The sequence below is a fragment of the Siniperca chuatsi genome, linkage group LG12, assembly GCF_020085105.1.
Source record: "Siniperca chuatsi isolate FFG_IHB_CAS linkage group LG12, ASM2008510v1, whole genome shotgun sequence".
NCBI classification, from domain to species: Eukaryota; Metazoa; Chordata; class Actinopteri; order Centrarchiformes; family Sinipercidae; genus Siniperca; species Siniperca chuatsi.
The window spans coordinates 26,680,794-26,821,089 of record NC_058053.1 but is presented as its reverse complement, the minus strand read 5'-3'; the positions used below and the strand labels follow the sequence as shown (position 1 = coordinate 26,821,089).

General features: G+C 41.3%; 4 protein-coding genes and 2 long non-coding RNA genes across 11 annotated transcripts; 3 read left to right on the top strand and 3 right to left on the bottom strand.

The window, feature by feature from the left end:
- Positions 1–56,671: 56,671 nt before the first annotated feature.
- LOC122885321 lies at positions 56,672–62,698 on the bottom strand. The gene is made up of 3 exons (XR_006380092.1): positions 62,608–62,698; positions 61,327–61,498; positions 56,672–57,373 (listed from the first exon to the last, which is right to left on the bottom strand). It is a non-coding gene; the product is annotated as an uncharacterized LOC122885321 (long non-coding RNA).
- Positions 62,699–75,949: 13,251 nt separating this feature from the next.
- Positions 75,950–92,302, top strand: ccdc80 (coiled-coil domain containing 80). Of its 2 annotated transcripts, none has more exons than XM_044216236.1 (10): positions 75,950–77,581; positions 77,830–78,027; positions 78,627–79,084; positions 79,766–80,113; positions 81,593–81,749; positions 84,379–84,515; positions 86,547–86,698; positions 87,698–87,801; positions 90,524–90,607; positions 91,353–92,302. In XM_044216236.1, the coding sequence occupies exons 1-10, from the start codon at positions 76,888–76,890 to the stop codon at positions 91,673–91,675; spliced, it is 2,655 nt and encodes an 884-aa protein (XP_044072171.1). In that variant the 5' UTR covers positions 75,950–76,887; the 3' UTR covers positions 91,676–92,302. The 2 variants fall into 2 exon arrangements, with proteins under 2 accessions (XP_044072171.1, XP_044072170.1); XM_044216235.1 differs by having other exon boundaries at positions 75,951–77,581; positions 78,624–79,084.
- Positions 92,303–93,412: 1,110 nt separating this feature from the next.
- slc35a5 (solute carrier family 35 member A5) lies at positions 93,413–102,453 on the bottom strand. 4 transcript variants are annotated; one of them, XM_044216237.1, is made up of 10 exons: positions 102,296–102,453; positions 99,179–99,338; positions 98,941–99,039; positions 98,101–98,234; positions 97,743–97,810; positions 97,120–97,308; positions 96,213–96,413; positions 95,986–96,113; positions 94,864–95,225; positions 93,413–94,450 (listed from the first exon to the last, which is right to left on the bottom strand). In XM_044216237.1, exons 2-10 carry the CDS (start codon positions 99,303–99,305, stop codon positions 94,382–94,384), a joined length of 1,377 nt encoding a protein of 458 aa, XP_044072172.1. In that variant the 5' UTR covers positions 99,306–99,338; positions 102,296–102,453; the 3' UTR covers positions 93,413–94,381. The 4 variants fall into 4 exon arrangements, with proteins under 4 accessions (XP_044072172.1, XP_044072174.1, XP_044072173.1 ...); XM_044216239.1 differs by having other exon boundaries at positions 94,957–95,225; XM_044216238.1 differs by having other exon boundaries at positions 99,179–99,335; positions 102,296–102,447.
- A 1,923-nt stretch (positions 102,454–104,376) lies between these two features.
- On the top strand, positions 104,377–121,930 carry f5 (coagulation factor V). Of its 2 annotated transcripts, XM_044216692.1 has the most exons (25): positions 104,386–104,616; positions 105,049–105,131; positions 106,309–106,431; positions 107,002–107,214; positions 107,334–107,495; positions 109,921–110,142; positions 110,230–110,395; positions 110,894–111,074; positions 112,181–112,277; positions 112,391–112,596; positions 113,211–113,358; positions 113,931–114,143; positions 114,341–116,492; positions 116,620–116,788; positions 117,317–117,553; positions 117,967–118,183; positions 118,453–118,632; positions 118,852–118,968; positions 119,078–119,149; positions 119,276–119,361; positions 119,473–119,628; positions 119,730–119,874; positions 120,448–120,599; positions 120,814–120,996; positions 121,129–121,930. In XM_044216692.1, the coding sequence occupies exons 1-25, from the start codon at positions 104,456–104,458 to the stop codon at positions 121,273–121,275; spliced, it is 5,988 nt and encodes a 1,995-aa protein (XP_044072627.1). In that variant the 5' UTR covers positions 104,386–104,455; the 3' UTR covers positions 121,276–121,930. The 2 variants fall into 2 exon arrangements, 1 of the variants encoding a protein (XP_044072627.1); XR_006380129.1 differs by lacking the exons at positions 120,448–120,599; positions 120,814–120,996; positions 121,129–121,930 and having other exon boundaries at positions 104,377–104,616; positions 119,477–119,628; positions 119,730–119,872.
- Positions 121,931–124,475: 2,545 nt separating this feature from the next.
- rgcc (regulator of cell cycle) lies at positions 124,476–129,813 on the top strand. Its single transcript, XM_044216691.1, has 5 exons — positions 124,476–124,635; positions 125,009–125,182; positions 127,603–127,710; positions 128,012–128,074; positions 129,053–129,813. The coding sequence occupies exons 1-5, from the start codon at positions 124,596–124,598 to the stop codon at positions 129,058–129,060; spliced, it is 393 nt and encodes a 130-aa protein (XP_044072626.1). The 5' UTR covers positions 124,476–124,595; the 3' UTR covers positions 129,061–129,813.
- LOC122885508 lies at positions 129,345–132,336 on the bottom strand. The gene is made up of 2 exons (XR_006380128.1): positions 131,974–132,336; positions 129,345–131,879 (listed from the first exon to the last, which is right to left on the bottom strand). It is a non-coding gene; the product is annotated as an uncharacterized LOC122885508 (long non-coding RNA).
- Between the last annotated feature and the right edge of the window lie 7,960 nt (positions 132,337–140,296).

Below are 140,296 nucleotides of genomic sequence, written 5' to 3'. Positions count from 1 at the left end.
CGGCCCCCCCACACTGAAAACACACACAGCGGCCACAGTAGAGGGGTCTTTATGACTTCCAGCCACACTGGCAGCACTTCACTCTCCACCCATGCACACATACACCCACATAAACAAATACTATATGTGCATCTTCTCTTAGTCGCTCCATAGATTCTATCTGTCTTGCGACACTTCAGAAATGATAAAAAAAATAAAGAAATCCATGCACACGTATGTAGATGTGTGACAAAAATTTTCTGGTGGGATGTTGTGGTGAAAAAGACAGATTGGCAGCTGTTTGTGACCACAAAGAGAAAGTACCAGAGTTTACAAGAACGGACAGACCAATAAACAAGTGAGTAACCCCGTGGTGACCACAGCTACTAAAAAGAAAGTACCTGAGTGTACCGACAAAAAAACCAGACACCAGTGGATGATGGCAGTCGTAGGACAGAACTGGGGAAAGCCTGAGACATAATTAAAGCGACAGGGGTCATTAGCGTCTGTTGACCCCCAACCTGGAGCTCCTCACCTCTAATCATGACCTGAAACTGCCCCCGTCCTCGGTTCACCACCCTGTTCTCCACCTCCCAAATTGGATCCCGGTTCTCACCTACATCCTGCTATTTTACCCCACTTCTATTCTCTGCCAGCCACACCTATCAACAGTCCCATCCTACCCCACCCTGCCCCGCCCCTTCCCTCCTCCTCCCTTATGGTGTTTGGGGCGAGGATGGGCTGGGGTTTTGAATGGGAGTCTTAAACTTCAGGAATTGCATAGCTGGTTTGTTACTCACAGGAGGCTATGTGACTCATCAAAGGCCATGCTGCACCCATGCTACGCTCCCGTTACACATATTGTGGTGCAAACATGCAAACACGCGCTGACACACAAGAGAACCTCCTTTGTCAGGCTCCATTCACAACTATTTAATTAACCTTAGTGAGTCATGTAACAAGTCGGGTTAAGTAATATAGGACCTATACACACGTCTCTATTCTGCATTGTCACCCCTAAGGACGATCTCTTAGGTCAGCGGTTACCAACCTGTCTGTCCCGTCACCCCTTAATATGAAGCAACTTGTGACCCATTGGTGTTGTATGTCTATGAGTAATGAGTCCAAGGAGTGACTCTCACTTCTCAGATTATTTCATTTGAATATTTTTAGATTCCCGTGGAGGTAAAACTATCTTGTATTTCACAAGAAAAAAAGATTAGAAAAAGTCCAAAAAAAAAAGTAACAGAATTTTCCCACCTCAGGAATAATCTTACAACCTCTGGCTTAGATCACCTCATGGGCAGCGGCTTCAACAGCTAAGACATCAACCTATATGGCTCTATGGTTGGTTATGTGTGGACAGAGAGCGAGTGGGTGTGGGTGAATCACAGCCTGTCATGTGTCGGACCAGTGAATGGGTTTCTGTGTGTTTCTCATTGTGTTCAATGAGTGCCGCTGAGCCCCGGCAGCAGGCTGGGCTCAAAGCGGGGGATGACTCAGGGTTGGAGCGGGTAAATGACTCCAGACCTGCCGACAAACGGCAGCATTAACCTGCAGAAGTCACCAAGAGGAATCACATAAGAGCACTGTCCTCTTGTCTGACTGGGCACACTATCGCCTCTCACTCGATGTTCTGAAAGAGCAAAGGTTTCTCTGTTAATCTTCGTTCAGGTTGTTCTGAAAACAGATTATATTCTTGTGGGGAGCTATTTCAGTTCAACCATTTTATTTGGCTGCTCCCTGCCAAAAGCAGCAATCTGACAGATTATTCTTGATCATGTTATTCAGCTGCTCTGCAACCCATCGACAATGAGTCATTGGAAAAGAAATTATTATTTTTTTCTTAACAAGGGGGTAATTTCATGTTAAAAAGAAAACAGTGCTGCAGCGTGACCTTAACCTTATATTATTAATCTGCAAACATTTAACCAGAAAACTATTTCAAATATTAAAATCATAACCGATATGAAAAAGTTAATTGATAGTGTACCTATTTATTTATTTATTTTTACTGTTTTTGTCGAATTTAGAGAATGATGCCTTAACTTTCAAACTGCTAACAAATAATACGTTGTAATGTTAAAATTCAAACACAATCACGAAAACATTTTTCTGTATGATTTCATATGATTTGTGATTGTAATTCAGGTGTAAATGACGACAATTTAGTTTGTGCGTGCGCAGCTGAAATTTAAAAACTGCAGTGTTCACATCTTGTGAGCCCCGGTTTGACATTAAAGTCTCTACTTAAGTTTGTCTTAGAGAGTAAAGTTTCACAGTAACTGAGAGTTTTGCCATTTTAGAATGTGACTCAGTCTATTGTGGGCACACACTGAGCACCGCCTGCTCGCTTTCTCTGGGTGGATTCAAGGGTGGAGATGTTTCAACACACATGCACGGCACAGGCGGGGGCCTTTCCTTCATGTAGTCACACACACACACACACACACACACACACAATGGAGATTGCGGTGGAAAGGAAGCTGGGGATTCCTGAGATTCCTGTGGACAAAAAGGTGTGAACTCAGTCAGCCGAGCAGCCTGGGAATTCTGCTGGCGTTGGCTTGAGAGGCAGTTCAATGGCTGACTAAAGTTGCTAGTGACACACAGAGAGATAAAAACAGCTGGAAAGATTTGATAAGTCAAATAATTTAAAACAACAGGAAAGAGAAAGGGACATAGAGACAATGTCAAATTGTCAAAATGAGACAGAGGGGCTGTATGTTCAGATATAACTATTGCCAGTATTCTATTATTTACAGTCCGTGTGCTACAATATGACACATCTGCTAATAATTCAGTCAATAATGTGACATGGGTTATTGAAAGTATTCAAAGAGTAATGCGAAAAATCGTAATGAGCTACCTGTTGAGTTTCACCCCCTCAGAGAAACATAATAAACAATGTAATTTAGCTGTATATGTGTTTTATTGTCTCAGCTAAAATATAATAATTATTATAATCTCATTATTGTCTTTCAATTTCTTCTGTCCGAGTAAACATGGCCAGAGAGACAAGTAGTGACAGTAGCTACGGTGTGTTTCCATGCATTTGTCGAGCAAAGTTTTGAAATGTCACAGTGCAGTAAAATACAGCAACAGCAGATTTCCCACACAGCTGAGTGAAGTGAATGAATTGTCTTCCAGTGTCGGCCATATTTCATACAGTCATCCAAATATTTTCATTCGCCAAATAATGGCCTTACATCTAAGGTATGTGTGTCACGCATGGTAAAAGGGGCTGCTAGGACACAGACAACATTTCAGAACATCTAATGGCATTTTCAAAGTATTTTACATTTAAACTAAGCAAGCCATATTTTTCCATCAAAACGTTTTACAAAATATCTCCATTGCCCCAATGCCAGCGCAAAAACTTTCAAGCAGTATTGGGGAAGTTCTTCAAATGTTGCCATTTCTAATCAGTTTTTAAAATTTACATCCTACATCCTGAAAGAATATTTAAAATTCTGAATTAGCAACACACACACATGCACACACACACACACACACACGTTTGTTTCACTATCACCGTGGGGGACTGTCATTGCTTCATCACAAATAAATGCCTAACCTTAACCCTCACCTTAACCATAACCTAATTATAACCTGAGCCCTAAAACCAAGTCTTAACCCTCAAAAAGCCGTCTCTACCCATGGGGACCTCAATTTCTGTCCTCACAGTGACACAAGTCCCCATGGGTTAGTGTGCATTCAGGTTAAAGCCCCCACCGGGATATAAGAACATGAAAGACACACACACACACACACACACACACACAGAGGCAGCATGGAGAGATTGTCATAGACGCACCTGTCTCTGCCAAGATTGAAAGTCTCAGCCAGTGATAGACAAGAACAGACGTAACAGCGACGTCATTTCATTCACTAAAATTGCGCACACACACACACACACACACACACACACACACACACACACACACACACACACACACACACACACACACACACACACAAACACACACCTAACACAAGAAACGAGAAAGAAGAAACACGTGCTTGCAACCACCTGAGCACACGAGATGGAAATATGTCAGGCAGACCCCCTTGCCCCTGGCCCTGTGAGGAGGCGTGTGTGTCTGAGTGTATGTGTGTGGCATGGTCTACACTGACTATATTAGGCCAGTCTGTTTCTAGCACGGGGAGACAGCGAGCACACAGATACAACTGTGATGTCACGGTCACGCTGCGGAGGCATGACTCTACGTCTTATCTCTCTCCACTGTGCTTGTTCTACATTGCTCTCCACTGCCCTGTGGTGACATGTTTGTGTGTGTGTGTGTGTGTGTGTGTGTGTGTGTGTGCTTATTACCCTGTGATAAGGTTTAGTGACACACAGGGATACCTCGGCAGCTCTGGTGACAGACAAGCACCTCTGAGCCAGCAGCTTGAGTTGTGATGCGTTTTGGTGTTGCATGAATTTTCCATTACTTGTGCAAGTGTCTCTAATTGCATCACACACGAATGCTTCTGTTGTGAGGCAATAGTTAACTATTAGGTTAAGCTATATAAAGTCATAGCTGTCAACAGTAGTATTGGTAACAGTGGAAGTAAGTCCCCTCTTATACCTTAACTTTAAATGCTGCTATATTGTTTTTGCTACATGTACCACATGTTCATTTGCACTACCGGACTATTTATTTATACATATATTTCATCATCTGCACTCCAGTACTATGTACTGAACACTGCAATAACTCATCTACTGCGCTAACTATTTCCATAAACTGCACTACTTAATATTCATTGCACTGCTGTTCTTATTGTACATATCCATCAGTACACTTCTGTTTATAGTAATGCCATCTGTATATAATGTCCATAGCACCACTTGTAAAATATTTTCATAATACTGCTCATTTATGCACACACTTTATATCCTGCACTTGCTTATTGCACTTCTGGTTCGACCTAAACTGCATTTCGTTGCCTTGTACTTGTACATGTGTAAAGACAAGAAAGTTGAATCTAATCTAAAAAAAAAAAAAGATAATTCCTGTTTATTACAACTTATGTTCATATTTTTGGCCGTCATTTCTATCGGTTGAGATAACAGTGTGCTTACCAAAGTAACTTTTACTGGCTGGTGGCGCTTGTGTTTCGTGTCCTTTTGGACGTCTTTTTAGCAATGTTTAGCAACATCCCCAGATCTCAATCAGCTCGAAGAGTACAATGTTGATATTACCAGTGCTGAAAAATGTATTTAGATCCTGTATGTAAGTAAAAGTGCTAATACAAGTACAAATCCTAGATTTAAAGTTTTACTGAAGTAAAACTACAAAAGTATTAAGCTAAATGTACAACAAAGAACACATTTGGCAGATTGGCCCCTTTCATAGAGTTATATTATTTATATTATTTAATTATTATTACTAACACATTAAAAGCCCTGAAAACCAATTTCTTTTACTATAAGTGATAGGGTCCTCAGTTAATACAAAACGTTAATACAGTTTGGAACATTTCAGTTAAGAGATATCTGTTTGTGTTGTTTGGTGATTTGGTGAACGAGCACCAATCAGAGTGCAGCAGCCTGTCAATCAAAATGCGATGACAGTTGAAGGGTCATTTACTTTTTTCAGAGGGGGAGATGCCACTGTCAATCAAATCCTCACCTCACCCACACAGTCCTGATGAAGTAGAATAAACACCTGAGGATGTTTTTTTCTGCTGCTTATTTAATTACCAAATAATAATAAATGTTATAGGCTTTAACATGTAAGCAGCATTTTAATGTTGTAATTGTCACTACTTTGTTTATTGTTGGATAGTTTAATCTATAACAATGCAGCATTTATTTTAAGCTCATCATATGTTTTGGATGTAACCAGTAACTAGAAACCACACAAAAGTGTACTGGAGTAAAACGTACAATATTTTCCTCTAAGGTGCAGTACAAGTACCTCGAAACTGCATTTAAGTACAGTGCTTAAGTAAATGTACTTCCACCGCTGATTATTACCAATAGAAATGATGGCCAAAACTCCAATAATACCAAATAAATCAGAATTATCCCTTAATTGAATGTTTTAGTAAAACAATAGTAGTAAAAAACAAACATAATAATGCTTGTTAATGTAAAGACGCGTTACCTACATGTGTGTTTATGCTGTTAGAAATTGCATGACAGCATTGTGACCCCTTTAAAGGAACCCACCGGTGTAGCGCTCCACCCCGTCATCCCTGCCCTGCGAGTCCCTCTCCTCTCCTCTCCTCTCCACTCCTCCTTTCCTCTCTGTCCTCCCCCTTTCCTCTTCCTCTTCCCTTCAGAGGTGTCAGAGGAAAAACAGTTTCAGTATGAGGCTCTCTCTCTCTCTCTCTCTCTTCCACAACTACACAACGTGGACTGTGTGAAGGCAGTGACTCCGCTGCTGGCTGGCCCACTCACAGGATATAAGAGCCGCGAGCCCTGCCAAGGCGGTGAGGGGTCACACTGTGGAGAATGTGTATGTGCAATAAGACGCAGTGTGTGTTTGTGAGGATGACTGTGTCACACATGAGCGTCTCCGCTGGCTGGTGGCTGTCTGAGCAGCAACACCAACAGCAGACGCCCTCATCCTGACGCTACAGGGTGGAGAAGGCGTCTTGTGAAACATTCCACTCTCCCCCACCGCTCTGACCAGCGTTTCCTGTTCTTACTTCCCTGTCCTTCCCTCCTACTTCTTGCCTGCCATCCTTTTTGCCTGTCCCACCTCCACCTCGCCTCCACATGCCAATGTTATCCTCCAGCATTTCCCACCACCCCATCTTCCGCTGCTCCACACCCCTGGGCCAGTCCCCTGGCTCCAGCCCCAATGCCCCAGACTGGTGGACTCCCTCTGGGTTTCCTGGAGAACCACCTTCCATTATCAGAGCGACCGGCCCAGCCCAGTAACCCTGCTGCTGAGCTCACTGGGCCATTGTGGCCCTGAGCCTGACCTCCACCTCTGAGGATGGAAATCTGCTGAAATGGAACTGAAATAACTTCAGTTTGTGTATTGATTAAGGGTCATAAAGCTAGAGTGCAGGACTTTTACACATAAATGAATGTCTGGTAAATTCGAGCCCTTGCCAAATGAGTTCACACAATGCTGATTAATCACCGCCAGGTAAATCTCTCTGTATTTAGCAGTATACAGAGTTTTAAATCTGGTGTCTGTGGCGACATTCCGGCGATCTGCCATTGCTCTCCATTGGAGAGAATTTTTATTATTGACCATTGTTTATTGTTTATTTTGTTCATTATGATTGTATAGTTTGTGTTAATATGCTTTGGCAATGTTGTATTGTATGCGGTCGCGCAAATAAAGCCACTTGAATTGAAATTGAACGGAGCTGACACAACTCTCTCTCTACATGGCTCTGGAGCGACCGTAGCGACGGAGAACTCTACAGCAGCTAGAGTTCAGAGGAAGGATAACGGCCAAAACGAGAGAGCGACCGATGGCGAGGACAAGGACAGGACAACCGTCGGTGCAGCTTTAACATCTGAGAGAGCAGACTCAGATGTTGCGTTACTGCTTTTGGACAGGTTGGTAAAATATTTGGAGTAGGCTATTTAGCTATTACATTTACTCTATCTACATAAACGGGAAATTTCTCTGTATTTTTGTAACTAGCATGTGCCTGGGGCGAGCTCACATCATAAGCACGCGTCAACAGTGTTTGTGTAATTACTCTCACTGCCAGAAGGGGGAGTCAAAAGTGCTGCACTCCAGCTTTACGCTAAAGTCTAGTTAGATTGATATCGATCTTTCAGTAAAAATCATATTTTGGTCGGCCAGTTCTACTCATTACCAACACGATGAATACTTCAGAGGAGGCAGAATCTGAAGCCAGCAATGACACCTGCTTTAACCTTTCTCAGGTTTTTCTTAGGGTGTGTTTTTATGGACAGTTTTGTCGTCCCATTATGATCTAAACTAGAGCTGAAATGTTTAGTTGATCGACATTAATTAGAAATTAATCTGCACGTATTTTGATAACTGATAAATAATTTAAGTCACTTTTCAAGCACAAACGATGAACAGGTTGCCTTGTTTCAGCATCTTAATTGTGAGGATTTGCTGTTTTTCTTTGTTTCATTTGATAGTAAACTGAATATTTGGGGGTTTCGGACTGTTATTCAGACAAAATAAATTGAAGATGTCACCCTGGACTTTAGGAAACTGTTACAGACATTTTTTTGGACCATTTTCTGACATTTTATAGACCAAATGATCAATCAGATAAACGATAATGAAAATAATCGTTAGTTGCAGCCTTAGTCTAAATGCTGTTTCAGGGTCTTCACCCTACAAAAGAATACAATTTTTCCTTAAAAAAAATAAAGGACACATTTCAATTTACAGAAGATATTTGCACCAAATGTTAGCTGTCAGGAGCTTCAGATAAACTCTATTAATACCGATTCCAGCTTACAAAAGCCTGTATTAGTCAAATGCTCATAAGGTGTAAGGAATTATGATGAGACTCACAAAGTCTATCTGACATTCATTTGTTGTGACTGTGTCCTTCTATAGAGCATGTCACCCTTTTTGCAGCAGCTCCACGAGTGAGCTCACTTAACTGAGAATTAGAGAAGTTATTTTGTGGTTATTTCAATTTCAGTGAAGTTTCGAATCGTCGCATACACTGATGAAAGCCACGTTTGTGTAAGCTCAAGGCCAGAAACATGTTTACTAACCCAGCACACTCACCAATGACGAATGCTCCCTATCACTTATGACTAATGGACTTTGCATATGTATGTGAATGCACAAGTGTGGAATGTGAGCATGTCATTCACAGAAGATTAAATGGACATGCAGCATGGAGTTCTGTTTTCTCAGCTCCTTCTTTCAGAGAGCAGACAGAGTGAGAAAGAGCAAGTGGTTCCAGCAGATGGGGCTGGGTCTGATACTGCCATCTGTCTCAGAAGTGCAGGAAAATGAGACATCGGGCTGGGACTGTGCTATGCAGAGCCTCGCTGTAGTTGTATGTCAAGATTTAAGCCTGAAATATACAGGAGTGATCTGGGAAGCTGCAGAGCTGCCTACAGCGAGTCACTTATCGCCTTACACCAACAACACTGACGTTTAAATAATTATAAACTTGCACTCACTAAAATACAAAACAAAGGAAGACGCAACCTACATCCTGGCATCTCTGACAGCTACTGTACTTCGTAACCACGAAGCTGCAATCTCAGCAGCCATCAGCTTGTTGGCAAGGGTGTTTTCCTCCAGGACCTTGACACTTTCTGAGACTGTTTCCATCACTGTCTCTCCTATCTGCAATTTCAGCAGTTACTTCTTTTTCTCTCGCTGATTCTCCAGCATGAGTACACTCCTCATGATAAACTTTAATGTTTCTTCGAATGCTGGCAGGGAGAGGACTCTAGCAGTGTGTTTCTTCCCTTAGCAGTCCCTTGTCTGGGGGCTCCGCAGCGGGCTGACTCACAGCCCCAGCCCACTCTTCCCTCCCACTCCTCCCTCCCACTCAGCCCCAGCGATACCCCAGCGTGGGAGGCAGCGCAGCCCAGGACCAGAGCCTCCGGCTGGGCACACACACGCAGCCAGCACGGGCCCACGGCTCTGGAGCTTTGGCTTTCATTCCCTTCACCCACACAGAAACAAAAACCCACACGCACACAACACACACACTGCCTACCCACATGCAGTACCCACACTGATATTTAGAGCACCTCTTTAATGATGTCATGTGCCTTACATCTGAAGGGAGCAGAGGCAGGAGAAACACGTGGGAGTGTGTGGGCTGTATATGCTGTATGTGTGTGTTTGTGTGTGAATCATGCTGCCAGATTTTTTTTTTTTTGGTTTACATTTACACTAAAATGTTTTATGTACACATGTACTGTTGGCTACTGTAAGTAAAGAGCTTCTAACATGGCTGAGCTCAGTAGGTTGCAGTTATTTTTAAATCACAGCTACAGTAGAGGATTTTGATCTAATGAAAGGACACTGATGAGTGTGATGAATGGCTTTTGGATGTAGTAGATGCATTGGGAAGTGTAGTATTTTATGAGACGAGACCCTGGTAAAATCAGGATCTAAAACTCATGTCACTCAGTGCAAAAGTGCATTAACTATATCTCAAATTAACAAAAACCTCAGTTTGACAAGGAGAGCCTGGTTTCCGCTGCCAGGGTTATCTTTTCCATTTGATAATTGAATTCACGGTATTTCTGCATCAGTTAAAATCATAGATAATGTGTGATTCTTACCAGCAGGACGGGAGCCCTCGATCGCCAGTCTTTGCCGCCTTTTCACTGATGTGCATCACGAAGAGTTCAGACTGCGAAAAACAGGTGGCATAGGAGCATGTCACTCACATCATACTGACACCATTATCGAACTGAAATCTAGAAAACATTTTTTACAAGAAACTGATAGACTTGCACAATGTCACACGTTGTAGGATGCCTGTACTGCGAAGAGGAATAATATTCAGAAGGGCCAGATTGCTCATTAGAATATCTCACATTTGTGTGTGGGCGAGCTTTTAGCAGTCCTTCTCCCTCTAGTCCCCAGCGCTGTTCCAGAAACACTGTTCTCCGTCCAATACCAACCGGGATGCTAACCCCAGTCTGTCCGGTAAAAAAGTAAATCGAAGCACTAACTTCTGTCCAAGTTTCAAGTACAATATATGACATACGCCGTCAACTTATTAATATACACATCCACTGTACCAAAACCCCTAAAATGCAAATGATCATGTTATTGATCGCATTGGCAGAAATTCACAGCAGACAATGCTTCATTTTTACAGCACACACAGAGTGATGGCTGCACTGAACTACTCTGCTTTACAACACATCAAGGTGAGGGAGCATCATGAGGCAGCGAGCTGCTGCTGCTGCTGCTGCAAATGACTGGACTCAAAACAAATGGACATCACATAATACAATGTTGCTGTCCGGTGAAAACCAAGTATCTCTAAATATGATGATTTTGACATTTTCAGATAAACTTAAGGATCAAATATCCTTTATGGTTTCAGAAATTCCAACATTTTGGTAATACATGTTTTTCACAGGCCAGCGGCGACAAGTATTTTGCAGTGTGACTGTTTAAAAGCAGTGCTTAGCTGTCATCAAAACCAAAAAGCCAAATGAATTTACAATTATGTGATCACTACAGGGGGAAATAAATCCAAATTACATTTCCATGAGCTTTTAAACTTTTGAAAGTTTTGTAAAAATCAAACAAATAAAATCATTTTCTTTTGTGAGAAATATGTAAAATTGGGAACTGAGATTACTGGCACAATGATAACCACTGAGTTCCAACTACATGTGTCACAAGTGCCCCCTGTTGGATACAGCAACGCTGTGTCTAAAACTGAGGGCGCATGGTTTTAATTATAGTCCTCTGAGAGAAACAGAAGAATCAAAAATCAAAAAATGTTAATAGTTTAGAATGACATTGTCACTGTCAGTGAATTATCAGTTAGCGTGATACTTGCTTTAAACAGCACTACATCACTGATTAAATTCTTTCTTAGACAGCCATAGGTAAGTCCCTCGCGCTGCTCTCTCTCTCTCTCTTTATGTCTGTCTCTGCGTCTCTCTTTCTCTATCTGCTCCCCTTGTCTATCCCGAAGTCACGGGGTCTCCCCCGGGGTAAACGCATTCCAAAATACAAGACCCCCTCATGCGCGCGTATTGCGCTCACACACACACACACACACACACGAAGAGTGCACAATGGTCTTGCCAGAGCCAGAGAGGACCACACACTGTTGCAATGCCATGTTCATCAGTCTCACACATCGCTGCACGATCACACAAACAATGCCAACGCTTACAGAACTTATACATCATAATAATAATAAAGTTAAATCAAACAAAACAAGCTCGCAATTATTGTAAGAAAAAAAAAAAGCTCGTGCATGAGCAGCTTTCTCATTGTGTTAATCATATATGTGTATATATTGCTTAAAATTCCGAATGCAAAAAACATAATTAACAATCTTAAATTGTAGGAGGCCTACCTGTATTCTTTGGTCTCGCACAGCACTCGGAGTTACAAGTTGCAGAAGAAAAACAGCCCGATTTGCAGACACCTTCCTCGAGTGCAGCGCTGGATCTACCCGGGACACACAAGAACACACAAAAGGCAAAGACTGAAACGAAACATCACCGAGGGCTGAGCAAAAAGAAAGAAGAAGCTGAGGCAGCCGCAGATATATGCGGGAGAAAGGAGGAGTTCTCGCAGTTTGCTGTAGTAATATTCTGCTCTATTACTCATCTGATGTGAGAGTCCCTTCTCTCTCACTGGCTTATCTCCGTGCCGCCTGCCTGCCTGCCTGCCTGCCTGCGGGGCTTTTCACCGGATCGCTCGGAAATGCCACTGACTGGCTCTGCTGCCTCGGAGTGGAGGCTGGCTACCCAAACTCACATCAGCCGGCCGCAGCTTCGTCCCCGCGCCGGCCGAGAGTCGACCTCAGCCCGCAAGAAATCCCCCCCCGCCGCCCCCTCGGGCTCCGGGGACCGTCCCCCGCGGCACCTTAAGCCACCACAGAGACTAATAGATGAATAGTGATGCCACTGTCGGTGACAACACCCAAAGGTGCATGTAGAACTGAAACAGAAGGGGGAAGAAGAAAACGGAAATTTCTGTAGTAGTCTGGGACTAATAACAAAAAGGAGTAGGCCAAATCAAACCTTAGAAACACACACACACACACACACACACACACACAAACCGTCTGGATTTGTGCTTTAACAGCAGAACCACTTTGAATAAATCATCGTGCACTGCAGCAATGCCAATCCTACGAAGTAAATTAACGAGCCATATATTAGATATTATAAGGCCCCGATTAATCAAGTTTCCAAAGCAAATCAATCTTCAAGCTTCTTCTTCTTCTTTTCCTTTTAACTAGATGACCTCAGGAACTGAAACTGCAATAAAGGCTAAACAGAGCTCCCAGTTATAAATGAACATTTCTATCTTCAGCTTTAGACAGAATTAGAGGCTCTTTTTTTTTTTTGCTGTGTGCAAAGGTTACATATAAAGTAGCAAAGGTTCCCAAAGTGGGGTCCAGGTACCTCCAGGGGCCCCTGAGAAATTTCCAGGGGGTCCCCAGCAAACTGAGCACAAGCTGAATTTCACCTAAATTCCATTTCAGGTGAATGTGGACGGATGGCTATTAGAGATTTCATTCCTCCACAGAAAGACATCATTCTCAGATTATCTGCATCTATTTAGCTTGGGATTCATGAAATGCAAATTTTTGGGAACCCCTCTGTTATCGCACCAGGTCCAAATAGCTCATCACAGACGCTTAAACGCTTTTAAGAATGTAAGAAATGTCACAATTTGGCACCAGAAAACCTTTTAAAGACCAGCTTCTGCTTCCTCTCGTGCCATTTTATTTCATTTAACTCCACAAGTTAAATTGATGAATGAATTTAAATTCACAGAAAACGGGCTGAAAGTGAGGAATCACACTCAACGATGTATCTTCCCAAATGAACTAAATGAGCTAAGGGCATGGTCGCTCACACTTCTACAACAATTTCATTTGTGGATGTTTTCAGTCAGTTTGAATCAAACACTAAAAGCGAAACATTTTAAAATCATATCTTAGCTCATGTCTCATGCTACTCTCGCTTTTGGGGAAATACACCTGCAGTGGGATTGTACCTGCTCAGTTATATTTATGCATCTACATTTGTATAAATTTCATGTGAAATGTGCAAGATGATCTGTTATTGCTCACCTGCTTCTTCCCCCTTTGCTCTCGCAGCCTGTCTCATCACTCTCAGTATGAGAGTGTTTTGCTACAGCAATCTGGGAAATTAACAAATGTTTTCACTGCTTGTTTTCTCACTCCACTGGCACAGGCTCAGGAGATATGAGGTCTCTAAACCACACTGACAATATTACCAGCAAGATGACTAGAGCTCATATTGTGAAATTCCCTGAATAAATTACTGTACCCACTCTTTCTCTTATCTGGTTATGAGTACAGTTATGACCTCAGTTTCTGGTATTTGGGATGGGTATTTCTTCAATGTAAACTTCCCAGAAATATTTTGTATTAACAGTTTTTCAGTAAGCATCACGACAAAATTAATTTAACCCTTTACATTATCTCTTCATTGTTAAATATTGCTTTAATTTTGAATTTTACCTTGCATGCCAATAATATGTAGATGTCTTACAGAAGGAACAGACATTGTGAAACAGTGACCTCAGTACTGCTTGTAAATTCTTGAAATTCATGATTTGACCTTTAAATTTACTGACATTTGGTCATCATGGACTTGCACGATTGAAGCAGATAAGCAGGAAATCAGACGCACTTGGATGTTTTTGCTGTGTCATCCTGAGCCAAACAAATCCACACTGACTGTCCCGTGTTGGATTCAATAAATGAATGGCAAGTCGTTTGAAACGGCGAGATAAACCGCACATAAATTGAGATTTTAATTCAAGAAGATAGCTGTATATTTTTTTTTTAGAAACACTCAATAATGAACTCACAGCTGTGGTTTTATCCATGACATAGACACACACACGAAACAACAAACGCACGCAACAAGATTACAATGAGCTCAATCTGCCACTGCGGGACGTGCGAAGACCGAAGTGATTGGGGATAATCCCATACTTTCCCCTTCATGTTTCTCAGCAGAGGGGCTGTGTTTCTGATTCTGTGTCTGTATTGATCTGCCTGTGAGTGAGCAATATTGATTCCAGGTCAACACAAATGCCCCCACACACACACACACACACACACACACACACACACACACACACACACACACCACACATCATACGCACAGCGAGCACGCAACAGGACATCAGAGGCACCGGGAAAGGTTGACCTGTAATGCTCACTGAACTCCAGTCTCTTTTCTGTCTGCCCGAACACAGACGACAAACACTCGCTTTGAAGTCAGAGATAAAGACGTTTGCAAGGGCATGTTTTGACGTCACAGCGTTGGTAATGCATTGTTACATGATGGCAGCAGAAAAGATGAAACCACTGAGTTTCTGGAGGCTCCAAAAAACTCAGTTTGATACAACTGCTGGAAACACTGTAAAGTTTGACATTAGTGGAAATCTTAGCATTCTTTCCAGCACTAATAGAGTTCATAAACTGGCACTTCAGAGCGTTGTCGAGTTGAAAATGCTTTATCTCAAACGTTGTAACGGTAATCCTCTTTCAAGTCTTGGCCAATTTCTATTTTACAAGCCTATTTGATATCTCAGTCCTGGCTGATCTTTTACACATGAAGCCTACAAAAAAAGCCACGCCGCTTCGTCATTCTTTGAGAATTTGTCACTTGCAGAACTTCCCTCGAGCTATCGCTGGTTTCGAAAATTCAAGTCAGTGGCGTGTTGTAGAAGTCAATGGTTTACCATTGAAGTCACTGGTGTACCACAGTTTTAGTGAGGCAACAATACCTCCACCAGTGTGTTTCACTGCTGGTATGTTGGCTCCCAGGCCCTTTGTGTATATGAAGGCAGAGGTGTAGTGTGTGTGTTTTCACTGTCTCCTCCCTGGGAATTCCCCTATGTTCCAGGCTCTAACAGCCTGTTGGAGCCGCAGCTGTACATATGTGTGTGTGTGTGTGTTAGGATGTATACACAGTTCAGTTTTTCGCATTTCAGTGCACGTGTAGGCATGCGTTAATGTAATCGTGCGTGTGTGTATGCGTGTGTGTTTCCTCCCTGATTCCCAGGGTTCTGCGGAGTTAAACCCTCTTAAATGTCCCCCTGGCTTTTGTCCTCACGTTTCAGCTGAATTTCCCCGCATTCATCCCACCATTCAGACTCTGTGTGTTCGAGCGCTCAGGAATGCACTGGGTTTGACAGGCGCCTGAACTGTGTGTGTATATATGTGTGTGTGTGTGTGTGTGTGTGTGTACATGCGTGTAAATGAGCATACGACAGAAAGAAAGACGGAGAGGTTTGGAAAGGGGAGTGGATATTTTTTTTCCTTTTTTCCCCCTCCACCTCCTTTTGATGCAAAGGTGCTCGTCGGACTCGGAAACACACAATCACCTTACCTTTGCGCACACATACTTTTCACCTTTCTATACACACACACACACACACTCAACACCCACACGCACTTCGAGTCACATGTGCTCTCACTCAAAGAGAGCTCTGCACCCACTCACCCTGACACCCACACAACCACCCACACACTCACGTGCACTGCCAAATAGCTCTCACTCTTTACCCTCCCACCCTATTCCCTCCCCACCCACCACCACTGAGCACACACATGTCAACACACACACACACATGCACACACACACACACACACACACACATTTTCACACTAAGTGCCGGGCATGTGCCTGATCTGGTTTCCTCTTTGCTTTGCGAGCGACCCACAGTGATAAAATAAACACAAATACGTGATAATCACATTCCAGACATTTCTCTCCTGCCGGTGGGAAGTTTCAACTGGTTTTCTGCAAGAGTTGGTTTGACTGTGTGTGTGTGTGTGTGTGTGTGTGTGTGTGTGTGCAACCCCAGAGAAGAAAAAAAAGAAAGAAAATGAGAGAGAGGGAACAAAGAGATCTGTGGCGAAGTCTCACACATTCCTCAGTTCTGCCAATATCTTACCAGTATACTAGACCATCACAGCTCAACACACACATACACACACACATACATATCCACACACACATGTTCACACACACACACACACACACACACACACACACACACACACGGCAAGAGACAGCCAGATCTGAATAAAATCCCCTCATTTGCACTGCATCTGTGGCATCAATCTAACATGAACAATTCCACTTTTTTTGCTAATCATATTATGCAACATTTAAACAAAACAAAACTGACAATGGCATCATCAAAACCCAAAAAAACAGCACTGCATGGGATTGAAAAGCTGGAAAAGGTTAATGAAAAGAAGCCAATGAGTGAAAACACACAAAAAAAATGCAACTCTTTTGAATACCAAGCCTCTGAATAGCAACAACAAAAGACAGCCCTACCTTGTGTTATTACTGTTTTTTTTGTAGAAAGAGGAGACAGACAGACAGACGCAGTGAGAAAGAGGCTGTAAATGTGAGAATCGGAGGCTTGTGTTGAAAGAGTCGATGTAGATGGGACCTACCTGAGCACATGGCCCGCATGGCATGCACACTTCCTCAGTCAACATGCTTTGTTTCTCCTCCTCTCTGCTGCTGCATGCTTCTCCTCCATCTGTCTGTCTCTCTGCGTCTCTCTTCTTGTCTTTCTCCCCCTTCCCCTCTCTCTCTCTCTCTCTCTCTCTCTCTCTCTCTCTCTCTCTCTCTCTCTCCTCCCCTCTCGTGCTCTACAAGCCCTCTTCTCTCACTCTGCTGCTCTCTTCAAACTTCTCAGGCTCTTGCGCTCAATAAAGTTGTCCTTCTTTATGCAAGTGAGAGTGATCCATGAAGGCAGTCTTAACTAGAATGTCTCTCTCCTCCCCCCACACCGCATGGTGTGTGTGTGTGTGTGTGTGTGTGTGTGTATGTATATATGTGTGTGTGTTGCTTCCTTGCCAGTCATTCACCTCCACACACTAAACATTTTTCTCGCTTTCTTTATTAGTCTACCTTTCCTTTCTCTAACTTTGTTCTCATTTTTCACTCTCTCTCACTCATTCCCACACACACACACACACACACAAACACACATACACACACACGCACAAACACACATACACACACACGCACAAACACACATACACATGTCATTTTTTTGTCAATTTGCAATGCTCAATTTTTGTGCTGTTCCTATACTTGCCTATGCCAATGAAATCCAACCTCTATTTAATTTCTCCTGTAAATGTCTCTCAAAAGATAACACAGTACATTCAAATGGGCAAATCTCAGCTCAGTTTGTACTGAGGAGAGAGGCTGAGAGAGAGAGATGGAGAATGTGAAAGATGGACAAATGGAGGACGGAAGGACGGCAACAGAAAATTGGTAATACAAGCTGCAAACAGCCTTGTACGGAGCTCATTGGGTATCATATGGTAGAAAAAAAAAACTGGTGTGGAAATCTGTGCACACATGTTGCTAAACCGTGCACTCAGTTTAGCAATCCATGTACTCGGAAAAAACAGCACGCACAGATTCATTCTGAAGCCTGCCGTCAAGAATATGCGTCTGGGATTCAAAATAAAAACTGGGTAATTTTAGTTTTAAGTTTTTAAGAAATGCAATGCAATATTTAGTCGTCATAGTGGCTAAAAGAAAGCACATGCAAAAGTGCAACGGTGAAAATACTTCAATATCCAACCTCAAAATGATGTTTACATACTACTAAATGACACTATATGCAGAATACGATTTGGAGGAAATCAAAAATAAACAAAAACACTCACTTAAGCAAAGCTGGTGGTTTTAGTTCAGTACTGAAAAAGTAGGGTGCCCCGGCAGCTCTCCTGGTAGAGCATGTACAAGGCTGGGCCGGGGTTCGATTCTTTGTCACCCCCCCTCTCTCCCCTCTTTCCTGTCTATCTTCAGCTGTTCCTATCCAATAAAGGCAAAAAGCCCCCCAAAAAAAAGATCTTTAAAAAATTAGAAATATCGAAAAAGTAAATAAGTCCTGTCTTTTGTCGCCACTGACTATTTCAATATTTAACCAACATCACAATCTTTCCCTAACCTTAAACAAGTCCTTTGAGTTGCCAAAAAATATGTAAATCATGTTTTAGTTGCCACGAGCAGATATTATTAGGAAAACAGATGCAACATGTTGTTAGTGTGTATTTTGTGCAGATATGTTCGGTATGAACATTTTGCAACTTTGCAAGGTACGTTCATTAAAACCTGTTACCGATCATGTGAACCTGAGGAAGGACTCGTAATGATGCACATCTCAACCAGTGAATGAAGACAATCTAGACATTCTCGGCGCGCTCTGGAATTTCTATGCTCAATTTCATTTCGTCATTATGTTGATAAGGAAATGTAATCTGGGCAGCATTACGTTTATGTCAAAGCATAACAGCGGTATATAAACAGAATTCTCAGGAGACAGGGTTGGAGTGTCCTGAGTACTTATGTAACAGACTGAAAATAAGCGAGTCACATCATGTCAGCCATTGTACAATGCCTTTTTGATTGTTAAAGCACATGTTACCTGACATAATAGCTCATCTGGACTGAACTTCATCCTCACAAATAAATTGTGCATTATGCACAATATCTAATTTAAATTAGCATAATTACACGCTGCTCTGAGTGGCTGACTGTCACTCTGTTATCTGCAGGATACTGGACACGTTACAGCATTGTAACTATTTTTTGCTTTCATCAAACCCCTTTTATTCTGAAGGTCAGAGGTCCATATTTCCCAGTTTCCATGAACACATCTTTCTTTAGTGGTCTTCCTGGTAATTTCTTTCACTTTACAGTTAATTAATCTGCACACAGATTTCCACAATAATAGTTTTGTTTTTTTCACCATATGACCTCCGGCCGGCTCCGTAGCCTTGAAAACAACCTGGTCAAGGAAGCTTTAATATTGCGTGAAAAAAGGCGTGCTGTGTGACCGATATTCACGCACTCTTCCCTGGGATCCAGCAGTTTCCCTGCACTGGATGCAAAGAAAGCGAGAAAACACGTATGTGTGTTGACTTTGCAATCAGAAATTCCAAACGTGGTTTAGTAGGGCAGCAGCAACCCAAACACAGCTCACGGGGCTGCGAGAGGGGATGAATGTTGTCCATAATCTGCCGTTGTCTTTTCCATTCCCCCTCCAAATATTATCCCATGTTTCCACTGGCTCCATAATATTATGGAAGGGAAGTGGAAGAGGTATCTGGGTGCTTTTGCATGTGAAGGGACGCAGTCACAGTCCAGTGCGAATTTGTACCGCTTTTTGATGAACGAGCTGAGAATTTGTGTGTCTTGTCAAACATGCCTTGTTGTTTTTCCTGCCTTTCGTCTTTGACACAAATTATGGCCGATCTGACATCTCAGCAGAGGGAACTTCCTCCAGTGTGCGCTGTAATGTGACATAATAACACAGACACACCAGTCTGCCTGCCACCATGGTACGCATTTTCTCTATCAGCGATGAGAAATTACACATAAAGGCTAGAAACTGAGCAAAACAGCAGGCAGGTTGATTCGTAATGCTTAATTTACAGACGAGGCACGCTGCCTCCTGTTTGAGCCCACACCCGCCAACAATCAAGTCAAGATAAGTGATTTCATCTTGCTTTCTGCTTTTTATGCAGCAAATTAGAAACTCTTCGGGAACAGCCTTTCTGCTGAATGACCATCCTGCATGCCCACCTCCTCTTCGCATCCGCCCTTCTTCCCCTGGCCAGCTGTGAGTGTGTGTGTGTGTGTGTGTGTGTGTGTGTGTGTGTGTGTGTGTGTGTGGGAGTGTGAGGGTGAAGGAGGACCACTCTGCGTGGGCTGAACAGTGCCCGGGCTTTCTCTGCTGCAGTGTTAATAGGCCTGTTTCTCCCCTCAGCGGGACACAGAGAGCTGTCATTTACATGGAGGTAATGGAGTGATGTAGAAGTGGATGGAATATGTGTGGGCGAACGATGATGAGGGCCTAGCACCTCTCTCTCTCTCTCTCTCCCTCACTCATTTTTTCCCTACTCTTGCTTTTCTTTAGTCTTTCTTTCATTCCCTGTCTCGATGTAAGCCTCATTCTCTCCTTTTCTTGCATTACTCATCAGGAGGTTGTTGCGACTGCTGCAGATCAGAACAAATCAACACCGGAAAGTAAACATTAAAAGTCCTTGACGATGCTCTGATACGAAATGTTTTTTGTCTAAAGTCTGATCCTACACAAGTCAAAGAAAGAGACGTAACTGTAACAAGCGCCAGTTAATAGAATTAAATGTCTCTGCATACTAATTGGATATTCTTTCATAACATATTAACAATCATTTGGTTATCAAGGAATTTTTGTCTTGCTTGGCAGTGGCACTGTGTCAGTGGCTGAGCTTGAGCGCCATCCAAACACATGGCAGAATGAATTCACTCTGTGGGAGAGTAAAATAGCCTGTGCGGAAGGGAAGGCACTCATCCAGCCAAGCTGCTACCATGAATTTAGTTGTTCAGTTTAATGACATGAATTTCAGTGAAAGGGTCTAATTGTTTTGATTAATTGTTGAAATTGAACAGTCAGTTGAAACTTGATGAAATATTACACCGTGTTCCCTGTATCTGCTTTATCCAAACAAATGATTTTTTTTTTTTGAATTCTTAAGAGATGGGGAATTTATGAACTGTTTGTTTTTTATATTTAAAAATAGAAATATGTAAATGGAAAAAACAGGTTTCACCATCAGAACAATTTTTAATGAAGGATAAAAGATAGCTCTCTTTCCGTAGCACATCACCATATAGTTTTTTAGAAAACAATCTCACCATTAAGTTAAGTTAGTATCTGTTATGGAGCCTTCAATCATATCACATGATCTTCATCCTCCCTCTTCATCATATAAGGGGCATATCACCTTTATATCACAGGAATGGTAGATATTAAAATGTCCACTTTTTCTGAGCACTGTAAAGACTTCTCATCCTTGTTGGCAATATTTTTAATGTTTTTTTTTCTTGGCAATATTATTGTATGTTTATGATAAATCTGAAAGTAGTGTTCTTTTTTAATGAAGTAATCTATGTTACTGAGTTTCTTGCACAATTAAACCACATAAAAGGAAAAAGTCATGTAAATAGGCAAATATTCTGCATCGTCGGAGATGAATTCTCTTCATGTCAGCTGAAACAAGAAATGACCTCCACTGTTTTGAATTTTGGAGCTAAAGACACAAACATCTGAGAGGAAACAAAGCAATGTTTTTTTTTTTTTTTTTTACAGAGAAATTAGATATTGTTTGTGCACATCGTGTTCTGAAAGTAGGGGTTTCTTTGCCAAGAAAGGTACTTTTGCTTTGCCTGTTAATGCCGAGGCGTCATACAGTTGAGGTCTTTGATGAAGGGATTGTCCATGGGAAAGTTTGGGATGGCTGTGGTGACAGTGAATGACACAAGTGTGTGAATGTTTTTCGAAGTTCCACAGCACACACTTCCTTGGGTTTATTGTGATCATAATGTGATGCCTACTAGTTGCACCTCTTCATTGAAGCTATATGATGCTTACACTGAGTGAAATAATAAAATAATAAATGTTTTTATAGCTTTACATCAGATTCAATATTCTAGATGTCGTGTGCATCATTAGTTAAAAAAGTTTATATTTTTGGTATGTTTGGAAACTTTGAGTCTTTTCTCGAATTTAAAATAAAATTGAGTGGGTTTGAACAATGCTTGGCTACGCCAACATGCAGAGATAGAGCCACTACTTCATATTTTGACAGTAGATAAGCAACAAATAAACTGTAGTCTTGACAATATTCATATCGCAGAGATAAACAGTTGCAGGTAAAGATTCCAAAACAGAGATGTGATTGGATTAAGCAGCATCGAGTTTAGTATCAGGAAACACACATGGAGGATCAGGGGGGATTCTCCCCTCCTCTTCCGAGAGAAGGGTGGTCCCATCAACTTGTCACTGACAGGAAACACTCACCGCAAACCAACGTCTTCTCCCACCCAGAACAAACACACACACACACACACACACACACACACACACACGCGCGCGCACACACAGACAGCCTTTCACCTTATATGCACCATATGATTGTAATCTTACACTTATTCCTATGCTTTGATTGCCCAAATGGTTGTGACAGTGACGGGGAAATACTAATATGAATGTGAATAATGTTAACAAATAACACTCATGTGCGTGTGTGTGTGTGTGTGTGTGTGTGTGTGTGTGTGTGTGTGTTATTTCCCTTCACCTTGGACAGGGAATTCCCCTCTGTTTTTTCTCTGCAGAGGGGACTCTGGCAGAGAACACACCTCTCACTCTGAGCGCTGGAAACTTTTCTGATCCTCTGCTTGCCACCTTGTTACATGTGCGATAATGACCTCACTGCTATCCTAGATTATTTCATCATAGTGATAGAATAGGTAGAATTCCCGTATGCTACACATACTGCTGCACATTTTTATATATTGGCTGTTTTCAAACAATTTAAAGGATCGTACCTGATTTGAACTTGTTGCTTTTACTACAAATTATACAAATTATACTTTATATCATAGGTAATGATTTTGCAAACATTGCTGTTGAGTTTTAAAAATGTCTGTAATGTATCCATTCGTTTCCATTAATTTCTGTGGAGTATATATTAAATATGAGACTTTTTGTACTGCACAGAAATGAATGCAACAGATGCGTGGAACGTGAATTAAAATATCCAAAAATCTTAAACTGTACAGTATGAATTGGAAAAGCAGACGTAAAGCGATCGTTTTCCTTTGCAGTAATTTTCTAAAGGAACGCAGCATGACACATGCAAGTTTGTAAATATTTTGATTAATTCACTGAAAATAAATATGTCAGATCAAATCAAACTATTTGTGTAGCACTTGTCATTCTTTTTAGAGAAGTTCAAAGCGCTTGACAAACATGACAAAAAATATATTTAGGTTCTTGTTTTGGTGAGATCCCTTTCACATTATGGCATATTTTTCATATTACTATTAAATATTTTCTTGCTATTAAGACATACGAAATCAACCAGTTTTAACCAGAAGCATTTCTTGTTCACATCACCTAATCTTGTTATATCACAAAACGTTACTACACAAAATCAATGTATCTTATTATAACAAGAGACTTTTCACAATATAACATGAAAGGTTGGTATGTTGTTATAACAAGAAGTTTCCATACGTTAGAAAGAGAAAAAGGTCCAGTGAATGCCTCAAGAGAAGATTTATATCCTTTACATGGTTTGATTAAGTTTTATTTCCGTAGTTTGTATTGACTGTCTCACTAGTGGATGAGAGAGAGGATAAACTTGAAATAGTTAAAAAAATCAATACAAAAACTATCAGATATCCAATACAAAATTAAAATGGGTTTAACGCGTGCTCTCCTTCTGAGCACTCTGAGTTTTACATTAATTGTGACTGATTTATGACTGATTTGGTGTAGACCAGCTGGGAAAGTTGTGTACTGTGTGACAGAGGCTCAAGCGTCCTTGTCCCTGCTGATCCATAAGCACGTTATGATGCAGCTAGTTGAACCTTCACCGCTTTGATGGGGAAGGCACTAGAGAAAAGTCAATGAGATGTTCATTCTCATTTTAGGGCAGGACACAGAGAGGCATTAGAGAGCTGAGTGACATTTTGATTCAGCTAAGTTTAGCTGTGGAGGAGCAGCAGAGAACAGTTATCTGCCACTGTGTCAAACAAGCTTTTTATTTGTTTTCTTAAAGATTTAACATACGGTAAGCTGGTGAAAGATGTGTAGTTGTTATTATTCGGAGATCTATGTTGGAAAGCTTTGTTTGTATATTGTAAAGGTGAGAGATGTGGACATGGTGCAGGGAAGAAGATGCAGAAAGGAAGGTAGATATTTAGAGCATTAACAGAGTATTTTATCAGCCTCTTTCCATCCCTCCCCACGCGATTTAAAGCAACAGTGTTGCGTTTTATTTTTCTTGTGCCCCGCCAAGACTTTCCGTCCTGTCTGGGGTGAGTCTGGCTTATTAGAGGGCACCCCACCTGCCCCATCACATTACCCATCACAGCCGTGTGTGACCGAGGGTTTTCATTTGTGCATGTATGTGTGTGAGAGAGAGTCGAACAAATACATAAATGCATGTGCGTGCAGGTGGACAGGTGTGCGTGTGTGTATGTTACCGTTGTTGGAATTCCCAGACCTGTCCTGTCAGCTGCCCATGATTCAACTGTTTTTGCCTGAAGCCAAGCAGTAAGTGTGCTCTTAACCACACCAGCGTTTAATTCCTTTGATACTAATCAAAGCGACACGTCAGCTTCATGTTGACCTGAAATGTTACTGCCTGTATGAAATTTGAATCAAAAAATGTGTCCGGTTCTGTGAGTCCTCTGCATATAACGTCCTGTAACAGCTAAGTGGGACCTCGACCAGTCTGAGAGGAAAATATCCTAGATAAGCAAATGCACAAGAAATGATGCTTTTTTATAAAGGCAGTTTCTTCAAAATAGACGCATTAACCACATAGTTAAAGTCCCCCTCCTCTGAAAAATTGTTGCAGAATGATGCCTGTGCAGTTTGACACTAGACGGCTGTTTTTACATTCATCTGATGAAGGGGGAAAGTTTGAGTTTGAGGATTTTACATGAGATGATTTTGTGACATCACAACTGTGGAGCAAATCATGGCATCTTACTCAAGTGTGATGTGGAAACTTGAAACCTCCAGAGCACAAACACTAAGAATGGACTTTTCAGTGAAGTAGAAGACATCTTGTGTCCTGCAGTTAAACTTTTGAAATGAAAAATATTTGCATATTCATAGATTCTAGATTTTTCAATAAAGGAGCAGGAGTAGATGTAATTTCAACAATTTTTAATGAGGTAATTGAACTTTCTTTTTAATGGAAAAAACATATCAGGCACAAGTTATTATTATTTTATTAAGTTAGTATTTTAACATGTCTGGAGGGGCTCTTTAAAATATGCTTTGTCACAGAACATGCAAGGAAAGAAAAGGAAGCAAGAAATGCAACTGTGCTAAAAAGGAAAGAGACACTGAGCTCAAGAAGAGGGAGTTTTCAATTCCACTCGTGAATGTATAAAAAGGTGTATATTTACTGACTACTGACATGAAAATGTATAGCTATTATATACAGTATATTGATTTAATTCGTTACCAACTTGTCTTAAAGTACATATGGCACAACAAGTTTTTTCTTCTTTGTTCATATCACTTCTCCAAAGTCTGTGAAGCAGCAGAAAGAACACTTTGCTAATAAACGCTATTGAGGCTTCTGAAACATTTCCAGTGGACATCTGAACTGCGACAGTGACGTGACAGTGGACATGAGGGGTTAGCATTGGCTCGTAGGTTGTTGACTGCACTCAACAATTGAGTAATTTGCTATTTGTAACTTTACAAAAATTGTGGGCAGTTACAAGAACTGTAACTGATTAGCTGATGATTAGCTAGTAAGTACGCATGACAAAACTGAATTAACTACATGGTTATGGTTGTTCTTAGGTTAAATACGAGCTTGAAATAATTATGGTAAGTTATCCCCCGAAGTGATTGGGTGCATCATACTGCGTTGTTGCTAGGAATGCACCACTACTTCATGATTACTTACAGTTTTTGCATCCCTTCAAGTAGAAAATCCCCTCACCAACTACTGAGTTTTAATTGGGAAATCACCATTAGATCATCAGTGGCTTATGAATTTTCATTTACACTAATATTCTATATCTATATGTCTATATGTCAGACCATTAATTAGCACAACCACACAACATGCTAGCCTGTTAGCTAATAATTATAAATCTGTTATATTATGTCTGTGCACGTTTGATGGTGTTGACATCATCGCGTCACCAGCTTCATTTCAAAAAGTTTGAATCAACAGAGCTGTCTTCACTGGTCGCTTTACTGCGATCTAAAGTGTCTTTTTAGGCTTCATGTCTGTCTTCTCCTGACTTTTGTGTATAACTGCATTGATTGTGTGTTGGGCTGTGAACACTGTCAAAATGCCTTGAGTGCACAGCAGTACTGTGGCTAAACAGATCCAGTGTAGACTGACAGAGGACTGCAGCTGCTAACATGCTGCTTTCGTCACATGGCTGGGGGAGACAAGGGCTTTGTCTGAAATCACACCCTATTTACTATACAGCATGGTGCACTATAATTACCCTCTGCCATTTTATTTGTGTCCAGATTCTGAGTTTGACATGTACGCTTTATGTGGTGCCTCAAAATTTCCAACAATGGAACGAAAAAGTAGCATTGTTGGCATGTACACTACCTTCTGCTAACAATCCCACAGTGCAGGGTGTAGATGCAAAAGTTACCGTTGTGCGACACCATTTGAATGATGCAAAATGACAACAATTCATAATAAAGCTCAACCTTCTGCTCACCATAGAGAAAACTATTAAGTGTCAATTACATAGGGAGTTGTGAACGAATCAACGAGGGAGTGATTTAAGACGCAGCTAAGATGTAACAATTCACTATGTGCACTGAGCTGTCAGCGGTTAAGCTTTTGGTCCCCTTTTTATCTGTGTAAGTACTGATGTGATTGGACAAGTTGATTGCTCACACCTGCTGTAAGCTATAAATGCACAATTAGTGCCATGCCATTTACTAATGATGAGGGGCAGAGAACTGAAACATTTGTGTGTGTAAGTCTTTGCTGCTGCTGCTGCTTAGAAGAAGAAGCAGATTGTGAGTACAGAGCTCTCTCTTCTTCTTGAGTGATGCAACTGATCCATGCTCCTGTGTAAAGGTGTCAGCACACTGAAACAGTAGGCATGGTTGGAATTTCTCTCGGAAGCGCTCATTTATTCATTTCATTTACACAAATATTTCTGTCACTTTTCGTATGTACAAACGAGAACGACACCGCGATGCCTCCGAGGAAAGGCTGTCCAAAGGTGTCTGCTGTTATCCCCATTCAAACAATAATTGCATCTCGCTCCTCCTCATCTCAACGTTCAGAACTGCTATTGCCTTCTGATGTGGTGAGACGGCATGTTGCACGATCTAGTTCATTTCAAGCATGCATCAGCCTTTACAGTAACAAAATCTGTTGGGAAAGTGTAGTGATACTGTACTCAGACATTTTGACATGTCATAGCAGGAAAATCACATACAATGACTCTTTTTTTTTTTTATGTAGGTGTGCCGGTTTCAGGATCCTGGTATTATGCATACTGGCTCTGTGGCATGGCTTCACTGGAACAGAGCCATCAATCATTTTAGTTATGACACATGCGCGTCAGGCTATGACAAGTCAAAGCGTCTGCTGTCAAAAGGCCTATTTCTAGTTCAGTGTTGCAAAGAAAACGAAAAAAAATCAGAATCATGCAGATTATCATTTTAACTGTAGACTGTGAAGTCATAGGGCTAAGCTAACACTAACCATAACCCTTATTTTAAATTAAATCTAATTCTTAAGGCATGGTCTCAGCCAGTATTCCCACCATGTTTGAACACCAGCTCCAGCAGACCCACAGGTCAAAGTTTATCTTCAGACCGTGTCATTATTGGTGCCATCACCTGTTGGAGATATTACACTAGTGAGTTGCAGTGCAAAGCATCTTTTTGTGCTTTTAGGCTACGTCTGTTTTTTCCACCTTCTCGTGTAACTACATGATTGTGCAATGAGATGTTAGCTCTGTCAAAATGCTCCCGAATGTACAGCCGTACTTCAGCTGAACAGATCCAGTTTATCCCTGTTAGAGGCTGATGTGCTGATTTTAGCATGATGGTGTTATTTGTAAGCTTTAACTGATGGTTTAGGCACATGAACACAGCAAAATGCCCTCATGTCGGTCAATTTTCATTTGTTTTATGACATTTAATTTCCCATAATTGTAGAAAATATGAAAAAACACACAAACACAGGTAGGATTATGGGAGTTTTAGAGACACACCTGTGCTGTTGTTTCCATTAGGAGAAAACACAACATTCAACATACGGCTACCACACACATACACTGACACACCACCATCGCATCTACCATACTCACACTTTTCCCACCACTTCCCCAGGGTTACATATTACACAGTATAATGTTGGATTCTTCTCCTCCTCCCTGTGTACTTAACCTTATGTCTCACCTGTGTGTTTTCAAGATAACAGCCAGAGAAATCCCTGCTTCAGTGGCCGGATGCTGCAGGGTTTGGTTGTTCTTTGGCTGTATATGGAGGAGGCAGAGGACTCATGGGAAGACTTCTCCCTGGAAATGAAGCATCGTCCACCTTTGTGTGTCAGTTCTGCCTCCTCTCCCCAGCTGCTTTTACACCTACATCGTCCTCCACCCTCATCCTTCCCCATCTCTCCATCCTCCTCCCTCCTATCCGCTTCACATCAAAGAGGAAAAACATGAATACAGTGGATGTGTCTTTTAGATGTGGTGCAAATTTAACAGAGCGGAGAGAGTTGGAGCTATGGGAGGGTTGTAGTTTTAAATCTCCTTTCGATTTTTAGATTACGTAACATTACGTAATTGCATCTGTAACTGTAAGAACATTTGGGAGGCGCTTTGACCTATAATCTTCTTAAACAAAACTTCGATTTCAGCTCCCCTGATATTTTACCAATAAAAATGGCATTAAGCATAATGCACATCATCGGGCTGAGAATCCTGACTGCTCTGAAGATAAGAGACTGACACAAAATGACATCCACCTGCTACCTACCAAGCTTAGGAATGGCTCATTGAATGTGTAGTTTTGTGGAAAAGAGAACAGCGATGACTGTACTGGAACGACTGTTGACTGATTTATGTTGCGTTGATCTGTTGAAAGCTCGCTGACAAAGAAAGGAAATGAGAGCTTAGAAAGGAGGAATCCCCTATTCTCACATCTGTTCATCTATCTCCCACTTCTTTGCTCTGTCTCCCTTTTCTCCTTATCTTTATTTATCTATTTTCTGCCACATGCACATAACCCAGTGTTTTATTCCAGTAAGTCTTAATGCGAGTGTTTGCCACAATCAGAACACAATTGTTGGAGTGCTCGCTGTCATACCTGAATATCAGTAGACCAATTCACTTCAAGAGTTCCAACGCAGCTTCTCTTAACAGCAAATCATAACGAAAATTGTAGGTTTAGGAGCCAGACAGAAAGGAAGGGAGGAAAAAAGTGAAGAGCGCAGTTTGGTTTCTTAGCAACAGTTAACGCTGGGTGCAGCAAGAGCTGCAGGGTGGGTTCCTGAGTTCCCATGTTTCTGCCTTCGTCTCCACATTCTCTTCCTGAGGAATTTGACCTGCCTGACCTCTCTGAATATCTCTGGATTTACCCTCCCCTCCGACACACAATCACAGTGCACTGTAATCGAAAGCCTTTATGAGAGCAAATGTCCCTCCCTCTTTTTTTGCCTCTTCATCGCAGAGGTAGCCTTGGCCACAAAGCCATGTGTACTGTAGGTGACATACAGGTCGATTTTAATGTCTCTTTTGATCCAATTTTGCGTCTAGTGTTTCCTACTGTGTGTTGGCCTGATTTGCTACATGTAAAGGTGCGTAACCTGTTGTATGCAGGTGCACTTCAAATAAGGACCCTGATGCAACAAAACACTTTGACTCCAAAGCCGACCCACCAGCCGAGAAACTCAACACAAATAAAAACAGAAAGAAGCCGTCACTGTGCGCTAACAGATGGATAGAAATTGAGAAGAGAGGTATTCAGAATATGCAGAGAACTATAATTAAATAACAAAAAACACAAAGAAATTCAAAAGAAATAATTGCGCTGGTTTTATGACTTGTTTGTGCATCATAGCAGCACTCCTTAAAACTGGAAATGCAAATTATCTGTCACGGATTGCATTCAGTAGAACAATAATTAACACATATTAATGTTACCATATAAATCCCATTAAACTACTGTATATGTGCAAATCCACTTTGTATTGTGCTGCAGCTGTAATTCAGACCTCAAAGATATCATTAATGGAAAGGAAAGCAAAAATGTTTCGCTGCTATATCTGTTAGTGTAAGTGTGTGTGTGTGTGTGTGTGTGTGTGTGTGTGTGTGTGTGTGATTGTGTGCGTGTGTCAGAGAAAGAAAAGATAGTTTGTGTTTGCTTGCGCATGCCTGCAATGGGGTGAAACATGGAGGTGTATGGGGGATGATCAGACAGAAGGCCATCTGAGAGCACGGTACACAGTCCATCTGGACACACATTCACTGTGAAAAAGAGTGTGAAAGAAGAGGAAAGAGACACACACAGAGAGAAGGTGAGATTATAATCTTGAATTTTAAAAAGCAACCTGTAAAATTTCCACCAGCGTCTCACTTCTCCTTTTGACTGATGTTTTTCATTTTATTCATAGTTCGTATAATATCCATTTGCACATATTGCAAGGTGATGTATCTAACACTCTTTTTTTTGTCATTTAAGTTTGTAATCGTTTTTAAAATTTTAAAACAATAGTAAAAGTACAGATAGTACAAATGTGACATAGCAAAATAAAATTAAAATTTAAAATGGAAAACAGAGGAGAAAAAGACAAACTTCAAATTGTTTGAACGTACGTCTTGCATCCTTTGAGATCACATCCTGCCATAAATATTCCTACTATGTTTATTTAATTCCCTAACCATATTAATCGCAGGTGTTATATATATTTGAGTAGTTGAGATTTTTTTTTATAAAGTACTGATGCAGGATGTAATATACCAGAGAAATTAAAAGTCTTGAACGATATTCTCTTCTTCGTCTCCCCTCTTTAGCCCAAAGACAGACCCCACACTGATCCTTAGCTGTAAATACTTCCAGAAATACCCTTTATCAGTTAGATTGTTCTTTCAGTTCCTCAAATGACATTAATAAATCATCTCTATAGAGATCATTGGTAACATGTATTCCTTTTGCCAACCACTTATTCCATAAAAGGATCTTTTCCCTATACAGATTGAGGAGTTATTCGATGTGGAAGACTCGCTTTGTTTATATTGTGATATTCCCCAAATGTTGTGTGCCCGTGCCCATTGGGAGTGTTATAAAATGGGGGTTTTGTTTCTGCCTGTCTTGCTGTATTCTTCTGTGATAACAGTTCTATAATGTTAGATGGAGTAGCAAGTGTGTTTCCCACCTTTACCCACCCAGGATTAGAATCATAATTTGCTAATTGTCTTGCTAGTTTATTCATTTCAAATGCTTTGTTATATAATTCCCTGTTTGGCACAGCCAGTCCTCCAACAGGCCAACAGTTTCTTCAGACCAATTCTCAAATTTTTTGCTAGATCTTAATGCAGCCTACTACCTCAGTAATTAATTCCAACTGGAATCCACACAAACCGATTTTTGCCAATTTATTTAAAGATTCAATTGTAAATAAAATATTAATAAAATATCATCTGCATACAGAAACATTTTGTGTTCCTCCTCTCCTTGTAAAATACTTTTAATGCCAATTTCTGCACTGATTGCAGTGGCCAGGGCCTCTCCTTGCTTGGTCCCTCATGTCAGGTTACAGTAGGGTGATATCACTTTCTTTGTTTTTACTGCCGCCCTTGGGTCTGAATAAATTACATTCACCCATTTGATAAATCCCTCCCCAAAGCCAAAGACTATGAGACTATTTCGTAGAAAGCCCCACTCGACACATAATAAGCATTTCTTTCTTTTTATGGGATTTTGAGGCCTATTTACATTCCAGGACACTATCCTTACACAGCTAGCCATAACAAATAGTGTTTATCTTATTTGAGTTATATTGAGATGACAACCCATAGAGAAGAAGGGAAATACTGAAGGAAAAGGGAAAAGAACCAGGTAACCAATAACACATAACAGTTTTTGTATATAAGAACAACCTGTTCAGAACAAGAACATTTACAAAGTCCCTCACACAAGGAAACCAACCATATGATAATCGTCTGGGAAGCCGGCCTTCCTCAGGCATCGTATCGGGGCTCTGTGCACTCATTGCAGCTACGTTCCGTCGAGTTCAATCCCCAAAGCTTCGGAGCTGATCTCTCTCACACTTTCTGTTAGTTTACCGTTTTCCAGCTTCTCCCTCTGACCAGTGAGCTGCAGGTTCTGGCATCTCTCCCTGGTGCTGCTCCTCAAACTTTTTTAGCACCTTCGTCTGCTGTTTGGTGAAGTTGGCTGTTGAGAAATTTGGTAGTAGTCCGTTGACATCTGTTCTTGGACCAACATTGGCCTCCATGATTCTTGTCATATCTGCTTGCAAAGCCACCAAAAGCTTTTCAACTTCCATCTCTTCTGTGACTGTTGCATGACAGATGAGACACTTGCCTCATTAATCTCTGCCAGAGCCCATGGCATTTGCTAGCTTTACTATCACTTCCCTAAAACTAGTAGCCAAACAATCAAGTTTGACTAGCAGATTTGAGTACAGGTGGGTCTGTCGGGGCGTTTCAAGTTAAGCAACCATCTTGCTCGGTGATCTTATTCTCACATGGTGACACCAACACTTCGAATAGATCAATAGGCCCAAAATTAACACATTCAAATATTAACGAAATACATGGTGTTTCGTGAATTTGGCCTTTTTGTCATCTCCAGTAAGTGATAAGAGCACAGGCATTAAACTCATTCTGGTGTCAAAGTGAGAAAAACAGAATCTTGTTTCTGTATGAATGAAAAACTTGTTTACAGTGTAACTTTTGTTGAGTGGAACCACTATATTTTGAAGCTACTAAATAATGAAACTTTTGAGGGTGAAACTTTTCCACAAAATAAACATGCAGCAGTCACACTCTGTGTTTGTGAGTTTGTTCATTAAAACGCTCAGTGAGATTTTATACTTTGCTGCTGTGGGATTATTCTTGCTGCTATTTTTACAATTTGCATTGCCATATGTATTTAAAAAAATATATATTTTATTTATTAATTCTACTTTCCATAATGAACTGATGCACATTCTTATTTGTAAGAACCATCAGTATTTTACTATATTTTATTATACTCTTCTATGATAAGTGTTTTTGTGTGTCTGTTTTCATTGTGTACACTGCTGCACTAAACTACGCTCGCCTGCTTACTGTGTACTGTAAATGGAGAGGATGACAATAAATTCTACCTTGACCCTGATGCACACCTAGTGTGACCCTTAAATCTTCCAAAAAAGAGACATTTCACTGGATAAATGAATTAACAGTCACCAAAATCGTTAGAATTAATCCTTTGAATACCATGAATGTCTGTACCAAATCCAGCCAATAGTAGCTGAGATATTTCAGTCTGGACAGAAGCAGTGGACCAACACACACACTAACCCACCGACACTGCCATCCCTAAAGCTCGGCCGCTAGCAAGGTTAAAAACTCACTAATCAATAATGAAAATCGCAGTTAAAACAGTGTATTTACTGTACATGAAGAGATAAGTGGTCAGCTGAGTCATGGTATCACCATGTAAGGCACAACTATTATGGTGAAAACCGACAACTGTTCATCATTTTCTTGAGCTTTTCCCAAGGTGTTATGGATAGCCCTTAATGCCATGTGTGACTGATACAGTTTCTGTTTTAAATTGAACACAAAAGCACAATCAGAAGCACAGGTGATGGATTTTCTGCTTTTTCATGCCTCACCGCTGGGTCCTGGTCCAGTTCCTATAATGTTGCAAACTTTATATGGTCAACATCATCAATCTGAATACTTTTAACCACCCCTCTAGTACCTGAGATATTACATTTACATTTATTCATTGTTTTTGCGGGAGGGTAGCGCATGTTGTGTGTACCACAGTTAGTTGTCCTGGAAGATTTTGTGCATCAGCGTCTGATTGACCTGAAAAATGTTAAGTAAGAAAAGTGAATGAACATTTGCCATCAAAATCTTGAAAAACCTGTAAAGTTCTGGGGGGAAAAATCTGAGGAATGAGAGAAATGAGGTAAACACTTTTAAATCATTTTAATTTCACTTGTTTTGTGGGTCAGTACACACAGACATACAGTCCATACATGCAATAGTTGTTTGTTTATAAACTAACCACGCCCACACTTAAATCGTATAATCTTAAATCTTGCAAACTCACACACACACATACACACACATTATTGCAGAGGTGTTGAGAGAGTTGACCTGTGGCCTTATAATCAGTGCTCAATGTGCTCCAGTGTGTTATATAAGGGAGCAGCGAGTGCTAGTCAGATCCTCCTACAGATGCCAGAGCAGTCACGACTAACGCGGATGTTCTCCATCCATCCACTCAGCCTGGCTAACGCAGACTTCACCTTAGCCTCTGCTCCGCAGTCCCACACAAACACACACAAACACACACAACAGCAGGTACATACGCACAATCACATACATACTTTGCATGTACATGTGTGGTTGGGCAAAAAATTCCCACACACATTTACAGGGTGCATATGTTCATTCCCACAAGTATGTTAAAAAGGGTAACAAATAAAATTAGGTATTTATGATATGGGATTTATGAGTTTGGGTTGGAGAATATGAAGCAGGGGGGTGAATGGAGGAGAATAAGTTCAGAGAAGAGGCAGATCTAAAATCAGATCATCCATATCCTCCCAAACGTTAGAGTACAAACACCTACAGTGCTAAATGTTTCTGCTTTGTGATGTACATGATGTGATCGACTCCAGCTCATTCTACAAATCCCTAAGGTCCCACATCCTTTTAGATGTATTTTTCCGGTCTCAAGGAAAGGGTTATTTCACCATAGACCTGAAGCAGCCTTTGGGACCTCAGTACCTCAGGCTCTGAGAAGCCTGTAGCTGAGAATAGCAGGCATATCCTACCCACCATCTGATGTTCTCATGCAGCACTGTCTGCAGGGAGAGAGATGAACCCTGATGAATAAATATGAAGATAACCTGCACCTCTGCTGCACTTCTCTCTTCACATTTCCCATATGGTTCTACTGAAGAGAAGGATAGGGAAGAAAAAGAATCTCAGATTTTCAAAAGAAGGCTCTGGGCCATTGTATTTGTCTATGTGCTTGTGCTTGTGCATGTGCTGGGTTGTTTGTGTATGCGTGCATCTAACTGTCTCTCTTTGTGTGCCACCATATGAATGTGTGCATACGCATTAGTGTGTAGTTGCTGTGTGTGTGTGTGTGTGTGTGTGTGTGTGTGTGTGTGTGTGTGGGCGGCACTGTGTAGGAGTGTGCAGTAGCTTTTTGACAGAGCCTCCAGTAGCATGTATTTGTGAATCTTTTGTTTTATTCTCCATCTCCTATTCAGCTCTGCAGTAATCACACCTAGCAGTGCTGCTCATGTGATGCTGCCCTTGAATGAAGAGAAACAAAAAGGGCTCTTTAAAGACTAATTCTCAAAGGTCATCCTGCCTCAGCCATCAAAGATAAATACTGACTGTAATTATGAGCAGTTTGCATACACTGATCATTTAAAAAAATATCATTTACATTCTAATAATAAACAAGACATAGTCTCCTGTCTTTTCCCACCAGAAATCAGTGCAACAAACCAACAGAGAACCAACAATCACAAACATTAAACCGGAACCTGTTGCGTGTGTGAAATCTGTTTTGAATGTGTACATACTTTGACATCAGCAGTGGCTGGTGCACTTCCTGGGCACGGCTCGCGTTCTGGCTAAGTAGGAAAGAGGTGTGGGTGGGGGATCGATCCATTCAGGGCCAAATTGTACCTTGTTTTGACTATCAGCAGTAGTACACTGACAAGGGGAACCAGGCAGAACAAAATGCTTTACAGGAAGTAGAAAAGACCAAGAGGGAATAAAAGAGACAGAGAAGACTATATGTAAAAACAAGGACACTTAAAAAACCTATATCTATCAGGTGTCCTTAAATAAGCACGGCAAGCACTATTTAGCCTCATATCTTGTTTAAATTTCTTTAAAATGTTTCTATACAAAAATGACAGGTGCTAAATGTACACTAATTACTTATTCTATTTAGTAAATAACATTACAGTACAGTCACACTGTTAAGTGTTAGACATTATTGTTGTTAGACAATTCAATCGAAATGTAGGAGCAAATCCACAGAAATACACTTTTTACTGGCTTTGATGATGATGAGTAGGGGAAAGTGTTCTAATGTCACAGCTTGATTCCCATCCATTTGTGCAGGTCTTGTATCATTTTCTGTTAGTACAAAATGTTATAAAGCCTGTGTTTCAGTCACAGTTACTGAGGATTATTTAAAGAGATGACTGAAAGCCAACATATCATAAGCTAGTGGTAGCATAGCACAAAGAGCACAAATGCTGCCATACATGTCTTCATGTCTTTAAGGTTTCTCTCTTACTTTTGGATTTCATTTACTCCTCCAAATGGGTCTCCATGCTGAGATCCTTGAATGCTTGATGAACATACTAGATGAGCCTCCTAAATACGCATCCAAAGACTTCATTAAATAAATAAATGAAATAAAAGAATAAAAGCAGAAAAATACAAACAATTTTTTGAGAAACAAAACAAAATAAAACATCAACTCTGAATTACTCAGAGACCGAATTTACACGAGACCCGATTTTGATTTAGTCCTTTGACAAAATGTTTATTAGTTTTAATCAAATTTTAGTCATTTGATTTTAATTAGATTTAGTCAACCAAAACTAAAGACATTTTAGTCAAGTTTTCGTCAGTGGCATATTAGTGGAAAAGGCTAAATGTACTTGTTTGCAGGACAAGCTCTCCCAGCTCAGTGTGCCTGACTCCACCTGCAGATGGATCACACTGGGCTAATCTCTGATTCATTTGTCCATTCGTCTGTCTTTCGCATTATGGTTTAGTTTTTATTTGCTGACAAAAAATCGAATACATTCCGTCAAAGTTTGTCGCTGGAGAAACATGGTAGGTAATTTGCACTGGAATCCTTACAGAGCATGGACATGCCGAATACAGATGTCCTCTGCAATTAATACAAATCAGCGGAGGACTCCGGTTAAAACTCCTCTGTGCAAATAGCGCTTAGACTGCATATCATTACACAACATTTATCATCCGCCACAAGTTCATTTTTTTTCTCGGTTTTGAATAAATGAGCGCTATTGCGATCATTAATGTCTTGCATGCTAAAGTGTTATCATGAAGAATTGTAATGAATGTTCCACAGGGGGACAAATTGTGGAATATACTGTATAATCTCATCACTTACTGTTTTTATCTTCCAATCTGCCAGCAACAGGGTGTCTTCCCTTAATACTGTGTAAAAGGCAGGTCTGGCGTTCAGCTGTGTACATCAACAATTCACTTGATATTTGGCAGGAGACTACAAGTTCGGCATCTGACGGAAGACTGGCAGCTGTGAAAATGAGACAGCATATTCTGATCCTATATAAATGCTGTAAGCTAAAAACAGAGGAATATTGGCACACAGATACAAAATGTTCTGTGCATTACATCAAGGGCTGTACATTATGCAGTGACGGTAAGTAAAACTGCCAACATGCAATGTTACTTCTAACATAATCCCCAAACTTGTCTTTCAGTGGAAATAAGGAAAGCATGGTCATAAAATTAATCATATTTAAAATAGTTAAGATGCCATAAGGTGTATTGAGGACCACCATTTCCCACAGTTACTTTTGCCATTAAAGAAGACAACTCAAACTGTCAAGGCAAGGAGAGGTTTGCACTGCACGTGTGCGTCATTAAAAGAGTATTTGATTACCTGTCTACATGCTTACACTACAACACCTTTATGTCTCCGTCTTGTGTTTTTGGGAGATATATAGCACATAAACCCATAATTAATCATACAAATGTGTGTCTGTGTGTGTTGCGGTGAATGCTACAAAAAGCAGTTTATGAATGCCGGCGAGATCAGAGACACCGAGAGAGACATACATTGCCCCATGTAGAGAGATGTGAAGTCAATGATGTGTTGTATAATAATTGAGGCATATTTCTGCCTCATTTGTGCTGCCAAAACTCCCAGGATCTCACAGCTTCTCTCAGCTTCCACACTTAATGCATCCGATCGGCACACCACCTTACAGCACTGACAGATAACACCAAAAAACAGTCATTTATAGGCAAATGTGGGTGTGTATACTCAGACTTGTGCCTATATGGCCTGTTCTATATACCAGGGATGAAATCGAACATAGAGAAGAGTGCTCAAGAGGTCAAAAAAATATAAGGCTCCTGACAAAACACGGAAAGGGAAAAGAAAATTGAAGCCTCGGAGAAGCTGTGAAAACATGCTCTTTTAAAGCCAGAGAACATTGGATTGGTGAGCTCAAGGCCTTCGATACAGAGCGGCCTTATGACTGCGTAGGTGGCTGGGTCGAGCAGCGTTGCGTTAGTAGGCAGGGGAGAGATATATTAACAGCAGGAATGCTGTAGATCGTCAATTACCAGGACTTCTGCACTGACAGTTCTTCCTCTAGCGCTTAGCCAAAGGTCTTCTGAGTTAATTTCACCTACCTCTGTCACCTAGCCCTCCACCCCCACACATCCCCATAATAAGCCTCTCCAGGGGGGACACCGCAGACTGGGTGCGCCACACGGGGAGGGAGGCAGTTATTTAGTGTATTATACTGTCAGCTGCTGATTTCTTCAAGCAGAGCTGGTGTGAGTAATAGCCACACTGGATGATTTGTCAAGGTTTGGGGTAGGATGAGATGCAGAGAGAGCGAGATGATAACAGGACCAGATGAAAGGAAACGCACCTGTGATAAGCAACCACACCAATTATTCATGATTCAAATACATTATTAACAGTTGCCACAGACACAGCTAGGGACTACAGACAGTCATTTGACAAAGGTTTCAGGTGTGCGTTAGAGGACCTCCTCTAGCCGTGTATGTGTGGTTGTTTGCTTGGTTAGCAAGTCGTACCATGATTTATTTCTCCCATAGGTAAGGCTGCTGGGGATGTGGAAATATCAAATGCTAAGCGGTTTATTAATTTTCTCTGCTCATGACTCTCATCGCTAAAAAATGTAGCGGAGATGGAGATGGTGGTGGTTGGTCTGTGGATTGCCAGTTTTTGGGAAGAGGGTTTTCTACTGCTTATTTTCTTTCCTTTTATCTACTGCCACTTGTCCTCTACCAGGGAGCAACTTGGATGAGGTGAGGAAAGGAAGAGAGGAAAGTGAATAAGAGACGGAGACAGATGTGAACGGAATGGTTGTTTGCTTGCTGTGTATTGTCATACACTCCCCCTTTATAGGCCATTAAAGGCTTGGTCCTTTGCGGAGGACGGAAACTGTAGTTAGTTTGGATTCTCAGCAATGGATTCCAGTGGTGACCCAGAACTTCTCAAATCACTTTTGCAGAAGAATCCACTGTCCATGCATATGCTTAGTATGTTCCAAACACCCATTTTCTAGACTTGGCCAAATATTTAGCTTGTCTTTCTGTCCTCCATGGACCAGAACAGCTCTAATCTAGATCAAGGCCCTGATGCTCGTCGGATCGTCTAACAGCGTCTGAAAACCCATCCACGTCACACCATTCTGAAATCAGAGTTTGGGGTACTGCATCCAACAAGTTTTGTAACTTTCGACAATCAACAATCTGTCTAGCATGTCCACTTCACGGAGCGGTGAAAATAGGCAGGATTTGAACTTTTCCAGTCACTTTTCACGTGTACAACCACGTGCAACACGAGGAATGGTTCCAAGGAGAGATTGTTCAAATGTGTACGCCTTCATCCCTATTTATACGATTCATCGCACGAAGACACCAAAGACGCAGAGCTCTCGGAGAGAGGTCAGAGAGGCAGTGGGATCCAGCCAGGAGAGGGATATGACAGCGGGCTTTTCGTCCCACCTTCGAGTGTGGCCATTCAGAAAAGGTAAAAACACCTTGGTCACTGTCACATGACACATTGGACAACCTAGTTCATTTCAAGCATACTGAACCATTCACTTACATGGCTAGCCTGATGCTGCTCTTCCAGACCGAGCAGAAAGGGTTAAAACAGTAAGATGGAGATCAGGGTATGAGTCTGGACTTGAGGTAGCAGAGCCGTTGTGCGCTTGTTGTTGTTTGGTAAGAGGTGATGATATCTCCAATTCATTTGTGGTATGTCAGGTATATCTGTGGGCGAGCACTTTGGCTATAGGGTATGTCCCATTCTTTTGCCATGTGTCAGGAGTGTAAGTGTGTGTGTGTGTGTGTGTGTGTGTGTGTGTGCGTACTGTAGATTCCTGGTGTGCAGGTTGCATGCGGGAGCAGAGAGAAAGCACCTGGCTGAGAGGTGAGTCACAGACGCAGGTAATTGCTCTGACATTTAATTCTAATGAAGTACTAGGAAGATAATGGTACCTACAGTATTGGCATTAGCAGACATGCACATACACACACAACTGCATGCAAAAAACAAGACCAAATACACACATAAAAAGCCCTCCTCAACACTTACCACTGTAAAACCTGTGCTTAAGACCCTGACTCATACACATTAAGGCAGAGAATGCGGAGGAGGGAGAAGTGTATTGAGGCCCCAGACAAGATGACAGTCAAAAGGACACTTAAATAGCCAAACAGTGCCAGTGCTAACAGGAGGCAGACGGCGGGGATGAAGGAAGAGGGATGGAGAGGGTAAAGAGGTGACTAATGCAAGAGATGCTGATTAGCTTACTTGAAAACACGAGTCTGAGAGTTAGAAAGAAATGGAAAGTGAGTTTAGAGTTTCTGCAGCTTAATACATTGAAAACTCTCAAATCAACTATTTCGTTTTGGAGGAAAAGGGGAATATTCTCACAAGTAATACTCAAAGAGTCAAACAAAGAGTGGGCAGTTTCACAAGGTGAAACATTTCCAGTTGGTCTCTGATTGAAATTGCATTTATTCAGAAAGGTGAAGGGTAAGATGCCGTACATTAAAGTGGGGTTTTCTCGGTTGCCAGTCTGTGTATTTGCATGTACAATAATCTTACAGTCATGCATGTGTGTGTGTGTGTGTGTGTGTGTGTGTGTGTGTGTGTGTGTGTGTGCAGAGCTCATCAGCATGTTGAAGGTCACATCTGATGTCACTGTGCTTCCCCACAGTGAAAGGCTTGACTGCTGATTGTGGTTTGTCTCTGACTCACTGTGGTTTCCCTCTATCTCCATCAGATATAGCCGAGTGTGTATATGTGAATGACCAAAGGAGTTACAGACTTCTCACTTTTGTGATGTGAGTCAGATGTGTTGTGGACGGCTTCCTCAGTCATAAATGGCAGGGTAAATGTTAGGACACTGGGTCACGCGCCGCACCACAGAGATCACAGCTCCGTCTCGACCGTCGTTTTGCTTCTGAGATTTTTGGGGTTTTTCTTCTTGCGCCCACACTGCAAATAACACAAAATACAAAAGCCCTCATTTATTTAACCTCTCTCAGCGTTTTGATGTTTTTGACACACTGTAAAACGCCCATGTGGTTTTGGGAAATTCTGCCTTTGAATTTCTTGCTCTTTTGTTCCCCCCCCCCTCCCAAGAACAGTCACTATTTACTGATTGTCAGTTTGTGCAAAGACTACAATGACTTTATGAGTGACTGTGATTGTGTATTAAAGACACTGTGTGTGTTAGAAAGAGAGACGACAAGAGACAAATGCACGTTTGATAAAGAAATCAACTGTGGGCTACCAGTGCAGCACAAGAGCCCTTGAAATTTTGCCTGTTGCTCTGGTAACAGCAAGTACAGATTCAGGTGAGTATCAGTGTAAAAAGTGCACACAAATTATGCGTGCAATTTATGTAGGCGTGTTAATAACGCACACTCTGATTTTGTCTTTTATAGGATGCAGGTCTTGATCCTCCTCTTTGTTGGTCAATACAGTATATTACTCGCTCACATTTCTTTGTGCATGTCATTCTGCCGATCCTTTCACTACTTGAGTAAGCTCAGCCTCATTCCTTTCATTCGTTTAACAGTGGTTTGCCCTTACTAATGTACATTTCTCCTGCATAACTTTTATTTTCATCATCATTTTCTATGGCAGTGTAGCATTAGTGGCCTTTGCTGTCAACACATCTTTTCTTTATTTGGGGATGGAGGGGGACTTTCTTTGGATTCTCTCCCTCCCCCCCCCATAAATACGTCCTTGTATCTCCCATTAAACATGATGCTTTTCATTGGATTCAAAACCGACAGTCCCTTTCACCAGGTTGTCACGCCCTCGTCATTGTGCTGCTATTTAACGATGAATCCCGCGGCTGAAAAAAAAATCTTGAAAACTGACAGTCACTTCTCAGGCGTGGACCTTTTTTAAACAATGTTTCAATTTTACTTTCAAATGAATTTTTTTTTTTTTTTTTTTTTTTTTTGTTGCCGAAGCCTGTGTTTGAGTGGTGGAGGTGAAACCCATTATAAGATGTGTCGGCGGAAAGAGGAGAGAGAGAATGAGTGAGAGGGAGAGAGAGTGGTTCTGTGGTGTTCGATGAGTGGGCTGCCATGCATTCTTTTAGCCTTATTCACTGAGTAAGCGTGGGCGGCTAATTCGTGTTTGCATTCACCAGGTTTACCTAAGGGGGAAATGTTTTATGCTGTCTTTGAAATCGATGACTAATTGTACTCCTTTTGCTCTCCCTCTCCATCCACTCGTCTCATGTCTATCCATCTCCCTCAGCTCCATTTTCTCCCGATCCCTGCCTGGACGTTTCTTTTGCCCCTCATGTCTCTCAACACTGTCCCCTTCTGGACTTGGATCTGAGGGTTGCGGCGTTTTGGATGACGGTCTTGCAAAGGGAGGACGAAGATCTGTGCCGTTACAGTCTGTCAGTAATGTACAATAGGACTCTGGCTCCTGCAACATACAGCACAGTAAGGTGTGACACTCAAATTCTCTGGAAAAAGAGGTGTTTTATTCCATCAGCTGAATCTCTCAAAGTGAAACACAAAGAGCACAGGAGAGCAATACAGGCATGGCCTTGGGAACTGAGAAAAAAAAATGCATTGAGATCTTAAGAAATGGAGGGCGGGTGTGATTGAGAGGCAATAAGACAGTTAAAAAAAAAAACTAGGAGAGAAAGAAGTGCATTCTCCTGATATGAGTCACTTCTGAGTGAAAGCTTTACAATTCAAGCCACACACGGTGAAAGAGAAAGAGGGCAAGAGATGCAGAGATTCAGAGGGTAAGCAGACACATGTAGACACTATCCATCACAAAAATTTACCAGTTTTAACCACAGCACCGTAGTCAGGAGGTGTACCTGATGTGGCAAAACTGATATATGTTGATTCCAACTTCCAATGATTATACACTGAGGAGCTGAAAACAGTACAGGTAAAAACAACATACTGTACTTTATGTTGGCATTCGTTTTGAATGTATGTGATCCACAGGGTCACTTCTACACTTTATCTCCTATTGTAACCACGCACTTCACCACATCCTCATGATTCACTTTATTTCCTCTTTGTAAACAATTCATGATGTGGATCAAGGGTCCATGTAAATAATTATCCCACACTTCATCACTGCACTGGATGCATACAAATAAGACATGATGTCAGTGTTGCCACTGGTGGCTGGAAACTATATTGCAACAATACCGATGTAGGACCATAAACTGATTAAGTCCCTAAGAAGATTGTCCTCCCTCCAGTGAGTTTGCTTTTTTAACATGCTTCCTAATTTTATAAAATCCGTGTTATAAGAGTGACCGTTGTACCGATGTATTACGATCATTTACATGCCCCCTGCACACGTGAATCTAGCATTATCTGGGTTTTTGATCTGCATCACTGCAGGCCTTGACATCACACCACTCTGTACCAACTAACGTCAGCAGTTGAAGATGAACCCAATTTAGATTCCAGTTGCCTGAATTCTGCTGCGTTCACTACTCAGCTGGATTTGTCTTCTCAATTTTATTATCAGTAAGAGCAACAAGCGATATCGTTGCATGACCAGTGTTTTATTTTCAGCACTTTTCCTACTTTATGGGTATCTTTTTTCTTTTACTGACAAACTACTGCATGAATCTAATGAAGGAAACACATGAACACATGGCAGACACTGATTCGAAACCTGCGTAAGGTATTTATATTTATGTTGTAATGTCCCAATTTCTACCAGAGTAATCCAGCTAGCATTTTTGGGTTTCTCAAAACTGGGATAAGAGCTTATCCTGTTTGCTATTTTTATATGTTAAATCCAAAAGATAAAGCAATGCTGGTGGAGCAAGTGATAAGATCTATCAGTTTTCCCTTGCTTCCAACCTTAGTGCTAAGCTAGGTTAAACACGCTTCAGACTTATCTCAGACATGAAAATTATATTCACATTTTACTCTGGGTGAGATGGCAGTGTTCACCATGTTGTCATATTCTATATATACCAGTGAAGTGTAACTACCAAGATACATCAGCTGAGCAGGTACATACAGTATCTGCCTCTAAAGCAAAAATCCTTCCCATAATAATAATAATGATAATCTTTATTGTCCACAAATGTGGAAATTTGCCTTTGGCTTCACAGCTTGGTTAAAACACATCATAGTAAATCACAATACATACATTAATAAATGTGTACAGTACAGACAACAATAGCGGACATGGTTCCAGTGTAAATGGTGGTTACGAATTTAGCAAAGGTTTCATTCGGTATGAAAGACTTCTTGTAAATGTTCTTGGTTGCTGCAGCGGCTCTATAGCGTCTTCCCGAGGGCAGTTTTATGAATTCTTTAAAAAGGGGATGAACAGGAGCAGACACAATTTGGATCTACATCTAAATCATCACGCTCTGTTCTGTTATTTCCCTCGGTGATACAACAGAAATGTTTTCATCACTTGCTGTATGTATGTATGTTATATATTATTAACTGTGAGGTGTTATCTGGCATTTTTTGTTGCTTCATATCTTCTGATGCCAAGACTTAAACATCAGAGGTCTTAAAACTTACAATTTGGCTGAACACGTAAAATCTTTTCGATCCACATGGCCAACTGTACATGAGTCATGTGGTATTTACCATGACCTGCCTCAAGTCCTGCCTCCTCTCTGACCGCCAGCTACTATTTAATTTACTGTGGTCTGGATGATGACAGTGTCCTGGCTACACAAACACGCACACACACACGTGCACAAACCCGCACGTGTTCTCAAATGCAGCCCATCCACTTGACAGCTGGTGTTTTTTTAAAAAAATGGTCAGTAGGCCTTTTGTGTTTTTCTTTCATCATTTTGAGGAACAAAAACAGAGACACATGTTGTGAGTCACCGCAGTGTGTCATGATTATCTGTCAGAGAGGACTGCGTCCTGTGTTGGCGGTGATGTGGTCCCACAAGCGGCAGATCGTTTTTATGACCAGCACTGTGCTGACAACCGCCAGGGCAGCGGACAGAAATTTAAGAGAGAGCATCTATCTAACGGACAGACCAGTCCTGGTCCGAATGACAGACAGCACTGCCACTAACCTGGACTGACAAATACCAAAACGTGTGCTTGTTGAAGAGATTTTTCTACCCATTCTACCCAGCACAGATTCACACATCCATCTATCTATCTATCTATCTATCTATCTATCTATCTATCTATCTATCTATCTATCTATCTATCTATCTATCTATCTATCTATCTATCTATCTATCTATCTATCTATCTATCTATCTATCTATCTATCTATCTATCTATCTATCTATCTATCTATCTATCTATCTATCTATCTATCTATCTATCTATCTATACACTCCAAAAGAGTGTGTTGCTCTGTACCTGCTGGATTTGTAATTAAGCAACTGTTTGCTAACAAGTTCAGCTTAAAAGTTGATGATATTTTAATGATTTGTTCACAACTTGTTCCCACTGCCCCCAAGTGTCGAAAAAAAATCGTTATTGCAGGTTTAAGGAGAAGAAACACCATTCTGTCAAAATATTCTGTTACAAGCAAAAGTATTATCAGTAAAATGTACTGAAAGCATAAAAGTAAAAGTACTTGTTGGGCAGAATGGTCCCTTTCAGAGTGCTATATTATTACAGATATCATATTATTGGAATATTACTGATGCATTAACATGTATGCAGCATTTTAATGTTACAGCCGGTGGAGGTGGAGCTCATTTTAACTACGCTCTACACTGTTGGATAGTTTGCAAGGTCATGGCTGATTTCTTATCTCCAAAAACAATTTTTACCCAAAAGAAAAATCTCAGTTAAAGATTTTAATTCTTTGGGAACAAATGTTCTAACAAATGGCACTGCAGCTGACGCCATGCTGCGGGTCTGCTTGTCAGAGTGGCAGTTCAGATACATTACTGTTCAACAAAACCAATTAAAAACCTTCAAACATTTATATAATGCAATATTGACATTCTTTGACAGACCCTCATTACTGTAATCACAGGTCTGAAGTTTAGGAGAATTCAATGCAAACTCAAGTCCTCATCCCTTGTTTCTGGGATTCATAACAAGGTATTTGATTGGTACAGCTGAGCTGGCTACTGTGCCTCATGAAGCAAACCTTGGATGGAGCATTTCACAGTGTGTTTTCACTTCATGAAAGGTAATTGTAACATTTTGGTCGCCTAAAAATGTCTTGTTCAAAAGACAATCTAATGAGTTTGTTTTAAGCCTGTTTTTCGCCAGCCAAAATTAGCATCCCAATTAATATCACAGTTAATATGAATTACGGATGCACCTTGCTAACCAAGCTAGCTAGCTCCACCCTCTGGTCCAAATGTGGTCACTTCTGGTTCCAAAAACACAAGATGGCGACTGCCAAAATGCCAAACTCGACGTTTCAAAGCGGTAGTCTACAAACCAATCTATCTATCTATCTATCTTATAATAATGATAATAATAATAATAATAATAATAAAACTTTATTTATGGAGCACTTATCAAAACAAAGTACAAAGTGCTTCACAACAAGAGAAATAAAACACGTAATAAAATATACAGTTTATACAGTCTATGGTCATAGTACACTGAGAGTCTGCAATGCAAAGCACGTTGACATTACTCCCAAGCAAAGCACACAATGACACTGAGCATTCAGATGGATTGTCATGGTCGTCAGAGGAATGGAAACAGTCATTATCCCCTAACTAAACCCTTTAATTTTCTCTTAAACTGTGTTATTGAAACCAATGCCTTGCAGGTATAGAAAGCAGTGCACTAAAAAGTTGGAACGCTAAACCCGAGTTGTGATGAAATCCATCACTAACCTGCAAAAGGTCTTAAGTTCTATTTGAGGGGGTTTCCACTGAAATCAATGATGCACCTCTTATAGACACCGAATGAGAAAAGAATAGGATTCTGTTTCCAACCCCAAGCCCAACCAACAATCAACCCACCAGCGGCTGGAGGAGTTCACCTGACAGCGGAAAGACTCCGACCTGGTTTTGAAACAGCGCTATAAAAGAGGGAAATCCCTAATATGGAAATCAGATACCTGTGCCAAAAAGCTTCAGGAACTAAGGTGAATAAAGTAATCTTTCCAAAGGGTGCACACCACACACCCCACCTGCAGTTTGCCCTGTGCGTGTGTGACTTACAGTCATCATTACCCAACCGTTACAAGTCATTCCAAGTCTGTGACAGGGCAGAAGTGCGAGCTTCTGGCTGAAGTCCACCATCAGCGCCAGCCTTCTACAGTAGCAGTGCAGTCCCATGAGTCGGCAGGTGGCTTTGATCTGCCAGCAGTGAAACTATATCAAAGGACACACAGGTGATAAAGCAGTGCACAATAATGTTCCTCCCCTCCCAGTCTTCTCCTCTTCCCCTTATCAGTGTGGCCTACATCACACAACTTTCAGGTCATGTTCTGTGTGGACAAGCCCACGCACGGGGCTTTAAAATACTGCACGCTGTTAAATGTATGTGAGTAAGTGCAGAGCAGCATTTTAAAGTGTCCAGTTTTAAACACCTTCCAACACTTAAAACACCTTCTGTACCCTTTCTCAATATAACTCAGTATAATTAAAATTACATTCTTATCTTCTAGTTGTATGAGTCCCAGAACATGAGAAACCATCCTTTAACTTAACCTTCTCTTTCTTTTTTTTTTACATAAGACTCCGATGCCACACAGAAACTTATTTGTTTACACACTCACAGAGTGACTGTTGGCCACTGTCATCATCGTCTAATGGCTAATATCATGTGAATGGCACGTTCATGTGACATAAGCCCAAGTAGTTTTCATTTGCTGTATGGCACTGATAAGAATCGAGACATCAAATGTTTTTCATGAGGTAACTTAGCAACCCATGAGCAGGGAACAGTAGGCTGAGATTTGAGGCTAGCTAAAAGTTTGACCGTCTAATTGTTGACATCAAAGCTGACTTTCACAAGCCATGTGACATCACCCTGCGGTTCACTGGTCACACGCAGATGGTATTGACCTAAGCTACATAACCTCCAAGTACTTGAGGCCAAAATAACAGAGCAGCCTGTGCTGAGCATGGTTAAGGCCAAACATGACACAGCATTCTGGTGTGAAACTTAAGGAGTAGAAAGGTTTTTGGAAGCCGATGAAACATGCACAAGCTTTATCCTTACTTCCTCTCTATATATGACTATATTCATTAACCGAATCAAATATATGTTTGATAAATACAAGATGAAAAGAAGTATAACAATATGTTACACTTCAAAATAAAAAGAAAAACTGAGAATTTCAAGTTTTATCTGGATGGATGATTTTATGTCTATAAACCCACTGCCTTTCAAGGCATGACCTTGAAAAAACGAGTGTCTTGAAAGGCCTTTTTCAGAGGCACAAGGTCTCTCTGCTGTGGTTTTGTGTTGTGGAGAAAAGCAGTGATGGGAGAGGGAATGCTTCAGCTTTCTCCTCTAACAGAAAGTCACATATTTCTAAATGAAAGGCCTTTCGCAACAAGGCTGCAATCATGTTTCTCTGAAAAGGCTGTCTGCCCTTTGGCCTCAGATATCTCTTATAGGCAAGCAAGGGAAGGAAACGAGAAGGAACAAATGAGAAAAGGCGTATTGACAACCTTTTCCTCACTCATGTTTCTACACCTCACCTTTTCTTCCTAATATGCAACCTCTATCTCTCTATGCTCCTTCTCCTTTCGAGGCTGTGTCCACGTTTATCAGTGTATTCATCCATTATCCATCCAGCCATCCATCCATCTCAGGTATTTGAGCCTGAATTAGCTGGTAATGCCAAAGCATTGTTTCCCACGCCGAACATTTAGGGGTTAACAAAGTAGCGTAGGAGTAGTTTCGATCTGTCGGGTAGGTCAGGTTTCTCTTAACATGACTGCATACCTGTGTGAAACTGTGTGTATGTGTTTGTTAGTGTGTGCATGTGTGTGCATGCATTTGCATGCTTGTATTGAGACACACAAAAAAGAGGAATCCAATTATTCTTGACATGGCCGGCCCAGACAGCAAACATAACTAGACAGCCAATCAGATTTCTGCATTTGCTCCAGCACCATGTTCACAAAGGGGGCTGCAAGTCCTTAGTGACCCTCACTGAAACAAATACAAGGCTAAAAGAAATAAAATATTGTCATTTTTTGAAAGTTCACGCTTGATCTTGGAAATAGTAGTTTGACAAAAGAAAAAATCTTAAATCAAGATCCACGTACTAGCCTTTTCTGATCTTTCAGCTGTATCTCACTGCCCTGACCTCAACCCCATCCAACACCTTTGGGATAAACTGTTATGCAAACTGTGAGCCAGACCTGATCACCAACATTGCTGGACCTCACTAACGCTGTTGTGGCTGCATGGGAGCAAATCCCTGCGGCCGGGTTCCGAAATACTCAGAAGAGTGGAGGCTGTTATGGCAGCATATTAATGCTCATGTAAGTGTAACATTTTGTGTCCACATACTTTTGGCCGTGTAGTGTACATTAACTACAGCCACTTGTAGTTAAAAGCTTCCCGTTTAGGTCAGATATAGCTGCAAACAGAGAGGCTTGGCTTAGTGGAGGAATAGCCATGATGAACAGTATATATGTAAGGTGTAGGCAAGAGTGAGAGAAGGACAGATACTTTGAGTGTTATGTTTTTTAAATTTTAACACACACACACTGCAGTGACAAGTGCTCATTCACACTGAGTCATCTTTTGTTTATGTTTTCAGCTCTTGCAGGAAATGTAACAGACAGAATGTCGAAGCTCTGAAAGGCACCATGCATTATCAAGCATCCTTCCTCTGTCGCCATGATTTGTGCAAGGACAGTTTGAGTACCTGCAATCAGCAAGACACACTCTCTGTTGTGCTCTCTCTTTGTCTCCCACACTCACTTGCACACCACACGCACGCACACACACGCACGCACACACACAACACTGAAAAACATGTTAACTGGAAGGTGGTGTCTTAAAATCGGACTTTTATTTTCAGTAAAAACATTACATTTCTTTTCGATAACTTTTTTCTGCAAGTTTCATTTGTTACAGGATTTATTTTTGAAAAATATGTTGAAATGATGAATCATGCTCCATGCAAATCACAAGTAACATAAAATTAACTCACTCCATTCCAAAAATTATTGATTGCTAGTTTGGTTTGGAAGCAAATTAAATCAGGACACCTTCAGAGGTTAATGTTTTTAATTTTACGACCCAATGCTGGATTAAATTAAGTTATTAACGTGGACATTTTTTTGCAGTGTACATACACATATAAGCACACACATGCACACACACCTTGTTTAATGCCTTTCATGGCGGGTGGCTGTGCAGGCGGATGCTGTTTAAACAGAGCGGGCCCTTGATGTGGGGCCTCTAGGGGCCAGGGTTTGTGTGTGTGTCTTTCACCCTGGATGTGTATGTGTGCCTCTCTGAGTTTTCTGGCCATGGGAACAATGGTCCTTTAGAATGTGAGGTTACTGGTGCACTGACCCCTGGCAAATAAGAGCCATGTTCTGGCATTCCAGGCCTGATTGGCACTTTGAGCCTGCAGAGAGCTCAAAGGAGACACAGGAAATGTGACCAGTGTAATTGGTTATATATTAGCGGAGCATTCTCCCCATTTAAATGATGGAACATTCTTCAGTGACACTTAGGTGGATGGGGCTGGGATTCCACCAGCTACAGGGAGAGAGGGGGAAAGGACAAACGAGGGGGTAAAGAGGGGGGAGAAGACGGAAGGAGAGAAAGGCGAGATGAGGGGAGAAGAAGATAAAAAGGGCAAGGAAGATGGAAAGATTTGTTCCAACCTTATTCAGAGAAGTGAGGGCTTTCACACAGGAGAGTGACCATGGAGAAATATTGGGGTGGGGTCAGCTCTCGTGCACCTTGTGTATTTACCCCTGTGGTGGTGAATGGGGCTGTCAGGTCATGATATGTTCAGCACTCTCCCTCTGAAGCGTGGCGAGTGTGGAGGGCTCTGTATGTGGATAGGGGGGTGGAGCAGGCCAAATCAGTAGCTTGACCTTTGACTTGGGGTGCTTGGTTGCAGTTCATGAAGGCTTCATCCTACACTCCTATGTGTATGATGTATTTAGGCAAACATTGGTGTCCTAAGTGCTATTGTGCTTTGAATCTGAGCATCTCATTCTGCAGAAAACTCATTTGTGCACAACAGGTATCTGTCAAAATAACAGCTCCCATTTGGCCTGTGAACGTAGCTTGAAAGCTCATGCATAGAACTGTAGCCCAGTGTCAGAGGAATGAGTTATTATCCCCTGAGGCTCAGCCAGGGGAAGCTTCAGAGGCAGTAGACCGACAGCACCACCCTGCATTCCTTCCTTATACAATGAGTATAAGGATGGAAAGGGGTACAGATGGGTGCTAATGTATTCAAAGGCGATCTTATCTAGGCCCTGTCAATTCAAAACAAAATGCTTGTTGGGGTAGTTTAGATAACATTAGTCTGGCAGAAACCCCCACAGCTCACAGGCACACTGGATGAATGTGCATGCGCACACACACACACACACACACACACACACACACACACACACACACACACACACACACACCTTGGTATGTGGCCTTAGGATAAATGCAAAGCACACAGATCTTGTTGTAAACTAACTAGAGGTTGTCAGTTTCTGTCTGTCAGGCCATTAAATCCTATGGGAGCAATGAGAACCTTGTCAAAATGTACCACCCACTCGCATCAACACAGAGACAATCTTTGGGTTGGGTTTGCTGCAGTTCATATAAAGCTGATGACAACAACAAAACAGTTAGTGTAAGTGGAGACCATCTTGATGACTCAAATTGACTTTTACAGTTACTTTGACTAGAAAAAGCAAAATTAATTGCAAAGTTAATTGTTAATTACAATTTGCTTGGAATCATTAATTGGGACAGAATTTTGTGAAACGATAGCATGATACGATCATATCATCAAGAGATGATTCTACTGAAAATCTTTATGCTGAATTATCGCCCTACATTCAATGCTTCAGTCAGATTTTATAGTTAGGTGTTTAAAAGTTTGTGCATATGTTAATGATTTTAGCAAAAAATATAACTTAAAAATCTGAGCAGTAACTAAATTACAATTGCGATCAGCACCACCACCAGACTCCACCATCAGCATCTTCACTATCAAGATCTGCAACAGCATCTAAAACCCTCATCTCCATGCATTTGCCTAATGTGCACAGTATGCATGCACCTCTATTTGCACTGCCAGCACAAACAAGCTTATTTTAACAGTTCCACCACATATTTCTGCTACACTGTAAACACTGTCCTCATTCAAACCATGACTCTCACCCCAACAATTTTCTATATCTGTTCACCAGTGTGCACACATGCACACACTTTCCTCATCCTCTTATGTGTAAATGTAAGGAGGGCGAGTTGATTCACATCCTGGGTTGTTAGCCATGAGAACCAAAGAGCATTCCTTTGCATTCCATGCTGAGGTGAACACCAGGGCTGAGAGGAAGAGACAGGCATGTCTGTGGATGTCAGTGACTCACTGTCAGACCTCTCTGGATCATCTGTCTTTGTTCAAAAAGGCCACCACCGTTGGCTCTACTAGAAGCTTGGACTGGTTAGAGAGTTTTCATAATTTTTTCGTCTTCCTGTAAACCCCCCAGAGGGCTGTATTTCAAATGGGAAATACGTCGAATGGTGAGATTTGTAAAGAGTATTGATCTGGCTGAAGGAGGCTGCCCTCGGGCTTTAGGAAAAGCTTGTTGGTAAGTGAGCTAAAGCTTTAGGCTTGTGTGTAATCAATCAGGTTGATCTGATGGGCCAAGACAAGATGTCTCCTGAGTGACCGACCCGAGGATTACACACATGCACACGCAGACATGGCACTCGCAAAAAATGGAGAATAAAAACACACTCACAAACACAGACAGGGATTACACAGGCATTTAACAAGCTCTTTGTGCAGGTCAAAGTTGACTTCAGGCCCCTCAGGAAAAAGGAGGGGCGGAGGGCGGCTGGAGAGGCAACAAAGGGGAGCGCTGGGGAATGCAGGGGTACAAGGGGGACAGAGACACTGACTGAAACAAATAAAACTTAAACAGACATGATAGATGAATTATGTCCTTGCTTTCTAACATCACTGTTGTTGTTACTTCACCGCCATTCATAACATTCCCCTAATCTTAAAATACCCAGCTGAGTTAAGGACTGGTGTGTGTCTATATAATTTTATTTTTTAAAGATGAAACAGATTTTCATTGGTTTGAAGGAGCCAAAATTCTGTTATCCAAAACACATCCGAGAGGGATCAGGTAAAAATGCAGTAGTGTAATCTATCATGTTTCATCCTGTCAAAGCAGCTTTAAAGAGGTATAGATAAGACAAAGACGAGATCCATTTAATGCTCCTGAACTGTGTAACAGTTTGTCAAAGAGCAGCAGTTCTCAGTCCAGGGGTTGGGACCACCCAGGAACCCCACAAGGTCTACAGATTATTTTAGATTGTTGCAAGAAAAATGCAAATCTTCTCTAGAAATTGAATATGATATGTTTTGCTTGAATGTACCCTTGTAAAATATTGAAATGATCAGTTTTCAGGTGTCCTCTGATCAAATGAAATAAAGTGAACAGGAAATCATTCTGAAATTGCTTTGGCATAACTTAATTTTACAACAGAAAAGGTTGAGAACTACCGTCACAGAACCTCTGTGTATTATCTTTCAAGTCTCATGCATTTTCTTCCTGCTGATTTATTAGTACCTGACAAAGGCTTTCCACTTTTAGATGACTGAAGTGATCTCTCAAGGACATGGGAAATTATAAACCATAGTCCACTGAATTGCTGAACAACTGAATAACAGATCTTTGAGCCATGACTAATTTTTTTCTTCCGCTGTACAAAATCTCATGGACCTGTACCTTCTGGAGCAGAGGTGACTGTATACTAAAAACCTACCTGCCCCTTAAAGCAGACATGCACCAACAAGGAAGAGGCAATTTGTGGAGAATGATCTGTAGCTGTTTTAAAATGCTTTGCTGGTCCAGTCACAACCACGATGCAAACTCAGTCATGAAGCCCCATCAATTAAGCTAATTTAATACAGTAAAATGAAAGTATCTAGAAATGATCTTCAAAAGACTCACTTTGTATGATAATATGGGACATGATAAGATTTAGGGAGGTCTTTCTGCCTTGCAGCTACTTAATGGGTCACTCCAAGTCAAGGAGAAATGACTGGACTAATAGCTCCCTCTTGTGTCTCCATTTTATTAAAAGGCACTGTCTACCATACCACAGGAGTCTCATTATTAGTATCACCAAGAGGCGGCAGGCTACTCACAGGACATAACAAATGGACAGGAGGAGTTTGTCTGGCCAGGGACGAACTGAAACTTTAGGCGGAATGTCGGCAGTAATGGAGTCAAAGCCCAACAAGAGCTACAATGTGTTTGCTAATTGTGGCCGATAGATGGTGGTGTTGCATACTTTACTTACAGTCATACACACCTCTGCCTTAAAACACACACCTCACATGTCCCCAGATTTCCGTAGCATTTGCACTGCAGTGTGCTGTTGCTATGATCAGACCAAAGTCATTTTGAGATTGAATGAATAAACAACACACTTTATGAAATGGAAAGTACAAACACGTTTGCTGTATGCGCAGTGCTGTGTATACTGCATGTGTACATGTTTAGCTGACCAACTGTGGCCTCACAAGAGAATTTACCTGCAGATCAACAGTGTATATGATTATTATGCATGCATTTAGTGCTCGTGTATGTGTGCGGTGTGGGTGCTTTTACTTGTGTGTGTTTAGTTTATATATTTGTATTTCTGTGGGCATCCATACTGCACAAGCTAGTTTCTTTTCTCCGTGGCCCTCACAGCTTTAGTTTGAACACATTCTGACCTCTGTGTCTCAGCGGTGCATTCCTGTGGTGAGCGTATCTGCGAAAAGAAAACAATCTTCAAAAACTTGGTGTTCCCTGTCTTTGCCGGTGCTGAAACTCTGACATTTCAGCAGAAGTTCAGGTGTGTGGGGGTGTTATGCTTGCTAAACTATTTCAAGAAAACAAACAGCTGGTAGGCAAATGTGAAATGCTTCCATTATGCGCTGTGTCACTGTGCAATAAAACAATGGTTAAAGGAGTGCGTCAACATTTTGTGAAATTAGATTTTTTGCTTTCTTACCAAGAGCTTAGTGAGAAGAACAATTTCACTTTCAGGATGACATCGCTTGCCATTACAAAAATCACATCACATACGTGTTTTCAGATTTGCCAACTCTACGGTTAAGGAGTTATCAACTATCTAATTGGTTAAGGTTAGGGAATAATCATGATCATGGTTAAAATTAAAATCTAATCCGACTTTATCCTTAAGAGGTTTTGCAGCATTAAAACAACATTACACTTTACTTCCGCCTTCGCTCATGACAGAGTAAAATCATTATTCATATGGCCACAAGAGGTCTCCTTTAGAATAACATAAATATAGGTGTTTTAAGGCTAGGCTAAGTCCACATGCTAAAGATGTAACAGAGCTATCGCTGTACTGAACACAGAGAAATTAAATATTAATATTGTTCTTCTCATCTAGTAAGACAAAATCCACATTTCCCAAAATGGTAGAGTATTCCTGTAAGACTGTCTTGTGCGATTAATAATAAAACGGAATTAAATAACTGTCAAGACAATACCATTAGCTAAACTTCAAAACAACGTACGCCAACTTACTGACAAGTTCCCATAAACAGTAATATCTTCTCAATACAGTCAAGCCTTTCTTCAGATAAAAGCCATATAAATCACCATTTGCTTTCTTCATCTGTTTATGCTTTTGGAGGAACTCAATTAGAGTTTATAGTATGCACACTGGGCAATTCCATATTTGCTCTATAGATCTGCTGGAAAGAGAATCAGAATCAGAAATACTTTATTGATCCCCGAGGGGAAACTCTTTTGTTACAGGGTTTCAGGGTTTGTCCTCACGTGAAGAAACAAACTGACAGCAGTAAAAGCAGAATGTTCCTGCCTTGATGACTGCTGAATGAACAGTCAGTTTTGAATGTGTGAAAGGGTCAGTCTCCGAAAATGAGCTTATTTCATGCACAGCGTATCACAAATTCAAGATTTCATGCGGCCCATATATGAATCGCTTTGATGATCTCAGAAACTTTAACAGAGACACGGCCATGGAAGTGTTGGTGGGGATTATGGTTTCATTTTCTCATCAGAATAGATTATTGTATGTATATCTTGTAAAATACACACACATTTTATGTAGTGTTAATATTTGGAGTGGACTGTCATGGGTATTATAAATTATTTCTGAATTGCCCTATCTCCCAGGTTAGTAGAAAGGAAATTATTTAGGCAGTCATAGCTGCAACGTCAAGTCTGTGACTCCTGGTGCATGACGCATTGCTTGTTTCCAGGACAACAAATGGCAGCTGTCATGAGGTGCAGTAGCACTTCATAGCTCTAGGATGCTGTAATAGTTAACTTCACTCCCCCACGTCTGTCTGAATCCTGTATGTAAGGTGATGTCAGTGGAAACACTGGGAGGGAAGTGCCTGTCGCCTGATTCAGCTCTGTCTCAGCTGGGGGGCGAAGGCTCGTATCGTGGGACTGGGTTTCCTCAGGTTCCAGGATGTCTGCTCTACATAGGACAACATAGGAAGAAGGAAACCTGTTACTTACATTAGCCCTAGACATTCATGATGACATCACTGGTGTAGTAAAACCTCCACAGAATAATAATAATATAACTAATGTTCAGTTAGACAAACGTTTCATAAGAACTACTTTGATATGTTTTTTGTAAACTCCTTGAATTCACTATTGGAAAAACTTCATTAGAATACACTGGAACAATGAGACAGACATGTCTCTAGGGTAAAGGGATACTATACTACTTCCCTAACAAATTGTTCAGGTCAGAGGTTCTCCTTATGATACAAACAGAACACCCAGATTCCTCAGCTGCTTCCAAACAAGGAGGGCTTTTTGGAAAAGTACCGAGAGCTTTTTGGACACCGGCCTGTTTCAACTCACAATAGGCAGAAATAGCCTTGTACTATGTTTAGCTGTGAGTTTGTTTTAAACACGTACAGTACATGTGTCAATATGGTGTGTACCTTGTCCAGGTTTGTTTTGCTCGGTTTTACACATATAGTCCAGGCTCTGTTGATTCTGGACAGATATATTTAGCTCATGGTCTCTAAAGACCTGGGTGTTGCAAAACCTGCGCTCAAATAGAAAAGCAAATGTTACAAGCTGCTGCATACTTCAGGGAGTAAAGAGTAAAGAAATTGTTTCCAATTTCCAGAGCACAGCAAGAGTCTCCAGCCATGCTAACGGCTCTGTGAGGCTTACACACTCACAATGACAATGCTACGTTTAGCAGGTATAATGTTTACCATATTCACCACCTTAGTTTAGCCAGTTAGCATGCTAACATTTGCTAATTAGCCTCAAGTACAACTTGATGCTGATGGGAATGTCATGATTTTTGCAGGTATTTGGTCATAAACCAAAGTATTACACACAATAAAATGACCTGATGACAGCATTGAGGAGACGTTAAGGGATCACCAAAGTTATTACAATTCATCCTGAGGGGGGCATGCATGTCTAAACCAAATTTCATCCCATTGTTGAGAGATTTCACTCAAAACCACAAATGTGAAACCTCATTAGGATACATCCTTTTGGAAACACAAGTATCTGTACTAAATTTAATGGCAATCCATCCAATATTTCAGTCTGGACCAAAGTGGTGGACCGACCGACTGACACACTGACATGGTCATCCTCAGAGCCAGATTGCTAGCATAAAAAGTTCCTCTATTCATACAGTCCAAATGTTAGCAATTACTGTAATGTCACTATTCTAAAACGTGATCAAAAGAAAGTAGATCAGGCAAAACATTAGCAGTTATTAAATGCTTTCAGACCTATTTTGAGACTATCTTTGTATGTCTCTTGCTTCAGTTTCAGCGAGCGATCGTGGCCATCTGTGCCATTTATGGAGCATGAAGCGGCAGACTCAGCCAGAGCCTTTCTCCGCCTCTCCTCAATCTGTCAGTCCACAACGCGCAGTCCCATCACTGAACAGAACTCATGGCTCTCATTTGCCAAACCAGCTGTGGGGCTGGCGTACTTCTTCACCAAGTGAGTCAGACACAGATGTCCCTGGAAAGAGACCCAGCGCTGAGTGGAAAACTGCAGTTTTCAACACACTGCAATTCTTGGACGTGATTTTTGACCCTGATTGATTTTATTGTGGTTTGATTTTCTAAATATTTCCTCCGATGCTCAAAACTTTGTTTTTGCAAGACAGGTTAGGTTCATTTGTCTGAATGTAGCCTCACTTTTATGTTTCCAGTTCACTTCCGCATTCTTTCTAAAACTAAGACTTTACAGACCATTTGGATGTTTTTGGTGCAGCTGTAATTCATTTTATCTTCTTGTAGTCCACCACTGGGATCCATCACCACAGCTAAGCATGGATCCCAGATCACAAACTCTCAAAGTCTGACCTATTAAGGCTCTTGATTGCTCCACATCTTTGAGATTTAACTGTATTAAACATGTGTTTTCTTCCACTACCCCCTCCTATCTGAGTGTCTCAGTGTAGAGCTCTCTCTCATCTCAACAGACCATCAGCTCCCGTCTGCGTTCCTCCAGAAAAGGATGCCTGGGAGAGAGGGATGAAAGGCCAGGAAATGACTGTGAATGGGAATAACCCACTCACTGGTGACACTCCATGAAATCCACCCGCAACAATCTTGTCGTTCAAGCTTGAGCTGCTACAGTGTGCAAGAGGGAGGGCGTTGAGAGGATAGCTGAACTGGATCCACAGCAAATCGCTTTTCCATGGTGCTTTAGTAATCTCAAATAATTGACAGCTATTTACATCGACCTTTGACTTTCCTGGTTCTAGTTCATAGTGAGGCCTGAAAATAAGCATGGGACTGACTCAAAAGTGCTTAATAATTGGCTGTGAGGGCTCATGCTGACTACTTTACTATAGTAAGTAGTTTAAATAGTAGACCTAAGTTACACCAATATTAGAGTAATATACTGTATAATACTCTATATCACATTAACTGTGAACTTAAACATACTCTTTACATCATATTCAAATGTTACTTGAAAGCTCATTTTTTGCTCAGTTCTGGTCTCAAACGATGTGATATTTTTCACACAGTCATTTGTGTAATTGTGTAAAGAAAGTTGTCCAGTCTGTGTTGAAGAGACTTTGTGATCATTGGAACTGTCACTGTACCGGTAACACTGCTGTTGTCTCTGTGAAATGTCAACATTAGTATAACACAGACTGTCTGCCTCTCTGCTCCACAATGCGACTGTTGTGTCAGTGTCAAAGACACCAGAAAGTGTTTCAAGTTGGGACACTTGGGAAAGCTTATCTTGGCTCCCTTTTAGAATATGGGTGTGTTTTCTGTTGAAAATTCAAAGCTCGGTTCCAAACTCTGTAACCAATAACCTTTCTCCATATGTATTTAGCATGGCAGAATTACACCCAGTTTCTCTGCTCTGACGGCTGAAATATGCTGAAATGTTGAAATGAGAGATATCAGACTAACATGAAAGATCATTTTCAAGCCCTCAGCCTGGAAATGTGCAACGACTGATAATGATTATTCACTCGTACACAACCTTCTCTTCATCTCTCCCTTCTCTTCTTGTTCTGTCTCACGCATATCTTGCATGAGGATCTGATACTGTGCTTCTTTGAAAGCTTGTTAATGAATCCACGCAGCATCTTGTGTTGCCTATAAGACTTTACAGATTTGATAGAAAAGATCAAGAGAAAAGATTGTTTGACCCTAGGTCACTAAACTGGTCATTGAGCATTACATCTCCGCCATAATTAATAATAATTGTGCAATATTCTGTTTACTCCTCAAGTGCAATATTAGTTTTCCCTTGTTAGTTTTTCTTATTTATTGTTACGGATATACCTCAATTACTCTCGACAGTACATGCACCTCCGCTTTTACTATTATATATTACATAATTAGTGACATTGTATTTATACTGTACTCACCATCTACCAGTAAACCCACTTGGTACTCGACACTTAGTTTATCTTATACTTATACCAACATGTTACTTAATTTATTTCTGACCTGTTTATAGTGTATAATATCGTTTTCTCCTGTGTGCACTGACGTAAAGTCGAGCTGCTGTAACAAAGAGTTTCCCTACGGGGATCAATAAAGTATTTCTGATTCTGATTCTGATTCTGATGACCAACCTTAAAATGTCAGACCTCATGTTTCAGATTAGGATCATGTTCACTTCATCCCATCCCTGTATTACTGCTTTGGATGTATACATTTCTTTAGACTGAGCAAGCGGGTGTTTTCAAAAGTTCAAAAGTCCTTATGGTACCAAATTCCCATTTTGTGATGATATCCTTCCGCTGCAGCTCAGCACAGAGGCAAAAACGAGGGAATTTTGTCCAGAAAAGTTTGGAAGAACCCATTTGATTTGTCTAACTCTGACTGCTGAAGCTCAAATTAGCTTCGGCTAAGCCGTGGATAGCATTTTAGCACAGAATGAGGAGCATGTTTCTTTACTGACCTTTTTTGCCCTGGGTTTCACCTCACAGGCTGCATAATGTACATGCTGTCCTAGCTTATTGCTGGGGGTTGTTGGGGCCTTATGGAGACCGAAGGGAAGACCTGCAGACACTACTCAGGGCTGAACATGGCGGTGCAAAATGGCGGCCTCCGTGGAAGGGGACCCGCTCCCTCTGTAGATAAAAACGGCTTATTCTAAGGTAATGAAAACACATTTCTTATTTTCAGGTAATTATACACTTATGAAAACATACTTATAAATATTATATTCCATTTCTGCAAATAGCTCCTCCTAAATGTTACATACTGGACCTTTAATCTTTATTTTTAGTTACAGCTAATATTCTCCTAAAAATACACTAGAATTCAACACCAGTCAAAAGTAAAATAAAATTTTTCAAACATATACATACAGTATATGCAACTAAAATATAGTTAAGTTACACCGTGTTTTGTTCCTTGTCGATAATGATTCATTCTGTTGTTCACCAACTTACAGTTTACTTAATGTACTTAATAATATTATTTCCCAACTTTTTTTTTCACTAAAGGCACAATCTTGAAAATTAAACAACTAAATCTAAAGTTTTCAATGCAGTTAAGGGTTTCTTTATGTCACTAATTTTTGTGTACACAGGGAGTGTAAAACAATCATATACATTTTTAATTATGGTCAATACAGTGTGACATCAAAGTTGGGTGTGCGTACAGGTGCAACACAGCACACTTCTGACCACACCCATCATCAGCGATGCTAGGTGTCAGAGGTGCAGACTAATAATACTTTTTAGCTTGTTTTTCAGTCAAAGAGTGCCTTGGTTATACAGTATGTTTGAGAAAGATATATGATTCACATATGTTGCGATTTATGATCTGCTTCATGCCAAAATATTTAGACATGAATTAGGAAGCTTTAGGAAGACAGCTCGAGAGTGCTGGTACACTCAAACACAATGTTCTCTCAGGGCATTTACCCAACACACCCAAAAACCTCGAATTATGACAAAATATTGCCATATTTTGCTTTCCCATTATAATTCATTCCACATGAGTTGGCTGCATGACTGTTATATGTTTAAACTCCCAGAAAAACATTGTTACCTAATAATTACAGCTGTTTCTTATCTTAATTAACTTTAGAATCATTGATTAGTACATTTTAAGGGCTCTGTTTCAAAGACAAGGAAGAGGGAGGTAAACAATGTTCCCTTCTCCAATATTTCAGCAGTTTAAATGATTCTGAACACACATTCACACACACACACACACAAAGAAAACGTACCAGAATTCATCTTGTTGCTTTATACGCCACACTCTCCTTCTTGTCTGGAAACATTTATTAAGAGTTAGAGAGTTAAGAGTCTGATAACTTGCTTTTGTGGTTAAGCAAAAAGATTGAATTTAAGTGTGGAACAATTTTCTAAAATATTTACTCATCATTACTGCTCGAGGAAGAAAGACACGGCTTACATTTAAGCGTCCAACTACTGGGTGCATTGCTGCCAGTGACTTAGTTAATAAAAAGCTTTCTAACAGGATCCATGGTAAAATTTCTCTGTGGTCCTTGGCTGAACATCTAGTTTTGATTGCTGACCTCTATAAGTTCATGTGTGCTCAAAAGTGTGTGTGTGTGTGTGTGTGTGTGTGTGTGTGTGTGTTTGCTCAGGTGCATCTGTGTATATGTGTGTGGTGTTCATAGTGCAGTAGCCGGTTTCAGTGTGCCTGTGAGTCTGATCTTTCATAAGATCTTCAACGTGGTATTAGGGTTCTATTCAGTCTACTCCAGACATCAGAGATGTTTTGGTGCCCAGTGTTCGTCAGAGCTTTCAGCCGCAGGGGGACTTGGCACTGGGAGACGCCGGCTGGGGCGAGTGGAGACGCTGAAGGACTCTAGCCATGCTTAGTGAGAGAGCAAACATTCTCATCCTTAATCCTCCCCAAAATAAACTTGACCACCAGATTTGCCCAGGCCTCAGGACGCTGTGCACCAGACAGGATGTTAATTCCTCCTTCTTCTTCCTCCGATAAGTTAATGTGCTTTAACCTCTAACTGGAGATGTTTTTCAGCTCAAAACAGACCTGGAATATATTTAGACTGCTTTTTAGTGGAGAAGATTGTTCATTACGTATGTACTCTTGTGTAGAAGTTGCAATGGAAGTATAAAAAGTATATACAGATTCTTAGTTTACCATCTGTGGGGTAAAGTGTGCGTCCATGTGGGTGTTCATGCAGGGGGAAAACTGACACACCTAAGATAGCCACAGCTGTATGTTGTTTCACCTCATATTCCAGTTTTCAAAGACCTGAGCACTGATCTGGGTGGAGCATGCTGTGAGTGGGAGCTGCACTGCAGAGAGCCAGCCATGAAGGAGCCACATAAACTGGAGATGGGCATACACAGGAGAGCTTTGATTTTGCATCGCTGTCCCAGAAACTGGTCATTCATATATCAGTCTTTTGTCAAGTTGTCTGACACTGGAAAATAATGATGTAACAACAAATCATGACACTATATTTCATTATACAAAAATGCAACATTAAACATGTTGGATCACATTATCAACTAAATCTTACCAACTATTCTTCACAAATGGTACGAATTGTTGTTTATATACATCAAATGCTCACAATTGAACTACATTAATTAGCAATATGAACTGTCTCAAGTCTCAGATGCTGTCTGAAAGTGGCGACAGTGTCATTGTTCTTGTCTCAGGCCATGAATATAAAATCTCCCCAGCATGTTGTTTGGAGAATTTTAGTTTAACTAAGTTCAGACTGTTGCTTTTCTTATGAAAGAGATTCATTTAGCATGTTTTCATGTTTCCATTTACAGTCATTTTATGTAGATAAGGATCTGCATGTAGAAAAGCTGTTTTTGTTTTGTTTTGGGGTTTTATTACATTTTCTGCATTTGGAAATCTGATAGATTTCATAACCCAAGGACAATACCATAATTTATTTTCATTCAGACTTGGATAAAAACATAATGAGTGTAACCAACTGTAAACCCTATATCACGTATCACAGTTAATCGTGAGCTATGTCTTTACACTCCTGCTGATGATACTAATGGTCAAACTGAGTGTTTCAGTGAATATACTGAACTCATGCATGTACTACATGTGACTGCACAGGTACAATATGTGTATGAGAGTCTATAGGCCTGGATCATTATCTGATGGGGCACTTGGAGTTATTTGTACCAGCAGCTGTGCATGAAGGGAATGTTATTCTAAAGCCTGACTGTGGAATGCACTATTCAAACACTATAGACCTGCACACACACTGTACTGAGTTCCCTTCACATGCTGATTGAAAACATCAGGGTGGCACCTCAGTAGTTTTAAATGATGTCCTTTATTCTGTTTGCTTAAATGTGTTACTTTCACTGATCTATACACTATATGAAAATAGCATGCATGCCTGGGAGCGTTTATCTACCGGTATGTCAAAAAACATGCATGGGCATACATATTCATGCACCATAACTATCAACTATCAAAGACAGATCTGCACAGTCTGGTGCTCCCTCCCAGCTGTCACTCTGAATGCTGCCACATAAGGGAGGTTTGTGGTTGTGATAGCCTTCTTTCAAGTGCTGAGGATTTTTGGAGGTTTTTAAATTCTTTACTGAAAACGTACCCGTTTATACTCCCATGGAGGCCAGCACTGCTCAGCTCAGACTTAAAGGCTGGATGAGCAAGGGCTTACAGAAACAGGTGTGCGGTGAGGAGACGTTCATTTAGTCAAGGACTAAAGAGAGGCTATTATTCAGAGGCCAAAAAAGAGCCCAAAAAAGAGCAAAAATGACTTGGTAAGTGTTAGGGAACAATCGTTTTGTGGCTCTATAATGTCACACTACTTCATCCTTTGCTCCCGATGGACAAGAGTCATAATTCATATGAGCACTAGCGGCTTTGTCTCTTAAACATAAGTGTGTTGTTTTGGGGCATTTTCTGAAACGACTGACGCTGTCGCTCCTCTTGGGATCTAGACATCATGTTTTCTTTCACAACCTCATTCTTATTTTTGTGGTTTTAGTGGTTGTGGTTACATTTTGCTCGCCATCTTTATTGCCTAGTCCTGAGGAAGCTGTTACATCAGGAAAATGGACTCCAGTAGCGACACAAGCGATCACACAAGCTGTAGACAAACCCCTTATCTAATGACATCATCTGAACCACTGAATTGGAAGGGACAACTTAAGCTAATAAAGTCATAACTAACTTTTACTAGATTTTGCAAAGTCGCAGTGCTTTCTGGTGGTTTCGGTTGCATCAATTTAAGGTTTCACTTCCAAAGAAATGACTTACATAACAAAATTAAACCAGAAGATGATTTTTTTTTAAACTTTCTGATCATCTGACTGCTAATGTTCTTTGTCCTGTGATTTTGCCACATCCCCAGATCTTCAGTTATTATCATCACTGACAGGAATGATGAAAATAATTACAAAACAAGACCAAGGTTTGAAAAAAATCTGGTATTTCCCTTTAATGTTGCAGTCACATTGAAAGCAGCTGCTTCTCATTAGCTCTCCTCTAATGAGTGAGAAAACTACAGATTACTTGCAGTATATAAATATAGTATTTTATAGTACTAATTTCTTTAAAATGCATTAAAGCAAGTGTCTGATAGGTTGAATGATTGACAGGTCAGCAACTTTTGATCTTGAGAACTTGAAACTCACTTTAAAGTTAAAAAATCTATATTCTCGACCTCTTGCCTTCCGTGTGTGTGAGATAGCGAACATTACAGTATGTTGAGTGACAGTGGGTATTGTAGGAGAAAGGACATAATTTATCATGTTAGAGGTCCAACTTTTGCAATATGCAGGTTTCTTATCTTTTCTTATTTTCGCAACCTGAAGCTCTCCCAAACGTTCTCTGGGAAAAATCCAACACATGGCTTATTCCTCAGGTTGAGGCTTTGTCTGCATCTCACAGGAAAACTTACAGTGTGTTTAACATACTGCTTTCACGAGCTTGGCATTTCTCTCACACACTTTATTTTAGAACCACAGCCTTCTCAGCTCAGCTCAGGGAGGTTTTCTCTCCGCTTGGGTGACCATGACCTGCACTATAGTTTTTCTACCGCCTCTCCCACTCAGAATAGTTTTTTTTTTAAATTCCTTCCTCAAACAGAGGCATTCATGGTTTGGTTGTTATTAAACCCACAGTACAGACAGACAGTGACTGTGAGATTCATCCATCCTTATTCGCTTGGAAGACCAGCACAGTAGTAGAGCCCTTTGGCCTGGGGGAAACTGTACAATATGATATAGTGTTGTATGGTACATTATGATACAATGATGAGTCTATTAAAGCAGAGGTTTAGATGGGCAGGGGAGGCACGGAGGGACAGGTGCATTATGGAGCGCATTCAGCCCAGACAAAACATAGCAAAACATTTATTTGAACGGAAGCGGTGATGCGTTGAACACCCTGTTGTGTTACGCAAGCGTTGCAACTATGGCAGCTGAGAAGGCCATTCTTTGCGTTCTTTTCAAAGAATTTTCAGCGCTTGATGAAATCAGTTTAAATGCGAGTTTAATACTACAAAATACGCTTGATGTTACACTCACTGCCCTTGCCGTCCAGAATAGCAGAGAACATCCCAATCGAGTGAAGGAGTATGTGGAAACTACAGGAGCACCTGTAACAGTGGAATCTGTAGTTGTACAAAATAGTCACACGTGTATCAGTAAATTTGAAGTCACAGAGAAAAATACTTTGCTGCAAACTTGAAAATTTTTTTGCTCTTCCACAAACACAGCAGCTACACCTTCTCAAATTCTTCATTGCAGCAGCACAAATCCTATGCTATGAATCGCTCATATGCTCACAGTTTTGCTACAGTTACTGCAGTGAATATGGTGCAAACACATTCGCACACCTGTGTCAAAAAATGTGAAGTCATTGACAGAATTTCCACATCCACAAATCAGTATGTGAATTCATGCAATGAGAGAGTTGCACACCTGTAGAATATTTTCTCACAAATAATTTTTTTTTCTTGGATATTTTTCTAGCACAAACACAAGTCAATAACTACAGCTGCTTGGATCTGCTGCTCAAATGCAGTTTTTTCGCTGACAAATGACAAGTTCTGCACGTTCTCACTTTTGCACCACATATCTCAGTGAAATGTGGAGCAAAACTGATTTGTGAACCTGTAGAGCCAGGGGAACCACCCCTGGCTGTTTGTTTTACAAACCAACTGCAAGAGAAACACAGACACAAATGAGCTCCTTTGATTGGCCAAAAGGGTGATCTCTGAACAGTGCCCGCCCCTGGCTCTACAGGTTCACAAATCAGTTTTGCTCCACACAGAAAACATAGAAAAAGACGCTTCTTATAACTCCAGAACGTGCCTGAGAATCATCACATTTTTAAGTTTTCTTCAGTATCAAAGTAATCCAGGGATAGTTGTCTGTACATGCATGGGTACATTGAACCAGGAACTGCTAATAGCTAGTTCAGCATGCTTGTAATGTTGCTTTGCCAAAATGTGAACAAATATAGGCTAAAAATACAAGAGCTAATTAGCTTCTTCTTCTTTGTTTATTGGCGGATCTCACACCAACGTAAAAGATGCATACCGCCACCTACTGTATCGGAGTGTGTAGATTCATGGCATTAAATCACCTGAAAACTGATTTGTTTAAAAGAAAAAACCCTCTTTCTGAATCCTGTCTCCATAATATAACACATTAGTGTTACTCTGAGTTTCCTGGATCCTTGACCTGTCCTCAATAATGCTTTTAAACTCCATCCCACATGTGTCAAAATCTTTTCCTATGTAGCATTTGGCATACACTGTCTTCAGATCAACGGGTGATGATCATTCATTGGCAGTCAAATGCAAGAGGTGCTACAGGGAGTGAATTTATGTGTTGGACATTTTCTAGTATAGATTTTCACCGAAATGATAAGAAAGCCAACATTGTTCTTTTCCTTACTGTAGAAAATGCAGAACAGCGTTTTAAGCGCTAATAACTGTAGGTTAGAGATCCAACATACAACATCAAAAATATGACTTATCACAGCAAGTAGAATACAAAATTGAGCCGGTTGTTGCCTGTAGAAAAGGCTCAGCAAGACTAAGTAAGAGTAGAGACTAAAGATGTCGGCCTTAGGTCTGCATTTGAAGATGGCAAAGGATTCTTCAGTCCGTACAGGTCATGATCATAACATCACATGATGGAAAAAAAAGTCAGTCAGATCGTATGGATCCAGGTAAAAATGAATTCACACTTCACATTTCCTACATGAACACACAATTTTCTGCCAACAGTTTTGGTTATTTCACATGAGAGATTTCTGTATTCGTGTTTGGTCTGTGCTCATTTCACAGAGAGAAGTGATGTCACATACTTCTGTGCACCAATCAGGATTCTGGATGTTTGATGTTTGAGGGTTGTTTGCTTCTTTTGAAATAGATGAAAAAAAATGATGTTATTCTACATGGACCTGACAATGACCACAAATGGTCTCTCTCAGGTAAAGGTGAGGGTGTGAACACACCTGCATAATAGATGTGCTGTGATACCACGTTACACGCAATCTGTGAATTTGATGATTGATAATATACATACGAGGATGATATGCGTGATCATTTAATTACTGGTAGGGGTCACACAACACCCATAGAATATTGTGATATATTTATAGATTTATACTTTTGTGCAAACTAATAAATCAAGAACAAACATGCAAAAGGGAAAGAAAAGTAATGAGTGTCCTGACACTTCAAGATCATATTTATTAAAAATGGCTGTTGACAAATTTAGTGGCCGGTGTAAGGGGCTAAGTTTGGTGTCACACGCAAACAACAACCAATCAAATCTGATCAATCAAATTTTCTGAAACCACGCACATTCCTGAAGAAACAAATAAGCTGAGATTTTGAGAGCTAAACTCTTAATAACGAAAGATGTTTTTTGCCTACTGTTAACATTTGCCAATGTAAGAGTTGTTCCATTAACGACCATATAGCACCATACTGTATCTATGCAGGCATTACTGTAGATCAGGAATCTTAAGATATTTTTTGAGTTAATGGGAACACATTGTGATGCTGGAAAAATTAGGAAATCAAAATTGCTTGTAATGAAAAGAATCAAACATGATTAGATGAGGAAACGTCTTAAAATATTTTTATCTTTTAAACAAGCTGAGGCAGTAGTTTATCCAAACAATGAGGAATTATTAAATCAAATTTAGGGAAAGGGACATTTCCTCCTAAGTTATAATTATCCAAAGACTCAACAAGCTTAGAGGCCTAACACATTTACAGGCTTATTAAAGATGCCTATCAAGCGTCATCAACCTTAAAATCCAAGCAAAACATCCGCTGTCCAGCCTGGATCTGATTGTCGTCTCTGGATCTCTTTACACAGCAACGTAGCCAGATTTCATTATCATCCTCATCTGTGCTCTATTATATATCTGCTATTTCCTTCCTCAAGGCATGGGATTTCTATTTTGATATGCGTTTGGATTTAGAAATATTGAGCCGCATGAATGTGTGTGTGTGTGTGTGTGTGGGTGTATGTCTATGTGGCTTGAATTCAAGGTTAGTAGTCCCCGTGCTCTCCCAAAATGGAAGTCTGCAAGCCATTATCCAATCTGTGCTGACTCTTGAGTACAGAAACGTATGTGGCTGATTCGCACATATTTAATACTGCACATATTTCATATTTATTGCACATTTTCTCATACATATTCTGTTTTCATTTTTCTCACTAGATGCCTATAAATATGGTTATTTGAACTCTATGTAGATTCATGTTTATATTCTATTTTGTTTGCTGTCTCCTGGTGCCATTCACTGCTGGGATGACTGTCTTTCCACACAATCATTAAAGTTTCAACATATCTTAAAATCACCATTTGTGATATATTTCTAATTCTAATTCTAATAAAACTTTTCAGTGGTGAATTTTCGGTCTGTAATGTAACTGACGCATCAGATAAAAAAATTGAAAACAATGCTACTGTCATCCTTTTTCTTCAAGATTGTTACTGTTCCACAGCTTCCTCCGCACATTCCCACGGTTTCACTGCAGTAAATCCATTAGCATACCAGAAACAGAACTGCACATGGAATTGATTTGGGATGCAGTGTGGTCTCAGTGCATTGCTCCTATACCCAAGATAAATCAGGCAACATTCTTCTTTATTCAAAACTAATGCAATGCAGGAATGTGCTTTGTCCCGCTGAGTTTGGGGACGCGGCTCATTGCAGTTGGCTTTGCTGAAGTGGTCATGACTCCACCCACATCACACGCCGCTTCACTGAACTGCATTATATTCTGTTCAGTGTTCCCTTTAGCTGTGAGATATTGATTTGGAGGTGAAAGTTGTGTGGTTGAAAGTTTCAAGTCTGTTTCACCTCTAACTACGCCATGCACCACTGATAGGTGTGGTCATAATTGTGCTTTGCTGCACCTATAACCACGCCCAACAGTGATGTCACAAGGTCCTGGAGTACACCCGTACATGACTGCAGCAAAGTGAGAAGGGTTAAATCTCGAGATTTGAAAGTTTTTGCTTTCATGTTTCATTGAAGGTCTACAGCTATGATAATATACTGTATATATAACACTCTGAAAGGGCATAATAAGTATTTTTACTTACTGATACTAAGGTATTTGCTAACATTGCTTCTGTATTTCTACTTGAGTGCAATTTTTAAAAATAAAATACATTGTTGTATCGCTACTTGTGAGGATCTGAATTCTCCTTCCAACAGTTAGAGCAGGGATATGTCAATTCAGATCAAGTGCATTTTATTTATCTCACCCAAATCCCACACAAAAAAGCCCCAACTTCAATACGGGTGTGAAATACATCATTTTCAGTCCGTAACCATCTCATCCACGCAGACAAATGTCCCCCGCTAGCTTTTAAGTCTCGGGTTCACCTTAAACAAGTTATTTCTATAATATATGTGCTGCTCCACAGAGCAAATAGAACAGGTAGGATTTGAAAGCCCCACATGTTAGGGTCATTAGCTGGGAAGCCAAGGCCTGGGCAGCCCCATGTGGGGATTGACTCATAGTCTGTTCTCCTACACCACAGGCCCTCTATGATGTTTGAAAGACTCCCTATTGACATGATGAATAGCCTCAGACTCACGCTGCAGCACTCGGAATAGAGTCACGGCCAGGAGGTCATCGGCCCAAGCCTGGTTTACACATGAACATAATCATCCAAATATACACCCACAGGCATCAGTGGGTTAACACACTTAGAGGCTACTTAGCTGAGTAAACTTTACTGAAGCATCTATTCACATGTCTCAATGGGTAGGTTGTCTACCATGTCGGTGGACATAACTAAAGCCTTTTCAGAATGGTGAAGATCCCGTGCCTGAGAACTGGTACTGAGAAAGAATTTAATGCATTTTGTCTGCGCAGAGAATATTTTCATGTTCTCAAAAAGTTTTTAAATTCCACGTTTCCAATATTCAAAATCTTTTTTATCTACCTTTCAAGTGATTCGAGTAGTAAATATACAGTGAAACCAAAAAATGATTCAGTCTAATGATCAGGCTGACTTTGCTTTAGCTAATCTTTGAAGTATCCACAATAACACAGTCATAAGGAATGATCACAAATCTTTTTGTTGCCATTATGACCTGATATGCAGCATCTGCTGTTTTTCTTTGGGGTATTTCTCCTTTCTTGCGGCCTCATCTCTCTCTCTCCCTCTGTAGTACAACATACATTCTTAAAATGTAAAAGAAATACAATAAATAAGTCCTTTACTCTCTAGTGGATTTTCATTTTGTGCTGTTTGCACAAGGTGTGCGCAACAGGAGTGGATGGGGTCTCTGGTCCCAGCAAAACACTTGTGGTTGGGATTAGGCTCCACACCCAGGAGCCACCAACACACACACACACACACACACACACACATGCATGCACGCTCACATACTTTCACAGCTGCTCTGTGTTTTCACATGTGAAGTCATGCTCTGCTGAAGCTGAAAAAAACAGCAGCACACATCAACACAGAGGACACAATCCTGAAAAGAACAATGGAGTGAGGGTGAGAAAAAGGGCGTTAGTGAGTGACAGCAGGAGCCAAAAGATCAGGGATCTGAGTTAAAAAGAAAACTCCCACTTGATCAACTCTGAAGCCAGTGTCTGGCTTGCATCAACCTGTGCATGTTGCTCAGTCAAATAGTTTTTATGTTCCTGCTTAGCTCCACTAAATGATGACATATGAGAATCATTAGGTTATTTCAGTCATGTGTAAGCGCTGCCCTTTTATTTCCAAACCAGGTCCTCTCCTTCATGTGCTTCCAAGCTAAAAACCTCGTGGGTGTATGTGGTCGAGGAGTCCTTGTGAGGAATGCAGCAGATACCAATTAAAGGACACTTCTTGATCTCTGTAATCAGCATTTACATTTTGTTTGTGTACAATATTTTTTGTCTGCACAGCTTTGGTCACATGTTCATGCTGTACACCTGATAGGGGGATTTACATAGATGCAGTCTGGCTTATATGTCTGTGTCTAACCAGTGAGTTATATTGCATCATGAAAATATTCCACCTAGTATTCTCGATGTTTCCCGTTGTTGCAGTTGCTCGGGTTGAGTGGTTGAAGTGACGTTGGAGTCAAGAAAGGCAGTAATCTGCTTTTGTGTTCATGGTTAAGGGTTTCTCAAAGGCCAGCTCACTCTTCGCATCATAAGGAATTCCTCCTATTAAAATGTAGATAGATTTGTCTGTGCGCACTCATGTGTCATGTAAATGTGCTGCATTCATAAACACGATGACCTTTGACCTTGTCCCTTGTCCCTTAACCTATGAACTCTTCTTCTGTTTTATCAGCCCACTGACAGGTCAGTGAGAGGGTAACTGGTCACATATTGCACACATCCTAGACTGGACATGCTGCGTCAACAAAAATTTATTAGGGTCAGGATGTCACTGCGGAGTGAGACACTGCCTCCCAAAAAGCGACTCGTGCTTCCACAAGGTCGGTCTGTAGCAGGGTTGATGTGCAAAATGTGTCCAAATTTCTCAATCAAACTCTGAAAAGCTGATGAGCCGGTTTTCTTCTACAGGCTTGAAGTGATGGCTGACATCTTGAGCTGATACAGTGTCCCTATACTTTCAATATGTTTCTGTAACTGTGTCAGGTTAATGACAAGGAGACATTTTGGGTCAAAGTAGGCTGGGATGAAACTCCAATGTGTGGCCACATCCCCTGAACCCTGACCATCTACAAATTGAGGCTGTAGCAAGCTGCCACTCATCCGCACACCACTGACTGTTTTATGTGACTGATGAGAATGATCAGGCCCTTTTGAGCTCTAAATCTCAGACAGAACTCACGATGATGTCATGCAGTTTCAGACACATTACACTCACCAAGAAAGCCTTTGAGCAGAACATGTGAGACGCAGATGGGTATGAGCTTTGTGTGGGATGTCCGACTTGGTGAATTAAGTTGAACTAAAACAACGTTTCCTGACGTTTTCCTCAAGACTCGGTCCTGAGCTGTGCCCACACAATACCATACAGTATGTACTGTATACGCATTTTCATAGCATACTTAAATAGTAAAACAGGAAAATGACACAAGACATGTACCAATTAAACTTAACAAAGAGACAACACACTGTTTTTCCAAAGAGTTCATGTTCGTTTTCGAAGATCTTCCTGGAGTTGTCTCACCACCATCTGCAGTTTCCTTTCATTTTTCTAGCTGTAAGCAGCTCTGCCACTTCCTTTGTGCTTTGTGGGCAATAGTGTCCACCAAATCAAAACCCAGTTTGAATATGTTTGTCACAGTGTCAGATTAATGACAAGCAGATGAAAAAGGAAGGCTGCTACAGAGCCACAGATCTGATGTACAGTGTGTGCCACAGCTATGGTGCCCTGTGACCTGCTGAGTAAAAGAAATCATGTTGTAAACTGCAGAAAATGAATGAACACTAATCATTTATCAGACCTGCTGGATGCTGGATGCTGAGGCCAACGGGTCAGTATCAGTTGCACATGTGAACACCACATGCAGCACATGTTTTAAGTACATCTTAAACCTCTTCAATGGCTTCCGCATCTGCTTCCCTCATGTGTGATGTATGTGTACTCGCCTATATGACTTTACTGGTTTGTCCGAATGTAATAAAGGTCTGTAATAAAGAACCATCCGGATGGAAGTAAAATACATGGTTCAGCTGGCAGTCCTGGGAATCATTTGCACTCTGGCTCATTCAGAGTGAAGTTAACAGTCTGTGTCGTGGGCAGAGGATCACAGTGATTTTGCACACAGCAAATGTAATTACAGAGTAAATGGTAGAGACCTCTGTGGACTTTAGAATAGGACGCATGTCACAATCAGTACTCTGTGTAATGCTGACAGCACAATAAGGTAGGTACCATAGAGAGACAGATTGAACATATCCAATTTTGACAAGTTCAACCAACTACAGCAGGAGCACGACCTCTGTCTTCTTTTTGACTCTAATCCAAATGTGCTGAAATCACATGAGCACTCGCTCTCTATCCTGCAGCTGTTATCATCTGCTGACATCAGGAGGAACACAGGATGCTTGAGGCCCTTTTGCTGCTCTCATCATCCAGAAAATATCTATTCAATGGTATTTTCATGGTAGTCTGGGGAACCTGCATGTGACTGATGTAAACTGAGTAGCGCCCATTGTTTTCTAGACACAACCCAGCAGCCTGAAGCTGAGTGTGTGTCGATTCCCAATGTGATGGTGTAAATAAACAGCTGAGCATCCTCTTGTTCCTGGCGGAGGTTTTAAAGAAAAAGAGACTATGTGGTCCAGTGGTGGTTGTTTTTTTCATGTATTGGATTTTGGCTGAGGCAGTGGACGGATCTGCACAGTTGAGAGCATTCTGGGAGACTTTTAATTGTTTTAGCATTGTTTTTAGCATCACTTTACCAAAGGCTGGCTGTCTTATTTCTGCATGCTTCAAACCCAGAGTTGCATCTCAACACCGACAAATGTCACAGGCAGCACAGGCAGAAAACCAGTAAAAACGTAAGGATGGGATTTCAAGTGATGAAAGTGCTATAGAAATATAAGATGTAGTTATTGCATTAAATAGCATATTTTGTACAGGCAGAGATAGGTGGAAAATGTAGTCCGTTTTATACAAACCAGCAGTTATGGAGCAGCTATACATGCTGTGGCAGTGTTTAGCTCTTGCAGTGAGAGTGGATGTGGCTCAGACCTAGTGGTTTACTTTTCTTTACTTAGGCCTTAATTACAAGCCAAACGGGGAAACTTTCTTAGAGGAAATGGAAAGAGTCTGATTTGGGCTAAAAGAGCCATCATAAAAGAGCAAGGACAGTCAGTGCAATTATATTATTTTGGCAATAAACATGTAAAGACAACATTCATTTTTGCTTTTTTTTTCTCTCACTATAAACAGTTAGGGAAACATTAAATGGCCTCTAAGTTTAAATGTGCACCAGCTCGGTATTTCCCTCTAAATCATCTGTTTCTGTACAGTTTGTGCAGCAGAATCCGGAGCAGCCTCCTGCAGGAAGATGGGAAATCGTGTCGGATAGGATGGAGGGGATTTGGGGGCGTTTCTCTCTTGGTTTTAAAGGAGGAACTTGACACTGAGTGTGATTATGGTCATTTCTCTTCCCGGTAATGTGGCCAGCAGGGGGGCAAAATGTTCAACTTTTACCCACTAAAGCGTGCTTTTAGTCAGCTACTTAATGTGTTGTGCTTCAGTGAAACCTAAAAGCATCCCAGCGCGCGGACAGAAACTTTGTACGCAGGCATATCTAGTGAAACGGGTGCTGACTGCAGGCTGAACTGGCAACCGACGGTCCCGGGGCAGGTCCTGCCATTACGTCGCCAAGAGTCCGGAGGCTGAGGTTTGTGTGGACATTTCTGGGAAAGCCTCCAAAGCTCTGTTTTGCCAAGGAGAACCTGGGAAGAAGCACAGGCGCGTTTTCCTGTACAGACTCAGCGCAGGTTTCCAGCGAGGTTCAGACTGTGCGAATCTCTGTCGTCGGAGGTTCCTCCTTCCTGCGCGCAGGAGATCGTCCCACAGTCAGCTGGGAATAAACAATGCCCCAGGATTATTTTGACAGATTAAGTTATTAGGATGTAAGCGTGAGTGTGTTTTGGAGTCCAAATATTTTCGGCGAAAGACTTCATTCATTTTCTCTGGGGGCTGAGGAATTATTTCAAAGTTTGGGATGTTTGTATAACAGAGATGATCTATCACCCTGATCTCCTGGGATTATACTGGTAAACGGAAGTGTTGCTGAGATGAAGTTCTGGATATAAGTGTTTACAACAAACTCTTCTCTTATTCGCCTTGTCTGTCAGTGAAGTGGACTTCCTCAGCAGAAGGCATGCTCTGAAACAGATCACTGGCAGAATATTACGCGCCGATTCTGCACACTGCAGGCTATGTGTTCATCTGGAATTCATTGATTAAACCTCAAATGCGCTAAAGACGCGGCAGGATCGCGGCTCCACCACTGGATCCGTATCTTTCCCTCAGTGAGTGTTTAGCCCACTTTATCTGGAGTCTCGCCAGAATGCGGAGAGCTTTTGTTCTCAGTTTAGCTCTGATATATCTGCTCACCTGGACAGGCGAAGCCGACAGACAGACTCACCTCAAGCGGGTGCAGTTCCGCAGACGCTCAAAACTGGGACGTGCCCAGTTGGGCGCAACGGACAAGGAGCGCTTCGTCGGACGTGTGCGCCCTGGGTTTGGTTCGGCAATTTCGGTGCACAGCTCCAGGAACGGGGAAGATGTGCAGGCTGACGAGGGTGTTCCAGTTTCCGCCCGGACAGGGACTGTGCAGAGAAAGAGAGCAGGAGGTCAGGGTCTAGGGCCAAGGAGAGGGGTGGCCGGACAGATTGGCTTACCCCGTCAGCCGAACATGCTGCAAGATGAGGGCACCCCAGGAGCGAGAGCCAGGGTCGCCCGGATGCCCAGCAGCGCCGGGTCACCAAATCTGCTGGCCAGTTTCGCAGGGAAGAACCGCGTCCTGGTGATGTCGGCGCCTCATGATTCAGACGGCTATTACCGACTGATGATGTCTCTTCTGAAACCTGATGTGTACTGCGAGCTCGCCGAGCGACACGTCCACCAGATCGTCATGTTTCATCAGGAGGGAGAGATGGGGGGCAAGGTGAGGAGGATCACCACGGAGGGGAAGGTGATGGAGGAGCCGCTGGACACAGCACTCATCCCCAGACTCATGAGCTTTCTCAAACTGGAGAAAGGTAAGTAATGGGTTTAGGTCGGGAAGGAGGCGATCACACTGTGACAGTAGTTTGTGCATGTTTGAGTTTGTATTTGGGGCAAATTACCTTATAACTGTCTTTCTCTAAAGCAACTTACTCTAAGTGAAGGTCAAGTTAAGTTAAGTTAAGTGAAGTGAAGGTGCTTGTAGCTGTTGAAATTCCCTTCTCACGGGAACCTCAACAGGATGTTTTCTGTTGTGGTGATCAACACATCTGTTGACCTGCAGGTAAGTTTGGGATGGTGCTGCTGAAGAAGACCCTGCAGGTGGAAGAGCGGTACCCCTACCCTGTGAGGCTGGAAGCCATGTATGAGGTGATTGACCAGTCACCCATGAGGAAGCTGGAGAAGCTCCGACAGAAAGGCTTCGTCCAGAAGTGTAGAGGAGCAGGTGTGGAGGGTCAAGTGGAGGAGGGCCCATTCACAGGTGAGAGGGGGATTTTGATCATTATCACAGGAGGGGAAGCCACAAGTCCCACTTTTCTTTAACTGGCATCTACTTAGAGGGTCAGCTCACACAAATAACAACAAACAAAGCATACTTTTCTCTCTAGTGGCATCTAGCCATGCAGATTTTGGTTTAATTTGAGCACATTTTGAGAAATATTTCTGTGAGACTTCTGCTTCCACAGAACACTGAGTCAGCTGTTTTCATAGGGGCTATTTCATCAGAAGAAAATAGTTTCAGTGAAGACTATGACTGTGCGTTTTGTGGTTTATCCGGAGCAAAGGGGACATCGCATGGCTAGATGTCACTAGAGGAGAAGTGAGAAAATCTGTTTTTTGTGGAATTTGTGCTCCTTTTAAACCATGATCCCTTAAAAAGACTGAAAAAAATATTATTGCACTATGTATCAGTAATGTCTACACTGATTAAGCATGTCATCTTTCAATACTTGAAATTTTAAAATAAAACAGTCAGTGATTGGACATTTTTTGGAAAGTTAAACTTTATTGGACTAATGTAATATTGTTGAAGCAATCCACTGTCCACCTTTTATCTGTCTTCCTGTGTGTGTGCAGCAGTAGATACACCAGTAGAAAGAAAGCCAGGGAAGAAGATCTTCAGAAAGCCCACCACCACAACAACAACTACCACCACCACCACCACAGCAACTACAACCAGGCCCACCACTACCACCACCACCACCACCACGACCAGAGCAACAACAACCACCACCAAACCCACCACCAGAAGAACCACCACAACCACCACAAAACGACCAACCACCACCACCACTACCACTACCCAGAGACCAACCAGAGCCCACACCACAGCCCTATGGCTCCCAGCCCCCAGAACCACTGCTGATCCTTACTACTACAACCCCAGAGAGAGGGACAGGTACCCGGCTAAAACCACCTCGGCTGGAGATAACCGCACTGACAAAGACAACAGAGATCCACACAGCCGCAAGCTGGTACCTGGCACACATAAACCCTCCAAGATCAAACCCACCAAGAGGAAGAATGGTGGAGAGAAGGTGATTCAATGAAAGTTAGCTGAAGTGTTGAATAAATGTATACCTGGTTCTTTTTGATTGACTGCAAAATTGATTTGGTTTGGTAAAAGTGTTTTGGGTTCATTCTGTATATAGGCTACTAAACCTGTGGAAAACATCTGTTCTAAAAGCATATACTTAAAGTAGTTCTGGAAATGTATATTATATAGGTAAGCTAAAATAGGCAAAATGATGACCGTGTTTTGCTATTAAATGTCACTTTTTCTTCTTGTGTGTTGATGAAGTGTGGGGATCAGATGTTTCTTCATCTATTCATCCTTGATATATAGAACATTTTGTAAAAAAGTTTATTTTTTTAACTGAGACATTTATGTCTATTTAGCAAGTGTTGATTTGAATATTATTTTCTTAGTAATAGAGTTTATGGCTCTGGAATGGGCCTTTTAAATTGAAGTGCTAAATCTGATGGATGTGTGACTTTGTACTGGTAATGCTAACTGCCAAATGAACTACTGTTGCCTCGCTTTTTGTGATTTATGAGACACTGGGTCTTAAAACTCAAAAAAACAGCACAATTGAACATTCTTGTGAACTGGGTATTGGCTAAATCATTAGTCAGTAATGCAAGTGGAAATGTATTGACATAAAAATGTTGTGGACAATTACTCTCAAGTAATTAATAACATATATTTATCTGTGCAGGTGTTGACTAATGAGTACGAGGACAAGTTTGAACCCGGCAAGCCAACAGCCAGTGATCCTGTGGAGACAGAAACCTTCACCGACATCAGTCCTACCAAGAAGGTCAAGGGCAAGCACGATAAGCACGACAAGAAGAGGAAAAAGAATGACAAGGCCGCCAAGAAGGCAGAGAGGACAGGAGGAAAGGCAGGGAAGGAGGGGAAGATCGGGGGAAAGAAAAATGGAAAGAAGCTGTTAAAGTACCCTGAGAAAGAGGACTACCCAAAGCCCACTAAGAAGCCAACACCCCCTCCAAAGGGAGCTCTGGCCTCCTTCCTGGACTACTTTGAGAACAGGAGGCGGCTGCTGGTGAGTGCATGACATAACTCACAGTTCATAAGAGGCTCACTACCTCTCTCGCCTGGCAAACCTCCTGCCTTTCAGTCTTAAGCCAGAGGGAAATATTAGTGCTCAGATACAGTAGCATTATTAAGCTGCATTGATCTCACAACTCCCAGTACATACACATGTTTTAAAGGAACAGTTCCACATTTTGGGAAATGCGCTTATTTGCTCTCTTGCCGAGAGTTAAATGACAAGATCGATGCTCTGCAATCTGCCAGGCAACCAGCAGAGACTCCAAGAAGTCACTGCACCAAGCCACATAACCCTCCTGAAATCCACAACGTGTCATTTTCACACTTCACTTTATGTATGGATTAATCATATGAGATATGGCGTGTAAATTAGTGATCTTTAGAGCTGCTGATTGACAGATTTTGTTACCCTTGGACGGAGCAAGGCTAGCTCTTTTACCCCTGCTTCCAGTCTTTATGCTAAGCTAAGCTAAGCTAAATGGCTGCAGGCTGTAGCAGGCTATTATTTGGAAAATAAGCCAAATAATAATTTCCCAAAATGTCAAACTATTCCTTTAAAGTACATTTTCAGCATTCATTGAGTTTTCTACATCAGTAGTGATTGGAACTTCACCTACAGAAGTCTCTTCTTTTCACAATAAGAGACAGTGTGCCAGACAAGTCAGCTAGCCAATTAGAGCAGTGATCCAACAGAAATGTGTGGCAAAACCATTAAATATCACAATCATAAATCCTTGTCTAGACTTCCACTTTTGACTGGCTTCAGAGTTTTCAGCCAAAATGAGCTGTGAAGCTGGACGTAGCACCATCCTGCACGATGAACAGCTGGAAATGTGGAGCAGGAGGAGGTGATCTGCAGTATATTGCAACACCAGTAAGAGGGAGATGTTTTCCAAAACAGAGTACTGGAAAGTTATCTGCTAAAAAATCTCCACATCTGGATAAGTAATCTATTGTTGATTATTTTTTACCGGTCAGCGGTATATTGCAACACCAGTAAGAGGGAGATGTTTTCCAAAACAGAGTACTGGAATGTTATCTGCTAAAAAATCTCCACATCTGGATAAATAATCTATTGTTGATTAATTTGTACCGGTCAACAAACCGGTAAACACCTCTGTGCTTTGGGGCAGAAAATCATTCACTTGTTTCCCCCTTTATTTTCTGTACTGACACTGCTTTATAATCACACTGAATGCTTTGTAATATGAATAGGCGTAACTTATGTGGAGCAGCCATCCTCCAGCTCTCTGACAGGCTGCACAGCTGTGTGCTAACAGACTGTGTGTCTCTGTTTTGCTGCCTGTATAGATTCTTATCACAGCAGTGTGGGCAGGCTGGGAAAATATGCCCCATCCTCCGCCTGCACGTTAATGTAAACACCACCTCTGCAGCACACTGTGTGTGTGTGTGTGTGTGTGTTTCATTGCGTATAGATGACACTCTAACCTCCCTCCCTCCCTCCTTCCAGCTGATTACGTCCCCCAGTGAGGAGAACAGTATGTATGTTCAGCAGAGGGACGAATACCTGGAGTCTGTGTGTGAAATGGCCATCAGGAAAGTCTCCATCATCACCATCTTTGGCTCACTGATCAACTCTACCATGAAAATTGACCACTACCAGCTGGGTAAGCAGCTCCCACATGCAGTGCTAGCACACATTTTCCTTCTCCCATCATGGCATGGGAAGGTTCAAAATGCATTTGTTTGTAACTCAAATAGGCTGTGCAATAGATGATTGGCAGCTCTCTCAGGCATCAGTGTTAACATATCCAACCCTTCCATCTGGTTGAGCAAATGCATCCTTTGCTGTGGTCCGTGCGGTTGCTGAGTCATACACTACTCTGAATAACTGTTTATGAGAATCCGAAGTCTCTGGATGTTTTCCACATTTTAATCTTACGGTGAAATAGGTTTTGTGAGCACTCTACTGCACTTTACTTTACTCTGCTCTCCTCTTCTCAGTCTTTTCTCTCAATCTTACACATTTTAAAGTGAAACTCTAGTACCAAAATATTGTAAATATAGCAGCTGACCTATCATGCAATGGCAGCAGGTCTCTTTGTGCTGACGAGGTAAAGGTATATGAGAAATGAGCTGCACATTTTGCATCTTTTTTTAATTAGTTGTTATCTTCCACCACATTCTTATCTACTGTGTTCTTCTCTGCTCCCTTCTAAATACTAAAATAAACATGGTCAGGTGTTCTGTCATCTTCCTACACTGTAAAATATCCAGTATAATTTTCGTAATTCAATGTAAGTGATCTGCCCTATTTCAAAATATTATAATTTATTTCTTAAAAAATGACCAAAATACATTGTACTGTACTGTATTCTTGCCACATAGCAGATTTTATTTATTATTTAAAAGTTACAGTGTCCAGTACCCAGTAGTAGTCAGTGAGTTGTGAAAATTTTTCGAGTCACACTTTCACTACATGACGTGCTACTATTGCTAGTGAAGCTACAGTAAGTTCAGGGGAAATGTTATTGTGCGAATGTTCTCCATACTAAGAGGGAGGCCAAGTGAGGTGTCTCCTGCCACGTCTGCTGTCCTGTCCTTGTTCTACCTTCCTTGCATGATGTGAAACCAGACGCGTTCAGCGACAATCTCTGCTCTGAGTATAACATTCACAATGTACTCTGACTCTGCCAAAGCCACAGTATTGTGTACGTCTCTGTGCAGGCAGACGTCTGATTCCTATGATCTTGGCTTCTTTGCGTGTAATCCTGTGGTGTTTACTCTCAGTAACAGTACTTTTGTATTACTTTGAAATGTTACACTTTCATTGTATTTATAGTGATGAGATGGGAGTGTGTGGGTCTTCCTGTATGAAGTGAGATGAGCTGAGCAGCTGATAAAGTACAGGTGTCTGCATCACATGTATCAGGGGGAGGAGAGGGAACCACGTCCAAAATACATAACTTCCTTGTGTATCATCCTGAACAAGGGGGGTAAGTCTGCCTCCTCTGGAGCTGTTTAAGCTGGAGACAGTTAATTCATCACACCCACACACATACACACTCCCACTCAATGCAATTATGACAGCTTTTGAAAATCTCCCTTTTATTAAACTGCTTACTACTTGTTCAAAGGGAACAAACTGCTGTTTTTATGAGATGTGCTGTGTCATTTGCTGTGCTTGGCAGCCCCTCATATTTTGAGACCTTTTATAACTGTCTCAAACCTGAAGCTTCAGTTAGTGAATGTTAACGTCAGGACACACAGACCCACTCTGTAAAACTTTATGAGTCTGTCACTCCACATGACAGCGAGGTTTTATCCAGATGGAATGCTGGAAAAAGTGCCGAGGTGACGTCACCGCCCCCACCCATGGTAGGACTCGGTTACACTTTTGTTCCACTTACCAACCAGAGGGTCAGTGTGTGTGTGTGTGTGTGTGTGTGTGCATGTACTGTATACAAACAACTGGTTCTTTCAGTGATGACCCTCCTGGAACATATTTGAGTTTGTTTGTCGTATTTTTCTGTGTGTACATGGGGTTTTCCTGATTTGATTGCTCATACACATTACACAGCACAGAGTGGGTGAAACAACCACCAAAAACACTGCTCTGTGGTCTGTTTGTGTGTGTTGTGCACACATGCATTGAGGGAGTGGTGTTGAAGGCCTTTGCTTTGGCCAGCTACAGTAAGTTTCTAAGGAATCCGACCCTGCCAGATCTCAGTGAATAAAGGCTGCTCTTTGTCGAGTTTGTCCCTGATTGACTCTGCATGTTTCCATTCTGCTCTTCATTGCAGAGTCTACTTCACTGTCCTGTCAGACACATTTTTCAAAGCAACATTGCTTTGAGCTTAGCAATTTAAAACACATTTTACAGGGCTGCACACTCACATTGTGTTTGGGTTATGTGATTTATTAAGGGAAAATGTATCATCACAATTGTACATCGTTTTACATTAAGAAGTCTGACAGTTATGTGACTTTCTTACAGTTATGTAAGAGCATTTATTTGTCAGATGTGACAGCTGACAGTCTCATGAACAAAATGTTTGTCAGAATTACATTTTTCACTCGCATTTCTTTGGAGCAAAACATCAGAGCAAAAGCTGAGATGTCTGACGTTATTAGATCTAATATGGTCTTATGTTTAGGTTTCACTGGTTTTACTGATTTCATAGCACAAGCCTTTTCTCCACAAGAAACATTTTAAAAAGAAACATCCCTGTTAGTTTACCTTCACAATCAAATAGTTTGAATGAACAAATATAAACTTTCTTTTTTCTCATCCAGAAAATGACAAGCCTATGAAGGGTCTTCGTCAGGAGGACCTAGTGAACCAGGATCTTATCACAGAGCTGAGGAAAGAGTTTAGCATGACACATGATGACTTCTTCATGGTTCTCACTGACACCGACATGAGAGTCAAGGTAAGGACTCGCTCTCTAGCTGTGTGTCCCAAAGTAAGGGGCTGGATCGTTTAAAGTCCTTCTAGACAGAACATGTTGAGATCTGTCCAGTTTCAAAGACTCCTCTGTCTTTTGCCTACATTTGGAGAACAAAACTGGTGTATCCTCCCATAATCCATTGCACAGCAGACGTTGTTTAATGAAGCATTCAGGCAACCCAAGACAATTCGTAACGTCTGGAAATATTATGTGACCACCTCATTTTTAGCCACGCTAGCGGCATGGCTCTATGGATGGCAATGTTGGGTTTTGGTGTTACGTTAACTTTTCTTTTTTTAAATCACTTTATCGAACATGAATTAAAGTCATTTATTATATCCGTACTCGGTTCATAACCCCCAATCAATCATGTTTTACTGTTATAGGTGCTATGTTGAGAACTCTAATCATCAAAAATATTAATACTTTTAATACAATAGAAAAAACACAAATTTATAAAAGTAAAAAAAAAAGAAGAAAATAAATAAATAAAGATGTGTTCTTCATACAGTGCAGCCCAATAAGCATTTACATGAATGCATCAGGAAAGACAGGAGACACACAGTATATGTGTACTTATACATACATTCTTATATACGCATGCAAATCTGTGTGAGCATGCATATCTAAACATACAATCGCATCCATTAACTTGTCATCTCGCTCCGTTATCAGGTCAAAAACGATTGACATTCAGCCTCAGCTGCACATTGTGTTTAGGTCTAATTAGCACATGTTAGCATGCTAACATGATAAACTAAGATGGTGAACATGGTAAACATCACCTGCTGAATGAACATCAGTATGTTAGTATTGTCATTGTGAGCATCTTAGCATGCTGACATTAGCATTTAGCTCAAAGCACCACTGTACTGTAAATACTGTATATCGCTTGAACTAGACCAATGCAGGATAATGGAATAATGGAAAATAGACATGAGCTCCATCATGTCTATTTATTGCTATTTAGATACTGTGAGTCAAGGCGGGAGGAGTTGCAGGTTCAGCCTAGAATTAATTTTTTCTGAGTGACCTGCCTTCATGGGCCACATCCTTTGAAGGAACCGGCCCCTGAATTAGGACAGATTGTGAAAGACCCCTATGATATCTTAACAATCTGAACATGACTTTCTACTTTCCCTCTAAGGTAAAAATACTTACTCTTTTTCATGGTGTACTGGTGGATTCCCTTAAGTTAACTGTTATTCTACTTTATTCATGGCACTGCTGTTGGTTTGTTGGTCTCTACACTACACTACTCAACCTTTACAGGTTCACCACCCATCTGCCCAACACTTTCATCTTCCCTGTCACTTTGAAGGTGGACTGACCTGGCCTTGTTCTGCCAACACGCTGCCCTCACTAAAACACTGTTTTAATTCACACAACATGACATTTGCCCGGCACCTGTGTGTGTGTGTGTGTGTGTGTGTGTACATGCCAGGCTGTTTTTGGACAGATTCATCAAAGAGGCCAGTGTTCACCTCTCTGCTGACAGAGTCAGAGACAGGGAAGTCTGTGAACGTACAAGGATGTGGGTGTGGGTATGAGACAGAAAGTGGCAGAGAGAGCAGAGCGGAGAGAGGTGTGAAAGAGTTAGAACGAGCTGTGCAGCAGATTCAGCATATCATAAGGTGTGAGAGTGTGTGTGTGGCTGTGTTACATGTTCTTGCATGTGTTAGATATTCATGCTGAGAATGCCTAGCATTTCGTAAATTAAATACTGTGTTATGTTTAACTGATATGCCTTGTGCTCCTTCCCAGAAGTTATTATGAAGAATGCCTGTGATGTGGCAAAGGCCACACCACATCTACTAACGTGTTCCAAAACTTCACTTCATTGGAAACAGTTTCCCCATTGTTTTAAGCAATGGAAGTCTATTTTCATATCCTCTGTGTCGTTTCCAGATTTCTTTTCACAGGCATATTGATTTGTTTATCCTGTGGCTTCACCACATTTCGAATCAACCTTTGGGAGAGTATGACTGGTTCTTGTTGATGTTATTTTGTCAGCAATCCTATGAGGTTCCCATCGCCATGAAGGCCGTATTTGACTACATCGACACCTTCTCCTCCCGCATCCGGGACATGGAGCAGCAGAAGAAAGACGGGGTTGTCTGTAAGAAAGAGGACAAGCCCAGATCTTTGGAGAACTTCCTCTCCAGGTAAAGTTGTTTCTATAAGTTTTAAATACACTACATGGCCAAAAGTATGTGGAGACCCAAACATTACACCCATGGGTGTCAATATGTCCAAAACATTTTGGAACCTGGCTGCAGAGATTTGCTCCCATCCAGCCACAAGACCATTAGTGAGGTTGCAACTCTAATTCTTCCCAAAGCTGTTGGATGGGGTTGAGCCAGGGCTCTGCCACACCAAACTCAGAAAACCATGTCTTTATGGACCTGGCTTTGTGCACGGGAGTGTTATGTTAAGTTTGATGATTACCTGAAACTGTTGCCACAAAGTTGGAAGCACACTACTGATGTAGCATTACGTTTTCGCTTAATTGCAACTTGCCCAAACCATGAAAAAACGCCCCTTAAGTACACAAAAGTATGGCCATATAGTATTTCTTTTAACATGCATAAAAACAACCACCAACCACTTGAAAGGGCATACTGTATATGAATATCTCTGCTTCACTGGAATTGGCTTTAATAAAGCTGTTGGACTGAAAAACTGCGTCACCTTGAATCGTAGATATTGTTTTAGTTAAGTGTTTTGTAGTCAGAGTTATTGGATGGTACCACCAGGCTCTTCCATCAAAAATCTGTTGCTTTGCTCAATAATCTGGACCACAATTTATAGGTTCTATAAGCAGCATTTGGCAGATTGCGGCAGCCTGTTTGTGCGTGAACCACAGATATTAAAAGTAGCATAAAGCCCTGCCATACCTCAAGGCTGAATCATTGCAATCACATACTGAGATGTTTAAACCAGACAGGCTGTCTTTTGTTACCATGGAGACCTGAATTCCAGCTCCAGATCACAGTGCTGAGATCTGGCAGGTTTTTGACCATAATTCGGGGTTGTCACCCTCTGGCAGTAATAGTATGGGAATATGTTAGTGTACAAGCACAAACTCCTTGTCTTAGCACGGAGCTTTCACTGCTGCACCAAAGTGCCACTTAAATCCAGGCTAACATTTTCTGTGATTGTAGGTTCCGTTGGAGACGTCGCCTGTTCATCATCTCCGCCCCCAACGACGAGGAGTGGGCCTATCAGCAGCAGCTCTACGCCCTGACCAGCCAGGCCTGCAACCTTGGTGAGTCACTCTAAAACTAACCTGTGACTGGTCGATTAACTCACTTTCCTGAGGTCAGGAAAGGGACTTTCAAGGGTCAGTTCACTAAAATAAAAAACTATGCGTATTTTCCACTTTTAGTGGAATCTAGCTATGCCGAGTATGTTATTTGCAGAGGTTTCACTGGTGAGACATGCCACTACTGCTACCCCAATGCAATGGAGGTGCATTAAACCTGCAAGAACTGATTTTCTGGCCACTTGGCCACTGGCAAAGGCCTGTTCTGTTCTGTCTGGGACTAACAAGCTCTTTTCCTTCCCTTCCTTTCCACAGTTACTTAAATCTTATTACTGTTTATCTCAAAAAGAGACATTTATCTAAACTTTTGCAAATCTCAACATCCTGATGTGTCTGACAGATTTATGTAAGATAAATGTAAACTTTAAATAGCCCACGGTGAACTCCACTTCTCAGTAAAACCAAATAAATGCTGTCATGTGGAGTTTCTCCCCTACTTGAACCTCATATTCCAGCCTTGTTTATATGAATTCAAGATTTCTGACATTTCTCCCTGGCTCTTACTTCTTTCCCTAGCACTCTCCCATAAAGCAGGAACCTAGATGTATTAGTCACATTTATGACTTTGACTCTTGCACTATCTGCCATCTGATTCTTATGTTGACAGTTTAAAAAGAAATTAACTCACATTCAACTAGATTTTAAGACTTAATTTGATGCAAAATTCTGATCCTAAGTTACTATTTTGTTTATATGTTGAACATTTGAGGAATTTCAACTTATTCTACTGCTGCACTCTCAAGTCACTGTGTCATAAGAATAAGTCAGCTGAATACTGTGCCACTTTCTAAAAAGGCATACTTTGTAAAGAGTTTATAAGTTGCAACTAATGGGTTTATTAATGGCTAATATTCATCATCGATGCTTTAAAGGTCCAGTATGTAACATTTAGGAGGAGCTATTGGCAGAAATGGAATATAATATTTATGAGTATGTTTTCACTAGTGTATAATCACCTGAAAATAAAAATCGTTGTGTTTTCGTTACCTTAGAATGAGCCGTTTATATCTACAGAGGGAGCGGGTCCCCTTCCACGGAGGCCGCCATGTTGCACCGCCATGTTTCTACAGTAGCCCAGAACGGACAAACCAAGATAGGGCTCTAGATAGGGCCTTTTGCGTTTTTTCACGAGTTTCGTGGCCACCATAGTTTGTCCTACATGCTTGGAAGGGCATGGTGAGGCGAGCAGTATTCAAATGGTTGCAATCTACAATGTCAACGCTAGATGCCACTAAATCCTCCACACTGGACCTTCAGTAATCAGTAATAAGCCTTGACTTAGGACAAGTTCTGGGTTGCAAAGTTATAAAAAATACCTTTGACTGGTGTTTGCCCTCCTTCTGCCTAACCTTTTAGCTCAGTCTTTATGTTATTAGTGGACCATTTGACCACTTCTGTAAAAGAGATGCAGAGCAACAACTTATTAATATCTGCAACTGCACGCTTGATGTATTATTAGACAGTGAGTGAGTCATTGGGTTTCTCATGACTTTTATTAATGATGCTTTATCTTTCTTGTGTCTTTATAACAAACCATCAAATCTGCAGTTAATGTCAGTACGTCAATAATTGTCTTTAAAGAGTAACACCATGCAGAAAAGCAGTCTGCCACTGCCCTCTCTGTTTGAAAGCCTGTTTCACCTCTGACCACACCTGTCAGAGGTGTGCTTTGTTGCACCTGAAACCACACCAGTGATGTCACAGGAGTACACCTTAACAGGTGTACTTCAGGAACCTGGTGTTAAGTTACTTTTTAATAATGTCTAAAAGCTTCTTCCCCTAAAATAATTCATGACGTCTGGAAGTGTAAATGTTAAGTTTATAAAAGGATTTTGCTCCAGATGCTCTGCGGCTCTTTTCTCACAGGTAAGTGGTCAGTCAGTTGGAGGGGTCCTCTGATGAATTAACCAAAAAACGACAAAGCAGCAGCACCAACACCAGCTAAAGGTGTTTTTACAACCTGGCAACCATACCAGGTGTCCTTATTAATGGTTTCTTATTAATCTATAAAGCCTTTACAAATGTATTAACCATAAAAAGCCATTAGTTATAGCTTGTACAGTAAGTCTCTCTTAAAATATGCCATATTAGAAAGTGATACCAATTTGTGACGTCAGCAGGTCTGTACACTGTTTTTCCATATGAGTGAGTCAGGTGACTCAAGAAAAAAGCATGTCTTGCTTATCAGCAGGCCCAGAACAGGGTCTGTGAGGGCTATTTTCCCTTTATGTGTTGCTCTTGGCTGGGGTTGACACCCAGGGCTGTTCCCTCCCTCCCTGCCCCAGACAAAGGCCTGTCCTGCTGACTGGGCTGAAGGCCTGAGAGGTTTGATCCCGGTATTCAGCACTTGGCTCTCACCAAGTAAAGCCTGCGCTCCCCTGTGTTTAATGTGGGCTTTCTCGCTTCAGAGGAAACAGCTTTTTGGCAGGATTCATCGGACCACCACGTTCTCCTCTCTTTACCTAGAAACCAGTGCTTAGGATGGTTCCAATAATAAACAGCCACAGTGAAATCAGCTTGGATAAGCAGGACCGATGGATAAAAACAGTTGGTCAGCATATTACAGACACTATGTTCTTGTTTGAAAGTCTGACTTTTACTGTAAGATATTTGCTTCTCTCTGATGTGTGTTGTCAATGTGATTGTCGTTGCCATGGTGACATAGGTCTGAGGCACATCGCCATTCTGAAGTTGGTCGGCACGGAGCTGCTGGATATGGGCGGAGTCTTGGAACTCTATCCTATCAATGGTAAGAACTTATCAAGTAATGAATGGATCTGGGGGTCAGGCATGTCTGCAGCAAACACACTAACACACACATAGTATCTCTATTTCTGCACATAGTACCTCCTTTTACTGAATGCTAAGACCGTGCCCACAAACTGACATTTGATTAACTTGTTTCACTTCAAAACAGCTCAAAAATCTTGCCCCAGATCTACCCTCCTTATCCAAAACCAGAATCCCAGTCAATCCACAAGTCCCCCTGCACAGGCCGGTGTTTCTGTATCCCACTTCTCATCAGTAAGACACAATATGGTAAAGAGAATGTAAGCTTAAAGGTCCACTTACTGTTCCACCGTCCATGTCCCCAGAGGAACTTCAATGATGTGTTATTGACAAGGACACTCTCCATACAACCTCACAGCTGCATAACAATGTGTGCTGCTGCTGTGACAGGAGACTAAACAGACAGAATCAAAATATGAATTATTTCTTTCATTTCGTATGACCTGGTAGATGTTGCTCAAGAGAACTCCTAATCAAACAAGGCGTAACTTTACTGGGAAAAAAGAAATGGGAGTCAGGCTTCTGCAAGACTGTAGAAACCAGAGCTGTTGCCAGTGGAGGTTTCTGCTTTTGGCATTTGAGTTCAGCGTGTGGAGGTACAGTAAATGTTAAACATGGAAAACATGGCTGTACTCTCTCTGCTGTAAGAATAAAATCTATGTCTTAAATACTTCATTCCTAACCTGAATCTCTGCTCCGTCCAGGGAGTGCTACTGTGGAGCGTGAAGGGCTGTCAGCCACCCTGGTGAAGGACATGAGGAACTACTTCCAGATCAGCCCAGAATACTTCTCCATGCTGCTTGTAGGGAAGGACGGCAACGTTAAGTCCTGGTACCCTTCACCCATGTGGTCCATGGCTATTATCTATGACCTGGTAGACTCTATGCAGCTCCGCAGACAGGAAATGGCCATCCAGCAGTCACTGGGTATGCGCTGCCCTGAGGACGAGTATGGTGGTTATGGCTACCATCAGCATGGATACGAACACGGTTACCAGGATGGCTATCACCAGGGCTACGGTTACTAACTCCTCCCTCTGCCTTGCAGCTGGTACTTGGCAGTATCGGCCCTCTTCCTTTCACCCATAACCTTTTTTAATCTTTCCTACAATCCTCCACCAGGCAGTTGGCTCAGATGGAGTGAGGTCCCTGAATGTTTTGTAGCACTTAGTGAAAGCCTCAAAACTGTTGCTTTCACCTATCCAGTTCTTTGAGATATATATAGCATAGTATGCTGCAAGTAATGGTAATTTTTGCAAGGGGCTTTAATCAGAGCCGGTTAGTCAACAAACGTGTAGATGAGCCGGGAGGTTCAGGGATCTGTTGTGGACTTAGTTTTTGTTTTATGGATTTGTCATTTCTGACTTCAAACAAAGAGTGTTTTGCACGTTATTATATTATTCCTCTCCTTCACTTGCATTCCAGGTCAAATTTACATAGTCATGTCATCAGCACAGACCTTTATTTTGTAGATAATGGGCTAAAATAAGACATATATGTATTTATTGGACATCTGTTGCATTTGTGCAGTTATTGATTATTATATGAAAATAAGCTGTCACATTATTTCTCTTTTGTAAAGTTTCTGTTGCTATACAATGTTCTTATTTATACTCTATTGTGCTATATGACAAATAAACATTTGTTTACTACCAGTAATGGTCTCTGAATTGCTTGCTGTGCACAGTTTATCAATGCTCACCTGCAATGTTTCAGTCGAAACTTAAGCAGTGCAAGAGTCTTTTAAGCTACATCTCCTCCTAGTGGCCTAATAAGATGATGAAGGGAAATACTTTGGCCATTATTGGCCACATAATAATGAATGCAAGAATCAAACAAAAGACCCGCACACTGTACTAATAGCTCCCGTCAATGTTTACTGAGCAACGTTTCGATCTAATGGAGATCTTCGTCAGGCATTGCTCAGTAAACACTGACGGGAGCTATTAGTACAGTGTGCGGGTCTTTTGTTTGATTCTTGCCTTCAGTTTGCTTTTTGACCCAGCACCTGTTTAAAAACAATTGGGGTTTTTTTGGTGTGTGTACCCTACACCCTTTTTGTCTCATGTAAGAATGAAGACAACCCTGTCATATATTAAGAAACATGTGTGCTGTACTACAGTGGTAATGAAAAATAATAAAGATGGCTTTCAACTTCCTTAACCTCATGGTCCCTTTAGTGGGTCTGTTATTAGCAACCCATATTGTGCAGCCAAGAACTGAAAATTGTTTTCCTCCGGGATTTCCAAACATAAAACATACAAAATTCAGCTTAAATGTGTATGTAATGATGTAGCTGCTTTTGGGTAATAATATTTTACTTTATGTTGTAATATTTCACTAAACATTAACACAATGTTGATTTAATGAAGCTCTGGAACATTCCAGGGGAACAAAAATCATAGTTACACAATGATAATACAACGAGGTTCATCACTTCTTTCCCAACTGCCTCCTCTTTATCGTATCTTCTACTTGTCTTCTCTTCCTCCTTCTTCCTGGTCCATCCTCTCCTGCCATCAGTTTTCATCCACAATCATTCTTTTCTTTTTTCACTTCTCTGTACTCTCCTGTTTCCCAACACTACTTTACCTTTCGTCCCCACCCTTGTCAGCATATCTATGGTCCCTTTCTTCCCTCAGATCTCCACCTCCTCTGCCATACTGCTATTGCTACGTGTGAATTTAAATTCCATTACTGTCACTTATATTTAGACAAAATTAAAGCCCTTTACTTGCAGTTGATTTCAGAACAACTAACATTCATACATGTTAAAATTTAATGGCACAAACAAGAATCTTAAAAGAAATACATTTCATAGTATTTCACAGCTGCAATACATCAATACTAGTCATGTTACAAAAAAAAAATGTTCAAGGCCAAGAACCAAGAGCCAGTTTGTTGTGCTTTCAGAAATTCAGGCATACTAACTGGTCTATTATGTCAATGCTCTGATTCTGGTTCATGTTTAATAAAATACACTGAGTGAGCAGAAAAATAGAAAGCCCTGTGCACTGTAATGGAAACACAGTCCTGTTGTGTGTGTACATTTCTGGTAACGTATAATTTACAATTACATGGAAATGTTTGAATAGGTTGTGGATGTGTACTGGACTGTTGCTTAAGTTTTCCACAGTGTTTAAATATTGACCATAGATTGAATAAACACTTCTTTTACACAATGCCAACAACAATTCAAAACAGAACAAATCCATATACAATCATAAAACTGTCTGAAATGTGCAATGCAGTGCAGTGAGATAACTTCTGTTATGAAATGGTGCTATATAAATACAATTGAATTGAAATTTGGCTGCTGGTCATTAAAACAATCAATCACCTGCAAGCAGTCAAACAGCTGCACATACAACAGGAATCAGAGGAAAGAAACTATCCATATCAGAAAACCTTAATGATCCCAAAAACAGTGACAATTATTTCCCAGCACATATATTGATTTATCTTCCACTACACTGATGACAGCACTCATACACAGACAGGCACATTTCAAAATATAAACAATAGCCTTAGTTATCACAAGTGTCCGACACAGTTCATCAGTCCATCAACACTGTCTGTCACTGTTTAAACGCTGACAGTCATTCAAGTAAATGCTTTGACAGGTAGAATCTGAGACCATGCTGCGTCAAAGAGAACAAGTCTATAGTGCAGCTTAATATCAGCTGCAGTGAAGAAGAAAATGTTCTGTCTTGTAGAAGAGCCATAACTCAGTACTACAAAGACTCCTCCTCAGATTCACTGTCTGTGTTGGGCTTTGTCAGGAGCTCCAGCTCCTCGCCGTCCTACGACAGAAAACACAAAGAGCAAATCAGAATACATGCAGAAGTGGTGAAATCCAGTGGACAAACCTGCAGACACAAAGGCCTTTCTAATATTAACATCTAAGTATCATCACCAAACACCAACTTTCTAAGTTGGCCACTGGTCATGGAAACAACCTCAAAGTCCCACTAACTCCAGGACAGTGTCCTCATAAGGCCCCCATAGACATCTGTTCTGTTTAATAGCTTCCTCTTTCAAAATCCAATAGACCACATTGACCTAATGAAAGGCACCAGCATGAGTCTGAATGCTGTTTACAAGGGAATCAGGTTTCCTCCTGCATTGAAGAAATCACATTATAGAGAAATGAGAGCCAAGTTTCCTACAGAGAACTCGGTATGTGTGTGGGAGGAGAGGACCCTTACCCCCTTACCTGGAGGTAAGGCGAGTGACGCTGGGTGGAGGAGTGTGTGGGCTTGTGTGCGTGACTAGTGAAGGTTTGTGGTTTTTGTGGTTTGCTCCCTACCCCTCTGGACCTCTCGAACACCTCTCCGTTGATGACCCGCAGTTTTTCCTGCTGCAGGCTGTATTCCAGGTCCTTGGGCCGGCTGGCGTTGTAGATAAAGATGGCCAGCAGGACCATGGGAGCCTGGAGGAAGAAGTCCAGCGAAGGGCGGAAGTCGAAGAGGAAGAGGGAGAGGGCAGTAACTAGAACAGTGGTGATCTGGCCTGTCAGCACATGGAACATGTTGTCTCTGAATTTCAAGATGAAGGCCACAGATAAACCCAGGGCAGCTGGGGAGAAGACAGAGAAGAGTGTGAGTTTTTCAAATGCGCACTTTAAATTTCATATATTATTCATACACATTCATCCATTCACTGTCTTTACCATATAAACAACAGCACTGGATATTTGCTCAAAAGCTTAAAATGACAAGTTTCCTGACCTCTTTTAAGTACTTGCATTACTTACAAGATTACTAGGTCACAAATTATGACTGCAAAAAATTCCTGTGCAGTCCAGAAAAATTACAGCACTGGTTTTTTTGTTAAAACAGCCTGCGTTTATATTTAGTAGCATGAGGTTGTTGGTTGTTGGAAAGCGTCGGACTTGAAAACTGGAGAGCAGGGTTTGCGTCCTCTCTCCTACCAGCCATCAAAGCTGTTTTCTTGTAACAATGAACACAATCTTTCCATATGCCAAACCATGATCATTATCTTTTCCTAACCTTAAAGTAACAGTTAGACATTTTGGGGAAATGTGCTTATTCCTTCTCTTGCCGAGAGTTAGATGACATGGTTCATACCACTTCTCATATTAAATATGAAGGTACAGCCAGAAGACGGTTAGCTTAGCTTAGCGTAAAGAAGCAGGGGGAAACAGATAGCTTGGCTCTGTCCAAAAGGTTAAAAAAAATACACCTACCTACCTAAACTTAACCAAGGGGGCATCAGATCAGAAAACACTCATATCAGCCTTTTTGGAAGACACTGACAAATCAGCTATTTTGTCATTTAAGTATGAGGACTTGTTACTTAACTACTGTTCACTCACCTGTAACAAGCACCAGACCCAGGGAGTAGATGTTATGTCCATGGAGGAGGCCACAGTGGAGGGTGAGGCCTCGTGCCTCACTGCCGAGCCCCAGGGTCAGACCATTAAACACCACACCAAAGGCATACCTACAAAACCATGCAGCAAAGCGCTAAGATTAGAATGGAAGACCTGAATGTAGCCATGTGTCTTCTGCCTTATTATTTTCTTCATTAGTCGCCACTCACAATTTACTGTTCTGGATGAAGATGCTCTCAGTGAGCTGGTCGCCTTCTTTGAGGATCTTCTCGTTGTAGATGTTGGCCATGGCTGAGATGAAGCACTGAAGGATGAGCAAGATGTGACCCACACCCAGAGATCGAAGCTTCCCAACTATCCTGTCCCTCCAGGCCTGCCCGGGCAGGGACGACACCCACGATTCACTGGCACTGTGGTGGGACAGAAGATGTGAACAAGACAAAATAACTGAAAATGAGGCAGAAAATAGGCTGGGAAAGTCTCACTGCAGCCTGGAGAATCATTGAATTATAAGTACTGATTAACAACTATTGAACCATGATAGACAGTGGATATTTTGTCCTATGAGGCATCAAAAGGGAACTCCACCGATTCTACATATCAAAGTCAGTTTACAGGTCTTGGAGTGTACTACTGCATATGTGGCTTTTTTGTGGCTCCAGAGGGGGCTGCGCAAATCAGATAAATCACCTCAGGTGATGTCACGTGAGTCAGCGTCGGCTGGGGCTGAAGACGACAAGTTTGAAAACAAAAAAATCTGTTGGTGTGCAGCCAGAAAGAAGTGAGCTCACCAGACCTCTGCAGCCCGCTGCTCATCCCTGCTGCAGGCTACATTAGCCGCTGCTAGCATAACTCACCCAAATCTCCAAATTAACTGCTCGCAGCCGAGTTGCACTGTGGGTAATGTAGGTGCCAGGTTTTGACAAGAAACAAGAATGCATGGAATAAAAAAGTCGATATCTCTGGTTCTGTTGCATCGATTTTGATCCTTTTTGTTTTAAACTGCCCATCATGAGTCCGACAATGTTATAGGAGGGCAATGCTAAATTGGTGGAGTATTCTTTTAAGGTATTTCATTCATCACCTATTAATGTATTTCTGCACTGATCATGTTACCTGCTGTTCCTCATCTGCTCCAGCAGCTGTGTGTAGAGTAGGCAGGAGTTTGAGGGGGTGGAGAGGGGGTTTGAGTGAAGACCTGGCACAGCAATGGAGTTTTGGCTGCCCCCTGATCCTGTCGTCAAGGAAACAATGGACAGGAAGAGGATAACTAACGCTGCCCACTGAACCCAGGACAGGCGCCTCCTGAAGGAGGAAGGTGAGAAACAAAAAGATTTGGTTAATGTGTAGTTGAAATGATGCACAAGTGACTAATTTGATGAAATAGTACTTACTTTGAGTATTTCACTCAACTTAAGTTTGACTTTGCTTTAATATAGCATGGCAACAAGTACAGTACATTCAATATTAATTATATAATTAATATTGTATTACAGTACAGAAAAATCTCACTTTGAAGCTGCTGAAAGTATGTTTTCAGGAAAACACTGTTAAAATATTTGGTTAAAATGGAAGACATCTCTTCTAAACAAGTCACAAAAAGGTAATGGAAAAGCAACAGCATAACAAAGTGTATCAACAGATGCACACTCATTTCATCTATAGTCAAAATCACAAAAACATACACATTATCCTATTGAAGAACAGAACATTACAAAGTTATCAATTGAGCCACTTACTTCAGAACAATCCTGAAGAGTACAGCTGTGGTCAGGATGACAAAGTTGGAGAACAACACCGCCATGGCCTGGGGACAAGAGCACAGCTGGTTTAGAGATAAAACAGCAGACTGATAGCAGAACATAATAATAATAATATTAATAACACCAAGGCTTTGGGTAGGACATTTCGTAAAAGATGGTATGATATGAGAAGGTAAAATCTACATTAAGATAACATTTTTCACTGGATTTCAAAGAGTTACCAATAGGGTTTGGTTTTATTTAATTTCCCCCAGAAACCCTAATGCAAAGCTAACACACAAAGTATTTCCTTCAGGTAGTGGTCATATAACTAAAGATTTAAGTCTTAACTAACAGGCTGCAGGTAAGTCATCACATAGAAGATTATGAAGTTGTCCAGAAAGTAGAGGAAAGCAGGTACAGCCCACTTCAGGGACCTGAGGAAGGACGAGCTGGAGGAACAGCCCAGCTCTCTGCATGATCGTCCCTCTAAAGAAAACAGACAAAGAGAATAAACATGCCTTACCATCACGCATACTGACACACGGAGACAGCTGTGACTAGAAATGGGAGGATAGAAAATATTATCACCTACAAAAAACACTCAAGATAAGTTGATCGTCCATTATTGTTGTTGTTCCATTAAGTTGATTTCCATTATCGGGATAATCGTGAATATCCTCACATGAGTGACTGTTTTTTTTTTTTTACTAAAACAGGTCCAAAGTAGGACAGTTTGACTCTATGCCACAACACTGTATTTCTACAGTCAGGGGTAAATTATATTTACTGATGCAATGGACGAAATTGTTGTCTGTACCATTTGACATCATGTAAAAAAAATGCAGGAATTATCATGTAAGAAAGAAGACTCACACAATGTTGCTATTTTTTTAATTAATTTAATTATCCTTTATTTATGCAGGGGGATCTTATGATTTATAATTGCCTTATTTAAGATTGTTTGTTTGTTTTTCACTAAAAAGATGTGTGTCCTATCTGTGATGCAATAAAAATATTTGTTTCTTGTGTAAGGTGTAAGGTGATTCCAGTATGTTTTAGTGCCATTTTAAGAGTTTCAAGCATATTTTGATGATTATCGGGATAATATCGTGAATCACACTTAATTTGGCCAGGATAATTGTGACATGAAATTTTCATCTCGTCCCATGCCTAGCTGTGATTTAATGTTTACCTCGGACTATGACCCTGACTGACATAGCCAGACAGAAGAGCAGTTTGAGTGCCTCAGCGAGCAGATTGACAGATGCAGGGAGGAAGTCATACTTGTTCTCTGCACATTAACCACAGACAAAGAGACACAGTCAACAAGATGCCAAATGTTCAGTGGAATACATAGAAACATATTAAAAATCATGTTATCTCTCTGTGGGAAACAAAAAGCAATATCTGTCTCATTGTCAGTCAGTCACCAGCATTGGCAGAGTATTTGAGCAGAAGGATGCGACTGGTCCCCAAGGTTACGAAGCCCAGGCCGAGGGCCAGAGTGTAGCCCGAAGAGCGGGAGCACAGCCTGGGGCAGGATCGGCAGCACGCCATGGCTAGGACTGGAACTGGACGCAGTCAAACCTGCTGTGACGCATTAACAACACAGACACACACAGTGCCGGTATCACGCTGGTGCTCAGTATCCTAGGCACCCGGAGTTTCGGATTCAGAATCCGGATTGCAATTAACTGGTGAGAACAATACTGAGATCAACACATTGATTTCAACACATTTTCAACATCTCAAACTCCATCTTCAGTCAGAGCTCGGCAGGGTATGCGAGTGAATAAGCAACTGACAGTGAAGAAAATATATTGGAAAATGAAGCAAACGAGGGGCATTGAAAATAACATTGCAAGTTCCTGTGGCTAAAAATCACGTGGATGATGCTGTATGAGCTGTGTAGAAAAATGTGACGGGCATTTTACAACTGGATTTTCATTGTCGGGTGAACTTTCATGTGATGAAGTGTTCATCTGTGAAAAAGCTAATCAGGAGCAGTCAATATCTCAAGAAAACATCAGTTGAAATTCAAAAGTTGCTTATCCCCAGGAGCTGATCACGGACTATTAGCATCTCATTTACGTAGCCTTGCTGATTTATTCTTAGACTTGGAAACTCAGTAGCTCCATCACACTTGACAATAAAAAAGATCCAAACATGGAAATCACTGGAAGCAAGCGCCGACAGCTCTTCTCTATCCATCACGAAACGCCACAGATTACACTCAGTCACCAGTGAGGTTGCTAAAACTACATGCACTCTAATACAACAGTCCTGCTAAAAATCCTACTTTCATGGAGGTTGTAATGTTCAGGTTTTGTTTAAACTGTTTTAGAGACGTGTTGATTCAACTCAATGATCATTTTGGAGGCTGCAGTTTGTGATGCTGTTGAACTGTAATGCGTGTATCTATAATTTTTTCCACCCTATTTACATCAATTCTGTCCTGGTCTGACTTCTTCTGGGTTTTTAAGAACTATCTTCTGCTGGATGATCAGGCATGTGAGGGCCATGAACAGTAGCAACAACCAGGCACATACACTATCGCTTTTTCGGTAAACTTTCCACTCACTTTTACTAAAGTTACACAAAGCTCCAGTGCTTTTCCGAAATAATAAAACCAAGCTGAGTAGGATGATGGCAAGGCTGCTAGGCCAGACGATTAAACATATATCTCATTTCTCAAGCAGAAACCATCTTAGTCACAGCTTCTGCTTTTCTTCTTTGTAGATTGAATATCTTTGGGGTTTGGACTGCTGGTCAGACAAAACAAACAACGCCTCTTCTTCCTGAGGACACTGAAGAAGAACTGACTGTCCTCAGCTGTCCTGGTGAACTTCTATCACTGCACAGTAGAGAGCATCCTAACCAGCTGTGTCACAGTCTGGTGTGGGAACTATGGGAACTCTGCTGCAGAGCGCAAGGCACTGTGAAAACTGCCCAGCGCATCACAGGGACTCCACTTCCAGCCATCGAGGACATCCAGAGGAAAGGCTGTCTGCGTCATCCCACCCAGAGACTGTTTTCCCAGAGACTGTCCTCGGGTGCCTCCGGACCAGGACCAGCAGACTGACAAACAGCTTTTTTCCCAGAGCTGTCTTCCTGCTGAACTCTGCTCCCCGCTGAGTCCACCGTCCCCTCTTATACCTTAACTTTAAATGCTGCTATATTGTTTTTGCTACATGTACCACATGTTCATTTGCACTACCGGACTATTTATTTATACATATATTTCATCATCTGCACTCCAGTACTATGTACTGAACACTGCAATAACTCATCTACTGCACTGTTAACTTCTTCTTCTTCTTTTCCTTTCGGCTGTTCCCTTTCAGGGGTCGCCACAGCGAATCATGTGCCTCCATCTAACCCTGTCCTCTGCGTCCTTTTCACTCGCACCAATTAACTTCATGTCCTCTCTCACTACATCCATAAATCTCCTCTTTGGTCTTCCTCTAGACCTCCTGCCTGGTAGCTCCAACCTCAGCATCCTTCTACCAATATATTCACAGTCTCTCCTCTGAACACGTCCAAACCACCTCGATCTGGCCTCTCTGACTTTATCTCCGAAACATCTAACATGAGCTGTCCCTCTGATGTCCTCATTCCTGATCCTGTCCATCCTCGTCCCTCCCAAAGACAACCTCAGCATCTTAAGCTCTGCTGCCTCCAGCTCTGCCTCTTGTCTTTCCTTCAGCGCCACTGTCTCTAAGCTGTCCAACATCGCTGGTCTCACCGCCGTCTCGAACACCTTTCCTTTCATTCCTGCTGATACTCTTTTATCACACAACACACCTGACACTTTTCTCCACCCGCTCCAACCTGCTTGCACTCACCTCTTCACCTCTTTTCCACAGTCTCCATTGCTCTGAACCGTTGACCCTAAGTACTTAAAGTCCTGCACCTTCTTCACCTCTGCTCCCTGTAACCTAATCTACTGCACTGTTAACTATTTCCATAAATTGCACTACTTAATATTCATTGCATTATTGTTCATATCCATCAGCATACTTCTGTTTATAGTAATGCCATCTGTATATAATGTCCATAGCACCACTTGTAAAATATTTTCATAATACTGCTCATTTATGCACACACTTTATATCCTGCACTTGCTTATTGCACTTCTGGTTCGACCTAAACTGCATTTCGTTGCCTTGTACTTGTACATGTGTAAAGACAAGAAAGTTGAATCTAATCTAATCTAAAACTGTAATGGGAATTGTTCGCTGCTTTCTGACATTTAATAGACTAAAGGACTAATCAAAAAACAGAATCGTTACCACCAGTCTTAGAGACGATCTCTTACAATATTCTAATATGCTTACAATAATCATAAATGAGTCTGCGCACACAGAATTTAAGTATTGTACCAAACGAGCAAAGACCTATAAACTCAGCTAGCATCATTTGCACCACAACCGTTGTGTTTCTGCGAATAAACGCCCCAAATAAAAGCAAGACACGTGTTCTTTTAAATGCGCTCACATATATTCGCGGATACGGTGTGAAAATTAAACAGTGTTTATGACACTTACTTGTTATTCTCCTTTTCTCCAAAACATAACTCGTATTGAACCAATCGTTGCACTTCCTGGTTAATCTGCGCAGGCGTACTGGCACAGGTGCCGTGTTGACGTCATCCTACACGCACTGCACGTCGTTGTGACTCCCCTGCTACACGGACTACCGATTGTCCGCACTTAAGAAGTTCCGGATCTGTGTCACTCAAAAACTGCATGTGAATAAAAACTTTACTCTCTCGTGCTCAGAAGCCGAAGGAAGGAAGTCGCATTTATCTAAAGTGGTGTTTTTTTTGTTTTGTTTTTTTTTTTACTTTTGGCTTGCATACTTTTGCTTAGTCACACAGAGATTTAGTGATTATTAGGCTAAATACGCTATGGTGGCCCTGAGGGGGGAAATACAACAACACTGGACAAAACGCTTAAAACATCATTAACAAAACAAACACATCATTAAGAAAAGAGCTGCTATCTATATGCAGACTTGTGTATACTTCCCCTGTTATATTACAAATTTTTTTTGGCAATATTGATAGTATTAATATTTTGCGTTTCTTTAAATGTAGACTCCCCCCCCCCGAAATGTTATTTTCTGTACTGTGGTGGTGAGAAGTGTCATGATGTCTTGTTTTGTGAAATTCTATTGTGTTTCTCTAGTGTTGTGTTTTTTGTTTTATTGAATTTTACTGTCTAATGTTGTTGTGCTTTGAGGGCCACTAATATGTAGACACACTATTTTTTTTTTATTCCTAAATGAGCATGAAATACAAGTCAGAGCAGAGCAAGTCAAGTCTAGGTGGAAATTGATTACGCACATTTAATCACAATTAATTAATTACAATTTCAAAGTACCTGTACGTTACTTCATTATTTCCATTTTCGGCTACTTTCTACTTCTTCTTCACTAAAATTCTCTCGGTCCACGACATATGATCAACGTAGGAAATGTATTGCTATAAACTACTCAGCAGTATATAAAGTAGTTAAATTGGCTTCACATTAGCCTACATTACACACACTGCTTATGTTGAGTAACTTCCCCCAGACAACATGCTTTTTCCACACCCTGTGCAGCAGTTCTGTAGCGTGGCCCTATAATCCCATGCACATCCCAGCTGGGTGTGTTCACAGTTACTACAGATCACACCTGGCTATGATGTTTGGTGTGGTCAGAGGTTCAAGAGACCTTTCAACCCTTACAGGTCAGTGCAGCTATGTTTGTACTCCTTCCAAAATCAAGGGTGGCTGTACCCTTTAATGACTCAGTAATAATAATCCAATATGTATAAAATAACGAAGGGCAAGTATAGTCCATGCAGTGCTTTAAAAACTAATAAAATACTAAATTCTGTATTTCACTCATAACTAGTGACGGGAGGCCAGTACAGGGAAGATATACTGTTTCTTCTTGGTACCAGTTAGGAGCCTCTCTGCTGCATTTTGGATGAACTGCAGGTGAGATAAGGCCGACAAACTGACTCCTACATAACGAGAACTGCAAAAATCAAGACGAGATGTACTAAGTTCTTGAAGAGCTACAGTATGTTTAAATTTAGCAAGAGCTCTGAGTGAAAAAAGGTTAGTGGTAACAGAGTTGTTTTGTTGTTTGGGGCAAGTGCAGTTATTCTTATTAAAAATGTCTATTGTCACATAACTTACACCAGTTTAATAGGTGCTCACAAATGATGTACGCTGAAATGATATAAATTAAACAAGAATGTATCTATTCCACAAATATAAATAAATAAATCAAGTTTGGGATGGGTTGCCTCCACATAGTACACATACTGTAATAGTTTAGCTCTTGAATTTTGACATGTTTTTATTGTTTTCCTGGGACGTTCATGAGAAATTTGCAATGTAATTTTCAACACTCATCCCCACTTTGCATCCCATCCTTCACAAGATGATGGGAATTAGCACACCCCTTAGGGATGACTCACAGCAGAACACATGAGGTTTCAATTACAAGAGACAGAAAAACAATATGCAGAGACACAGTTCATTGCCCAGGGACACAATGTTTAAACTCACGTGTGTGTGTGTGTGTGTGTGTGTGTGTGTGTGTGTTTGTGTGTCACTGACAGATAAAGCACAGAGCGGCACCTCTCTGTCAGATCACAGCTCCTTCACTTGGAGAGCAGACCGGTATCACCTGGAGGATTGATCCCAGACATGAGACTCTGTGCTCGGGCTGGAGCTCGGTGTCTCTTGCCCGTCCTGGTTCTCCTGACTGTCCTCCATGTCAAAGCAGACCAGCACCAACCCAGGGAGAGACACTATTACATTGCCGCTGTTGAGATAGACTGGAACTACTCTGGCAATGACACACACAGGTAGGATACTGGTTGGACGATTTGTGCTATTTATTTTAATTCATTGTGAGATTCCTACAATATTTGGTGATTTTATTATCTTATATCATATTTTTGTCTCATTGTTATTTATTTCTTTATTTGAATTCTGTCCACCTAAGCACATCTAAGAAGTCTTCACTAACATGCTGTAACTGACATTGTTTGTACTTTGTAAAAACAGTCCAGTCTGTCCTTATTTAATTTCTTTGGCAGCCTGTTCTTCATCCTGTAATAGTGTCATTGTTACTATGACACACACACACACACACACACACACACATTTAAACACATAATGGGTCACACACATTAGTTGGATCATATATGGAAATGTGTGCCTTCATATCTTAAAGTCCATATCTTGTTGATATGCAGTACAGTGTATACAACATGTGTTTTTCCCAAATTCCTTAGGCTTGGTCCCACCTATAAGAAAGTGGTCTTTCGGGAGTATGAGAAAGACTTCAGACAGGCTAAGACTCATCCCTCCTGGTTAGGTAAACTTTCCGTACAATTTACATGAGAAGACAGTCTGTCTGGCTCTGATTCCTAAGAAACACTCATCCTGTCTCCAAGTCCACCCAGATAGAAACATTTATTTCCTGATAATTTAATGTAAAATTATGTAATTTGGTACATAACATGTACAAAATGTACAATTAACATGTTTTCAGCTGAGACACTTGGTGAATACCTGCTGATTTATTTCAGTTTGTAAATAGAAATAAAAGAAAATAATAGTGCAATTAGACAGATTATACAGACGGGTGAAACTACAGGACAAACGTGAATAAATGCTTCCATGCAGGGTGCGACGGTTCACTGAGTGGTGTGTTGAGTGAGATAAACCCAATTGAACACCTATGGGAGATTTTGGAGAGACTCGGCAGGCAGCACACTCGTCACCATAATTAAAACACCAAATGAGGGAATATCTTTTCTTTTGAGACTTGTAGAATCTATGGCAACGAGTATTGAAGCTGTTCTGGAGGCTTTTGGTGATTTTTGGAGATTTTAAAAGCCTGTAATCATTATTATTGGCTTAAAACAGCGACTGGTTTTGATCTTATGGGGTCTTCATCGGGAAACTGATTGAGCACTTGACCTTACTAAGACAGTTTAGGTTGTTTTTTTATGTGTCACCAATATGCAGAACAGCACAGTTAGTAAAGTATATAAGCAGCTGTCAATTTTAGATGAATTTCCTAGAAAGGATTGTGAAATTGTTAATAACTTGAAAAAATCTGACTCTATGTAACTACTGTTTGACTTCTTTCTGTTTTTACAAACACTAATAAATCAGCAGGTACAACCATCCCGACTGAATACTTTCTCCAGTTTCCCTCCAGTTAGTACCAAAGTACATTTTGTTTTCCAGGACAGTTACATATTAATTATTTTTTTAGGAAAGTATTAGGACAGTAAGAGAAAAAAATGAAACAGTACCAGAAAGGCTAAATATATATCATGCTTATTGCATTGGTGTACATTACAAAATATGGCTGATGGTGAAAAGATATTTGCTGGTCAGTAACAGTCAGTGAATCAGCAGCAATAATAGAAAGATAGGGACGAGTCAGTATGACTTTATGTTACTTGATGTGTCATGATGATGTTCCAAAACATACAAGCGCTGTTGATTCCAAATAAACTTGAGGCCGTCTTTCTCTGCAGGTCTACTCGGACCCACACTGAGGGCAGAGAAGGGGGAGACGATTGTTGTCACTTTCAGAAACATGGCGACTGGACTACATAGCCTCCACCCACACGGGGTCGCTTACGGGAAACAGTCAGAGGGTGGGTGCCTGTTAGCCCAGCTGCAGATGAATCTGACAGCTGTGGCAAACCTGAAGACACCAGTGACACTCTGTAACGCAATCTGTCTGTTGGGGTCATTGTGGGTGCTCATGATGTTACTCATTCTGATAATTACACAAGATTGGCCAACACAACAAACAACCTTGTTTGTCTTTTTCTAAAATATTAACCAGGACAGGCAGATTATCAAAGTAGACGGTACTGAAGTCCAACAGGAAGCAGTGCTAAGCCTTAGGAAATCACTGTCTGTGTCCATTCATATGGAGAGAAATAACAAAACATTAGTGCCATTGTGGATGTAGGAAATTAACTCAGTAGTCTTTAATTTGCTCTTAATGCAAAAGTCAGAGTGCAGAGGAAATCAAAATTAAAGAACAACTTGCAGGAAACTCTTCATTAAGTCTTCATTATTTTGAGACTTGAGTGGAATGCCATCTCACATATTTTGTTAGGGAAGTCAATGGTATTTAATAAGGCCGTGATTCTTTCTTTATCCATAATGCAGAGAGTTTTTTCTCGTATTCAAACGGAATGCCTTTTTTTCTGCAGGAGCCCACTACTTTGACAACACATCACAGAAAGAGAAAGAGGATGACGTAGTGCAGCCTAACAGTGAACACGTTTACTACTGGGAGGTTACGTCAGATGTTTCTCCACAGCCAAATGACCCTACCTGTCTCACCTACACCTATATCTCCCACCAAAATGTTGTGGAGGATTACAACTCAGGCCTCATTGGTACTTTACTCATCTGCAAGCCTGGTAAGCAATAAAATGTGGCCGTGTTTTCACTTTTGCCCGCAAATTACAAAATATCTAAATTAATTGATCATTATTTCTGATCGCTCTCACACTCTCTCCACTATTCTTTCTCTCTGCAGGCAGTCTGGATGAGTCGGGGAATCAGGTTGCCGTCAACCAGGAGTATGTGTTCCTCTTTGGGATTTTTGATGAGAAAGAGAGCAGGTACAAACCAAACGGCCATGCCTCAGACAACCACGTCAAATACACCATCAACGGATACACAGAGGGATCACTACCTGGTTAGTCTGTCCAACAGTCATTTTGTCACTCAGTTAGAGAGTGAACCAATCAGTCAGTTGTTTGTTTTATCTTGATATGCAGATGACTTTAAAGTACTTTAAAAAACTTTTTCCATGTTTTGCAACTTTTACTTGACTTAAATTTCAGAGGGAAATATTGTTCTTTATACTTCATTTTATTTGACAGTTGCTAGGCACTCTGCAGATAATGTTTTCCATACAAAACATGTAAAATCATACTAATCTGACAAATTACTAGATTTAACTACTGAACAGTTTAAAGAGTCGTTGTAATTACTGTAGCACCATCTGGACCTAAAACATTAATAATGTACATTATATCACGGCAATAGAAAATACTTGTTGGCTGGCAGGTGTGCATTAAAACTGTATAACAGGATACCTCAGACTTACTTCTGGTTTAAGTCAGTGTGGAAAATATATTAAACTACAAGTAACCATAACAACATTGTTGATGCTTCATGCTACCATGGCTTAACCTGACTACAAAGACACTGATGACTTAAACTCTTTTGTTGTTCGATAATTATAGTGCTGGAACGAACAAATATTTTCATCTTGATTATTTTATTAATTGTTTAGTCAATAACAAGTCAGAAAATGGTGAAACTGCCCATCACAATTTCCCACAGCCCAAACTAATGTCTTTAAAATGTCTTGTTTTCTCCATGCAACAGTCCAAAACCCAAATGCATTCAGTTTAGTTTTATTTAAGACAAACATAAATGTTCACACTTGAGAAGCTGGAACCATCAAATGTTTGGCATTTTTTCTTAAACGTATAATAAATAATAATCAACAATTAAAAGATTAATAATTAATAACAAATTTATCGACTAATCACTTCAGCTATCTGGCACTGCACTACACTGGTTCTCATCTTATCTGTCCAATAGGAAATTCTGTGTCAGCATTAATAACTTCATGTCATCCTTCTCCCATATCAAGTATGGTGTGCCTCAAGGTTCAATTCTGGGACCAATACTGTTCTCCTTATACATGCTTCCTTTGGGTGAGGTCATCTGCAGACATGGTATTTCTTTCATTGCTATGCATTTTAGGATTGATTTTAAGATCTTGTCTTACTTTTAAGGCTCTTCATGGCCTGGCTCCAGATTATATTTTAGATCTTTAAATCTCTTATGAACCTTCACGTAGTTTGAGATCTTCGGGCAGGGGTCTCCTGTCTGTTCCTGAGTCCAGGATGAAAACTAAGGGGGACGGAGCTTTTGCCATCAGGGCCCCGAGGCTCTGGATCAACCTGCCCGAAGACATCAGGCTGTCTGAGTCAGCGTCTTCGTTTAAGTCTCTTCTCAAAACACATTTTAATCTGAAAGCAGATCCTGATTTTACCTGAACTGGCTGTTTATTTTATTGCTTTTGTGTATTTTATTTCTTTATATTTCATCATTCACTCTGGTATTTTATTTCTCTCGTTGTGAAGCACTTTGTACTTTGTTTTGATAAGTGCTCTATAAATAAAGTTTTATTATTATTATATTCAGCTCATACTAGAACTGTACAGTTTATAAGGACATCTCATACTTTAGTTCTGGTTAATAGTTTAACAGCTGTTCTAAGTCATGGTGCAAAGTACTGGTATAGTAAACTGCAAGTAACCATAGCAACAATATTAATGCTTCACACTCCTATGGGTTAAACTGTCTACAAACACACTTTAAAAAATTAATGATGACTTAAACACAGCCTCATATTTTTCTGGTTTGGTAGTGTTGTTGTGTAGGGCTGCAAGTACATTTATTTTCCTTCCTCAATTAATTATTTAGATTTTTGGATTGATCATTTAGTCAGAACATGTTAGAAAAAAACTGCACATCACAATTTCCTAGAGTCCCAGATGATGTCTTGAAATGGCTTGAAAACGATTACCGAAACAATTTACTGATTTCTTGTTAATTACTCTCCTGTTAATTGACTAATCAAATAATTGTTTCAGTTCTTGATAAGTACCCACTGTATAAATGGAATAAGGCACTCAGAGGTGTACTGAAAAATTTTGGCAATCTTTGCCTCCAACTTGTCCATTACCTTTGTATATCATAACACATCACTGTGTACTTAATCATCACTTAGTTAATCCATCAAAACTTTAACAGGGCCACTCTTCATGATGGAACATTTTAATGGCAATACTTCCTTACTTTTACTTTGGAACACAGGAGATTCGCTAGTGATGTATTAGTTTACTGCTGTGGCTACTTTTACTCAAATGAATGATCTGAATACTTCTTCAACCACTGTACAGATTTATGGTGAGTGGTAGACGCCACAGTGTATGTGATGTACAGTCAGTGAAAAGCCATTCACCAGATGCTCTGCATAAGCAAAACAAGTCGAAGATAAAATACACAAAGTGACCAACAGTTCCCTGTTTTCTTTCCAGATGTCAGTGTGTGTGCCTATGCCTCTGTGAGCCTGCATCTGGTGGGTATGAGCTCAGAGCCGGAGGTATTCTCAGTGCATATGAACGGGCAGGTGCTGCAGCAGACCGGGCATAAAGTGTCGTCAGTGGGCCTGATCAGTGGCTCCTCCACCACTGCCAGCATGGTGGCTATCCACACAGGCCGCTGGCTGCTCTCGTCACACACCATCAAGCACATGGAAGGTAAGCGTTCCACCATCCACCATTGATAGATCATTTTTTACCAATGTAACTAAATTTACAAGAAAAAACGTGTTTCTGCCTTTGCAGCTGGCATGCATGGCTTCGTGGATGTGAAGAAGTGTGCCGGCTTTAACGCACCCCAGCGAAGGATGACCATTGAACAAAAACGACACAGCAAGGAGTGGAAATACTACATAGCTGCTGAGGAAATTGTCTGGGACTATGCACCTGACATGCATGACTACATTGATGAGTAAGCAGCATTTACAGATACATTTTAAAGCATTTTATACGTTTCATAGCATTTTTAAAGATGTACATGCAAACTTATCAGATATCCCTCTGTAGCAAAATATATCCTTTGTGTTTATAATTAATTTAAGGTGCTTCTGTAGTATTTTCATTTATTGCTATAGCATTTTAAATGAACTGATGTACAGCACATCGCTCTGTTTACTGTCAAAAGGGAGACTATGATAGTGCTGATTAGTGTGTCTCTTCCCACTAAACCTGGTTTTCTTTTCACTTTTGCTTTACTGAAGAGGCTAAACATATTAGGAGTTATTTTCCGTCTTTCACTCTGCTGCATCCATTAAGAGAATCTCTCAACTCTGACAGATTCACCGGTGCCACACAGCTTGAAGTGCAGTCTTGAGGATGTGTGGCACCAGTGTTTTAAATGGTCATGTTTGTTTATGGAAGTTATATCAATGTCTCAAAATTAAATAAAACCTTGTATCTTTTTGTGTAGGAACTTCAAATTCCAGTACCTGAGACAGTCATCAACACGCATAGGGAGAAAGTACAAGAAGGCAGTGTACACGCTGTACCAAAATGAGTCTTTCACTGAAAAGTTAGAGACCAAGCAAAGGAAAAATGAGCTTGGGATCTTGGGCCCAGTGATCAGAGCGCAAATCAGAGATGTCATCAAGGTGAGATCATGTTCAATTAAAATCAAATAAAATTTTATAGCACCTTGTCAGCTAAATTGTAATTTCAAGTGCTTCACATAACACACTTTATTACAGAACACACTAACAAAGAAATCAGAACACAGTGCGAGAAAAAGCCAAAAAGTGTTGCACTGCAAATGCTAAGCTAAAAGAGTTTGCCTGGTTTAAAACTGCGGACAGATTCTGGTCACCTATAAGACTATAGACTCTAAAAGCTGTTTCATCATAGGTCTTAGTTCTGGCTGAGGGAACAAAGGGTTTGGAACAGATGCATCTTACAGGCATGTCAAACAAATATTTAGGCATTAATACAGTATATTGAATGATTTAAAAACAGAAAAATCGTAAAGTATATTCTAAAACTAACAGGCAGCTGATGAAGAGACCTTAAAACAGTTGAAATTTGTGTTCTCCGTTATGAGGCACTACCTTTGAAATACAGTACAGTATAGTCACAAGTATTGTTTTGGTTCTGTACGTCTGCCTCAAACTTTTAAGGGCACATCACATACATATTGGGTGAACGGTGTAGGACTCAGAGCCCTTTTTAAACACAGTGCCCCAATTTTAGGGCGGTGCTGCTGGACAATGATCCTAAACATATGGACAAGTCAACCGAAGAGCTCTTTATGACCAAATAGTGGAACATTTATGGCTCGCAACGTCAGTCACCTGACCTAAGTCCAACTGAACAGGTGTGTTACTACTTATAGAACAGATTAAATGTAAAACGTCCCTGAAACAAGTTAGAAAGAAGCTGGTCTGGCAGTGTATCACCAGGAACGGTACCAAGTGTCTGCTGATATCTGTTCTTGGATTTCAGCAAAGGATTTGCAAATCAATATTTAAGATTTAAGTTTGTGTTTATCTAAACTTCAATAACTGTCACCTAAAATTGGGGAACTATGTATAAAAATGGCTACAGTTCCTACACTGTTCATCTGCTATCAAATTAAAGCTGAAAGTCAGCACTTTAACCTCATAGTCAGGGTTATTTCAAGTCAATGACTGAGAGCACAGAACAAACTCACGAGTCATGTGTCTACTGACTGCGTGTCCTCACACATCCTCCTGTTCTTTTACAGATTGTTTTTAAGAACATGGCCTCCAGGCCCTACAGCATCTATCCACATGGGCTGACAATAGAGAAGTCAGAAGAGGGAGTCAACTACCCAGCAGGAGGTACTAAATCTCTACTCACTGTAAAATTGAGTATGGTGGACTATCCACTCTGGTTTGATTATATAAAACTATTACAATAAAATTGATAAGGTATAGCTCAATGTGTTTGCCAGGCAACCAGTCTCATGGTGTTCAGCCAGGTGAGACACACACCTATTTATGGAAAGTGGCCGAAGAGGATGAGCCTTTGGACGGAGACTCTCGATGTTTGACACGAGTGTACCACAGTGCAGTGGACACACCACGTGACATCGCCTCAGGACTAATAGGACCAATCCTCATCTGCAAGAGTCAGTCGCTCAATGTCAGGAACGTGCAGGTAAAAAGATTTTGGATTTATTTTTCAAACGCATGGCTGCAGGGTCGGCAATGTCTGTCTGTCGATCGGTTTGGTCCACCACTTTGGTCCAGCCTGAAATATATCAATAACTATTAAATGGATTTCCATGATATTTTGTACAGACATTCACGGTCCCCAGAGGATGAATCCATACTGACTTTGGTGATCCCCTGACTTTTCCTCTAGCGCCACCATAAGGTTGAAATTGGTGTTTTTTAGTGAAATATCTCAACATCTACTGAATTGATTGCCATGAAATTTGGTTCAGACATTCATGTTGCCCTCAGGATGATTTGTAATCACTTTGGTGACCCCTTAACTTTATATATAGTGCCATCATCAGGTCAAAATTTTAATTTCTCCAATACTTTGGTTTATAACCAAGTACGTGCAATGACATTCCCTTCAACCTTAGCTGTATTTTGTGTTTAGTGCTAATTAACAATGCAAGATTGGTAGATTATTGATATTAGTCTAACAGATATACACATTCCTACTAGATATGTTGAAACAGAAAACTGTTTATTTATCAAAAATATACTATAAATGTAAGATATTTTAAAATGAATAGAGGTTTTGGTTTGTTTCTACAGCTGAAAGCAGACAAGGAGCAGCATGCCTTGTTGGCTGTGTTCGATGAGAACAAGAGCTGGTACCTGGATGACAACATTCGCCAATATTGTGATCGATCCAAAGTCAACAAGGCAGACGCAGACTTTTATAAGTCCAATGTCATGCACAGTGAGTTTTTCCATAATCGGATGCTGCTGCCATATTGTTTTTACTGCTGCTAAATTTTTATTTTTTTTCCTACATGTACCACATGTTCATTTGCACTACCATACTACTTATTTACACATATACTGCATCATTTGCACTCCAGTACTATGTACTGAATACTGCAATAACTCATCTACTGCACTGTTAACTATTTCTGTCCATAATTTGCACTACTTAATATTCATTGCACTACTTCCATCAGTACACTTCTGTTTATAGTAATGCCATCTGTATATAATGTCCATAGCACCACTTGTAAAATATTTTCATAATACTGCTCTATCCTGCATTTATGCACACACTTTATATCCTGCACTTGCTTATTGCACTTCTGGTTCGACCTAAACTGCATTTCGTTGCCTTGTACTTGTACATGTGTAATGACAAGAAAGTTGAATCTAATCTAATCTAAGATGATAAAAGCTCCTCCTAAAAGATATGATATATTTACTCAATTATTTCTTCATACATCTAACTGCATTGCCTCCAGCTGCCTGTCAGACGACTAATATTCATGTAAATTTTCCTGACAGCAATTAATGGTTATGTGTTTGAGAGCGGCCCGCTCTTGGGCTTCTGCAATGGGGAAGTTGTAACATGGCACGTGTCCAGCATTGGAGCACAGGACTACATCCAGACAGCTACTTTCTACGGCCATACATTTGACCTGAATGAGCGGACAGAGGACTTTCTCAGCCTCTACCCCATGACTGGAGAGACCATCACTATGAACATGGACAACATTGGTCAGTCAGGGCTTACAATGCCTTCTTTTATGTCAGATTGTGTATTGTGTATCTAAATATTCAATCTGTAGGGATACTTTTAACTTGAGTATAAATTGAATATTGAATATTGTGACAGCAGAAAGACTGTGTGATACTATGTGTAAGTTTTTAGAGACTACTGATATGATGATTTTTGTGTATCTCTCTTGACCCAGGTGTCTGGCTTCTGGCTTCCCTGAATTCTCATGAGACAACCAAAGGAATGCGCGTAAAGTTTCAGGATGTTGAGTGCTATCGTGACTACCAGTATGAGTACACTGACTATGAAAATTCAGCAACAAATATAAATGTACAAGAATATAATGTGTGGAAGCCTCCGGGCTTGGATGAGATCAAGAAGGTAGAGGAGACGCCAAAGCTTGTAATAGAAATGCCAGCGGAGATCGATGCTTACACAGACATGTTTGCAGATGAATTAGGTCTCAGGTCTTTGAAGAACCGATCTAGTAGCTCAGATGTGGAGGAGCTGGACCTCTCTTTCCTCGACTATGATGTCATTGATGTGCTTGATGGAGATATGAATACCACCCTTAATTTTAAGGAGAAAAAGAGTAAAAATCAGACCTCCATTCCAAAGCCAAATGCACTAAATGAGACATCATTTTCAAATTGGAAAGAGGATGGACTAAACCTTACAGCAGTTAATTTGCAGAACCAAAGCATCAGTGAAAATACAACACATATGCAGAACAGTAGTACGCCATCAACTTTTGACAGTTCTTCTGTGTATAAAACAGAGAACACAACCGTTTTTTCTATTCTATTTTCTATCCTAAATATATTACTAAAGAATGACAGTATAACTACAAGTGCTTCTGTAGTTGTCTCAAATCTGGATAATGTTGCAGTATCTGACACAAAGAACACAACATTTCAGAATGCTACAGCATTATCAAAGGTTGGAAATGAATCTACAGAGATTACCAATCTTACTGTGACATTAGGAGGAAATTCAGGTTCCATCTTGGAGACTGAAAGAATGAATGTAACCCAGACTGGTGATAACCAGACTTCTGTGGGCACGATCTTGGCCGAGGACTCAGAGGAGAGACTCACCAGAGGGGACGTGTTCTCTTACTCTGTGCCTTTATCCAATTCCAGCAGCACCAACAATCTCCACAGTACACCAGAGGGCAATGTCACCTCTCCCTCACGCAGTACAAAAAAGGAAGATGAGAATAACACAGCAGATGGAACAAACCATTCATTGTCTATTCCAACATCTGATGTTGGAGAGGTTGACATCAGCAGCATAGACAGACGCAACGTGACCATCTTTGAGTTGGAAGTGGAGAGTACAGACAATAAAACCAGTGGCAATGACTCTCTAATCACTGCAGCAGAGCCAGAGTATGGACTTCAGATGAATTCCTCCGAAACTGCCAATTCCAGCCTTGAAAATGAAACACACATTTTGCTCGAAACTGAGCCCTTACAGAACGTCACGGTGAATATATCCAGATCAAATTCATCATGGGAGATTAGTTCCGAGAGTAGGCAGAATGTCACAGCTCTTCTTGGCGAGTTGAACCACACATCTTCTGCAGAAAGTTTCCCCAGTGAGACTATGGTTTCAGCTAACATGTCCCTTCCCAGCGATGCAGTAAGAAAGAACAATGCTGAGGAGGTATCTGCCTCACACAGCAGTGAAGAAGTGATTATCTACCTTAAAGAAAACAATACAGAGGGGATTAAAACCACCTCTGTCAAAACGCAGGGGCACAACTGGACTTACGAGGGAACTCACCAGTTGGTACCCATGGAGACTCCTGACTACATGATAAAATATTTGGGGACAGAGACCCCTCAAACAACACCAAGTCCAAAAAAGAAGACCAGGAAGGTGAACCTCCGACAGAGGCCCCAGAAGGGCCAAGGCATGAAAACAAAGAAGAGGAAGGAATACAAGCCTCAGGCCAGGAGCGGCTTACCATTCTCTCCTCGTGGGTTCAATCCAGGCATGACCCCGCGCGGGTCACGACCCCAGGCACCACAACCTGTCTCCGATGAGGAGGAGCTCATTAACATGCCCGTCGTCATCGGTGTGCCCCGGCCCGATTTCAGTGACTACGAGCTGTATGTCCCTGGGGGCGAACCACGTCATCTAGAGCTTTATGAGCAAGATATTAAGGCAAACGAATATGAGTATGTGACATACAAAGACCCCTACAGCAGTCATGAAGACATCAAGAATCTCAACCTGGACGAGACCACCAAATACTACTTAAAATTCTCAGGCCCGAATGTCAAGACTTACTTCATCGCTGCAGAGGAGGTTCAGTGGGACTATGCTGGTTACGGACAGAGGTAAGCTCAGAGATAAGTTCACATGACATTTGAAAAGACATGACTCTTCAGATTTATTGGAAAATTGTACAGCAGGTACACATCCGTACACATGCAAAGCTGAAATAAGTTCCTGTTATCACCACAGGAGGCAAGACAAGTCGCAAGAAAACAGCCAAGTAACTAAGTTCACCAAGGTGGTTTTCCGAAGTTACATGGACAGTAGCTTCAACACACCTGACATCCGTGGAGAGTTAGATGAGCATCTAGGCATCCTGGGACCTGTCATCAAGGCAGAGGTTGGACAAAGCATCATGGTAAGACTGTCAGCATCAGCTGCATATGTCATGATTTTTCTTAATATATATAACATTTACATGTTTGATTGTTGCTTTATGTAAACCATGCTTTAGTGGAATAGTTAGACATTTTGGGGAAAACACGTATTTGCTGTCTTGCCGAGAGTTAAATAAGATTAAGATTGATAACATTCTTGTGTCTGTACAGTAAATATGAGGTCACAGGTAGCAGCCCCTTAGCTTAGCACAAAGACTGAACCCAGGGGAATGGCTAGTCATGCTCTATCCAAAGGTAAGGCAATCCGTCTACCACCATCTCTAAAGCTCAGTAATTAACTTGTTAAATCTCATTTGTTTGATCCCTACAAAAACACACACGTGTAAAAACGACACGTTGTGGTTTTATGTCCTGGACTATTTCTTGGCCAGGCACAATAACTTCCTGCAGGGGGCTAACTGTTTCCCTAGCTGTTTAACTGGCTTCTGGCTGTAGCTTCATATTTACAGTACATATGATCTTTTCATCTAACTCTTTTTGTATTGCAGGTGGTGTTCAGCAACAAAGCCAACCGGCCGTACTCCTTACACCCAAATGGGGTTTCCTACACCAAGCAGACAGAGGGTCTGTCCTATGACGATGGCTCCAAGTACTGGTATAAATATGACAATGAGGTTCAACCCAATACTACCTTCACATATATGTGGAAGGTCCATTCTATGGTCGGGCCAATGCCAGGCGAGTCTCACTGTCGGACCTGGGCCTACTATTCAGGTGTTAATCCTGTGAGTAATTTGTACTTTGTAGACAATTATTAACTAAATATAAGATTAGTATAGCAGACGTCGAAGAAATGCTATTTACAAATACAAATTAAAGCCACTGTATGTAGGATTTGAGTTTCTGACTGTGGCACCCCCTAGTGGCAGCATAAAAAACACTGCGGGACAAAGATGAATGAGCTGAAAGTAACACACACACTGCACCAATTTTCACCAGGATTGTGTGATTTTTCTACAAACATGTCATCAGAATCATTTGAAAGATGCTAAATCACATACAGATTCTGCACATAGGAGCTTTAAATTAAGATTAAACTTAATGTGACACATTAAAGTATGTGTTAGGGTTGAGCACAGTGGAATGCATTCACTTAAAAAAAACTGATATTAAACCTAATGTATGCTCTGTCTCTTAGGAAAGGGACATCCACTCTGGCTTGATTGGGCCTTTGCTGGTGTGTCGAGAGGGAACCCTGGACAGGAATTTACCAGACATGAGGGAGTTCACGCTGCTTTTCATGACCTTTGATGAGACGCAGAGCTGGTACTACGAGAAGAACCACGAGATGATGCAGAGGAAAAGCCGAAAGAGAGTTATGGACTCCGACTTCAAGGAGAACTTCAAGTTCCATTGTAATGCATTATGTACCATCAACTAGCCTGGTTTAAATGATCCTCCTCCTGAAATCTTTTGAACATGATAACCAAGATTTATATAACATGCTAACTTAAGAGTATGTACAGCCACTGTTGATAATATACCATTGAGTCAAAATATGGTATAATTCACTGAGTTGCAATACCTCTTCTTCCATGCATTCAGGATCAGTTACAGAACAGAAAAACAACGTCACCTGACCAAAAATGATAAAAATTTATTTTTGTCTGTTTTTTTCCCCAAGCCATCAATGGCATTATATACAACCTGAAGGGCCTGAGGATGTACACCAACCAGCTCGTGTGTTGGCACCTGATCAACATGGGTTCTCCCAAAGACTTTCAGAGTGTCCACTTCCATGGACAGACGTTCCTCCACAAGAAGACCACCAGTTACAGACAGGCCGTCTACCCGCTGCTGCCTGGTGAGCAACATGTTTGTTTATTAAGTGAATACAGAATAACATCTTTTGCTGCTTTTGTGCTTTCGAGTTTTGAATAGAAGACACACTCTACAGTATTTGGGTTGTCTGTACCTCAAAGCAGTTTTAATGCAGAGAATAGCTACTGGATATATTTGACGTCAACAATGTAGCAAAGACAGTATGTTTCAACTTAATTACTGTACCAAACTTTCTTTGCAGGGGGCTTTGCTACTCTGGAGATGTATCCATCCAAACCTGGTCTGTGGCAGCTGGAGACAGAAGTGGGTTTCAACCAACAGAAGGGCATGCAAACCCTCTTTCTGGTTCTAGATAATGGTACAAACAATTAAAAAACACTCTGCAGCATTTACAGTATGATTTTCTAACCACACTGACATACTGTTATGTTATGATATTGAGATATTGCTTGTATGTCTCATCCAAGACTGCTACCGTCCGCTGGGTCTAGAATCAGGCAGTGTCAAAGACAACCAGATCACAGCAATCAACACTAGAGGTAGCCATACCACCTCCTGTCTGCACCCATCTGTTTTGGCAACAAATACACTGTGCATAAATATTGCTGTTAAGCTCTACAAGCAAATATGTCACGAGAGGAATGACAATATTTCTATCTTTGAAGGATACTGGGAGCCCCATCTTGCCAGATTGAACAATCAGGGTAAATACAACGCATGGAGCACAGAGCAGAACCGCAGCTGGATTCAGGTATGTGTTGTAGGTGTAGTGAGTGTGTGTGTATCTTTGACTATATTTGCATATGTGCATTTGCTTTCTATGTGAATACAATCTGCCACCTGTGGGCTTTTCCCTGAAAAGGTAGACTTCCAGCGGCCAGTTGTGATCAGCCAGGTGGCCACCCAGGGAGCCAGGCAGATGCTCTATTCCCAGTTTGTGATGAAGTACTGCATCTCCTACAGCAGCGACCGCCAGAATTGGATCTTCTATAAGGGCGACAGCAGGGACGTCAGGAAGGTGGGGGAAGTTTGTTGATCAACGCAAACAGCTACAAACTAAGAGAGAAGTGTGTGATCACCTCTTTACTTCTCTCTGTCTGTCTCTCCCTCTTTCACCAGGTATTCACTGGAAACCAGGAAGTCTATGAGGTAAATAGAAACACCTTCTTTCCTCCCGTGATTGGACGGTTCATTAGGCTCCACCCCATCGACTGGTACGACAAGGCCACAGTCCGCATGGAGTTCTACGGCTGTGAGCTTGACGGTAAGATGTTACTGTATATGTGCGTGAATATGGCAAGAACTCAAGTCATTGAAAAATTTCAAATACTTTATATGCGCGCATCCCTTATATCAAGCTTTATCTCCTGACTTAGGCCACGCCCATTTCCACCTCTAATTTTATTTGATTTTTTCAAATTTGCACAATATGCTAAATCCATACATACTACAACACAGAGTGGCAAAACTGTTGTCAAAGATTCTCTGGCACCTCATGGTCAATATTTATTTTCACCTATTCTTGATTTTGTACGTTGTTCACTAGCCACACAAGAACTTGCATTTTTGGAAAAACAATGTTTTTTTTTATTAACTCATCAAAACATTTTGATAATTTCACCATATTTGCTATGCACATCCACCATGTGCCCCAGATTAACCATGGTAAATTTGCAAATCTGTTTTTTTTGTATATTTTATGATAAATCATTTCTCCTGGTTTACAAATACTTTCTCCAAATGACACCAAAATTCACGTGTACATGCAGTCTGTACTCCAGTATTGTCACAGAGTTGGGGTTCCTGTAAATGTGAAATGTCTAATCTCCTGCCTCAGGCTGCTCGGTGCCTCTGGGGATGGAGAGTGGACTAATAGAAGACCATCGCATCACAGCCAGCTCCACAGCTTCCAGCTGGTACGCCGGACCCTGGAAACCTTCCCTTGCACGCCTCAACAGACAGGGCACCATCAATGCATGGCAAGCTAAGGTACAAGTGCCTTAGCTATACTGACATGACACCGAAATTAATGCATCCAATTTTAGAGAGAGCATCAGGTAGAACACACTGAATGTCGCTGTTCTTGTAATGCAGGATCTGAGTGACCTGCTAGCAGTATACACAGGCCCACAGCACTACACAAAAATCCTGCGTGCACATAGCAACCTACAAGTCAAACCTATCATCTCTATTATCTCTCTAGTATAATGACATGAACCAGTGGCTTCAGGTGGAGCTGCCCCAAATTAAGAAGATCACAGGTATCATAACGCAAGGAGCCAAGTCTCTGGGGAAAGAGATGTATGTCATGTCCTACTCTCTGCAGTACAGCGACAATGGGATACAGTGGAACCAGTACACAGATGATGAGGACCTCCCTTCCAAGGTGAGCTGCGGCAAAACACGGACATGGACATTTTAATTACATGAACCAGTTCACTGGTAACTGGAGTTTTCTTTGACAGTAGTAGATAAGTGATTCTAAACAATGTCTTTCTCTCTCTCTCGTCAAATCCAGACCTTTATAGGAAATACAGATAACAACGGCCATGTGAAGAACTACATCTACCCTCCTATTTTCTCCCGCTTCATCCGAATCATCCCCAAAAGCTGGATGGTCTCCCTCACCATGAGGATAGAACTACTGGGCTGTGACTATGAGTGATAAACAGACACACACAGACACATCCATACCAGTGATGACAGGTCAGGTCAACCATCCACATCTACATGCAAACTGAAACACACATATGGTGTACGCCCAGACATATGCACATCCACTTCCACACATACAGCCATGTACGGAAGAAAAGAGTTTCCCCTCGGGGATCAATAAAGTATTTCTGATTCTGATTCTGTATTTCTGATCCTACATACATACATACATTTATTAGCTAGGTCATTTGTTAAACTCGTATAACAGCTTGTGAAACTCAACTGCTACACAAGTTAGGACACCTGCCACTGGGAAATTTCAGTTTCTTTCTTGCCAGATTTGGATGTTGCAACCAAGAAGGATGCAAAAAAAGTAATATAGTCTTTTACAAGTTAATACAGTGCAACGTGTTTTATTATACAAATATATGCGCAGTTAAAATTTGTTAGAAAACTCATTGGTAAGTGCAGTAATATGCAGTTGTCAGTAGTATGAGTAATACTAGCCATTCTGTCCATAGTTGTATGTGTTTTTAAAATACTAGTTGCATTTTGTAAGCTGATATTTGGCATTTTGTCCATCAAAAAAAATATGAATGAATGTAAATATGTAAGTTGAGATCATGTAATTTATTTTTCAATAAATATGATGTGATGTATGAGTACATAGAGGAATGGTTTCTGTTTGCAAATGGCAAGTCTTGGTATCCCAAGTATGAGTATGTGAACACTGATATCTTGTCATGGTGTCTTGAAGGTGTCACTTTTAGCACCTCTGCTGAGGCCAGACTCACCATTAAGCAGCACCTCAGGGCCTCCAAAGTCAACAGACACGTGCAGCTGCAAACACATGGCATGTTTATCCATTTGCTGATCATGTTGAACTGGGCACTGGAGGTGTGAAAGTCTCAGCGTGGCTGTCCTGCGTGCTACTGATCTCTGAAGACAAATAGCTCACAGATAGCTTTATTGGACAACTGGCTGTCTGGGGCTTTGGGAATACTGATGAGGACCAGCTGTTAGTCTCTGTGTAATTTGACTGTGGAAATACTTTACATAATAATAATGTGGCTCTTTATTGTTGGGAAATTCATCCACTGCTGGTAGAAGTTTAGTGCCTTGTTCATGGACATTTTAACAGGAGATCATCCAGTTGAAGGTCTTATACAGCAAACATGAAGGCCGCCCAGCTGCTCATTCAGACTCCAGACACAGTCTTGGAAAAATAGATTTCATTTCGCATCTGAGAAATTAGTGACACCAAGCCACTATAGCACTTGTTAATGTGCTCATCATCTGCGAGCATCCTAGCATGTAATAAAATCACCAGTAGTGTCACTGTTACAACTTAAATTCCTGCTAACATACACCAGCCGTACTAAGGTAACATTACTAGGACTTCAAGCCTTTATAAGTCTGCTTTAAACAAAAGACAAACAATATGCTACAACTAAATCCAGAGAAAGACTGGTGAGGTAAATCCTGTGTTGCTTATATTGGTAGAGTGGTAGTGGTGATAATCCTCTTCTTCAGGATGAAGAAACTACATGTTAGCAAGCACCTAATGGAAGATACTGTAAATGTGTGCTTCACTGTCTTCCTTACAGTTTTAACAGTCTTTTAGCCCGACCAGCACATGAAAATTCACAGTTTACAATGATAGCTGCTTGTTTGTATTTGACAAAACAATCTCAACTCAAGGTCCACTTACTTGCTTGTTTCAGACCTTTCCACTGTCTCACGCATGCTGATGAAGACTGTGATACGGTCGAAAGCTCAGAAGCAAGCGCAATACGTTGAGATTGTTTTTTCAACTGCTGTTTCCAACTGTCAAGCTCAGCTATTTGTTTTTCTGAACATTTTGGAGAACTCATCCCACCGCACATCAAAGCAATGGTATGATTAATTCAAAGGTTTAAAACATCAGATGCAAATGTGACAGCACGCCACCAGATGTCCCTCCAGCTTCACTTTTGCTGAAGAGCAGGCCCAGACAAAATATTTTCATGTCAGTGTGATAAGATTCTGTCTGCTAGTCCTCCACCTGACAAGATCACTGGAGATCATGTTGTACAGAACCAGATGACTTGGGACTTTAAAGGTCCTGTGTGAGTACAGTGCAGTTCTTAAATGTTCCAACATGTGACATATAACTTTAATATAAGACAAATATTGTGCTTTTTAAATACATCAATTCAAAAGCATAATTCCGCATTCAAAGGGTCATGGATATTTAGAGAAACTGATTTTGACGAGAAAAAGAAGAAAATCAGATTGAACCTCATGATTTTAAACTCACAACCTTATGCTAGCAGCCCTATGGGAATGACACCGGGGTATGCTATTTTCATTTGCTACTGTACAAATATGCTAATAAAATAGCGTTTAATAATTCTTCATTTTGCTGGGACTGTTGGGACCCGGAGGTCCTTTACTTAATGTAAAAATACTCCATCACGGGCAAATGTGCTCATCAATCACACCTTCATTATGAAGCTACAGTGTCCCCTGTCAGTGGGATATAGTCTTACTATACTGATGCATTAACATGTAAGCAGAATTGTAATGTTTTAGCTGGCCAAGGTGGAGCTAATTTATATTTTTTACATACTGTTGGGAAGTTAAATTGATAATGTATCTTGTTTTATAAGCTGATCACATGCTTTGTATGTAAGATAATGTGGAACAGTAACCATTACTGTTAGATAAATGTAGAGGAATATAAAAAAATACTGTGTTTGCTTCTGATATGAAGTGAAGTAAAATTGTTGTACTCAAGTAAAGTACAAGGACCAGTACTTGAGTAAATCACTGTAGCCTACTTTACTTTCCACCACTGCTGTACACAAAGTACATTCAATTATCTGAATTTTTAAGGCTCCATGTCATACAAAACAATCAAGACAGGAGTCCAGGAACTGCTGGTTCCTAAATAATGTGGTGATCAGAGTTTGGCCTCGTTCTGTCACGATCTGCCTGGTGATTAAAATATGAAATGCACTGGGTCATGATTATTAATATCTCTGCGTTACACCTCAGTCTGGCAAGTGGCACAGAAGTTGTTTACAAACATACTTTCATGAGGGAGACGTCAGGGGAGTGTAACTTCAACCGGGAAAAGTTTTATTGGTCACTGCACACACACACACACACACACACACACACACCTCTGCTCCGGTCGTCACCGCCCCCACTGAGCAGGGCTCGTTAAAAAGCGCCGGTCTGCGGGCTGGAGGGTCAGTTCAAGACCTTCAGGAGCGGTACCCACAGGAGCACAGGGTGGGATTTTTACACTGAGGGACTTTTCAGGACAGTACTGGATAATCTCAAATGACTGGAATAATGAAGTCTCCAAAGCTGAAACCTCAAGGTAAATATAAATTGGTTTTTCCATTCTGTATTAGTTTGATTTGTAATAACAATAAGGCTGGCTTGGTTTGCTGTTTGCAGTCATTGTCACTATAGGTTCATACTCCAATAACATTCCTGTAGGAAGTATTTAAACACTGTATAGAATAGGAAATATTATAGGAAATTAAATCTAATAATATAAACACTACAATATCTTTCACATAATTTTCTGGGCATGTATTCATATTGCCGTAATATTAGGCTCCATTTACACAGCCTAGTTATTTGCTGGTTTATTGTCAATCCCTGACTCAGCTGAAACCTTAATTGATCCAAAAATATTTTGTCATAAATATAAATTGGTTTGTTTCATGCTTTTTTTTTTATTGCAGCGAAGTTCGTCAAAGAGGAGGATCTGAACGACGTGCTGTGTGAGTTCGACGCGGTGATCGAAGACTTCACGTCGCCGGTGGAGAAGCGACACTTCAGGTACGACGAACACCTGAAGACCGTGAAGAGGAGGAGCAGCGCCAGCGTCAGCGACAGCGGCATCAGCGACTCAGAGAGTAAGCTGGGACTCAGCCACGAGTTATTAACTGGACATTCACCAGATTCAGGGAGACTACGATTCATGTCAGAGACAAATCTGGGCGTCTTAAACCAGGGACGGTTCCTGACTGCATCTTAGATATAAAGATAAAAAGTCCCCCATTAGTGACACCGAGACTCCAGAATGGAGATCAGGCACTGCAGAAGTGATATAGTTATGGTTTGTTCTCTGCCTCTGTTATTTATGGCCACTTTGTCATCAGATACAGTGCCAAGAAGTCGTTTTGTCAGAAACTTTGCCTCATTAATGCTTCTTCTCTACTGCAGTCACTGCTCCTCCTCCTCCTCCACTGCACTGTAATACCTTTGTGTGCAGTATCTTATCATGTGCCATCATGAAGGCAGCCGGGGAGACTGGCAAACTGTTGCACATGCATGCATGCTCACGCGCACAATTACACATGAGCACAGAGAGAGAGAGAGATCCTTGATCATAGTCCAGAGATTTTGGCGTCAGATTAAGCTACTGCTGCATATTTTGGCACACCTGCCCCCGTATTGTGGCTGCTCCTCTAAAGTTTAACTGTCATACATTACTATATTATGCTAACATACAGGGTTTTTAAAAGTCTGCTCCCCCAGCTGCAGAGCTGGCCTCAGGCAGCCTCATATGCTGACATACAGAGAAAAATATGCTTCAGGTCCCCATGAGCAAAGATAGTTTCCCAAACACGTGTGAGAGGGGTTTGGACTTCCAAGGGAAGATGTGAAAAGATTTTTTATAGTCTTCTGGATAGTTTTCTGGAAAGGCCATCTGTGGAGTCTGCACTCTGTGGTTATGAGTGGATGTCCAGTTAACTAGACCGCCTTCCAGTCGCATGCATGATAGACTCCAGAGAGATTCAGGCACTACCGCTGTCCTCTGTGTGAAACCTATGTGAATAAAATATCAGTTCATGCTGATTTCTTTCCATTGGGACAGCAATTTGGTAATTATGTAATAACTGGGGTTCCAGTGGTTTTGTGAGAGTATCATCAATGCCCACAATGTTTGCTAATCTGGCAAGGATTTATGTAATTGCCACATTACCCCTAAGGATCTTGCAGTAAGCAACATCAGTGATAAAAGCAGGGGGAGGTGTTCAAACCTTGCGTCTGTGGTGCTTGTTGATTTGCTCAAGGGATCAGATTCCTGCATGAGCTCTGTCCTCTCCATGGCAGTCTAATGAAGAGGGACCTGTCCCACGCAGGGAAGACCTATTGTGTTGTAGCCTGATGGATGGATGGACTGTTGAACGTGCAGATAAATTACACAAACTGCGCATGGTCTTAGAGATCCACCCCTGTTCGAGTGAGGGCCAGAGATAGAAAGAAGGTAGAAGAGGGAGAGTGTGAGCAGCAGAAGTGAATATAAGAAAAGTGAGAAATGAGAGGGTGTCATGTCCAAGTCAAACGCTGACGTTAAGGCCACAGCTCTGTGTGGGTGCGCCCGGGTGCTCCCTGTTGGGTGAGACGTTTCCTGTCTCACGCTGTGTGTTCAGTGCTGAGTGGTGGGAGTGGTACAGGTCAGAGAGGGGGGGGAGTAAGCAAGTGGTCTACATCTGAGACACTGTTAAGGTCCGCTGGAGTTCTGCACAGAGGCGCGAGATAGCGTTAAGTGCTGCCTAATCTTTTTGTCACACACACTTACTTCATACTCACATAGATGTCACGGTCAGGATGGTTGACTATTTTAACAAGATTTACACTTCTGCAACCAGATGTGACTGACAAAAAAATAGTCAGACAGACAAGCCAAATTCTATCCTGCAGTACAGGAAACCACCTTCAAAACATGTTATGTTATGTGGTGGCTTGAAATATGATCTGGCAGAATTAAAGTAGCCATTATATCATTTATGTAATCATCTGTTTAGAGATTGGGTGGTACAGGGGGGACAGAAACAGCGGCTGGAACCAGAACGTGCTCTCCTCTCACACCAGACTCTAAACGTGTCAGAGATAAATCTTGCTTAAGAGCAGGGGAAGAGTTGCCTGACTTCAGAGCGCTCTCTGCCCAGGACAACCTTATATTGCTGTCACTGCCACAATGGACATTTAGTCACTGAGTTAAAGTTACAAATGGTATTTTTTGCTTTGGAGTTGTCCAGTATAGCAGAGCAGAAACCTTTGCTTATGGAAATACATTACAGATGTCATATCTTGTACACTTTGCCTGTGTCGAAGTTTGCGCTTGTGTGTATATACTCTGTGTGTGCAAATACAAGCACATGCATGTGTGTGTGACAGACCATAGAGGAAAGGTGCCATTAGAGGAGAATGCAATGATTACATCCTAAAACCGCTCCACTTGTGTGTGTTGCGTGGGGTACCCCGAAAAGTGAACACTCACCTAATCAAATGTGTCTTCATTTCGTCTTCTCTCTCTTTCTGACAGGTGCAGAGTCGCTCAACAGAAACAGCTTCAGCTTCAGTGACGAGAGGCTGAATTCCCCCACTGTGTTCTCGCCTACCACCACCTCACCTCCTCTCATGTCACCCAAACGTGAGCTGCACTCCTTGTGTTTAAACGCATACGCACAATTGTGACTTTGCATACCAAAAACAAATCCAGGTTTACTTACTCTGGCAAAGAGTGGACTGGGCTGCAGACAGATTCAAATCACTGTAATGAGACATGGGCCAAAGTGAGATGTATTACAAAGTCTAAATCAAATAATGGAAGACACACGCAGAACCACCAACCTCAGTCTGATTCGCTATCTTATAATGTGTGTGAATGGAGATGTTTATAATAGAATCGCTGTTCTTAGTTTGAGGTCTGAATCTCTTTCTTTCCCTTGCAGCCAAACTCGGCGACACTAAAGATCTGGAGGACTTCATTGCCGACCTTGACAGGACATTAGAGAGTAAGTGCTGATGCAACCTAGCTGTCAGAACCCCTGATAAATGAACCCGTGTGCCGGCGCCGCCCGCTACTCAGGATTAACAGGAGCGTTTGTTCCCTATGTCAGCTATGCTAACGACCACTCATAAAGTGACAAAGGAGTCAATCCCCTTAGGTTTCTAAGAAACAATGATGTGTCAGGACTGTGAAGGAGCTGGGGCATGTCATGTGGACCATGAAGCCTCTGGGGTTACACTGCAGAGAAAGGCAGCGTATCCCTTTTCACCCGTCACTCAAATTTGAAGAAAGTTGCTGCTACCAACACCATGCAATCGGTACAGACCACATAGCACTGTGAACTCTGGATTTTCTATTTTGTCCCATCCTTTTCTCCCCTTGTCCCTTTTTCATCTATATATAGAATAACACAGACATGGAGCTCTGCGTATGTACATGCATGAAACTGTAACCTGAGAAGGCAATAGAGCGTCGTTTATTAGCTTACAGAACGTCACGGGTAATAGACATACTGTACATGGCTAATTTGTGTTGGACCTCTTCTTTACTACGGGGCTTGTGAGTGTTGAAACTTGCATCAGAGCATAAGGAATGTGTGCTGGTGCAAACCTGGGCTGAAATTCCATCGGTAAATGTCAGGAATGGAATGAGACAGACGTGGGAGTTGAAACACTTTCCTTATTCCCATGTGTTTTCCTTCCACCGCCCTTCTCTGTTCTGTGTTTCGGCCACTGAATGTCCGTCTTTCACAGCTTGCAGGCGTCCAGTCCCTCTGTAAAGCTGGACATTCAGTCAGCCAGTCGGGCAGTCAGCCAGCCCCCTGTTAGCCCTGGAGAATGGCGTGTTTATTAGGGCCACCAGTGTTTACGATGACCAGCCTGTAAAACCGAACGTCCACTGCTCTTAGAATAGAGCTGGCAACCAAGGAGCCAGGGAGTTCTGTTTTAATCAGGTGTGTCTGTCTGTCTCTGTCTGTTCTTAGGCATGTGACGCCGAGGCTTGCAGTCATCTTGGAGTGTAGCCATGGGAGGGAGTGGATGTCTGGACCCCCCCTTGAGCCGCTAACATGCGCCCGGCCCCCACACTGAAAACCACCCAACAGGATACAGCTGGATGGCACAGCAACTTCCAAGTGGCTCCACCACGGCATCAGGTCTAGCCAGCACTCTCCTAAAGTTAACCCAGCAGTGCTCTACTAACTCCAGGCCACCTGGCTACTGGGCTGTAATGACTGCAAGAAGGGTCAAAATTAGCATTGTAGGGAACCTGAGGACAAGAATACTCAGCAGCCACGAGGCAATGGACTCCATGAAACGTTGTGAGGAATGAAGATGTGGAATATATGCTGCAAAGAGTCACTGGAACATTTATTGTCAGAATCACAAATCACCCCACCACACAGACCAGGTTACACTCCCTCACCCCAACTTGAGCTGGAAGAGTATTTAAAAATAGCTTTTTATAATAGAAATATATTTGTAATTTTATAGAGCTCCTTATTGCCTTTTTTGTGAAATATATTTTTGTATCTTATGTAAATAATAATTGTTTCAAATTCTATTTGCCATGGTATTAACAGGACAGTCAGATTAAGATTTGACACTCGACCGGAATAAAGTTGGTTACGTGCTTAAATGTGAACTCAAAACTTCATCCACTCTGAAAAAACTGGAAAGCAATGTGTGTATTTAATACAGCTAATGTCTGCCAGAGATAACATTAAAGTATAAAATAATTTTCTTATTTCTTATTTGGGACTTCTCTTTCTTTGGGTTTCTGTCAGGTTGTTTCAGTAATGTAACTCAGATCTGAATTTAATGTGCAGTTCTTTTTAGCTTTATTTACTCTTTTGCTTTGTCACGCTCTAGCCATTACCTGCCTATGTAATGTACATTCTATCATCCAATAGCATATTTCACATTGAATTTTCACCTTTTTTAGAAAGTCCTTATATCTATACTAAAATCAAAGCACACAAGAAGGTATTGATTTCTTCCAGAGGCCATGGAGCACAGTAGGTGTAGAGCTGCTGACAGGCAGAACTGGAGCGGTAACGCAGTGGGGATCTTTGAATGACAGCTGACTCCTCACCACCTCAGCACTTTATTAACCCACCAACACCAACTTCTCCCTGTCTCTCTGTGTGTTTCAATGACCTGCAGATCTGCCTCCAAATTCTTACCTTCCTTTCCAGGACAGAGGCCAACATAGTGCTGCGAACACAGGCAGGCAAACCAAATGAGATCTACATTAAACTGTTACATTTATTTTTTAGGCATTACATAATTATTTTATTGGAATGTGGATGTAGTTATGTACCATAGTCCACCAAAGAGAAAGACTCACCAAAATAGACTGCAAGCAATAGTGTAGGAAAAGGTGGTACATTCACTTCCTTCCAAGAATGTAAAGTCATACATGCAACAACATCCACACACAGACACACTGAAATAGATATTACACGTCTCTTACCTTCTGTGCTCATTAATCAGCCACTCAACAAAGCAGGGACTTATGTAACTTCTGTAGCAACAGGGTCTATTTCCAGCGGTGGAGGGAGACAGGAGGGTGTGACCCCTTTCCTGGCCCAGCAGCAGGTGTCGCTGAAGTAATCTAATGAGGCACCCCTCCGTCTGCTGACCACCAGGGGTCAAAGGTCACTAACTATGGGCAGATACGCTTCCATATTGGTTCCACGGTGGCAGTGCAGCAGGTGCAGGCAGACCAGGGACCAACGATGAAATGAGTTATGTTCTGTATCATGTACTTAGAGGAATACTCCAGCAATTTAGTATTATAGTTTCATAAAGTTTGGGTACTTGCAACAGACAGATTGAAAAAAGAATGGTCACGAGAGAATGTGGCAAGAGGCCACGATATCCTGACTTGATGCAACTCAATGGTGTCTTTCTCCCTGCCTGGTAAACGCAGTCTTTCAAACTCCATGCTACAAGTTCGTAACACAAGATTTCTGTTAGAAATTCTTAGTCTCCAAGTCAAGACAACCCTGCTTACATCACTATGACATCATCAGGGTTGTTTTGTCAGAGTTTGTCAGAGTTTAAAAAGCTCCTTCCAGAGCCACAAAATGCATTGCAAACAGTTGGAGTGCCCCTTTAAACTTTGTTGATCTTTAATGTGGCTGTATGTCCACACTTGGCCATTAACTGTATGTAAAGAAAGGCATTATGCCCCTCCTTTCCATCAGCCAGTTACTGAATGCATCTGTACTGATTTGTGCTGTCTTTTTATTTTAGTCTTATGCTTTGAGGTGGTCAAAAGCCCACAGCTGTGCCCGGCTGCTGTTCACAGTCTGTGGATCCAGTCAGTCTATCAGTTCATGCCAGACTGTGTTAATCTGATGGCAGGAAGCTGGCACGGAGACACTCATCTCCATGTTGTTTCTTCAGTACAGTTGGCAAAGGAAAGCTGTGGGTATTATCCCACCTATCTGCGCTGCTCTGCACCAGAGGCATGGTGTTTGGTGGGTTTCGGCCTGAGGCTGGGCAGCTGGCTGATCTGAGAGACCATGTTGACACAACGCATGAGCCCCCTGAGGGCCGGGGGCTTTCTTCTAAACCAACCTTCCCACTTGGCAGAGGTGGGCATCTTTATGGCAGCATGAATTGTTGGCCTTGCCAGTGGACAGGCTGGAAGTGTGCAAGTACTGGCTGCGGCCGGCGGGAAGGCGGGGATTGGACATCTAGCCCTACCAATGTCCAGTACATCAACTGTGCTCTGTTCAGGACAAGTGGGAACTTCGGATGTTTGCAATGTCTTATGTATTTAACTTGCAGCATTTACAACACCTGTGTTGCATTGAAAAACAGTTATTAAGCAGTTAACGGGGTACAGTGAACCTGTATTCACCATTATAAAATCAAGCATATTTTTTTAACTTACACAAATGTTGTCATGTCAACTCGGGCAACAGAGCGAAACACACTAAATCCTGCAACCATGTGTCAGTCTTTACATCAAGGTGGATTCCTATGGGAGGCCCCTCAAGACTGCTAAAGTGGTCGTTCTATGAATAGGCTGGGCAGAGACACACAGATGTGTGTCCACATCACAAAGAGACAGAAATACACAGAGCCAAATATCAGGTTCAGCTTTCCATTGGGTCTTCACATCACTGGTGTCCAGATGTCCCTGCTGGCAGTGCAAGGAGAGGGGAACATTAGGCAAGGAAAGGCAAGTTTATTTGTATAGCACATTTCAACAACAAGGCAATTCAAAGTGCTTTACATAAAACATAAAAGCAACATAGGGCAATATAAAAAGACATTTAAAAACACTTCAAAAGAGTTAAATAGAAAATAAAAACAAGATAAAAACAGGAGAGTAAAAGTTACAGTGCAGTTTTAGTTTAGTTTTGACTCTGGGGACAGAAAGCAGACCTGTCCCAAATGACCTGAGAGGTCTGGATGGTTCATAACATAGCAGAAGATCAGAAATATACTTTGGCCCTAAACCATTCAGTGCTTTATAAACCAACAGCAGTATTTTGAAATCAACTATTTGACAGACAGGAAGCCAGTGGTAAGACCTCCGAACTGGAGTGATGTGATCCACTTTCTTGGTCTTAGTGAGGATGCGAGCAGCAGCATTCTGAATCAACTGCAGCCGTCTGATCAATTTTTAGAGAGACCTGTAAAGACACCGTTAAAGTAGTCGAGTTGACTGAAGATAAATGGACAAGTCTTTCCAAATCCTGCTGAGACATAAGTCCTTTAATCCTGGATATATTCTTAAGGTGGTAGTAGGTAGACTTTGTAATTATCCTTGGCTCCAAAAACAATTACTTCAGTTTTATCTTTGTTTAACTTTGTTTAAGAAAATTCTGGCACATCCAATCATTGATTTGTTCAGCGCACTTACTCAGCACTTGTATTGGACCATAGTCCGCTGGTGACATTGTTATGTAAATGTGTGTGTCATCTGCATAATTATGGTAACATATTTTGTTGTTTTCCATAATCTGAGCCAGTGGGAGCATGCAGATGTTAAACAGAAGAGGCCCCAGAATGGAGCCTTGGGGAACTCCACATGTATGTGTGTGTGTTTGTCTGCTCAGATGTGTAATTACCTATAGACACAAAGTAGTCCCTGTCCTTTAAGTAGGATTCAAACCAGTTTAATACTGTGCCAGAGAGTCCCACCCAGTTTTCCAGTCAGTTTAGTAATATGTTGTGGTCGACCGTGTCGAATGCAGCACTGAGATCAACAATACCAAGACTGAAATTCTGCCAGTGTCTGTGTTTAAGTGGATGTCAGTGAAGACTTTAACAAGAGCAGTCTTATTGCTGTGGTGTGCTCGAAAACCTGGCTTGGAGTGGCTTGATGACTGCAGTTTTCAGGGCCTGTGGGAAGACACCTGAGAGGAGACATGTTGACAATCTGTAGAAAGATCTGAGGCCATGCAATTAGGAACATTTTTGAAAAAGCCTGTTTGCAGAATATCGAGGCAGCAGGAGGAGGATTTCAGATGTTGTATAATGTCCTCCAAGTTTTTATGGTTAATAGGATCAAATTGTGTCATGCTATTTGAATTGAGTGGACACAGCGACAACATATCCTGCACCTGATATGGAGGCACCGGCTGCCTGAATTCTGAATTTTGTCAGTGAAGGAGTCAAATTCTTTGCAGGCCCTGCTAGATAGAAGTTCAGAGGCTACTGATGCAGGAGGGTTTGTTAGTTTGTCGACAGTAGCACAAGGCACATGCATTATTATTGTTTTTGGCAATGATGTCAGAGAAGAAGGACCGCCTTGCATTTCTCAGTTCTAAATTATAAATACGAAGTCTCTCTTTGTAGATGTCATAACGAACCTGAAGATTTGTTTTTCGCCACCTGCGTTCAGCTTTACGAAAAGATTATTAGTCATTGATTTGTCATATACTAAATGTTCAAGGATTTTGATGAGAAATGATCTAGAATTAAATAGAGTTTAATAACAACAGTTTGAAAGGCAGAGAGCACTGCCTCAGTGGAAAGCAGCATGTTAATATTCACTGAACTAGGTACAGTTATAATGTTGTGCATAATGTATGCTGAAGAAAGTGCTTTATATACACGGAAAGCAGCCTGCGCCAAGGACCTCTGAACTCATTCCCTGGCAATGACAAACTTTCACCATTATGACAGTTGAGTCAAGACTCACTCAAATGAGGATTGACGGGCAGGTTTGGCTGTCATGGAGTAATTATTATTGCCTCTCCCTGACCTCGTGCAGTCACTTAAATTGCACATCCATTATGATCTTCATCACCACTATCAGGTTGACTTATCTATGACCTGACTGACAGTATCTATGGCCTGACTGACAGTATTTGTGACCTCTCCAAACAGATTCTGTACTGAAGCAGCTGTATTACCTTGACTCATGATAATATCTCTGTCTTAAAATGTAAAAACAACTTACTTTGAATGGTAGGAGCATGATGAAATTTAGCCTCATCTCCACCTTGGGAATTAGGTCATACTGTTCTAAGCAGGCAGATGCTTCACACACACACACACACAGTCCAGTGACTGTGGCCGCTGACAAGCCTGAACAATGTGTGGGTGTGTTGGAGTTGACAGAGTAGTGAATTTACTGCTGTGGACGTCCATGCAGCTGAATAGAAAGCTCAGTAGCAGGTGCTAGATGGTTTTCTAAAGACTCATTCCTTAAGGGAAAACAGTTTGGTAACTAAGAAACAATGTCGAATGTGTACGCTGAAAAAAAAAAGATGAACATTTCAAAAATGGACAAAACACATAACACAGGGTGTTATGACAACAGAATTAAGTCTGACAGTTATGTAATAGCTTTTATCAGCAGTATAAAGTTGTGCCCCTTCTCCTCTGTTCCACTTGTATCTGTAACTCAGTGGGTTAGAGCGTTCGTTCATCAGTCTTTGTGAAAAGCTGAAACATGTTCCTGGGGTTTTCTGTCCATACTCTAAGAAAAATAGGTATCTACTACTGCACTGGGTAGCAAAATTTGGGCGGTTGTAGCTGTTTCATGTAGGAACTATCGGTAGAAAGAAAATTGTTCTGGACATGGACAAACAAACCCATTTTCATATTTCAACTTTTCAGAAAGACTGATAAAAAAAAACATTCTATGAGAATTAATTGTTACAGATGATAGTGGTACAGAGGCTAGCAAGCTAAGTGAGCTGGACTTCACAGCGAAGGCTTTACATACTGATTGATAACTGGTGGATTTAATTGGACACTATTATCATATGTAACCTAGCAAAAAATCATTCACAAATAACTTACATAAGCAAAACATGTAACCAATTGTGAATTATTGGCATATATTATTTTGCTATTCATTTTGTCTTTGTCTTATTACTCAGGTATAGCAACATTGCAGGTGTTCAGGGACATGATATGGGAAGATGCTGGCCTATTGCTTTGTAAAAAGATGTGGTGATATCACTGGGCTGAGTCTGATGAATCCCCGGCGAACGTTTGGACACAGCTGTTTCCCTTGGCTACTCTTAACTCAGCCTGCACTTCCCCTGAGCTTGACTCAAACTGGAAGGGTTCATACGAGGAGATATCACAGTGGTGTGTTCTTATACAACTTTCTGTTGAAACATTTTTGGAGAGAGAGGGAGAGAAAGACAGAGAGACCAAGTACCCTGTAATGTAATATTTGTAATGTATTTGTCAGTCTAATGTTTGAGTAAAGATAACAAAGAAAAGACCATTTAAGTCGTTTAACTATTTTATTTGCATTAGGAGCAGCCTGAGCATATATAAACCTACAGTTAGCGTCAAAGATCAAAGCCTGATAATCTTAATTCTCGTGAATCATGCAGGACGTCTACGTGGCCAAGTGACCGGTTCGCAGACAGGCTCTGAGTCAGAGTGTATGGTCCATTAGTAAGAGGGGAGTGTGATCTTATATTTCCAAACTGGTGAGTCACTCGAGTGCTGCACATATGATGGATGTGGTAACCCCAAGAGGAAATGGAATGACTGAATTCCATTTGTCATTTAACTTGGCAAACGTTAATCTCATACATTTGCGAGACATGAACTTCACACAGGGATAATTTCTGAAAACAACGAAAAAACATTAAAAAGGAAAAATAATAGAAAACACACACACACACACACACACACACACACACAAATCTTGTGTGATAGCCTGATTTGCACTACAAATAACTTCCTCTATGTGATAGCACATATTGTGATGTGTGCATAACCTCAGGACAGTATAATCCTCTACAGACCTAAACCATCTTGGGCGTGTGCGTGTGTGTGTGTGTGTGTGTGTGTGTGTGTGTGTGGGTGGGTGTGTGTGTGTGTGTGTAGCACCAGGCGAATCCCAGATGGCTCTGTGCTGTCATGGTTCTCCTTCCTATTGTCAGACTGGGCTGTCTGGCTCCCATCTGTTGCTCTCTCCATTTCCTCCCATGCATCCATCTGTCTTTCTGCATCTTAGTTGCCCCTAATAAACAGTTCCACAATGTACAGTATTTCACACATCCCTCTAAAAACTGACCCTCCAGACTTTCCCAGAGCACCTTCTTTCCTGTTTCATCACTGGAGTCATTCCACTACCACTTTTTTAATCTGTCCATGAGCTGTGAGGTACTTTTGCATAGATAAGAATGAGATTCAAGGGTATCCATCAAGTTTATCCAAAGCCAACTTTAGAGAAAAGATGCAAAGCTACCTTCCTTCTGTCTTTGAGGAATAAGATAAAGAGGTAGGCTTAGGCGTTCAGCTGAGGCTCTGCTGCTTTGTTACTTATTAGTAAAAGGATAATTATTAGAAGAGGGAGGAGCACAGGGTGATGTATAAGAGTGGAGGAAGGTGCACACAGGTGGACTATGTCTAATGCACGAGGTGCAACCTGAAAGAGATTAGAGACTGCAAGCTAGTGGCAGGGGAAAACGTAGCTAGGCAGCATCGGATGGTGATCTGTGGGATGACTCTGGAGGGCAAGAAGAGGAAGAGATTGAAGGCAGAGCCAAGGATCAGATGGTGGAAGTTGAAGAATGAAGACTGTTGTGTGGAGTTCAGGGAGGAGTTAAGACAGGCCCTGAGTGGTAGAGTTGCCGGATGGCTGGGAAACTACTGCAGGAGTGGTGAGGGAGACAGCTAGGAAGGTACTTGGTGTGTCATTTGGACAGAGGAAGGAAGACAAGGAGACTTGGTGGTGGAATGAGGAAGTACAGGAAAGTATACGGAGGAAGAGTTTGGCGAAGAAGAAGAAGTGGGATATTCATAGAGATGAAGAAAGTAGACAGGAGTACAAGGAGATGCGGCGTAAGCTGAAGAGTGGCGAAGGCTAAGGAAAAGGCTTATGACGAGTTGTATGACAGGTTGGACACTAAGGAAGGAGAAAAAAACTTGTACAGATTGGCTAGACAGAGGCACCGAGCAGGGAAGGATGTGCAGCAGGTTAGGGCGATGAAGGATAGAGATGGAAATGTAGTATGGTTTCATGCGAGGAACGAGCACTACAGATGTGATGTTTGCTTTGAGAATGTTGATGGAGAAGTATAGAGAAGGTCAGAAGGAGCTGCATTGTGTCTTTGTGGATTTAGAGAAAGCGTATGACAGGGTGCCGAGAGGAGATGTGGTATTGTATGAGGAAGTCAGGAGTAGCAGAGAAGTATGTAAGAATGGTGCAGGATTTGCATGAGGGCAGTGTGACAGTGGTGAGGTGTGCAGTAGGAGTGACGGATGGGTTCAAGGTGGAGGTGGGATTACATCCAGGATCTGAGCCTTTTCTTGTTTGCAATGGTAATGGACAGGTTGACGGACGAGATCAGGCAGGAGTCTCCTCGGACTACGATGTTTGTGGATGACATTGTGATCTGTAGTGAGAGCAGGGAACAGGTTGAGGAGAGCCTGGAGAGGTGGAGGTATGCACTGGAGAGAAGAGGAATGAAAACAGAATACATGAGCGTGAATGAGATGGAGGAGAGCAGCATGGTGAGGATGCTAGGAGTAGAGGTTGCAAAGGTGGATGAGTTTAAATATTTGGGGTCAACTGTTCAAAGTAACGGGGAGTGCGGAAGAGATGTGAATAATAATAATAATAATAATAATAAAACTTTATTTATAGAGCACTTATCAAAACAAAGTACAAAGTGCTTCACAACAAGATAAATAAAATACCACAGTGAATGATGAAATATAAAGAAATAAAATACACAAAAGCAATAAAATAAACAGTAAAATAAACAACCAGTTCAGGTAAAATCAGGATCTGCTTTCAGATAAAAATGTGTTTTGAGATGAGACTTAAACGAAGACAGTGACTCAGACAACCTCATTTCTTCGGGCAAGTTGTTCCAGAGCCTCGGGGCCCTGATGGCAAAGAAGAGAAAGAAGAGAGTGCAGGCATGAGGAGGAGTGGGTGAGGAAGAGCGTCAGGAGTGATTTGCGACAGAAGGGTACCAGCAAGAGTGAAAGGGAAGGTTTACAAGATGGTAGTGAGGCCAGCTTAGTTGTACGGTTTGGAGGCGACGGCACTGATGAAAAGACAGGAGGCGGTGCTGGAGGTGGCAGAGTTGAAGATTTTCGTTGGGAGTGATAAGGATGGAGTAAACAAAGGCGAACAGTACAAACTGTTACAGCCGACATCCTAGTTCAAGTTTGAGCAGCTGTAGTTGTGCTCACACAGAGTTTTCCTGTGCAATGAGGGATTAGAACCAACTATCAGGTGCAGTCACTTGCAGTTTTCCTCCAAATACAGGGGTTTAGATAATCTGGCTAAACTGTTGGCTTGTTTCTTGCCCTGTTTGACTTTGTCTTAGTGATGTCGCTATGTTTCCAGGTCTCAGCAATTACTTGAGTGAATTCAGTGTTAGCCTAACTGCTAGATGGCCCAAACTACAAAAATAAGACCCAACTTTCCTGGAAGTATCCTTTGAAGGAAGTGGGACAGAAAGGGAGAGATAAACTCAAAAAGGCATTCAGATAAGAGTCATTACCTTCATACCAGAGAGAGAGCGCGAACATAACTGACCATGAACAGTTCCTTCTATTTCTTAATGTACTTGATAAGGTCTAAGCAGTCCATACTGTAGCATAGCGGTACATTTTACACTCTGTGTCTCTCTCAAGGAATGTGATGCACTTTGTCCACACTTAATTCCTAAATGGCCCCCAGTGCAGCCACAATGAGCTCTCTCTTCTCTCAACAGACCTCTCTGTGGTGCACACTTATCTGTTCCTGTGGTGCCAACAGGAGGATTAAACAGAGAGAGAGAGAGAGAGAGAGAGAGAGAGAGAGAGAGCAATGGGGGAGAGTGAGGAAGCTATAGAGAGGGAGAGGAAAGGCAAGGCAAAGAGGATTCCCCCTGTTACTGTGAGCAGATTTAACATCTACTTCACCTTTTTACCAATTTTAACAGCAAAGACTGGGACTTTCTGAAACAACAGTAAATTGATTAGTGTCATTATGCATTATCTAGCACTCAGACAGTAGTCAGGGATATTGGAGGTTTGGGAGGGGGGTGTGTGTGGTTGTAACGTACTGCTGAGGCAGTGAAAGACAAGCTGTCCTCCACAGATTTCTGTTTAATTACGCCCAAACCACAATCTTTGGGAACACACAGAGCCTCTCATAGTGCTGATAAAAGAACTCCGTCACACAGACCTCTTCATTCACCCCCACATCAAAAAAATAGCTGGAACATGTTTTAATGCAGTTGTTTTTACTGTAATTGCTGTGAATTTTGACAGCGAGCTTCTTTTTTGAGGAGAGATATGAGAAAGTGTGGAGGGGAATCTGTGCGCTTTGCAAAGTGTGAGTCATGCTGCAAGCTTTAAATGACCAAACACATGTTTTTGCATGGCTGAGGCCATTATCTGCAATTTGCGTATATTTCACATTACTGCAGACCATTTTCCTAAGAATTCAATGTGTGTTTGGATTGATTTCCCAATTTCCAGTAGCCACTGGTTTCTGTTCATGCTGGTATGAGAATCTGTGTACAAATCAGCTTGCAGACATTTTAAACTTCCTCCATCATGGGAATTATTAAGCACTTATTTGTTATTTCTTCATTCTTTCAAAAGCATGTTATCATCAATGATTATTTTGAAAACACAACTGTGGCATTGTTGTGTCATTACCATGCCACAACAACAAAACCAACTAAAACCCTAACTCCTTATCACAATATTAATGAAAGCTCAAGCCAATTTCATGCCTCTGCAAGTTGATTATCATACTGCACTGACAAAGTTATGCT

What these genes read in the sequence shown, in the direction of transcription:
- f5 (XM_044216692.1), top strand. Translation starts at nt 104,456, where the DNA reads ATGAGACTCTGTGCTCGGGCTGGAGCTCGGTGTCTCTTGCCCGTCCTG. An exon ending in ACTATTCAGGTGTTAATCCT is followed by an intron (nt 117,554 to 117,966) that starts GTGAGTAATTTG and finishes TCTGTCTCTTAG; the next exon opens with GAAAGGGACATCCACTCTGG. An exon ending in ATGAGGACCTCCCTTCCAAG is followed by an intron (nt 120,997 to 121,128) that starts GTGAGCTGCGGC and finishes CGTCAAATCCAG; the next exon opens with ACCTTTATAGGAAATACAGA.
- ccdc80 (XM_044216235.1), top strand. Translation starts at nt 76,888, where the DNA reads ATGCGGAGAGCTTTTGTTCTCAGTTTAGCTCTGATATATCTGCTCACC. An exon ending in GGAGGAGGGCCCATTCACAG is followed by an intron (nt 78,028 to 78,623) that starts GTGAGAGGGGGA and finishes GTGTGTGTGCAG; the next exon opens with CAGTAGATACACCAGTAGAA. An exon ending in GGAAGAATGGTGGAGAGAAG is followed by an intron (nt 79,085 to 79,765) that starts GTGATTCAATGA and finishes TTATCTGTGCAG; the next exon opens with GTGTTGACTAATGAGTACGA.
- rgcc (XM_044216691.1), top strand. Translation starts at nt 124,596, where the DNA reads ATGACTGGAATAATGAAGTCTCCAAAGCTGAAACCTCAAG. An exon ending in TCCAAAGCTGAAACCTCAAG is followed by an intron (nt 124,636 to 125,008) that starts GTAAATATAAAT and finishes TTTTTATTGCAG; the next exon opens with CGAAGTTCGTCAAAGAGGAG. An exon ending in TCCTCTCATGTCACCCAAAC is followed by an intron (nt 127,711 to 128,011) that starts GTGAGCTGCACT and finishes TTTCCCTTGCAG; the next exon opens with CCAAACTCGGCGACACTAAA.
- slc35a5 (XM_044216237.1), bottom strand. Translation starts at nt 99,305, where the DNA reads ATGGCGTGCTGCCGATCCTGCCCCAGGCTGTGCTCCCGCTCTTCGGGC. An exon ending in AGTCAGGGTCATAGTCCGAG is followed by an intron (nt 98,235 to 98,940) that starts GTAAACATTAAA and finishes TGTTTTCTTTAG; the next exon opens with AGGGACGATCATGCAGAGAG. An exon ending in GTCACTCGCCTTACCTCCAG is followed by an intron (nt 94,451 to 94,863) that starts GTAAGGGGGTAA and finishes TTTCTGTCGTAG; the next exon opens with GACGGCGAGGAGCTGGAGCT.